Below are 144,179 nucleotides of genomic sequence, written 5' to 3'. Positions count from 1 at the left end.
GCATCATGTAAACAGCACATGTACACACATTCTCCTGTGCAGTCTTGCAGGTTCAGTCCTGGCATCATCCCTTGAAAATCAGACCCAAAATTAATCTCTACATTCAAAATATCTGAAAGACATTCAGTAACTTATATAAAATTTGCTTCTTACTCTGTTCAGGTAAATCCCCTTGTATTTTCAAAGACATGAATGTGTCTTCATCTTCAGGGAGTAAAACAAAAAAAAAAAAAAATGCCATGCTGGTCAGTATGAACATAAATGCTAGAGAATAGTTCACCAGGCTCAAATGCTGCAAGTGACTTCACACAAACTTTCATTGCCCCTTACTGACTTTGGTAAGCCTGAGTCTTTCTTCATCCTCATCAATGGCTCTTTCCTCCTTAATGCCCATCCTCAGTGACAAAAGATCACAATCTCTTTTTCAAAGGTTTTTCTTTTTCTTTTTTTTTTTTTTTTGTGTTCATTGCCATTCTTAAAATAGGACCAAGAAAAGGGTGCAGCTCTAATTATCTCCTTCCAAACAGTGTAATGATTTTCCTTTTGCAATTTTTCCTGCTATGGTTAGAATGCAAAGCAAATATCCACTGGCATTTAAGGGTAAATGACACCTACATAGGTAAATCAGTAAATATACAAACAGGTAGCAAAAACACATTGAAAAATCCTATTTCATATTTGAACTTCACAGAAAGCAAGTCTGAATATTAGATTTATTTTAACAAAAAAACCCTATTCAATATAATATAATTACTGTAGAAGCCAGAGGGATAAAAAGTCCTCTGAATTCCTACCATTCTCTGAGCAACTACTAAACTAACAGTTAAAAGGGTCTGAAGGTTTTCTAGGGTAATATAGGGAAGCATTATGACAATCCTGCTCCTGAGCTTCTCGGAGCTTAAATCAGCATGGGTATATTAAAATAATGTCACATAATTTTCCTCATGAAACTATCATTTCACTGTTACCTGGAGGGATTCTGTAAGATACACTATAGTACTATAAATGTAAATATTCTGTACACCAAGCGTTCCATGAGAATGGAAACTTAATGATGTTTATATTACAACATCACTGCTGGAGTTAGGGTTGTATTAGCATTTCTGTGATAACCCACCCCACCATTTCCCAGAGGTTTATAACTCAACTGTAAAAATTTGCTACAAGCTGAAATTTAACATATCAAGTCCACCCCAGGAGCAACTTTTTTTTTTTTCTTTTTTAAGGAGAAAAACGTCTGCATGTTTTGAGATTGAGAACGTATATATAAATATGTTAAACATACTTTTTGGTGTTCGATTTAATGAAAAAAAAAGCCACTAACAAAATGGTTTTAAGAAAAAAAAAATCCATAACCACAGCCTGATTTGAAGGCATTGAGTGGGAAAATATGATGAACAATTAAAATATAACTTCAGAAAACAGTTTATGAACAAAGTAACTGCTAGAAATAAAACCTGATGAATACTGCCAAGATCCTGAATTTCTTTAATGTGTGTTTATTTTCCTGCCTTTTAAAGACATAATTTTCATCCTGTTCTGTTTGACGACACAGCATTCATTTCGCTGGTACAGCTACAGATTCAGTCCCTGAGTTATTGATATGCTTTTAAAATACAGTATACAATGTAATGTAAGCTGAGCCATAAAAGTTTCTTCTCCTGAAACACACTTCTTTCTCCCCAGAGCTCAGCATTTCCATACTACAGATTTAGCTCGCCCTGGTAGCCATCATGTCCAGCTCAAATTCCAAGTAGCTGCGTAGGGATCAAAGCCTTCACGTCCTTATTCTAGTGCCTATAGTTTTTGAGGTTAGTTCTCAAGAGGCCTTTTGTTTGTTCAGATCATACATAATATGACTAAGATCGACATAATTCTTTCTATGTCTGCACCTGGATTGTGAAGCTTTGATACTCACTTTTATTTCCATTGATTTTTCTTTGTTATTGCTGCTGTATACATTTTACCCTCCTGAATATAAATGAGGTTTATTGCTAAGGTCTAGGTTATTGCCGTTAGCTGTTCTAAGGAAATGTAAACTATTCTTTCTTCTGTAAGACTCTGGGAATGACCCGAGCCCAAACTCAATATATATTTTTCCTCAGAAGAATAACCACAAAGTTCTGTAGCATGACTCAAAACTGGGAAATTGGGGGTGGGTGAATACATGCAAATTTGAAACTAAGATTTCAGAACTACCTTACACTTTATTTTCAGAAGATCAAATTACCTCTGTGAAGCTTCAATTTTTACCTAAGTTAAGAGGAATTTTATTATTTTCCCATCAGCTAAAAGTATGTATATTACAATTGGGTGTGAAATGGAATTTGGAGCAGAATTTGAAAGATAAACACTGGAAATGGATCAGTAATCAAAATCTTGTTGTTTGGGGAACATTACAGACTAAGTGTGAGGGGAGTATTTGTTAGCTGTTCATCATTGACAAGACCTCTGTATTGTACAGCTGCAGGTAGACCACTGAAGAGTGTATGTGTAAAATACCTAAGAGATACACAGAACACAAGATAATATTAAAGAACATAAAATTTTCCAAATGTAAGTATTTCATTCCTTAACATTCTCTGGTTTTGCTGGAGAAAGATGACTGAGAGGCCAAAGCAGTGCAATACTTCAAACAAGGGTCTTTAGGATGGATCCAAGAGAGAATAAGAAATTATTCAACTGCAAAAAACTGGTGATGGCAACAGTATGCATTGATGTGCATGAAAAAAATCACAAGTTCTTGAGCAGAAATATGAAAATCAGTGCAAGAAGTAGTCACTTACTTGAATTTGACTAAATGCTTTCAAATAAACCCAGATATTCACTTACTGAAGTAACAACGAAGCTGTTAGCAAGAAAAGCACAACAGCTTTGAGGATCATGACCAGACTATCAAATAGTGATGTCTACTGTCTGTAAGAATTTGCTTGCACTTTGTGATCAGTCACATGCTATTTCTCTTCTTAATAGTTTCTAGTCCTAGTACTCCAACAATATGACAGTATTTAGAATAGAATCATAGAATTGTTTAGGTTGGAAAAGACCTTTAAGATCATCAAGTCCAACCGTTAACCTAACACTGCCAAGCCAACTACTAAACCATGTCCCTAAGCACCACATCTACACTCGGGGATGATGACTCAACCACTTCCCTGGGTAACCTGTTCCAATGCTTGATAATCCTTTCCGTGAATAAATTTTTCCTAATATCCAATCTAAACCTCCCCTGGCACAACTTCAGGCCATTTCCTCTTGTCCTACTGCTTGTTACTTGGGAGAAGAGACCAACACCCACCTGGCTACAACCTCCTTTCAGGTGGTTGTAGAGAGCAATAAGGTCTCCCCTCAGCCTCCTTTTCTCCAGGCTAAACAACCCCAGTTCCCTCAGCCGCTCCTCATCAGACTTGTGCTCTAGACCCTTCACCAGCTTCATTGCCCTTCTTTGGGCACGCTCCAGCACTTCGATGTCTTTGTTGTAGTGAGGGGCCCAAAACTGAACACAGTACTCAAGGTGTGGCCTCATCAGTGCTGAGTACAGGGGACGATCACTTCCCTAGTCCTGCTGGCCACACTATTCCTGATACAAGCCAGGATGCTGTTGGCCTTCCTGGCCACCTGGGCACACTGCTGGCTCATATTCAGCAGCTGTTGACCAACACCCCCACGTCCTTTTGCAGCACCAGGCAGCCTTCCAGCCACTCTTCCCCAAGCCTGTAGTGTTGCCTGGGGTTGTTGTGACCCAAGTGCAGGACCCGGCACTGAGCCTTGTTGAACCTCATAGAATCAGCCTCGGCCCATCCATTCAGTCTGGCCAGATCCCTCTGTGGAGCCTTCCTACCCTCAAGCAGACCAACACTCCCGCCCAACTGTAGCAAGTCGCTAACCAGTTCCCCTTGGATCATGGGGGCTTCATTCTGCTCCCTGTCCCTGTCTTCCAGCTCAGGGGCTGGGTACCCAGAGAACAACTGGTCTTACTATTAAGGACTGAGGCAAACAAGGCATTAAATACCTCAGCCTTTTTCTCATCTTTTGTCACTATGTTCCCCCCCACATCCAATAAAAGATGGAGATTCTCCTTAGCTTTTCTTTTGTGGCTAATATATTTATAGAAACATTTTTATTGTATTTGACAGCAGTAGCCTGATTAAGCTCTAGTTGGGCTTTTGCCCTTCTAATTTACTCCCTGCATAATCTCACAATATCCTTGTGGTTCTCCTGAGTTGCCTGCCCCTTCTTCCAAAGGTCATAAACCCTCCTTTTTTTCCTGCGTTCCACCCAAAGCTCTCTGTTCAACCAAGCCAGTCTTCTTCCCCACCAGCTTGTCTTTCAAAGGGGACAGTCTTCTCCTGCACCTGTAAGATTTCATTCTTGAAGACTGTCCAGCTTTTCTGGACTCCTTTGCCCTTCAGGTCTGCCTCCCAAGGGACTCTGTCAACCAGGCTCCTAAGTGGGCCAATGTCTGCCCTCCAGAAGTGAAAGGTAGAAGTTCTGCTGACCCTCCCTCCTTACTTCTCTGTGAATTGATTTCATGATCTCTATGCCCAAGACAGCCTCCAACCATCACATCACCCACAAGTCCTTCTCAGTTCACAAACAACAGGTCCAACCCTAGTTGGCTCACTCGCCAACCATGTCAGGAAATTATCTTCCACATGCTCCAGGAACCTCCTAGACTGTTTCCTCTCTGCAGCAGACATCTGGTAAGTTGAAGGCCCCCATGAGAGCAACAGCTAGTGATTGTGAGACTTCTCCCAGCTTCTAGAATATTTCTTCTGCCTCTTCATCCTGGTTGGGTCATCTATAACAGACTCCCACCATGATATTTCCCGTGTTGGCCTTCCCCCTGATTCTTACCCATAAACAATCCTATCATTACCATCATCAAGCTCTAGACAATCAAAACACTCCCTAACATACAGGGCTACCCCACTGCCTCTCCTTCCTTGCCTATCCTTCCAGCAGAATTTATAGCCATGCATTACAGCACTCCCATTGTGCGAGTCATCCCACCATGCTTCCGTGATGGCAACTATATCATCAATCAACAATCATCACAGTTATTTTCCTCCAGATGAAACCATTGCATATAATTCATGTTACAGAAGCGTCAAGGAATGATTGCCATAGAGTCATTCAAAAGATAGCCAGAACAGACCTTGAGAAGCCAGGACCTGTACATAAGCATTATAGACAGATCTTTGCCAAAAGTGGTCTTAAGAAACCTTTGGTGATGTAGATACCATACCCTTCGCCAGCAGTTCTTTCCTGCCCACCAAGTGGCCCTGAGCCCAAAATTAGCCTCGTCCAGGTGACTAGCCCATCTGTGGGAGAGAAGGAATAACAGAACTCCAAGTGAAGTATAAATTCAAAATCTGGCCTTCCCACTAGACACTTACTTTCCAGACAAGCTGTATATTGGCTCTCCAGTCTCAAGTATCACCAGCTTTGATAAAGTTGCTACTTCCAGGTTTCAGAGGGTCTTTTTTCTAACATTTCTCATTTTCCCCTCTTACAGCTCCCTTTGCAGATGCACTGAATGATAGTGTTATACAACTCAGCCTGGAGAACTCTCATGGAAATCAATTTGACTAATGCACATACAGCATAAAAGGGGATATTTAACTGCAAAGAGGATGCTTTTTCCCCTGGACTGGAGAACAAGAGCAATCATTTGAGCTAGAGTTTCTATATGGAAGTTGGAGAGAAGTGATGGTTTCCCCATGGATTAACATTTCCTGACTTTGCTCTTCACACAAAGGTTACAACTACTTATGTTATATGCAAGCTATGCATAATAATTAGAAACAGGGCACACTGTATAAATCATCGTAGTAGTTAGCATTTCAATGCAGATATCATTTTAATCCTTGAATTTCTAATGTCAACAGTAGCTGCTTAGAGTTGTCATTGAAATATTTAATTTCTCTCCTCTTCATACTGCATCTATGTGCACACATTGTTCATTGATTATGATTTGGCATTTCTTCTAGGATTTTATAACCTTGCAGTAGATTTATGCACATGAGAACTTATACTGGCAACCTAGTACATGTTATACAAGAGAGGAGTTATATTTGAATGAAAAGTATTGAAGTTGCTTAAGATCCTATTCAGCAGGGTTATATAGCATAATAAAGATCAGTTGTGATACATACTATTATGTTAACATGCAAAAGGATATGTAGTAATACATGATGGGAAGAGTTTATTTATTCTAAAGCAGGTCATGCTTTAGGAATAAGTTTCAGATAGCAACAGACAGACAGTGACAGTGGATTATTGCAGGCTTATGGGAAAAAACATTTTCATATCAGATGAAATGATCATTTTAAAACTGGAGTCAGAATCCCAAATCCTCACAGAGCAAAGAAAAATACCTGAGGAGCTTTAGAAAAAAGCTTTCATAAGGGCTCTGAGCTGGTGTGCTTGTTTCCACCAGCAGGTTTCTTGGTAGTGGATCTATCCATTCATATTAAACTCATACTGAAAAGTCCTCACATGACTTTTGCACATCATGCATCAAGAATACAAGTATTTGCTGTGATGTGCTGTAGTTAGTAACAACTAACATTCCCTGATAATTAAAAATAAGCATTTTGGACATTTTTTTTAGCAATGATTGTCTCCATCACTATTCTTCCAGATTTTCTGTGGTTTGGAAAAAGGAGGAAGAATTTATTTTCTCTGCTGTTTCCTTGTGGAAGGTGATGAGTGTTACAAGGTACTTAAGGCCTGTACAAGTCAGTTCTGAAACACAGTTCATGCATTACTTATGAGATTTCACTGAAATGTAAATCTGAGTGATTTTCGTTTGTTCCCTTGGTCTGAAATGAAACAACATTTACTAAGTCCAAGGAATCATTTTCAGAGTTCAAATTCTAAAGAGAAATGTGTGGTATGGTAAAAATTATTAATAAAAAATAAATACATGTCCAAGCAAATAAAGCTTCTGCACTATAAAACTTCACATTTGTCTGCATTAATGTTTAATGCATTTGTAAAAAGCAGTCCTGCTTTGCAGAATATAGCCACAAAAGTGTCCTGCAACCTACTAGCACTTATGATCACAGCATGGGTCCAAAGAGGATTGTCAGAAATGCATCATCCATGTTTGATAGATCAGAGGAACTGTACAGACTATATTAAAGCCATATTATAGTTAGTAACAGGAAAGTGAATGCAAAAAATATTTCTGGGTTAGCTCTAAAATTAGATATTAACTTATCATTTGATTTTCTTAAGCACACTTAGGAAATTAGCAGTGGGTATTGGAGCTTGCTAAAAAAAAAACCTGTTATGACCTACACAAACCAATTGCACAACAGAGACCTAAAAAATAATTTAAATATTTATTGTGTTAATTATAATCTTTCATAAATGGCATGTCTTTCCATTATAATAAAATAAAATTATGCCTTGAAAGACTCTGATATGCTCTACCATAACCTGTTTACATCCATGCTATTGAGCGCAAAGTATAGACCATAGTTCCTTAGGCATCTTCAAAAAATGCCTAATAATTTATCTGGAATATTTTCTTACATCTCTGAGTTACTAAGATATGTAGCATTTAAAACCAATATGAATTTAGAACTCTGGCAGGATATATTTGCTTTAGTATTTATTCAGATGGTTTTGTATAGGGTTCAGTGATATTGCCGCTGTTCCTGCATTTGTGTCCAGGTAGGAGTAGCATGATCTGCCAGTGCAATGGAAAATATTTCCAACTACATTTACAAGATATTTCAATTTCAACTGAAAAAGACATTTAAGAGGGTTTTTATATGTAAAGACTATAGATATCAGTAAAAAATAAAACACTGAATTGAGTATTGCACAGAATTTTAAAGACTTATTAATATTTGCAGTAAATGTCATCCTAAATAAACATGTTAGATTCAGACACATCATAGAAATGCAAGCTCAAGTTATTCTCCCTTGAAAGATAAAAAAGGGCAGAGGATCTGAACATAGTCTCAAGCTTGTTATACATACACACAACTAGGTACAATCTGAACTTGAGACTTGAATTCTTTGTTATTGAACAAAACCTTAACCCTGCAAACTTCTCAGGAAAATAATTTTAAAGAGGTGAAAATAAAACACAATTAACAAAGAAGTGAAAGGATATGAAGAGCCATTTGAGGCAGCAGTACAAAAGAAAAAGTCAAACTAAAATAAGTTTTCCAACCTGTATAAATCTTTGTCAGAAATACTAAACCAAAAAAAGATGAAGAAATTAAATAGATGTGAAATTATGAGTGCTATTTTGTTAAAGAACTTTTTTTCTTTTGTTAAAGAACTATTTTGTTAAAAACTATATCTTGTTCAAAAATAAGGCAATCTAACTTATCTTTCCAGATACAATATTCTACAGTTTAATTTGGTAAGCTAAGTATTGTTTTTGATCTCTTAGCTGATTTCTGCCTGACTAGCTTTAATTGTAATGTTTACTTTTAATTGACACTCAGCAATTCCATGAGTTATTATGCCAACAACAGGTCTTCACTATGTAAAAAGGCTCAAAAATATCTTGAAGCTAGAACAACCAATACAAGTGCTGTTCAGAAATTCTCAAAATATTAAAGAAGAGGTTCCCAAATGGTTGCAAATTTTCTTTATCAAAGGAGGAGTCCAGAATGACTTACAATCCACTCCTGTAGTTAATGGCTCACACACAAGAGAAGCGGGGCATACCACCACCACGTCTCCAAAACTGTTTATGATTTAACTGTAATTTGTAAGATAAGAAGGTTTCCGAATATATGTCGTGTGATTATGCACTTTTGTGCATTGTGCAGAATTCACTTGTGTAAGGCAATTTGACCTGTTAGAGTCTTAGAGGAAGATGTTCCAAAGTGTGCAACATAGTGGGGCCAAGGGATCACATAGATGTTGAGCATTTCCAAAAAAAATATGGTAAAGTCAGTCAGATCAAGATTTCCTCCTGTCAGATTTTGAACTACTGGAAAATCACATCCTTTACAATTAATGTGGCAGCAAGAAGTTAAGCTAAGGTCTCCAGTTTTGTAGGATACTTTACATCAAAGAATGAAACATACATGGGTATCTTTGTGCTAGCTCTAATATGCACCACAATACAGCAATGAAGATGCAGTGACAGATTGGCAACCACATACTTTTAACCCCCAGAGAGTTTAATTTTTAGTTATTAGCCCTTGTGTTGTTGCATATGTAGCTGGAGAGATATAAGTATATTAATTTTATTCTTAGTATGCTACTATCACACCTACATTTTACTTTGTAGTTAGACCTTTAGGGAGTAGCTTTCAGGCTGATTATGCTGTGAAACTTCCCAGGAAAATGTCATTCTTCCTTTGTATCTTCTCTCGGATTCCTCTCTGCCTTATCCACCTCTCTTCCTCCTGAAATTTTCTCCTTCGCATCAAAAGTTTACTGTTATTTTGAAGCAATAGTAATCAAGAACAAGGGAGAAAGAGCTGGGTCTATCAGAGCCTGTGTTGAAAAGTTCCTGGGGATGTGGGAGAGAGGAAAGAAACATGGATTGTTGCAATCCAAGATGAAGAAGTTGGAGGTTAGGATGCAAAGATTTTTGGACAAGCCAGTGGAAAGGGGGGTGAGGTACACATATATTTACACACATATCTGAGGGACAAAAGGGAGTGAGATCACATAAAGTTTCTGACATCTACTGCAATAGGCTATTCATTAAATTCCTTGCTTTGCCTCCATTCAGTCAACTTCTTGGTACAATTTCAAAATGAATCCAGGCTTAAATAAGACTTATAGAAAATACCTGCAAAGCTCTTCAGAGTGACTACAATATGCGACAACTTTTTGGAATGACAGAGAGAGAATGTTGATATTTTGAGGCATTTCATCCGTGTAAAACCTTTCTTCCTTTTATCAAGTATGTTTTAATTTTTATAAGTTCCTAGAGCTAGAAAGAGGCCTCTTTAATTATAAATGTGAAAGAATAAATACAAATCTTTAGCTTGCAACACTTCACTTTAGATTTAAGAATAAATGTGATTTAGAATATTCCTTTATTGTATATCAGTTTTTAGTAACTGGAAGTCAAAGCCACTGAAGACTGAAAGAACAATGTAACCAGCTTGGCTTTGAGAAATTCAGGGCAGCTGAGAGGCTCCTCTCACACAAAGAGACAACATACAGATGTCTCAGAACTCATCTGGAAGGAAAGCTGTGTGCTCCAATATGCATTTCTGTGGGTAAAAATGCTTTCTTTCTCTGCTTGTAATGTGCAAAACCTGCTCATTGCAATCCAATAAATATTCCTTTAAATCAAAAGGAGGTATAGTTGCTAATATCCAGTCTGATGTCCCATCTTTGAAGACTCTCAGACGAGAGCAAACTTTCTTCCTTTTCTCTTCATCACTACAGGGATCATTAACAAAGGCATGAGAAGGCATCACAATAATAATAAAGCCCCAGTTGTGTCTCCAAATATATGTGGGCAATTCCAACACTGCCAAATCAATGGCCCAAGCTTCACCCAGAAATGAAAACAGCAAGGCAGAGATTCCATTTCAATGATATGAGCAGACAGGACTGCAGCTCTGACAGTCATCTCATCATCAGGGCTTGGATGGAGCAAGGAAATACAGTCTGGAGCACAAGCTATTTCCCCTACCCACAAAAGCAACAGCTTCACCCAGACCCTGCACAGGGGTAGATGTTAGGTACTATTTAAATAAAATAAATATACAGGTTATAGCAGAGGAGAAGGAGTGGAACTGGTACCTTTGTGCTAACTCTTCTCCTCTGAGAAACAGCAGCTCTGGCTTGTCTGAACTACTTATCCTAGAAATAGATCAAAAATCAAGAAGGTAAACTGAAGATCAGCTGCCCAATGATATCAATTCAAAGTGGTTCCACCAACTTTTCAGCAGACTGACTATCGACTGTGCGTATCTGCAAGTCAACATCAGCAACAGCAGTGTGAAACTTCAGTGTTTTGCTGAAGGGGAACAAGGGGAATAGGTGTTGAGTAGTGGGGGTAAGGAAAGCAGAGGGAGAGTTCAAATTATGCATAATCCTTAATTATGCATATGATGTGTGGATCCTGCACATTTTTGCAGCTTTCTTCTAATTTTATGGAATTTCATCTTCAAGGGGAGGGAAAAATGAAAAAAAAACCAAAACCCAGCCCTAGCTATCGTGTTAGCTAACACATAAAATAAAAAAGACAGAATACCCAGTTAGAAACTAAACTGAGAGACCACACCATCAAAAGATAAGAGGTCTAGTCTGCTTAGGGCCAAAAGTGGTAACAATCATCATCTCCCTTGAATTTATCAACTACAAGTCTTCCTTCCATTGTATTCTCTCCACAAACTTCAGATGATATCACTGCATAGATTATGATGAAACAAGAAATATGATACCCAAGGATTCAAGCCTAACTAAATTCATATTACTGCCAGGGTTAAAAACAAACAAACAAACAAACAAACCACCAGCTGGGCCCTATATGTATCCTTACCAAGGGAGGTGCTAAGCTTGGGGATTTCATAAGAGGAATTATGATCATCTTCTGATCACATGTAGAGCCTGTTACATGAGGATCACAAAATAATTCAGCTTGGAAGGGACCTCAGGGGATCTCTAGTCCCACCTCTTGCTCAAAGCAGAGCCAGCTCTGAGGCCAGATTCCTGGAGTTTTCCTGATGACCTCCTTGTCAGTACTGGGAGCTGCTGTTAGGTCTCCCCAAAGCTGTCTCTTCTCCAGGTTGAATAAGCCCAGGTCCCTCAGTTCCTCCTCACAGGGCAAGTGCTCCAGCCCCCTCACCATCTTTAAAGTAGTTGAACATCAGCTTCTGGGTAGAAATAGAGTACATCACAAATTCCTTCATTCATCCAGTAACAGTTAATGAAAGAAATACAAAAGAAGGGTTATAAATGAAGTAAGATACACTTTTTGATAGCAGTGCTAAGATCTATACTGGTGCAGTCAAATATCAAACTGCTATATTGAAAAATATTACTATAGCATTTCATATAGGAGATAATTCATAAAATCACAGGAAAATTCAGGTTGAAAGGAGGTAACCTAATCCAACCTCCTTCCCAAAGCAAGGTCAGCTGTGAAGTCAGGGGTTTAATTCTTCAGTCAGCCATTATCACTGCCAGCAGATGAAGAATTCAACTTTATTTTCAAAAAATCCATTTCTTGCTAACTCACATTTCATTATAGACTTCTAAGGAATGAAAATACTTCATTATGAACATGGGAATTATAAGGCAAGAGGGAGGGGTAGCCATCTGTAGTGGAACACGCTGCTCCTGTTTACATTCATCTCATCAGTTTGTTTACAGTGAACCCTCCTGAACCTCTCCTTGCTAGATAGGATGCCTTCCCTTTGTGTTAAGCAGGCTTATGCTGAAAGTCAGAATGAGCAGATGGAAAGAAAAGTTTTAACAAGAGTGCTCTTCCATTGTACTTATGATGACAAAACAGTACAAAGTGTCAGCAGTAGGCAGAGTCTGCTGCCATCTACATTATTAGGTATATTGCTGGTTTTCTTAAATCCTGAGTAGGCTGTTTCTGAGCAACTTGAAACATGCAGAAAAGATTAAACAAACCTAGTCAACTGAGGACAAAATTCAAAGGAAGTCTTTCATTCATTGTCCTATCTTTTTGTATATAATAAATATAAAAGAGGCAGTCAACCTACAGCCTTGGTTCAGAGGTAGTGCACAAGCACAATTCATCTACCTCTCCACTTGCTGTTTTTCAGTCGGGCACCTTAGGCACAGGCAGGAGGGGAAATGAATGCCTCAAACAGGCAATTGCAAAACCTGTTTCTAGCTGACCTCCTCGGGGTTAAATTCAGACACAGCAGTTTGCACAGCAGTTTCTCGGCTCTGCTTCTAGATCTTCCTGAACTCCTGGGACTGATGGAGGACTCGTGGGAACTCACTGAAGACCATCAAGGTTCCTGCTACTGCCAGGAAAGGATAGCTACAGGAGGCTGCACTTTCTAGCAAGCTCTAACTGCTTCTAACAAGATCTGGCAGCTGTTCTTGATCAAAGGGTGTTCTAGTCCTAATCAGGAGATTAGGAAGGGTCAAGCACCCTTTCAGCAGGTACTGGAGAGAGGCCTAGAGTGCAGCAGTTTGTGCAGAAGGGGGCCAAAAATTCTTTATATGTGCTTACACAGTAGCAGAGACATGACATAGGGCATGATCCCCCCCAGTGACTGGAGCAACTAGCCCTAGCAACCTCTTTGACCACTAGGAACTGCTTACAAGAGACAGGATCCACACAACCAAGTGGAGCAAAAGCATCTTTGCTAACAGGCTGGCCAGCCTGGTGAGAAGAGCTTTAAACTAGGAACAAGGGGGCAGGGAGAGATGGTAACACCCAATACAGCAAGGAAGTGATGGACAGAGTTGGCAAGTGTGCAGCATGATGTGGACAAGAGACACCTCAATCAATGGAAATGGGCTGAAGGGGCCACTCCAAGACTATGCACACAAATGAAGTGCCAAAAGGACAGCAGATTGCATATGCTTTCTCAGAAAACAGTAAATTGGTGCCTCTCTGAAGTGCCTGTACACCAGTGTTCACAGCATGGGGAACAGGCAGGAGTAATTAGATATTTGTGTGCAGCTAGAAGGCTACAACCTTATTTGGATCATGGAGACATGGTGGGGTAGCTGACTCAAGTGCTGCAATGGGTGTACATATAGTCTTATTAGGAAGGTGATAGTGGATCCAGATGGATCCACCATTTGGAAGGCCAGGATGGTGAGGAAGGGGAGTTGCCCTTGATGTGAGAGCAGCAGATGGGTGATGAGCCAACTGACGGCTTATGGGTCAGAATCATTGGGCAGACCAAAATCAGTACTGTTGTAGTGTCTGCTACCAACCACCTGATCAAGAGGAACTATTGGATTTTGTGGCCTTCTTCAGAGAGCTGGAATAAGCCTGCACAGGTCCTGGTCCTCATGCAGACTTTGACCACCACAATATCTGCTGGAGGGACAATACAGCAGAGCACAAGCAATTGTGGACGTTTCAGGTGTGCATTGAAGATGACTTCCTGATTCCAGTGATCAGGCAGTCAACAAGGGGAGATGCTCTGTTGGATCTTATAAACAAGGAAGAGCTGATCAGGGCTGTGAAGGCTGAGGGCAGCCTTGGCTGCAGTGACCATGAGATGTGGAGTTCAGGATCCATGGAGAAGGGAACAAGGCAAATAGCAGGTCACAGCCCTGGAATTCAGGAGAGCAGACTACAGTTTGTTCAGGGACATGCTTGGAACAATCACATGGACTATGACACTGGAATGAAGTGAGTTCCTAGATTACTGGAACAGGAGAGCTGTTTGATTTCCAGCATCACTTCCTCCAAACTCAAGAATGGTCCATCTCAATGTGCAGAAAGACAAGCAAAGGTGGGAGAGAGCTCCTGAAAATCTCAACTATCAAAAAGAATAATAAGAGGTAGCAGCACAGAAAGGTGACCCAGGAGGAATATAGAGACACTGTCCAAGTGTGCAGTGATGGACTTAGGTATACCAAAACCCATCTGGAGCTGAATCTGGCAGGGAATCTAAAGGGCAGTGATCCTCACCTTGATCTCTGGAAAGGTAATGGAGCAAATAACCTTGGAAGCTATTTCAAAAAATATGAAAGACAAGGAGAGAGTAGTCAGCATGCATTTATGAAACAAAAATCAGGTCTGACCAACCTTTATGATGAAATCTCTAGTTCAGTGGATGAGGGGAGCACAGTGGATATTTTTATCTTGACTTTAGCAAGGCTTTTGACACTTTCCCCCTTAACTTTCTTGTAGACATATTGATGAAATACTGCCAGGCTCAAAGGGTTGTGATTAGCAGCACAAGGGCCAGCTGAAACCAATCACTAATGGTGTACCCCCGGGGTTGATACTGGGGCCAGTGTTGGTTAACATGGTCTTTAATGACTTGGAACACGGGCCTGAGTGCATGTGAATGGGGAGAAGAGGCTGGTACACCAGATGGCTCTGCTGCCATTCAGAGGGACCTCAACAGCCTGGAGAAATGAGCCAACAGGAAGCTCATGAAGAGGGAAGGGCAGAAGTCCTGCATTTGGGAAGGAATAGCCCCATGCACCAGCACAGGATGGGGCTAACTAGCTCAAAAACAGCTCTGCAGAGATGGACTCTGCAAAGGAGGGAGTGGCAAGTTGAGCATGAGCCAGCAATGTGCCCTTGCAGCAAAGGCAGACATTAGTCTCCTGGTTTGTGTTAGGAAGAATGTTGCCAGCAGGCTGAGAGAGGTGATTCTTCTTCACTCAGCACTGGTGAAGCCACTGAGTGCTGGGGTCCAGTCCTGGAATCCCCAGTACATGAGAGACAGGTCCATTTAAGGGCCATGAAGACAGTTAAGGGACCAGAACATCTCTCCTACAAAGAAAGGCTGAGAGAACTGGGACTCTTCAAACCCCACATTTTTACTGAGAGGGAGATTAAACATTAGAACAGGTTGCCCAGAATGGTTGTAGATTCTTGGTCCTTGGAGACATTCAAAATTAGATTTGACGCAGCCCTGAGCAACCTGCTCTAACTGACCCTGCTTAGAGCAGGGGGGTTGGACTGGACAATCTCCAGATGTCCCCTCTCACCTCAATGAGTCTGTGGTTCTGTGATCAGTTTGGTTGCCTTTCCAAACACCTGACCAAAGTGCAGGAACCTTTCATCGTGTCATGTATACACTTGTGGTGACCCAACGGGAACACTCATCTGTTTTAGCTATACTACAAGAGTGCATTCACATCCATTACAGAAGAGGATCATGACCTATAAGCCCTGGAGTACTGTAGGAACACATGTACACCACACTGTGCCGGGAACATTGGGAACCGCTGATGGAGTAGATTCTTTTAGTTAAAAAGCCTAAGTGATAACAGAGATGTTATAATTAGCTACAGATTCAAAGCTGTATTTGCTGGTATTGGAAAGCACAGGAAGAATTACACTGATTTACAGTAACTTGCCACTGAGGGTTTCAAACTTCACCAAAAAAAAAAAAAAAACCAACTAATGAGTTCATAATATAACAGCAGAGATGAGGAAACTCCCCAAGCAGATTTTCTATGTTGGACTATTTTTGCAATATTTTTGCATCCTTTCTTCACTCTGATTACATACAAGACTGTACTTGCTAACAAAACAATTAGGAAGATTGAAAACATATTCACTAGAACCAGGACTAATGAAAATGGCTGTCTAGTTTGCAAAATATTTCTAGGTTTAAGATTTTTTTTTTATTTCACACTAGTTTTAACCAGAAATCTTTAAAAAAAAAAAGGCCCCAAAAAGAAAATCCCACTTCAGACTAACCCATTGACTGTGGCACCTGCAAAGGAAAGCAGAGATGGAGGTTCACTCTTCTGCTCTGAATTAAACAAAGCAGGTACTTGAAGTTTGGTATCCAGAATCCCAGTCAATGCCTTATGGGCTAATTCAGTGGAATATGTTAAGCAAAAAATGTCTGTGGGGCTAATATGACTTTACTATCCCTTTACAATATCGAGCACTAAAATAAGTCAGAGTTCTAAGGTTTGCACACTTTAGCTTCTTAGAAGACAATAACCATTTTCTTTTTTTATCATTTTATGGAAAACAGAAAAATAAGCATGAAAAGTTGAAATCTAAAGGGAAGTATTTCCAGTTGGGGCTGGTTTGTTATATGAGGGAATATTTTCTACCACCAAGCACATTGCACAGGATGATTACAAATTTAACAGAAGTCCTTTTTAGGAGAGCAAGGCACTCTGTGGGGTGAATTAGGTTAATTTTAAGAACAAAAAAGAGCAAGACAAGAAGCACCTACAAAATCAAAAAGTTAGAACACATAATACCTCTTTGTGAATCTTATACCACCACAAGTTACAGTTATCTGATGTATATATACACATACCCCCACACACACACGCAGTGACATGCCATATCACTGCTGTTTGCATAGGCACACCAAAGCTAGCTTTAGGATAACTATATAGTTGTTGCTGTTGGCGTAATCACAGCAGCTCAGTGCAAACTGGAAGACCTACTTGAAAAGATTACTCAAGACCCTTTGGTAACTCCTACCAAGATGTACGCTGCCAAAGCAATATTAATAACTATATTTGAAATAGAAAGTTTAAAACCAACCTCATATATTGGCACGAAACGTAGTTATGCAATACCACTGGAAAGACATTCTCTAACACGTAAATCATCCATGGACAGACAAAGAAAAGGAGCAGACTACAGAACTGCCAAAGAGGCAGCGACCTCATACACTTATACCACTTTTACCATCACCTAAGAAACCTCTATCTGCACCTTTGTTCAAAGGTTCACATCACAGTGTTTCAGAACAGGCAGTCTTATCTAGCTAAGAAGTGATCACAGAGGGGGTTAGAGAGCCTGTAAGAGTAAGACATTAATTTCAGACAACTGAGGCCCATTAACCAAAACATCCTCTAGGATCCCTTCTTATTCCAACTATGAAATTCAAGTTCTTCAATCTAGCTTCACTCCAGAAAGGAGAGAGGTAGCTGGACTGACACCTAATTGTTTCAACCACCAGTGTTGTTTAATCGCCAATTAGACCTCATTTCTCATCTGCTAAGCTCAACCTAAGAGTTTCCAGTCACACACTCTTCTTGTTTTCTGTAAAGATATGCCTCCTCTTTGCTTAGAGAAAGCAGCCATGTGTGGGCCCACTTGTGCCCCAAGGCAGCTGACTGTGAGCCCGCTCCAGCTCAGCACCCAGCAGCCCCATTAGCACACAGCTCTGCCCGTGCCTAGATGTCCACCCGAGGAGCAGGACATTTTATTGCAGGCATAGCTGCACACTACCAGGTCTGAAAGCTTCAGGCTGAAGTCAGCTCAGAGCAAGCATCTGACTATGCAGATGCTACAGTCAAAAGCAGCCCTTGGGTCGTGCCTGCAGAGCTCTCTGTTCACATTAATTTTCTAACTTTTTCAGATTTTCCTAGAATAATTTTACATAACAGGTTGGGATGGCACTTGAGGTAGGTATAGCTACATAACCCTTTATATAGGGGCTGTATAGAGGCCTCTGTACAGCGTAAGTGCCAAACTAAAAGCAACATCATCCTCAGTGACTGTTAGCTTTTCTGGGGAGCAACACGCATCTTCAGTGACTGGCTGTTAACTGTTCTGGGGTGAATATATTTTTAGCACTATCTCAGTATTCCTGATGCTGAGACACTTTTCTGACAAAGTTTTATTAAATTCATTGTTTCCACAAAATGTTTCAGCTTCAACAAAATAGTATTTCCTGACAAAAAAAAAGTGTATCCAGTAATGCTGAACACTTCTACCAGCTTCTTAAAATAAGCAAAAGCATCGGTATCGGGAACAGTGAACTGCAGTCATATGCAAGGCAGAGGCAGGAAAAAAGCAAAGAGTGGCAATGTAGCCCACAAACGAAACTCAGAAAAAGGTCTGCATTTATTTTCTATTTTATATGCTAACCAGTATAAACCTATTGCTGTTGCAAGACATCAAGTCATCTCAGCTACGTACTGTACACTCTCTTGTTGCAGAGAAATGAATGGGACATTCTTATCTACCTTTTCACAGTTTATATAGCTTGCTTATACTATAAAATCAATTTTTTAGCAAAAGGATGGTCTGTCATTTTGTGGAAAGAAATGTATAACAAAGCTGCGCTTCTGTTAGTTTATCTGCATCTATCAGATTAATCTGATTACTTCTAAGCTTTCGTAAGCTATTCAAAAGGAAAAACTCTGTTAGAATTAAGAGTTATGATTATTATTTCCTTCTAATGTGCTTAACAAGACAAATCATTACAGAATTTAAACACTTTGGCAAACATATATTCCTGGCAAGGGAATGGACATTAACATGGCAGCAAAAGCAATTTCTCATGCTCAGGAGACACTCTAGAGGGCTGTCCTGGAACAGAACTTTAGTTCTGGATGGGCTTAAGTCAGATAAAACCAGTTGAAAGAAATAAAATAAACAAGAACGTTGGAGAACAGAAATTTCAACAGTTCCTATGAAGAAACAAAAAAATTGCAAACCTACCATCACAGAAAGCTGTAGAGACAGAGGCTGATTAACGAAAAAATATAGCATCTGATCCTGTGTTTGGCTAGATGCTGAAAAGCGAAGTCCATTTATTTAGAAGAACAAGACGACAATGATACAATCTGTTTAGAACAAGAATGTAATTTTCAGTTGCATGTCCACTTTCAGCAAGTGCAGTTGCTGGGGGAAAAAAAACAGGAATCGAATCACACTTGCTGCTAAATACATATTTAATTGCTTATGTTTTTTTTATATTTTGTTTTGCACCAGACTGTTTACTTTGCTCATGATGATGTGGAATTAGTGTTGCAAAGTTTTCTGCTTCCCTTCATCAGTCTTAAAGTGCCCCCTGGTGTAAGTTGAAGGAACTAGCCCAGCCTAATGAAGCAGTGCCAGGGTTCAGCACAGACAATATTCTGGCAGATTTTATTTCATGTGAAAACATTTCATTATGCCCCTCCAGCCGATTTCATCAAAATTTAGTGGCTGAAGTGGATTCTGCATCTCCGGCAATGTGAATTAGTAAAAGTGAATCCAGTAAGCTCCTAGATTGATGTAACATAAGAAGTAGTACTAGTCCTTTCCAGCCTTCTAACCTACCCAGCTGTGACAGAGGAGATCTCGTTTCGGAGGCTGGAGCACTCCTGTATCGGCTGGGGCCCGCCATGACACTTGCAGTGCCGTCAGCCTGCCGTGACACTCGCAGTGCCGTCAGTCCGGCGGAGCAGGCCCAGACCCTGCCCGGGGGCTATCACCAGCCCCGCGGAGGACACCCGGGCTCCAGGCCTTCTTTCCCAGCAAGAAAGGATGAGACCCTACGAGTCTGTTTGTTTAGATTTAGGAAAAGAAAACTTAAGGAACAGATTTACCTCTTCTGAGGCTTTGGAACAGAGTGTCAGGCCCCGATAACCATCCACAGAGTTACAGCTGGCTACATCCAAGTGAGCAGCTACAGCAAGAGGTATTGCTGAAAACTGCAGTTATTTAACCACATGCAGACACAGCATTTTACATCACTGTTTACAGTTCGTGTTTTCCTCAGGAGTGAACAAATCACCAGTGCTCTGTGACACAGTAAAAGGAAGAGAGGGATTATCCCTTTTTTTAATCACAAAAATAAAGAGATATGACTTACCCAAAGGCCTGCCAAGAATTACGTGAAAAATCTGAAATTACCTGATCTTTTGGTTACCTGATTTTTGCTTGAACCACAGACTTCTCCCTCCCTTCCAAAACAGGGTACATCTGAAATGAGCTCTGCTTTTCACTCCCTGATAATCTTAACACTGCAGTGGCAGGAAAGAGCTTGTTTCTCAGATGCTGGAATATTACTCCTGATGTACAGGGATCTACCTGTCTTTTATGATATGTTGTGATAAGCTAATTTCTTCTGCAGAACTTTCCTGGAAAGAAACTGTACTGCAGTATGGAAGTCAAATGGAAGTAAATTGTTACAATGTTTTCAGCTGCACAATTAAAAAAAAAAAAAAAATTAAGAGAGTCCTTCAGTCATCACTATTCCATATAAACCCAAAACCAATTGAGGATCAATAAAAGTATCCAGCTGGCAAATCTTAGTGACAAAATGTCCTTGTAATTAGGGCAGCAGCATCTGTGGCATGGTTTCTAACTGCTTTCCCCATCCCTCTTCCACAGAAATCACTTCAATCTTGCCTGTTTAGACATCTAGCATTTACACTGATGAGAAGATAAATTCCTAGACAGAAGACACTGCACATACATGTCAAGAATATTTTAATTCCTCTCAGATTTCTCTTCTCTTTGGGATTAAATCAGAGTTCATACTATGACCCTACATTTTGGGGTTTTATTAATTTGTATCTAGTTACTTGAGAGCTATTTTGGCTTGACATTATTCCTACTTGGGTTCTGTTAAAAGATCTTCAACAGCTGTTCCAGATCAGTGTAAGAATTGATTTCACATCCATTTTTATCATCGGAATTAATGAAGAGAAAGAAGCATCTGACTTGCTGTGTGGTCCATGGCAAGTGGTTTTGTCTCTCTGCTTGAGTTTCTACATCAGTACCACCTCCACAGAGACTTATCAGGAATCACTTTTTTACATTAATACAGTACTAATCACACCCAAAAAAAACCAAACCAAACCAAACCAAAACAAAACAAAAACCCCAGCATTCTTATATGTGTATTTTAGTGATATATTTAAAATTTGTCTAGTGCAGATTCCAAATATTTTAAAATGTCATCAGCTCATAGATAATAGGACCCAAAAGATCATTACTCCATCTGGTCAAATCAAGACAATAAGACTTTGTACTACAAGATTTGAAAACACCCTATCATGCCACAGCAAGAAATGCTATGCAGTAATGAATTAATTTATTTATATTTGCCACAAGCAGCTTGTTCTCTCATTCTCTTCCCTGTAACCAAATTATATATGCAAAGTAAAATCTGGTAGGATTGTTTTTCCCTGCGTAAATATATACATGCTGCTGTGTGCTTATATTAGAGAAGTCAAGGTCAAAAAAGCACACTTTCCATTTGAAGCAGCAACTCCCACTGTGGTTCCTATAGGAGATTATTAAAAAACCTTTGCTGAATTAGACCTTATTTTCATACTGAAGAGCAACACTTACATGGAGAGCCAAAGTGTCTATGTCTGAAGGCTTTCTTCTGAAACTTGTACTTGGTGGAGTGCTGAATGGACCCAGCTTTTAAGCACCTTCAAGGAACCCCACCTTGGGGGGGTTCGAATTTGGTCAAGTAGACTGGGAACAGAATCACTAAAGTGTCATTTGTAAGAGACCTCTGAAGCTCTCCAGTCCAGTCTCGCCCTCCGAGTGGGATTATCAGCAGAACTGATTCAGGTTGTCCGTAGAAAACCCGCAAAGATGGTCTGGATGCTGCCTGGATGCTGCACTGCACTCCTGGGAAGAAAGGATGGCTGACCTGACCCTCCCTGTGCAGAAATTGCGGCCACTGCCCCTTGTTACATCATCTGCATCCTCTGAGGAATGTTTAGTACTCTCATTTTCATAACTCCCCCTCTTAAAGTAGTTGTAGACATCTATTAGGTCACTTAGCCTCTACAGGACTGTAAGCAAGCCCAGCTCCCTCAAGGGGCACGTGCCCTGTACTCCATCTTGGTGACCCACTGACAGACCCTCTCAATAAGCAAATTATGTATTCACTTAATTGAAACATGGCTGTGTTCTGAGTTTAAACTTCCTAAGTCACAGGGTTTCACGTTTAAACATGCTGTATTGCTGTAGACCCCAAAGCTGTGGCTAAGACATCGTCTGCTGGACAAGACAGTACAGGAAATGGTAGAGAGTCTTTCAGATGCTACTAGGCAAGAACTCACACAGCGAATTTATTCTCCCCACAGAGAATACTGTACTGTGGCTGAAAATACTTCAAAGCACAGTTTAGATCTACACTAAAACCCTTGCATGTGTCTTGTTTACATTCCATATAGTTGTGCTTTCAGCACCTACCTCTGGATCATTTTGATGGGAGTCATACCACCTTACACAACTGAACAATGCACTGTGTCATACATTAATTGCTCATTATCTTAGCTCAGTGGTTTCTAAATATTGCCAGGTTGCATAATGCCACAGCCAACTACATCATTCTAATAGATCTTCGTAATATCTCCATGTAAACTTTAAGCAGGTCTGGAAGAGGATTGACCCTCTTGAGACGATTGAGCCATGTGAGAGCTCAGTTACCAGAAGCATAGTGCTCTCAATACTTGGAGCAAATATATGCAAGTTCTGGATTTACAACTAAAATCTTAAGTGGACACATTAACAGAATAACCACAAACACAATTTCATTATCAAACTGAAATGCTAGAAATTAAAATGCGGAATGTATTTTTAATACATATTCTATTCTTTATACTCTAGCTCAAAGCAAGAGCAGCGGTGTCTGGCCTGCAAAGTGGCCCTCAAATACCACCTAAAGCTGGGGCTAACATAGGATATCCTTCTTGCAGCTCTTGTATCAGTCGCTTCCTTTCCAGCCACTGGTCTAAAAATTGCCTTTTTATCCCTGGACATTTTGACTTCAGTCGAGTAGCTTTAGTTTAGAACTGTGTCAGCTCCCCTCTAGCCTGAGCTATATTATATTTTCCTCAGTCAGACCTATGTGATCCAACGCATCCAGTTCACTGGTTGTTTTGACAACTGCATTCAGAGAGCCATGCCTTTCCAATATGGCAACAAACAAAAAAGTCACAGACTCTGACAAGTAGCAAACTTCTCAAAACAGAGAGAAGCTGGCACAAGATTTATGACAGACAGCACATCTCAATTTCATGTGAGAGTTGAAAGACGGACTTCTATTTGTAAGTTGTATGGTCCAATTTATAGTTGCTGTTCTGTAATTTTGCACATGCACACAAACAAATGAGAAAACAATATTTTACTTTTCCAAAAGAAAAACAGTTTAATCCTGGATTTGAAAGTTTTCTGGCTGCCCAGAGGCAGTGATAAAACCTACCATCTACCCTACCTGCCAATATTTGTCTGCAGATAACTCATCTAGAATCACAAAGATTTTGGCTTTGTTTTAATCTAGCAACTGTTCTGAGGATTTCCATCACTTTTACACAAATGCGAATGTTTTCCATGCATTGTTGCACACCAGCAACATTTTCCAATGTCTTTCTCCAATAAATTTGTACAGAAGACCACAGCAGGAAATTCTACATGCCCCATTGGGCTAGCAATCATTAAATATACAACATCCTAATGAAAGGCAGTTTACAGTACCAGCAAAGAACTTTTCACACATTGACAACCCGTTTCTCAGCTTTGGAAAGCTGCATAAAAAGGCTTCCAGCTGCCATACAATATTTGCAACCAAACAAAAACTAATCCTTGGCAAATGTCTTTGCAAAAAATAACTACCGAGAATAATAAAGTGGTTAAAAATGGAGTCACACCAACAGGAAAAACAAACATTAAAACAATGCTTTTTAGTCCCCTTTCCCATTTCAAATTGATATGACTCATTCTTCCACGTGATTCTCCCACCTGTGCAAACTTTGAGGCAATATACCAATTTCCAGTCCTTCAGCACAGACAAATATGATAACAACTGTCCTGGATGCAGCCAAATCTCACATATCTCAGCATTCCAATAGTACACAACCCCCATTTAGTTCAGCAGAAGCCTAGTGCAGGCTTACATAGTAGTATTTTGACATTCAGCTATGTGTTTCATAAAATTATGATCAATTCATGAGCGAATCTCATTTGAAAAACCTGACCAAGACAGGGGAGCACAGATTCTCAAGGCTCTTGCCTTCCCTTCCCCTTGGCTGCACGTGGACCTCCGACAGCTCTTGGGGCGCCAGACCACAGTTATGATCTGGATATTAGCGACAGGGAGTAGAAGCCTTTCAAAACTGTTTGCATTTCACTCTTTTTTGACTGCAGGAGGTAGTCAGCAAGGCAGATGATGGCGTTAAACCCCTCCAATACAGCTGCAGGAGCAGGTGAGACCTGCACCCAGAGGGGGAACACCAAGGGGTGAGCAAGGCCAGTGAAGTTGAACAGGGAGTATTTGGGGACATTACGGGCTGGGCATCAGCAGGACAGCAGGGGCCATGCTTGGCAGTGCACCAAGGTACAAATCCAGCCTGGCAAGAGGGCAGATGATTTGAATCAACATCAAAGGCTTTATCACAACCCACCCCAGCCCCCCATCCAAATCCTACCCAAAAAATATCTCTGCATTTGGGAAGGAAACGCAACAAGATACTTGTGGAACAAGTCCTTGTGGGAGCAAGACTGTCATGCTGCACTCTCAGTAAGCATTAATCCTCCCAGCCAAAGCTTGTATTCCCAGACAGCAAACTGCAACTTTCTCAGAGAAGACGGTGAGTTTGCAGCTATGTGATATGACTTAATACAGAGCCAAAGGGGATGGCATGCATCTGACCTATTTTAAAACACAAAGTGTGGAAACAACTCTCAGCAAGAAAATATGAGCTTTCCTTTCAAGTGCAGGCAGGCCAAAGTAGCCCAATTATTTACCACCCAAGATGCTAAGGAGGAAAATAAGTCTCTCAGCTTCCAGCATTGTTACAGAATCTCAGAAATATTCATGTCTCTAATTACTAAATGATGTTCCTAATAGCCTTCACTAATGCTCTCCTATCTCATTTTTTTTTCCTGGTCATCAGCAAGCTCAAACTACAAATCTCATGAACTGACCCCATTAACTACAGCAATGTTTTTGCCTAGATTGTGTTACATTGTTTTCTTATTTACTTTGGAACTAAATAATATATTACTTAAACATAAATTAGTTGGGATTAGAAAAATGCAGTGTTAGAAAGAAATAATAAAGGGACAAATATGTGTTTAACTTTCAACTCAGTTTTAATTTTGTAGTTCTACAAAAGAAAAATGGGCTTTTCCTGCTCTCTCCATCAAAGCAAGCAAAAATATCACTAATGCTAAACAGAACATTGCAAAGGTACAAAAATTATTTCTCTATTTCTTTAAGCCTGCCCCCAAGAACTCTGCATGGGAAAAAAAATTTAAGCATTTTGACTTAAACATCTTTTTTTTTTTTTCCTTGTTGTATTTTTAAACATAGGTAATAAAATTGTTATGTGGTGCATTTGTAATTTACACCTCAAAAAAAAAAATCAATGGCAACGTGTTTTTTCTTTTGTCTCTCACAAAGGAACTTTTGCAAGAATCACCTTTTAGCATATCTGCTATGCTTATTGGCCTGGTCATAAAAAAAGAAAAAAAAAGAAAAATAAAAGCACAGATGTCTAGCACTAGAACTGCCTAAGATAGCAAGAGCAAGCCAGGAGCCTGCCTCCTGTATGTCTATGAAGATGTCCTTTCACAAAAAGGAAATGTTTGCTCCCTCTCATTACTGATTTTAGTAAGATTCATTGGCAGAGACAGCTATTCATGCAGAGCAGTTATGATCCCCTCAGACTTTCACTGACCTTCAGGGAATTATAAAAGAATGAACTGATTTCAGTTCCTGGAAAGGAGGAGGGAGAAAGACAAGCCCCCTCTCACAGGGTAAAGGTAAATACTTCAACAGAAAGAGCTCTGATGTTATAAAAGAATTCCTAACAGCAGGGAAGAAGGCATCAAATCAACTGCTGTCATTTTAAATATTTCCTACAAAGGAGGAAATATGCTTTAGTGCAATGAGATATCCAGCAGTGGATTTTTGTGTAGCATGCTCAAGAATTAATCTCTATGTTCAACTCTGCACTACTACTGCTGAGTCAGCACCATTCTTTTAAATGACCTGATTCTGTAATCCCATTATTAATATCATGAAAATGACTTTCCTCTTTGCTGTTTTGTGCTATCAATGGAAAGCCACAGAACCAAAATGCATTAGCTTTCACAGGTCTCCTCTAGGATTATTTGCATCAATACAAACTGAATTAATCATGGAGACATTTGAATAATCACCACTCACATGCTAGTGCCAGAGCTATGTCAGGAGCTGTGGTTCATTTCTGTAAAATGTTCCATTTTATTTGTGTTATTGTCATCTGAACCATGCATATTTTATCATTCTCTATCAGGATGATATCTTGCAATCTACATTGTTATTCTTTTCTTATTTCTTGGTGTATTATATACACACTGTCTGCTTTATGTTCTCTAATCAGCAAGCCTAAATTTTTAAGTGGCACATGCTTAAATTTATGCATCTGAAGAGGGGAATTCATTACAAGAAATAAACATAAGAAATACCAACACAATGGAGACCCCCTTGATTTTTGCAAGACATTTACTCAACCTTTGATTTGTACTGTTTTATCTAGCTGCAGCTTTTAACTGCAAAGAGGAGAGAGTCTGCTAGGTTACCAGAGGATTGCTTTGATGGCCAGTAAAGTTTAACTCTTATTTCTGAGCAGTGCTATAATTCAAGTGGACTGCAAATGTGAAGAGTAAAGTGCTTTAGAAAAAAATACCAGTGATAAAATTGACCAGTTCTAATCCAACTGAGTTTGTAACCAGCAGGTTCAAGGCAATTTGTGGAGCCTGTTTAGCAACCTAAACTCTAAAGACTTCAGCATTTGTAGCAACATATCCTACATATGTATTTCAAATGCAAAAGAGACTCAGATAGCCAAGGTCAGAACCCTGATAGAAGTGCTGTACAGTTTGTCAGCATATTTATTCTGCAAAATAAAATGCTTCATGAAACAAAAGCAACCCAAATTCTCACAGGACAAAGGACATAACTAGGAGCTCGTCAAACGTTGTGATATACTCCTGAGCAAAATTACATGTCCCTCAAAAATAATGCATAAATATATATGAAAGATATGCAACAGGCACAACGATTGTGATAACAAGCAGTCTTAGACTCTTACACACAAAAGCAGGAGTCAAACAAATGACTTGTACTGAAAATGATCATGGAAAAATATGTTTATATCACTGCTAAACATGGTTGAAGCAAGCTATGAAAGAAAGATACCATTATCAAAGAGAATTCAAAATAACTAGAGTGCCACACAGTTGCCAGGGGCTCTGGAAGAAGGAGGGAGGTGGTAGCCACTGTCCCATCAGTCATGCCCACCACTTTTCTGAGTCCTTCCAACTTCCAGGCTGCCTGTTGCAGCAGTATTGCAACAATTTCCCAGAAACACAAAATTTCATGATGCAAACACCGTCTAAGCAAAACTATGGAAACAATAAAAGAATCACCATACCAGAAATAATAAAACTGGAATAGCAAAAAGCAACAATGTATTAAAAACATCCAACCAAAACAAACATTGACTTCCAGTGGCGTAAATATATTCATCTCTGCCTGAAAGGAGGCAAGACCTGTCGTTTATGAGGGGCAAGGCCTTTTATGAAAGTACAACAGCCAATTTACACATACATTCAACTGGGTTATTTCCTCATTAATTTTCTTCTGAAATGTTTTTTCTTCTTTGTACATGGAAAACAATGCTTCACAAAAGTCCACCCAGGGAAAAAAAATCAAGTATTTAATCCTATCCTGCTACTGTAGAGCTCCAGTTACCATAACAACTTGCTGTAGCTCTTCTCATAATACGCTTAGGGTAGCTTGTCCACAAAACCATTTTGTGACTGGAGCTACTGTTAGTATACTATTTCACATCCGTGCAGCCTCTGAGTTGCCAAGAGTCAAATCTATTTCACTTTAAGTGTAAATATAATTCGCAATATTTTGAGATTTCATGGCTAGGAAAGTCAGCCTACAGGAAATGTTAGTAATCACATCACTTATCACTCAATGTAGCATTGGATTCATCATTTAAAAAAAAATATATCAGCTTTTACCCTACTGGTGCTCATCAAACGCTTCAGTATTTCACCGTGCCTATAACAGGAAATAGTATTTTAAATACATATGTGAATTTGTAGCTGTATTTTCAGTCATCTCACCACTTCATTTACACCAAATCTGTGGTTATTCATTTATATATTTTACAATTAAGTGTTATTTTAGCCTGTGCTATATAACTCTTTTTCAGGTATCTTTTATCCCTGTTCTTTGAGAAAGTACTGAAGCAATGGAGAATGACTGAAATCTGCCAAAATCTTGTGGGTAAAGTTGGAAACCTGGTGCTCAATTTGGGGCTCGAATATTTTTTGAGCTCCATTTCACAATACAGACATCCTTTCATGTAATTTATTATTTAATGTCATTTCCCTTTGGCCTAATTTTGGTAGAAAGTGTTTGTACAAAAGCTAAGATGGAGCTTGATGTCAAAGTACTAGGTTTGAAAGGAGATCTTCAAAATATCTTTTAGATGTTTTGAGGTCTAATAATTCTTTATCATCTCAAGATAATTATTCACAGTGCCTCAGTGCAATCCTGCATCTGGTTTTGGTGCAACAAGACTAACAAACCCTTACTGATAACAGGCATCTGACCGTTAGATCCAAGACCTGATAGCATCTCAAGGTAGCAAAGAAGTCGTGCCCTCTCTAATTCTACAGGATAAATATCACAAGATCTGTGTGAAAGTCTCTGCCCTGGATGGCGCCTACTTCCCCATGCAAGGGAATTCATGCGTGTGGGAACGAGGATGAAGTTAGGCAGCGGTCCTGACACAGAGACACAAAATCTCCATGGTTCCATGTGCAATTTTCTATACTCTTTCTGATTTATTTTAACCACATTGTCAACCGATACAACAAAATTAGAGTCCATTTGCAGGTTTTTTTGTATATTTCTTTGTTTCTTTTTTAAAGACATTTCCTAATCTAAATCCTCCCCCGCTGAAGTTTATCTAAATCATTCGTATCTGCAAAGTTCTTTGAGGTCTTCAGATCTGAGGTGTATTATTTTATGAAGCACGATGTTTAAAGCATTCCTAAATCAAAGTAAACAACGTGACATATTTGGACTTAATTTGATGTGTAAAGACCATTATTATCTAGTTAGCAATCTCCTCTCAATTGTAAGTATTTTAAAAAGATCACTAAGGAAAAAATTCTGCAGTGTAACAGTCAATTTATATGAGTCAATTAGCTAACACAATATCTATCCTTACCTATGGATAGAATTTTCTTTCTTAAATTAACAAGTGATGAAGACCAGCAAGAATTTTTGCATGTAGGCATCTTAAATGGTTCTAGTCTAATGATTAGTGTTTCCTGAGCAGAAGTGGCAGGCTAGCAAACACCACTTTGCTGATGTCAGCTCAGCTCTGACATCAGTAAAGTCCCTACCGCAAACTTATAAAGGATGGGTAAGTACAATGAGCAGATTTTTATTTTAGACCCATTAAAATGCAGGAAATTTCATTGTGAAATAGAACCAGCAAAATGGATATGAAAAGAAATTACTTCCAGCTCTAAATATTACAATGAAGAAACATAAACTAAAATAAAAGTGTACTTGAAGCTTCCTTGGAAAAACAGCAATATCAAATTCTTGGAAATTCATTAATCTGTGCAATTTGGTACAGATTAATATTGCAAATTCCTCAACATGCATAACTAAACAGCCTTCTGTGGAGGGAAATGCAATGTAAAAGACAAAGAAGAGGTGATGAAATAACATCAGTACAAACCGAAGTTTAGCGGAGCCTTGCAATTCTAGTTACCTCCATGGTCAAGTTAATAGGGTTTTACTGTACACAAACTAATGCCTTGTTTCTATTAAAAGACAGATGTGTGATCCAAGGCAATAACTAGCCACTAAACAGTCTGTTTAGATGAGGGAACAAATAAACCCTCCTTTAGGAGGTTGGAAAAAACAACGCTGTTGTCCAACACGCTGCTGTATAAGAGACAGCCTGAGCACGAATTGCAGGCAGGGTGAGAAGGAACTCTGAGACTTTAGTGCAAGTGCAGCATTTGGAAAAATAAATGGGAGCTGTGAGGTTCTGGCACAAGGAATGGGCGAAGCTGAAGGAATTTTAATTAGCAATAGTCTTAGAACATTTGGAAATATTCAAACACAGAAACTGCTTCCTGTCCAGTAAAGCTAGACTCTCATACATCTTCTTCGTACCTCTGTCATACGTATGAACAGGACAGTGCCAGAGAAATGCTTGCCTCATCTCAACCCTCCTCTGAACAAGCCTCAGTGCGGTCAATCATTTCAAAGAGCAAGAATGTTAAAGGCATTCATATCCTGAGATGCTATAACAGTTATCCATCTACAAAAGACATGATGAACCAGGATACTGTGCAAAGTCTGCTCGATTATCATAACATGTTTGACCAAGTGAGCTTATCCTTTATGCTCTTCTAAACACAGGCTTCAGGCTGTATCTCTTAACAAGCAGCTGGATGTTGCACCGATTCATAATGCCCTGAGTAGCACCGCTTGCAAATTACTTCGAAGGAAATGAGTACTTGCAAATTTGTCGGAGACCTGACTAGATGGTGAAATGAGCCAGTGTTAGAACTGCAACAGACTTTGATCAGTTTAAAAATGGCTTGTTTGAACGTTTGAAATCATTAGCAAGGTGTAAATGGGAGTGATATAATATAATGTTGAGAGCAATTAGATTGGAGTTCATTTTGTAGTGTCTATTGAGTACATTATTTTTATCTGGTTTAGAAACATTATAATACTTGCATAATAGATGTGACACCCATTCTCCTTGAACATTATTATAGATGTCTTTTCAGTAATAGTCATACACGTGAAAGCAGCAGTAAAAATAGTATTTGCTCATAACTTGATCTTTCTCTGAGACAAAGCTGAAGATTTTGGTGGATCAAATACTTATTCTGCCTTCCAAGCTCTTTGGACATTTATCCAAAGACCTACTAAAGCAATCAATGCAGGTGGAAAATGAAAGTTTAAGACCTAGATCTACAAGGTATTTAGATTGAATTGGTTGAGAAAAATCCAACAACACATATTAAATAGAATGCAACTTCCTTACAAAATACCATTAATCTGGAAGTTATACCTCCAGTTTCTCACAAAATTTACAGCATTACTTTTTAAATAAAGCCAAGTAAAATGAACATGCTCCAGAAAGATTTCATTCAGAAAATATAGTGATCAGAGTCCCAGAGTTCTCTGGTATTTATCAAATTAATTTCGTATTTTCTATGTGAAATCCTGATGGTTGCCTCCCTGCCCTCTTCCCAGCCATCCTGTCTCCTTCTACAATAACAAAAACTTAAAGCTCTCTTCTATCCCTTTGCAGTAAAGAACAGTTGAGAAATAGAACTGTTTTCATGGTAGCCTGTAGAAAAACAGATTGACTGCTGTGGTCTGAAAATCAAGATACATATCTCAAGAAGTGACCCACTGACAGACAACAGGGTTTTCAAAACCTCATTGTTCCATATAGTTTAATATCTTCTTTCATTACAGTAGATCACATTAAGGGCCTGATTCAAACCATTTCATATTCAGCAGCCGTCTTTCCGTTGTTATTAGTAAGCTTTGGATCAGACACCTAAGCATGGAAGTGTATATATACGGAATAAAAAGAAGTGCCATTTAGAAACCAGTAGTAGGACTGCCTCCATGTGACTTACGTGCAAAAGCAAAAAGCCATGCAGAAACTGTATGTAATTGGGGGGGCAGGGGGGACGGTGGTTAGGTTTTTGTCTAATGGCTGTGTTCACCATGAGTTATTTCCAACACACAACACTTACTGTGAAATGGACCACTTCAGTCTTTCAAGTAGTTTTCCTCACAGTACCTGCATGTGAGGTATGGAATTAATTTTATCTTCATTTATATAAAAAAATTTGAGGCATTTAAATATGCTCAAACAGAAAATCTGTGACAGTAAAGGAAGGTACGAAGCCAAAACACAAAGTTCATAGAACCAACTTTTTCATCCCTACCTCTTAAGTCTCTTGCTTACTTGGGCACTGCTGCGGTATTTGTCTCTGTACCATTCCTAGTGAAAAAGCTACAGCTTCCTCCAAGGAAGCATCGGGAGTTCAGACCAGTGGTACCAGCGTGTTCCACAGTGGCTCTGCATGGGGCTTCATCCCAAATGAGGATAATTCCCTGTTCATCAAAGTCCTATTCCAGGTTCCACAAGCAGGTTTTGTTGTTTCTAGGGCAGGGCTGACATGGGAATCTGCTTTGGCACATTAACCAGAGCACCCGCAGCGGCTCTGATAACAGGTTGGAAGAAAGCAGCATATAGACAGTAACTTTTGCTGTTTAATGTTGCAAAAGCTCCTCATCTGCCAGATAATTTATGCCTTTTACTGAAGCTAAATCCTTAGAACATATTAACCATATACAGAATCGGTTTCAAATAAATGACGACTTCTGCCCCAATGCCAAGTTTTCACTCAGGAGCTTAAATTTTTGTTGTCAGGCAAATCAAAAACTGCTGTTCCCCTCGTTAACACTCCACAGCTATCAAACTATTAGTTCTCATTCAAATCCTTCCTAAAAACTCAGTTTGCTTAAACATGTGATTGTGGGGGACTAAGTCCATGAACTTTTACTAAGCTTCATTCATTCTGCTTTTTCAGCCAGATACTTTACAAGAGCGACACAGCGTGGTCTTTGTCATACGTTTTGTAGAGCACAGAGTAGACAAATAAACAGTAAAAGCAGTAATGAAAGGTTAAGAAACAGAGTCAAGCTACTCAGAAAAAGAGAATTTCCCACATCGTAGGTATTTCCAATATTTTTTGTTATTGGTTTTCCCTCCGGGAGGACATGGCAACATGGAGGGCAGAGCAAAGCAAGACAATATAGCTCATGAGTTTCCTCTAGTTCCCATGACGCAGCTAAGAACAAGATTAAGTGGAATCATCCAAAAATATTTCAACTATGAATTATTTTTCTGAAGCAAAATGCTCCATTTTGCCTGTGCAAAACACAGAATTGTATAAACTAAAAATTTTCTGTAGAAAATTGACCATGTTCAAAAAGTGACAAGAATCACATTTTTTCTTCTGCAGATGGCCAGATGGAAAATAAACCAACAAACTTTTAAATGCAATTTGTCCATCCTAAATAGTTTCATTGTTTTGGGGAGGGAGGTTTTTTTAATATTATTTCATTTTAAGCAATCAGTCCTTCAAGAACATCAACTCACTTAAAACAGAACCAGCAAAAGAAAAAAAAACTAATTTCTGCCCTTGTTGGAAGATGGGTAATCAAATAAAAGTCAACAACAGTGAAAGCAAGATGATTTCAGAGAGAGAGAGTTAAATAGAGAGAAGCTCCCAGAGGACCTTACTAACAGATGTGGATAGTATATTACACCATTGTTATCAGGCAAAACTATTCTCTTTGCTTGTAAATTAAGTTAATGTGTTAATATCAGTACTTAGGGATTTGAATAATAAAACAGATTTCAATTACCAGCACATTTCTATACCTGGTGAGGATCGAGTCCCTTGTATCAGGATGCATCCTACAGAGCATTAGCTACTTACAAGTGATTTCCCTGTTCATCTACCTCCACTGCTTGCAGGATAGCAGGACAGGAGCAGGGGAGGGAGGAGAAGCTGGCGGGGGTGACAGCAACGCTGCTTCTGATGGGCCCCAAACTGAGCCCCCATGTAGACTCCCAACACCACCCACCCAACAGGGCTAAAAGACAAGCAAAATTAGGTCAGGCCTTACAGCAGTCAATTCAACGTATCTCTAGGACTGATCTGCGTAGACAGTGCAGAGCTAAGGGCTATAACTTGTACACAAGTGGTGAGAAGCAGCACTCGAGGGCCTCAAGCCTGACCCAGTCAAGAGAGAGAACCAAAATGCTTCCTCACCTCACCGCCTGAGCCTCACAGCTCGTTTGTGTTCTCCAGCTTGACCCGCTGTGGGCCTTACCAGTGGTATCTCCTTACACTTGGGCAAGGATGCCTACCCTTTATATCCATCTCCCCCTGAGCGGCTCCACAGAGAACTTCCCCGTGCCAGATCCAAGTGATGCAGGGCAGGGGGCTCCTCAGTAGAACAAGGAACTTTCCCCCCACCTATACAGTGAGAAACAGGAAACTTGTATAGTCAGTTAATTTAGGCCCTGTAATGAACATTGTTTTATGTTCTGACATTAAAGGATGTAAGAATCATTTAAAACCTGGAAGGCAAATTCAGTGTTGGTGCAAACAGCTGACTTCAGTGACATTCAGCTTGTTTATACAAGCAGCAAATTTGGCCTGCGTGTACTTTTTGCTCAATGCTTCTCTCAGACAATACAGAGCAAACAAAATTTGGCTTCATCTCACTCTGGGCAGATCAACTATTTGCACCCAGGACTTCCTTCTTTGCCCGCCAGTTTGAATTTTCCCCCAGCCCAGGCTTTGATGTACCTTTATAACAGCTGCAAAACACATTTCATGCCAAGGAGCAATTTGCAGGCACAGCACTAGACATTTCAGAGCATTGCTAGTTATTCACAGAGTATTTTTTTGGCAGCTTTTCGAAATATAATACCATAGAACTGTCGTCTCTCACAGTAACAAGTATTTTCATGCATTTGTCTTTTCTGTGAAAATAATTTACAATTTTTTACCACAACAGAGAACTCATCCTAGCAACATACAAATTTTAAATCCCATAGTTTGCTTTGAATAGGCTTAATTCTAAAACAGTCTTAACGAAAGCTATCTTGACACGTGTACACAAAACGTATCTTGCAGGTAACAGAAAGGAGGCGATAATAAAAAAAAACCCCACCCCAACCACCTTACATCCCCCACTGCATGCTTCAGCTGACCTACCTTCCCCCAGGGACAGAATGCAATGCCTGATAAATCGTATGCGTGCTGTGAAAGCAAAGGCTCATCTCTCTGTTCCTGCTTTTTCTGTACAAAATGTACAAAGAAGTACTTTTAATTTGGATAATAATTCCACATAAGAAAAGGTTTCCATTAAGCAGGCATGGGTCGTATGTACTTTATTTACTTGAAACTCCTAAAACTAGGCTAGGAAGGCTTTGTACTTTGTAATTTATGAGTGATTTCACCATAAAGATATAATAAATATTTTTTTAAAAAAACAACCGTACCTCGCGCTCATACTTTACTATCAGCGGCATTACCAGCAAAAAACAAAGCAGTTCATAGTAGCTTTCCTCAATAAGAAGAGTTTCCCTCACAGGCTGGCTTCTGGAGTATGAGAAGATGACTTAGTTTAGTTGCCTTTTAAGACCCAAATGTATTTTCTACAAAGCTGTCCAAGGACAGTTTCATCACTGAATTTAAATTCCATTGATATTCAACTATTAGTAATCCATTCCTACAGGCCAACAGCCACAGGACACCATTTCTAGCCTTCTATCTTTCCTCAGTTCAGCAGGTACATCACTGTTTTCTTTCTTTTTGTTTCACATCACAGGCAGACTTAGCCATCGTTCTGAGCTACATTTTCAATGTAAAAATCAGACATCCAAATCTCATGTTCTGGAAGACGTCCATCTCTACTCACCAAACCCTCCCCACCTCATTCACCTTGTCAAAAAATCTCATCAGACTTAAAGGCATCCAGATATTCTGGCTTTTAGGAAAGTACTAATTCATCCCTGGGGGCTGGGCTGGAGGCACTGCCAGGAGAACCTCCTGAGAAGAGTTACCTGCAGCAAGTTTCAGCTCACCAGTGCAGGTCCCCTCTGTCCTGGAAGGCAGGTCAGCCCTGCTTGTCCAGGAAGGGATGTCCTTCTTCCATCTGCTCCATCCCCAGAACCTCTTTGGGAAACGGGGAAAAGGATAACCGCTGCCAAATCACCACTCCGCTCCTGCACCCTCATGCACCCTCCCCAGCTGCCAAGCAATTTGATATTCAGTTGGCAGCAAGCATCTTGTTCTCTCAGAGAAAGTAAACTAATTGCCTTCATTATTAGTGTTATTTCTCATATCCCATTTGTGCTTTGTGCCACTCGGCTCTTTTGATCATTCATCTTAAATATACACAGACTTCAATCCATTTAGAATTATCAGTGTTGTATTCTGCAGGTTATTACTCTTTCCAGAGAGTAAGATTTCTTATAGTTTGATAGTATTTGGATAAGTAAGGAGTCAGTGTCTCCCTTTGCACCTTATTTACTTTCTCCCTCCCTCTGCATATCAGTTAATAAAAAAAATGGATGCAAAGTATAAGAAAATCTTACAAGATAAGAGCAACTGCAGAAACATACAGAGAAGTTAAACACCATCACCTAGCAAATCAATAGCAAAGTCAGAAAAACTTCCAATCTCTTGATCTAAATCCTAGACAGTCTCAAAAAAAGTACTTTATTTCTAACATCACCTTGGTTTCATTTATGACATATTTCTCATTTCAGTTGCTTGAAATACTTTCAACAGTGAAAGAAAAAAATATGTGATGAGCTCTCCTTTATTTTCCTGGTTTAGTTTTAAATTAGAAAGAAGAACCTAGCATGATCTCTAAATCCTATATTTCAAAATTTAGATTTGATTAAAAAAGGAGAGATCAAATGGACAGCAGAAAGTGTGGAAGTTTTTTGTGTAAAATGAGGCAATTTTTATTGAAAATGGAAGGAAATTCTCTACAAGTACTTTCTCAACTGTAACTTGCTAAAGATAGATAGATAAAAAATACAAACATATGACTCCAATTTGGTGTACAGATTAATAAGTACATAAGAACAATAGCCAAAATTGAAAGATTCCATTTTCAGGATCTTCTAATATTGAAAACTTTACTTAGAAGCATTTTTGGCTAGCTATTTGATAGATGAAAGAGACACATATACCCAAAATGATCAGAGCAGATAGCACAGCAACTAGGTAGCCTTCAAGCTGTCGTTTAAGAGACTCAGATAGCAAAAAATACAGCCAGCAAAGCAGCTGGATGCACAATTTATTTCCAGTCTCTTTTCTCACATTAAAGACTATTTCTCTGTCATAGCAGCAACATTCATTATATTTGGAGCAGTGAAACAATGAAAACATCATCACACTGTAATTGGCCTGGGGGATGCTGGCATTAGGGCATGCCAGTTCTTTCAGTCAGAGGAAGATTGTGGTTCATTCCTCCAGTGATGCCCACCCAGAAACACCTCTGCAGCCAAGACCTACACCTTTGTTATAGCTATTAGTTTATCCCATCAGGCTTAGATATCCTAAAAGACAGTAAGCAAACTCAAAATGAGCAGGCAGTCATCCCTACTGGATTCCACTCTGGCTTGTAACAAATTGTGGCTTTTATGAGCAATTACAATTAAATCATTTTGCGATGAAACTTTTATTGAGAGGCATCATAGGAACAAAACCAGCAGCATAATTCAATTTGTTTTCTCACTAAAGATACATCGTTGATCAGTATTTTTCAAATCAAGGCCTTCTACCCTTGTGTCTTGTAAAAGACAGAGGACATTTCTCTAACCTCATTAAGTTTACAACAAAGACCAGAAGGAATACTGTCTTCAGTTTTCAAAAGATGACATATGGTGTGTTTCACAGGATTGTCAGAACTAATCTCTGAAATCTTCACCTTAAATTGGCTGACAACTGTGCTAAGCTAAATTTATTTTTTTATTAACCCTTAGGAATACAAGCACTTTCTAGATTGCCAGCAAACAGTAAAACTAGTAACCTTTGCAATTCCATTTTGCTGTTCATCAGAAAACCTCAAGGCAGTATAAATGTGCCAATCTTCAGAATATCTAGTAAGAGAGATACTAAAGCCACTTTAAAGATAGAAACATAGAATAACAAATAGAGCAAAATTAGATGACAGGATAAGATTGCAATTCAAGGACAAAGCTATGGACCTAATTTCTCAAGTCCTATCCCATAGCTGGAGACAGTGTTACCATTAAAGGAAGTATTTCCTAAATGTTTGCTAGACCCACTACAATCAGCATCAGCCAGTTTGAAAACTTCTGAAAACTACCATTTTCACATTCGCAGAAAGTCATCCACACGAGGCACTCCAGTCTTGTTGGCTTTATGAAAGCTGCTCTGGCTGGGACCCAAAAAGGTATTAATTCCAATACTTCCATTCATGCATGTCAAGAATTTGATGAAACCTGGGAGACCTCTGCCTCACTAGAGAATCAAATTATTACCATCCTGAGCAAGGACCTTAAAGTGAGATGCTCAAAAATATTAAGCAACTTGTTTACCCTACCCACCCCCAAATCTATAAACTGATAAAACATCATTCAGTACTTCACAGATTCTATGAGGAAAGCTGATTAAATACTAAGATACTTGGTTATTACAGCCAGCAATCATGTAGACAGGACTTTAGTAAAAGGAAAGTTTTTCCATTAAGTGCAGTCACCAGGTAAAACTTCTGCTTCCGTCATTTCAGATGGTCTCTTCTAGCTTTTGCTGCAGGTTGTTTCTAGCATTACTCTGTACAGCATGTGAGGCTATCTAAAAAGATCAATAAGATCAGTGAACACTAGCAAAATCAGTTTTAACAACACATCCAGACTTATATTTCTCAGAAACCAGACAACGTAGCCATTCTTTGGCTTAGTAGCAGAGAAAAGGAAAGCTTACATCTCTAGCAATCATTTCCATTTGATCATTTCTTGATCAGACACAACAGCTTCCCTCAACTCCATCTAGAGAAGTTGCCTTAACCCTTCCCAGATTTTCGTCACACTAAGGCATATTGCAGCATACTGCCGTTCCAAGGCGAGGTATTTTTCTCATAAAAAGTTTCACTACAAGAAAAGAAAAACCTTTTTGGAAGCAAGGAATATCTGTTGTTCCCAAGATATTTTTGTCCCCTCAGCTGTAAGTTAGAGATTCCTACACGTTATTATCTCTAAACCTAGCTCCTCACAGCCTCTTCCTAACTACATTTCCATAAACAGCTACAACCCATACTTATTTTTTATCTGCATATTCATTGTGCTTCACTGTAGTGTTAGAAATCACAGCCTATCTGCGTATGGCTTTGTTCTTTCTCTGACTACTGTTTATCACGACTAACAAGAATTTGCCTCTGCATTCTCTCCAAGCTATGAATGTGGTTATTCAATTGTGATACATAAAGATCATTTGAGACACAATCTCAGATTCAACAAAAAGTATAGGCAAAAAGTATAGGCATTCATTTCATGAACAAAAACATCTCCAGCTGGTGTTGTTCAGGCAACAACGTCAACCTACATGCAGTCTTTAGGAGACACCGCTTGGCTTATCTGTGAATAGGAGACTTCAGAGCTGGAGACACTGTCACGCACCAAAAATTAATCTTGCAAGCTCCTCTAGGCAGAAAGGAAGAAACAAAGAAAGCATTCAAGTCTCTTTAACATCACATACACATAATACACAAGTGAAGGAGCAAAAATAACACCACTATAAACCCTTCATCTAGCAGCTCATCACCTCCATTGGAACTGCTAAAGCAGACTTTGTGTCAGCTTCATATTGATCGCAGATGGAAATTGGTTAACCATTTTTCCCTCACAAAGATTCTCGCCATGAAACTGCAAGTATCTTTGTGATATAAAAGTTACTTGCTTAACAACAGAAAAGAAGCTTTAGCTTCAACAGTCCTGAAAATTAGGCCACTAACTCCATTGTATCACAGCCTATATTCAAAACATGCTGCATTCAAAGGAATAAGAAATGTCTATCTACTCTTCAAAATCATACCTGTTGATTTTTTTTTTCTGCTGTACAGTCATAATAGCATAGGTATGTCTAGATCTTTGTAAAATTTATTTCAATTATTCCCTATAAATTAATGGTGACCTTTTGCAGTAGACTAGTATAAGTTCAGTATCTATAGACTTTCCTACAGAGCTCTGCAGAGGCATTCTTAACAGAAATACAGACATTATTGATGAAATTCACATTATCAGACTACAAAAAGTATTACACCAGAGGATACTGTAAGTTTGTAAGATCAAATAGGCACAGTTGGCCTGTAATTAATATCATTGCACTGACAAGGGTATACATGTGTGTATATATAAAATTAGTTATATGCATAAAATGCTTCTCTCTTGCATAATATTAATTTACATATAAAGTAATACATAACATAAAGAATTCTCTCCTTTAATGATAACAGTTTCCAGTTAGACCTCATATACAGTAAAAGCTTATGCCTGTGCCACCACATGTGTAAGCACTTTTATGCTAAGTCAACACTACAACACCGCTTCAGCAAAGCATTCGGGAGTCGGCAGGCCCTAGGTTCTCAAACATCTTTGAATACAAGCTTGTTTCACACCAGCTATATTGACAAAAGCGTTTTGCTTTTAAACCAAAGTCGTGACCTTTCTAGGGCAACAAAACTTTCCACGCTGCGTTGCCATTTTCAAATACAGGCAGAAATAGTCCTTTCTGTAGCAAGTTCACAGAAAGGTATGCCAGTTCATTTTCAAGTGAAATGCAAACCTATTTTGCCAAGCAAAGCAGTGAATCACCAAGAGTAAGGGAAACGGTTACTGCTGGCTTTCAGTAAGATGATGTCTACTAGGTGAAGCCACATAGCTGGCCAGGGTCTCGGTATCCCAAGATGTGTTCGGGACAACCTCCAAAAAGTACAGAGTGTGATAAGATACTATTTCAACAGCATATGTAGGCCCTAGCTTACACAATCTTTCCTGCAGTGGTTCAATTGGTTTGACAGTGCAAGTCTTTTGGCTACCCTCTGCTAGGCTCAGACTCCCAAAATATGTTCAGCGCTGTCTCTTCAGAGAGGGGAAGCAGGTCTCTAAAACAACAGTATGCTCTTATACAAACACATAACTGCTGGAAACAGAGACAGTCCAGCACATGGGGACACTCTCACACCTCCTTCACCGCATTTCCACACTTTGGTGTTTTAGCAAAAGGTTGATCTTTGTGACCATAACATATTTAGAATTCTCCTCAATGGCTGGAGAAGAACAGGACCCCATACACACCTGCTGCCTTCTCTTGACTTCTGATTCAGTAAAATTTTAATTAAATCCTATCATTTAAATAATCATCACATTAACGTGAACACTTGCCACCATTATGTTGCTTACTCTTCTTGTATCCCCATCAGGTCCATTTAACTTATAGCATCTCTGGGAAGAGACCTAATTATTGCTTTGTGTTTGCACTACAACATGATTGAGCCCTACTTACGAGCATTTAAGATAATAATTGCATACTTGTATAAATTGCCACAGAGACAATTCAGGCACAACTACATTTCTTCAGCGCTTGTAAAATTTCACTTTACTTTGCTGTTATTTGGAAAACAAGATAGAGCATTGAGGACAATAGGAATCAGCAAATAGATATATAAGTCCCTGTCCAAAAACTTCAGGACCTAGGATCAGATTTTCATGCCTAAGTCTGTTCCTATCTGAACCAACTCTCTACTGAAGGCAGAAAACAATTAAATGAAGCTCATGAAGTAGCCATCCTTGAATTTTTGGTTGAAGATTAATTTCCATGCATTTTTTATTATTTATTCTCCACTATTTGGGGTTGAATTAGCTTAACATTTGCAAGATGCAGGCATCATTGAGTCTAAACTAGAAACTACATCTCATCTGGCCTCAAGTATCACAAACATGATCAAGTCCCTAATGTTTTTCTAGGGGAGCATATTTTTGCATGGAAAATAAGTAAAAATGTTAGTAGCTCGTTTCACCCCATACTTCATATAAATGATGGCATACATTAATGGGACACAAGCTTTCCAAAAAGTTCATGATATAAACATTTCAGAGTTCACACATCAGTGTTTCAAATTCATTTCTAGTAGCATCACAACTAATTATTTGTTGTGTTCTCCATCAGACTATGAAGAGTTGTGCTAGCTAAGTTTTGGGTTTTTTCTAAAGCAAAGAACTTGATAAAAAAATAGATATTTTGATCTATGTAAATATAAAACTACACAAAATGATAATGAGATAGTTAAGGTGATAAAGATTATTAAATTAACCTTCCTTAACAGCCCATGAGCAAGGAAAGCTGGGCTATTAAAATCAGCTGTAATTGTTTAATGTCAGATGAAAAACAAAAATTCAGAACTGATCACATAATTCACAGTTAGTGTGCAACTGTTAATGTGCAATACCTACATGAGATAGTGTCTATTGATATATTTTGAAGATCCAAAAATCTATTTTTTGGTAGCAATTGTGTAGAGAGATGGGGTTTAAACTATAGTTTAACATTTAGAAATTCCAATTCAAAATCTGAACAGTTTAATATATTATTGCAAACCCAAGCACAACTACAGGCTGGGCAGAGAATGGATTGAAAGCAGCCCTGAGGAGAAGGACTTGGGGGTGTTGGTGGACGAGAAGCTCAACATGACCCAAAAATGTGTGCTTGCAGCCCAGAAAGCCAACTGTGTCCTGGGCTGCATCAAAAGGTGTGACCAGCAGGTCGAGGGAGGTGATCCTGCCCCTCTACTCCACTCTTGTGAGACCCCACCTGGAGTACTGCGTCCAGCTCTGGGGGCCCCAGTACAGGAGAGACATGGAGCTGTTGGAGCGAGTCCAGAGGAGGGCCACAAAGCTGATCAGAGGGCTGGAGCACCTCTCCTGTGAGGACAGGCTGAGAGAGTTGGGGTTGTTCAGCCTGGAGAAAAGGCGGCTCCGGGGAGATCTAATTGTGGCTTACCAGTACCTGAAGGGGCCTACAAGAAAGCTGGAGAGGGACTGTTTATCAGGGAATGTAGTGACAGGACAAGGGGTAACGGCCTTAAGCTGAAGGAGGGTCGATTTAGATGAGATATTAGGAAGAAATTTTTCCCTGTGAGGGTGGTGAGGCACTGGAACAGGTTGCCTGGAGAAGCTGTGGATGCCCCCTCCCTGGAAGTGTTCAAGGCCAGGTTGGATGGGGCTTTGGGCAACCTGGTCTAATGGAGGGTGTTCCTGCTCATGGCAGGGGGGTTGGAACTAGATGGTCTTTGAGGTCCCTTCCAATACAAACCATTCCAGGATTCTATTGTGCTAAACACCTCAGTGTTTTCAGAGAACAGGAGAATGTTTTCTTAATTTCCTGAGATGTTATAGATTAAGACATTAAAACTGCATGGGAAAGCATAACTGTGCCCCCCTTGTGTGCATTACTAACATCATCATATGACAGGTCTTGAGCACACTACATTATTTTCTGCCAGCTTAGTTTTCAGTTTATGAAACTTTTCATAGAATTTAGTTAACTCTGGGAATAATTCCATAATGAGTACCACAAATGTGACAGATAAGAGGCTGCAAAGGGAGATGCACTGTAGGCCAGCCCTCCATCCCTACCGCTCATGAGCGCTGTTTGCCCTTGATACCCTCCAACACCGCTCACAGGCAGAGGAAATTAAAAAGTTGAATTCACGCTGAAGGGAAGAACAAAGTACAATGCGCCTGCAGCACATGACTCACTCAGTATCACTACCCCTAGGCCAGCAGTGTTGGGGAACAATGCCACAGGCAGTGTTTAATGCCTTCTTTAATATGCTTAGCATAAGCTTTTTTTTTTTTTGCCTTTTTTTTTTGCTCTTTTTAATTAACAATAATGGAGCACAATCTCCAGAACTCCAAAGAGTCTTTCCAAATAATGAAGAGTAGTTGCAGAGACAGCCTCAGAGCTTTTCTAACACAGTGAAACAAGGTAACTCAGGTGTCATCAGAAAATGACATTGGCTGCAGTATTCTGCTCTGTCCACAAGCTGATGTACTCCTCAGAAGGGAGCTATTGAAGATCCTCAGGCAAATTTGTTCCCCGTTCAGAGTCCCATGACTAACTACTGCTTAGATTAAGTCAAAACCACAAGTAATTGATTCTCTCTGCTTTCAAACAAGCTAATTTTGAGGTATCACATGGATGAACAGAGTACACAAAAGTCTGGCTGGGTGCAGCACTGGAGTTCTCATTGTAAACAAGCTAGATTACCTTCCTTCTCACAAATAATTTAAAAAAAAAAAAAAAAAAGAATTTCTAATTTAGACAATAAGGCTTAATTGCATAAAAAAATGTGCCAAATACTAAGCAAAAGGAAAAAAAAAAAACACTAGAACGACAAATTTGAGGAAGGTTTCAGTGTGTAAAGCAGGAAATAATTTGTTTTGTTCCCTCCCTCTCCCCACCAGAGTATTTATACTCTTGGCACAGTGTGACAGAGCAGTACCTTAAAACGCATTCTTCTCATTGCCAGAAATGGGGGGCCCTCAGACAAGTTCAGCCATCCTAAATATTAGGAAAGATAGGATTCTTTGCTGTCTAAAATCCTTCCACTCCTATTACTATGAATAAATATCATATTTTAAGAATCTGTTCAGACAAAGGGCATGGAAATTATTTTTGTATTCAGATCTTGAAATGTTTGGTGTTTTTTTCCATGTTGATTCAAGAACTAACATAGGCCTCTTCATGTAAAACATCAGGTATTCACATGGATTACTCAGCAGACATTAGAAATGCTAAAAAACTATTGAAATACAGGCAACATGGTATTGAGCTACATCAAGAGAAGCTTAAAAACCTATTTCAACATGTAACGGAGAGAGTTTTAGCATATTGAACAAACTTTAAAAATCCCATTCTTGTGCTGTTTGCAGAAAAAAAATCTACACATTACTCCCTGCAGCCAGAGTCTGCTCTGATAAGAGTTTTATGTGGCTAAGCATGACTTAAGATGGAATAGTCTTTTTTTCATATAGTTTGCTGTTTCTCCCCATTCTCCCTCCAGAAGTTCATTTTTAAGCGAATCAAGAGAACTAGTTTTTGCTTGAACTGGAATTTAAACACTCATCATAACAATTCTGTTAAGTAAAACTACAAGCACAAATTCCTCTCTTAGTCAGGAAAATGTGTTGTGAGAAGTAAAATTTTAAGACTGTTTAGTTTTCAGGTAGCATCCTCACTTGAATTGCATTTTTTTAAAAAAATGTAATTTCCATAACTCCTGAAAATCCAGTCTGTAAATGGACCCAGTCTGTTCAAGGTTCTCCAGTCCTCTGTTGACACAATAATCCTCTTTTTTTCATGATCCTTCAGCTTCCGATGTGTGCCACGTATCCAATCTCGACTTCGCCATTTTCAATCATTAATAATGTTCTAGTGTTAATTATTCTTCAAAAATAGATGAATGATGCATCTGCATGGATTTTGAAGTAGAAGGTTGAATCTTTCTTGCGTGATTCTCCTCTCCTAAAAACCTGATAAATACTGGGGCTAGGCTGAAGTTAAATGATCTCTTACATCAGTCAAGGAACCACAGTTAGCACTTTTAAAGCAAATCCCTTGACTCTCCCTAAGACTCTGTTCATTATTTACCCCTGGAAGTAGGTTTTCTCAGCTTTACCTTCCTTAAAAGAGTTGTAAATTGATAAACTCTGTCCCTGTAATATGAAACAAATCCTATTCTCACTTCCCTTTAATGCAAAACTGTCCCTTAAAATGCAAGCAGACACAGCCACCTGCTCTCTTTTCTCAGGGGTAGAGAAAAACATGTCAGGCCAAAAATAAACAGGCAAATCAGATGTTTAGGGTCTGGGCAATATCTCCATTGTATAGGAGAAGAACAGGCAATGCTAGCAGAACAACTGTCTGATTTTCAGGAGTGCCTTAAATGAAGAAAAGACTTGTCAGATTGCCAGTGGCTGCAGGAGGAAGACCAAACCCTCTCCTCCTCCTCCTTCGAAATGTAAGGAGAGTTAATGTCCCATAAACAGCATATTTTAAGGGCAAAGCTATAAGGTAACTTTAGCTAGGGACACATTTTTAGGTAATCCTACAATGATTAAATGTTACAATTAATAACTAAGCAATATTGTGGCACGCAAACTCCATTGAGAAACCTTTTAATTCCAAAATATTTATCTTTATTCTGAGTAATCCCCATTAATGCATTGGTGTTCAGCATTTACTTCATCTTCAGCATTTACTGTACTGTAATATTCCCTTTTAATAACTGGATTTGAGATGCAATATAGACAATATATCTTTCCTCAAATAGTATTTTGAAAACTACTCAATTCGAAATTATTTTTTCTGCCTGTCAGCTGGTAATAGAACTTCCTTCAAAGGCTCTTTGTCAGTCTAAAATCATCAGACCAACAAACCGTTACATTGCATATCCTAGAGTATTCTTAGGCAATCACAGATTGCATCACCTCTCTCTCCTCTGCAGGTCAGGCTACATGTAACGTTACAACCAACCCCTAAAATGGCCCATGCTTCTCTTAAAATTTGCTTTCCACGGAGAAAAGCCTCAAATTGAGAATTAAAAACTCTGACTTCTCTCTTTTCATTAAAAGGCAAAATATTTGAGCAAATACTTTTTACTGAGAAGTTGTCTTGAGGTTTTCTCAGCGAAACAACAGCAGCCCCACCGGGCTTTCCCCCGACGGGCTCCGCAGCGGCCAGGCGGCTCAGCAAGGCAGGCAGACGTAGGCACGGCACTTCGGTTTCAAGAGGCGAGGCAAATCGTTTCAATCACTGTGTTTGAGTGGTAAAACACTGACACGATATTGCTAAAGGAAAATGAGAGGAACATTGATACAGAAGGTCAAAGCACACAAACTGACATCACAGAGAGAAGCAAAGACAATTTTTCTTAATGCCATGTTAATAAGGGTGGAATAGATACCGATACTGTTTGCAGCTCATATAAACAAAATTGTGTGCGATACTTAGTAAAGTGGTGGGTGTAAAGGTTTCACTTATGCTTTCTCCAGGATAAAACGCAAAATCAAAAACCTTTTGTAAGATAGCTTCATAAAACACAGTCAAAAACCTTCTGTAAGATAGCTTCATTAACATTAAAAAGATGTAAAAGTATGACATTCTTCTCGTACAGAGAGCAGCAACAAAGGTAGTAACCCTCACCTCCTGAACATCACTTTGTGTTACTTGATAGCAAACCCCTGTAGAAAACACATTAAACAATATTAGCATAGAGCTTCCCACTTCACAGAGAACAGAATCTCCTCATGGTGACTAGAGCAAGCAAGAAGAAAAATGATGTCGCAAAAGGTGACCTCTGAATAGTTTTATAGAGAAGTGATAATATAAACGTATTCTCCCAAAATAGAACAGCACAAGAATCGCAGTTACGAGCTAAAGAGGATTAGTTCAATTGTCCTATAGCAAGGAGAAAGTATTTTGTTTAAAATTAAGAAACTACAAATTAAAAAATATGATTACATTAAGCAGAATTCAGTTTTCTATGACCTTTCCCATTGACAACAGAATATGAGTAATCTATATAAACACCAGTCTTGTCATATCAAGCAGTGCATAGCAGCATTAATGCTGTAGACCTTCAAGACTCCCTAATGATAAATGGTTATGTTACAGTAGCACCAGTTAGCATGCAGACTGCCAAAATCTCTTGAGAGTCAAAATATTCCCACAAAGATATATCATCAATTACAGTTTTTTAAAGTAAACACAACAGATTTCTTACAAACAAACAGAGCAATTGTACTGGTTTTGGCTGAGAGTGAGTTAATTTTCTTTCTAGTAGCTGGTATAGTGCTGTGTTTTGGGTTTAATATGAGAATAATGTTGGTCACACACTGATGGTTTTCATTGTTGCTAGGGTCTACACGAAGTCAAGGACTGTTCAGCTTCGCACGCCCTGCCAGGTGCACAAGGCGCTGGGAGAGCACAGCCAGGACAGCTGGTCCAGCCTGGCCAAAGGGACTTTCCCTGCCATGGAGTGTCATGGTCCACGTAGAACTGAGGAAGAGATCTGGGAGGCAGGATCGCTGCTTGGAAACAGACCGGGCATCAGGTTGTGTTTTTTCCCTCCTGCATGTGCTGAGCAATTGCATTTGTGCATCGCTTGTTTTATATATATTATTATTATTATTTTAATTCTCTTCCTTTGTTATCCTATTAAACTGTCTTCCTCTCAACCCATGAGGGTTTTTTTTCTATTCTCCTCCCCATCCCACTGCGGGGGAGGCAGTGAGTGAGTGGCTGCGTGGTGCTCAGTTACCGGCTGGGGTTAAACCATGACAGCAATTGAAGGCAGTCTTCAATTTTATTCAGTAATCAGGTTGATTTATTATTTTTTTTAAGAAACAGTAAGAGTACAAATTCATACCAGTTTTAATCAACAAAAAGCTGCTTTTATAGTCTATAGAAATGCTAAAGTTGTAGGCTTTGAGGATTTATACATAAATAAAGCTGAAGCTCAAAAATAGCGAAAGTATTCTTTCATTCCTGTTTAAAAAAATTTAAGAGTCTTTAAGCCAAGCTGACTGGCAGGTTTTTTTCATAAATTCAAATATTCATATTTTCCTGAAACTTTTACACTGAAAAATTTTGTTATTCAAACTTTCTTTTGCTTTTCACTGTTAAAAACCCCTCAGCAGCATAGTTTTCCTATCATTTAATGTTTTGTGGAACAAAAGGTCTTTGTTAAGGGATGTTGGGAGCAGCAGCCACCTCCAGCAGCTCCTGCCTAGAACCCTGTTGCCTGGCCACTGGAGCCGAGGATGGTGCTCGGGGTCTCTGTCCAGCCCGAGGGACACGGCTGCCGCTTTCCCACTTACACGTTTGACTGGCAGCAAAGCTGCACACGTGTCCCAGACACACACACACACACGCAGAGGACACTGACACGGCCGGCCACACAGGCTGACACAGACAAGGCGCTACCTTCAACAGCACCTGCGTACAGGACTCACATAAAAGACAAGCCCAGACAGCCAAGTGCCCTCCTCCTCACGGGCACCAGGCACACAGTCCCCCTCCAGCCGCTGGCACCGAGCCCCTTGCTCACCCCACTCGCGCTGCTCCCACCCCAGGGGCTGGACCGAGACCCCCACTCACTCCAGTGCATGTCGCAGAGACCCCACTGGTCCCAGTAGCTGACTCCACAGGCCGGGGTGCCCACACCCCCAGTCTGACTTCAGCTGCTGGCCCCAAACCCACCCCCTCTGGTCCCCCCAGCAGCTGGCACCTAGTCCTTGCAGCACTCACACTCAGTGAGATTACACGGAGAGATCGTTAAGAAAGGATTTAATCAGGAGATCGGACAGACCGCGCAGATCAGGCGCAGGGCTCAGTCAGACAAGCGTACAGACAAGCGTAGTGACCAGCTCTGTTTTACAAGTGACCGACCCCTCTCGTACCCCTTTCTGTCTATCGCCCCTTTGTTCCTCCCCGATCCCCTTCCCCTGCACATTCCCCCATCAGCCTGTGCAGTTCCACCGACCCCCTGCAACATCCTGAGCCCTCAGGTTTGCAACCTTATCAGCGGCAAAGTCCCAATTTGCCTGCAGTTTCCTGATAGCCCATCAATTTTTGTTTGCTTCTTGTCTTTGTCCCATTGTTTATCTGTCAGATCTGTGTCTCTGTATTTTGATTATTGGTTCCCCTTTCTCCTTTTCATCACATTTAACAAGGTCCTGGACCACATAATCTTACAGAAATAAACATTCCCACATTCCTCACACTCTTAACAGTTAGTGTGACATACACCTACAGAAGTCCCACATACCCTTACAAACTTCTGACTGAAGTTAAGTGAAATCAAGTAAAAATGCACTTCAGAAGTATCCATGGATAAATTGCCGTGGGAGACCTTCACCTCCTATTCTTGCTTCTGGTGTGCTCAGGCCAGGACTGTATTCATGCTCGTGTAGAGAATTTGTACTCCCTGCATTTACAAAGTGGCTCCGTTTTATTTCAAAGAATCCTTCAGGGAGGAAAGTTACACTCGGTATGAGTAAAGAGTGCTTTCCACTCAAAATACTGAAATAAGCCAATCTAGAGAAAAGATTAGAGGCAAGCATTTAGTCAACAATTCTACTTTCTGTGAGAAGGAGGGGAAAAAAATTACACTTTTTCCAACTTTGAGGAGAGGTTTGCAAGCCAATGCTGTAGCTGTTTCACTCCCTTTTTAAACCACTAAAAATATAGAAAGTTTTTGGTCAACTGTAGCATAATTTTGAAAGCAACCTATTGTTTCTTTCCCTTGTGTTCCAATAGTTATAGCCATGTGCCCAGCTAACTCTCCCCACCTTGCAAAGAAGGGCAACGTCAGTTTTGGAGTAGAACTACACAATAGTGCTTAAAAATTCCACAACACCAACCCTGCTACAGCAACAAATGATAAGCCGCAGCGAAAGGATTTTTCCTAAACAGTTTTCATTTAGGAGCAGCAATAACATACCGGCCAGGGATGCCCAGGGAGCGTAACAACGTAGGCAATGAAAACACTACACAGAAGAACTGGCATCGTTAAAGCTGGAGAAGAGGGCGGGGGGGAAGACATCTCTGGAATTCTCTACTCCCCTCCACAGGTCCAGAAAGAGTTTCTAGACTTCAAATGTCTGATCTCCTAAAGAGTCTAATTTAATTCTCTCTCCTCCTGAAAGCATTTATTGCCTTTTTTTTGTTTTTCTTTTCTTCTTCTGTTCAGAAACACTGTCAGGTGTACACAAGAGATTATGCTTAAAGTTTATTACATTAGGTAACAAAGAAATTATATCCAATGTTCCAAAACAAAATAATTTTAATTAGAAGATCTAGGGTGGAGCTTTTGTCAAAGTGTTAACCTAGGTAACCATCTAACCACCGACCCAGCCCAATCCTTCTAGGCTCTTACAACGCACCTGACAGATCAAACCCACGCTTGCTCAGCACACACATACGTATTTTAGCCCAAAAGAGCTGTTTCCTTACAAACGTGTCTAAAGTGTCCCAGCTCCCTGTTTAACATGCATTTTGTATTAGGAATTAATTCTTCCATATGTAAAGAATTTGACATAACGCTGTTGGAAAGATTAACTCTTCCTCTAACCTCAACTACTTATAGGAAACTATACATACATGGCAGTTCATAAGTATTCCCAAAAAGTTGCTCCAAGTATCAGCGTTTCATAGCAATTATACTTTACAAAATATTCTGCAGCTTCTAATTGAGTCAGGCAGTTTTTATGAAGAAAGTTGTTTGGGGGTTTTTTTCCCCCTTTAAAAAAAAAAACAGCCCAGCTAATGAATTCTACCTGCTTAGTAATAAATTTGACACTATTGGAAAAATAAGGCAGCTGATTTAGGAAACAAGAATTATTCACACTGGGGAGGTACACATCATTAACCATTTTTTGTTTCTTCATGTTCTTCGTGTGCTGTAGATAGAACAATTCTGCCACCTAGAGTAAAATCCAGGACCAAGATAAAAAGATTGGTGAATATGCACTATCTGCTTGACTGATTTGAAATGGAAGACATACCTTCCATGGCAGATAATTAAATGCAAATATTATGGGTTTATTCATTTTTTTAAATCGTGCTACAAAATATTTAGTAGGCTGCTTGCTATCAAAATCAGCTGCACTGCCAGAGATCTAGCTGAAATATATGATAAATACAGTTGAGATCATTTACATTTTTATTGGCCTTTTCATTACACACATCTCCAAATATTTCCAAAACTTCACAAAGTAGTGATCCACTTCTCCATATAAATGGGATAGAATTCCCTTAACAAGGTTTTAAATTAGGAATTGGTCTGTTTGTGCAAATCAGGAAATCATAACCCAATTTAACAGAAAAATGGTTCCAGTTCATATATATATACACACACACACACATCACCTTTCCACGCATTTCTATTTCTGAGGCCAAAACCTGCTGCCAGTTGATATGTAAAATACTGTCTGTTAACTGGGAGGGGAAAAGTGAGGTAATGGCAAGGCAGAGGAACTCCTTACAGAGAGCTGATGGTCTTTAATTTATATAAAAGCTAGGATTTTAACATCATATTAATATGAATTAATGCATCTAACTCCAGTTCTCCAGCTCACAAGGGGGAATAACTGATGTCTCCTTGGATATGAATCTGTGGGTTTAGATTCAGATAAATTTAAAGCAATAAGTCATCCTATTCTGAGGCCTGAAAGGACATACGCTGAGCTCTTCCGTGAGCAGTTATGTACCAAATAGCACATAATTTTTCCTCTAGCGACTCAAATACATTTGTCACCATGGTAGACGGAGATTTACTTCTAACTAAATAGACTAAAAATATGATTTTCTTCCTCTAGGTTCACTCTCTCAGACAGAGGAGAACACCCTATGGAGGGTATGCAAGGTTAATCCCCCGGCTCACCAAGCACTGGTTGAAAAGGCATGCACAAGAATTCCCTTCAGAGGCAGGTTCTGCTTGTAACCTCCAGATCACACAGTCTTTAAAATATTTGTTGCTTGAAGCCAGGAGGGTTTGCCAAATAGAGCATCTGTCTTTTTTGCAGTTCTCTTCCTTAAACACCTGCTGTTCCCAGAGACTAGATAGCTGGACCGCAGCATGACCCATCATGGCCATCCTTGTGTGGTTGTTTTCGTGATAGGAAAAGCACCATGAAGGAGTTGCTGCTGGAATTAAAAATAGCCTGTGTTTACTGGCAATAATATGTTGCACCGGATGCACATAGCACACTTCATCTGAGGATCTAAGTGTTTTGCAAACATTAATTAAGCTCTGCACTGCTGTTATGATTCACAGAATGCCATTATCACACCCAAGGGATGCAGGAAAGAAAGGCATTGAAGCAAAGTATAGGGAAGCAAGCCCTTGAAAGCACAATGACTCTGGTTCCATTTCAGATCACACCAACCTACATACATCCCAGGACAAAGAAAGTTAAGTCAAGGATTATTCAGAGCATTTCATTTTTACATGATTTATGAAGCATAGATACTTTAAAAAGAGTACTCATTTCTTCTGACCATTCTTCCTTTTCTGTCACTTGAGGGATTGTGTATTATTAACATTTCCCAGTCCTTTTATTATTTCTGTTTATTCTGGTCTCTTTTCTTCCTAACCCTGAGTACAGTCACCTTTCTTTTCAAATCTGCTAGTCTTGACCAATCATTTGTCTTAGAGTGTCGCATTTCCTCCAAACAGCTCATCCCTCACATTTTTTCACTTGACATTCCCCCCCAAAAGTCAGAGAATGTTTTCCTCTCTCAACCTTTACCACATTTCTCAATGCTGCACTGATCATACCCGGCTCCCTGGGGAACGAGCTGCTTTCTATTGCTAGGAACAGGGACTAAATAGGCATACTAGATCTTGGAAGCAAAGAGCAGCAACCGGCATTCCTTGTCCTCCACTACTTCTTTTCTTCTCATCTCTGTTACAGCAGAAACGCGTGTCCTCAGTTTCAATAACTGGTTCGTTTTGTGTTGTGATAGGTATTTATAGTATCAGTCATGTTATCAAGAGGAAGCCAGCATGACTGAGCTCCTCTCTGAAGTGCCTGTACACTGATACAGCATGCAGAACAGACATTAAGACTTAAGAGGTCTACATGCAGTTGCAGGGCTGTGATCTTGTTTGGACCATGGAAACGCCGGGGGATGGCTAGCTCACACAACTCAACTGCAGCAATGGGTGGATACAGGGCACGATGGTAAGGAAGGGGGAGCTGCCCTTGATGTGAGAGCACTGCAGGATGCATGGAGCTCTGCCTGGGGATGGACGATGAACCAGCTGACAGCTTATGGTCAGATCAAAATTGGTAGTGCTGTAGTGAGTGTCTGCTACCAACCACCTGATTAGGAGGAACTATTGGATTTTGTTGCCTTCTTCAGACAACCGAAGAAGCCTCACATCCACAGGCCCTGGTCCTTATGCAGACTTTGACCATCCCAATATCTGGTGGAGGGACAACACAGCAGAGCACAAGCAAGTGAGGATGTTTCAGGAGTGCATTAGCAATGACTTCCTGATACCAGTGATCAAGCAGCCAACAAGGGGAGACGGTCTGCTGGACTTTATACTTGCAAAGAACAAACCACCAGTCAGGGGTGTTGTGATTTAAGCCCCACAGATGGCTCAGCCCCACAGAGTCGCTCACTCACTTTCCCCCCCCAAAGGGATGAGGGGGTAGAGTAAGAAACAGAGAAGGCCTTGACCCTGTAGTAGCACTTTTCAGCAACAGCAAAACCAGTGGTGTGTTATCAGCATCGCTTTGGTCACAAATCCAACACACAGCACCATATGGGCTGCTATAGAGAAAATTAACTCCATCCCAGACAGACCCAGTACAGAGGGTGTGAAGGCTGGGGATAGCCTTCATTGCAGCAACCATGAGGTGTGGAGCTCAGGATCCAGAGAGGAGGGACAAGGCAAGTAGCAGGATCCTGAACTCCAGGAAAGATGACTTTGGCCTGTTCAGGGACCTGCTTGGAAGAGTCACATGGAGTATGGTCCTGAAGAGGGGTTCAGGACAGTGGGTTTTTTGGTTTTGTTTTTTTTTCAAGCATCGCCTCCTCCAAACTCAATAATTGTCCTGTCCACCTCAATGTGCAGAAAGTCAAGCAAAGGTGGCAGGACACCTGCGCAGGTGAACAGGGAGTGCCTGACAAAACTCAGCTATCAAAAGGAAACATAACAAGAGATGGTAGCAGGGACAGGTGACCGAGGAGGAATACAGAAACAATGTCCAAGTGTGCAGTGATGGGGTTCAGTATGCCAAAGCCCACGTGAAGCTGAATCCAGTTACATGAAGGGCAATAAGAAAGGCTTCTACAGGCATATCCACAACTTAAGGAAGACTAGGGGCAGTGTGGGCCTGCTGAATGATGCACATAGCACATGGTGACAGCTGGCACGGATAAGGCTGAAGTACTCAATGCCTTCTATGCTGCGGTCCTTACTGGCAAGATCTGCCTTGCAGGAATCTCAGGTCCCTGAAAAGAATGGAAGAGTCTGGAGCAAGGAAAACTTACTGTCAATAGAGAAGGGATGCACCCACAAGTCATGAGACAACTGGCCAACGTCATGTGAGACCACTATCAACTATCTTCAAAAGGTTATGGTGATTGAGGAAGGTTCCTGAGGACTGGAAGACAGCAAGTTTCACATCTTCCAGAAGGGCAAGGAGGAAGATCTGAGGAACTACAGGCCAATTGACCTCTCAAACCCTAGCAAGGTGACAGAGCAAATAATCCTGGAAGCCATTCCAAACACATAAAGACAGAGAGGTGGTGATGAGTCAGCATGAACCTAAAAAGCAGGAATCATGCCTGAACAGCCTAATAGCCTTCCACAATAAAGTGATGAGATCAGCAGGTAAGGAGAGAGCAGTGGATATAGCTTATCTTGACTTTAGCAAGGCTTTTGATAGTCTCCCACAACTTTCTTATAAACCTACTGACAAAAATACAGACTAGATAAGTGGACAATAAAGTGGATTGAAAACTGGCTGAGCTTCCAGGCTCAAATTGGTGGTTGTGATCAGCAGCACAAAGCCTAGCTGGAGGCCAGTCGCTAATGTTGTATCCCTGAGGTTGATACTGGGGCCAGTACTGTTTAACCTCTTCATTAATGAGCTGGAAGATGGGACAGAACACACTAACAGCAAGTTTGCAGATGATAAAGGAATGAGTGCCTGATAGACCAGATGGCTGTGCTGCCATACCAAGGGACCTCAACAGTCTGGAGGAGAAATGAGCCAACAGGAACCTCATGAAGTTCATGAAAGGGAAATTTCAAGTTCTGTATTTGAAGAGAAATAACCCCATGCACCAGCACAGGCTGGGGGGCAAATGAAAGGAAAGCAGCTCTGTAGAAAATGGCCAGGGGATCCTGGCGGACAAGAAATTGAACATGAATCAGCAATGTACCTTTCAAACAAAGGCCAACACTCTTCCAGGAAGCACTAGGAATAGCCTTGCCAGCAGTTAGAGGGAGATGATACTTCCACTATTGACACACACCATAAGTGCTGTGACCACTCCTGCGCTCCCCAGTACAGAAGAGAGATGGACAAACTGGACCAGTTCAGCACAGGACCATGAAGATGATTGCAGGCCAGGAACATCTGAACAGTGACCCACAGAGTTGAGATTGTTTAGGTTGGAGAAGAGAAGGCTCAGGGGGACCTTGTCAATGTGTATCAATACCTGATGAGAGCAAGACTAAGCAAGACTCTTCACAGTGGTACAGAGTGAAAGGACACAAAGTAATGGCCATGAATTCAAATAAGAATGTCCACTCAAAGAAAATACTGTTTTTACACTGAGGCTGATCACACACTGATACACATTGCCCAGAGACACATTGTGGAGTTTCCATCTGTGGAGATGCTCAAAATCAAACTGAACACACTCCTGAGCAACCTACTGTAGGTGACCTTGCCTTCAGTAGGGGTGTTAGATTAGATGGTCTCCAGTAGTTCCTTCTGATCCTAAAATTTTTGTGATTCTGTGATCCATGTTCTGGTGACTGAATAAGGTGAAAAAAGGGGGAAAAAAAAAAGGAAACTGACTGTTCCCCAATACATTTTAAAATCAACATATGGAAAGAGATCTGAGTTTATTAGACATTCTCAGGAACCTTATACTAACTGCAATCCACCAGCAGGTTAAGCCATCAGTCATCTCACCCAGAATAAGATCTCAGAATGCTTCTGAAACACTAGGTGGGCTTGCCGAGCATGTTGAGTTCCAATGAAGTCCAGCTGCAAGACACTTTTCCAGGAAAGGAAACAAATTCCAGAAACAGGAACTATGCTTTAGCAGAGTACGTACATTAATGCTTTCAGCTAATGAGCAGCAATAACAGGATAAGCTTGAATACTCCTCTTATTTGTGTGTACTCCATTAATTTATAGAGGTTTTTAGAATAACTAGCAACACAGATGTGAAATATATATAGAGCACTGTTGAAAGTCTTTGTGTTCTGTACCACTTATGCTTTACATTCTCAGTACATTTGTGTCTTTTCCTTCCCCCCATCATGTCACTTTATGAAACTCCCTGTTTAAGATGAAGAAAGGTCAAACCTGCTTTTTATATTACACTTTCCTGGATTTTCATTTTACTTGCCACTAACTTCCCCCCCCCCCCCAAAAAAAAAAAAAGAATAGGTTAGAGTATCCTGAAAGGCAGAGCAGAGTTTAATGTAGCTTTGAAAATCAACACTTCTCTTTGCAAGAAAAAATGCTTAGCTCTCGGAAGAGTTTTATGCCTTAATCTGGTGAATTACTAATAATATCTAGAATTCAGAATAGTACTTTCAATTAACAGAAGCTTAACACTCATTCAACCCCTTGCAGGAAGCCAGTCAGTAGTGCCTTTACTTTACAGAACAATTGAACTGTCTACATAAAAGTCACAAAGGAAGTGACAATAAGAACTAGATTTCAGCTTCCTGTCTGAAGCTTAACTAAATGTATTATGTTATCTATTTGTATTCCTTAAAGCAAAGATCCAAAGGTACTACCCTTTGTCAATACTCATTTTTGAAGGGCCAGAAAACAGAAATCTTTCGCTTCATAGTGACAATAGACAAAACAGAATTTCACTTGAAAGATTCATTGCTCTAAGGTGTTGGTGGGAATTTATATGGATCCTTAGCCATATATTTATTTTATATATATGTATGTACATATATATAAAAACACATACAGACAGACAGCTGAAGTTGAATTTGAAGCAGACAATGTCAATTTTGTTTTAAGGAAGTTTGTGGGAGTTTTTCCTCTTTTATCACTGTGAAGATTGCTGTGTTGGGTATTATCTATTTCATTTAGCCTGAACCTGGCTGAGCTGGTCTGGGTCCTATCAGGTAAGGCCCTCAAAACGTACAAAACACAATCAGTAGCAATTTGGGAAGAGTGATCAAATACTAACTTGGAATGCACTGGGAAAGCTCAGCTGGGGCTGCTTTACCTGGCTGCTGAAACAGAAAAGAACAAAGTCCTACAGGTTCATTAAAGGAGCTTTGAAAGACCTGCAGTTTTGTAGAGTATTTCCAGAGCAGCCATCACCACGTAAGATGAAGAGGGCTGTGTAAAGTAAGGTTCATGAAGCAAACTTCTTCACAGTTGAGAGCAACACATTACTGCTATGTTTTACCATTGAAAGACAGAAATAAAGAACACCACGCTACCTCATTTTCACTAAGGACAGGTAAATGATCTGCATTAGTGCAGAATATATGTAATAGTAAATTATAGTCTATTGCTATAAAGACACAAAGTGCAGTCACATACACAACAGCCATTTCCTATGTATTTCCACAATCCAATTCTACAGCGCTGTGAAGGGAAAGTGAAAATAAAAATTCAGTAATTAAGGTTTTGGTTGCGCTTCCGCATGACTTAGCAAGAATTTGCTAGTTTCAGCTGACCATATCGTACTGCCAGAGATGGGGGCAAAAGTGTAATAGAAACATTTGTAATAATCTTATTGGAAGACACTTCATTCGGAAGAAACACCCAAGGTAACTTGCATGAGCTGTAATTTCAAGTTGGCAAGTTGATAGAGCACTATTTAAGTGTTTCAAATTTATAGGATACTATTTTAAGCCAACTTAAACACCACGTGTTAGTAAATCTGTCTGGTGTCCATACCAGTAAATTATAAAAATTCAAGGAGGCTTCCGACTATGGATTCACAATCCAACAGTATTTTCCTGAAAAGTTACTGACATGATCTTTGAATTCCTGCCTGTTCTATTCTTCTCTCCCCTCCCCTCCCCCCCCCCCCCCCCCCAAATTCTTCATTGCTCCAACTACACCCTACAGTAGGGTACCGATCAAAGCAGGTGTCCTTTGCTGCTACAGTCTCCCCTTTCTTGCATGGTAAAACATCCACTGGTAGGACACAGAGATTTCCCTAAAGTCTTTGGTAGGCAATTTATGACCGTGATGTATCATGAACACAGCACTAAAAGAGTGATTCACCAGTGCAAGACCCTCAAGAAAGAGAGAGGAAACGGCTAGTGTTTCAGCAGAGTTCAGGCTACATTTAAAGTGAGGGAACTATTTGTTTAATTTCCAAGTCTTTCTGTTCAAATGAACATTTGACTTCTCCCAGACAGGGAATAAAGAAAGAAATAAAAGGCTTTTTCACAAACAGCTAAGAAATTGAGCTGCCTGCCTAGTTTATATAATTCTTTGTAGAGAAGTCATCCTCTAATGTGCATACTAATTTTCCCATGTGAAAAGGAGCAGCAATAATAACCAACAAGTTGAACGTTAGCATATTTGCGAACTAGCCGTCAAATCAAAATGTGTGAATTGCAGTGCTGCTGTCTCCATTGATGTTCAGAAATTAACATATGTCAGTGTACACAGAGATGAAGAGCATCTTTAAAAGGATAGAAAACATACGCCCCCTTCTCCCTCTGGAACAAAAGAAGAAAATTAATGTTTAGTTGTAACACAAAAAAAAAAGTAAAAATCAATCACAGCTCTTTGATAATAGGTTTGTCTGAGCTCCCCTGGAAAATAGGACACTTGAGAATTGTTAACTACAGTAGATACAAATCCAAAATAGCCTTTGCAGTTGCAGCAAATTAGTGCCAAGGAAGGATGAATTATTTCCATATAAATCTCAGAACAGTTTGGTTCCACAGGAATACTGAAAGACCTGTCTGAAACCAAAAAGACAAGATGATAATCTGAACCAAAATACATCACCTTTTACCTACAAGTGTCTATGGCAGGTAAGCAGCATAGGGCAAATATTCTTCCTGAGTTTGACAAAGGGTCTATCTAAGAGAGTCTACAGAAAGGAACGAATGAGTACATGTTATTGGGGATCTTACACTTAATTTTGATAGTGGTAGATAAAAACAGAGGGAGCATTAGCAGCAGAACTGTATTCTCTGCTATACACTCAGGAGCAAGGCATGGGAAAGTATATGGTCTTTAGCTGTGTTTAAAGAAAATGCCAGCAGGAGTTTCTGCTTTTGTGGTTTTTTTTTTTTTTTCACAAAACTCCTACAGACCTTTATTTTTTAATTACAGGATCTCCAGATATTCCTCAAATTATTACCATTCGACATTATTAACAAGGGCTCTGAACAGCAGGAGTCTCTTCAGACATGTGGAGGAGCCCAGTTTCGTTTCCTCTTTAGCTTGCTCTAATGCTGAAGAGTGCACCAACATCTCTCAATATGATTGACTGATTCGAAAAGAGCAAAGTCTGCTCTTACAAGAGAAGTTAGCGTCACAGCAGCTAATGATTACCTTGCACAACTGGCCATACTCTAGATGTCTTTATCACTGTATTTTCTGGACACTCAATTCCAAGCCTGACATCGTGCATGTTCAAGTTGATTAGCAGCTCAACACCAAATTCTATGTTGGGCTTCCAAGTCTCTTTCCCAAGTTCTAAATTACATCTAGAGCATTCTAGGGATCAAGCAGTTGACATTTCTAACATACATTTATCAACAATGATCATCTAATTGCTCTTCCATACTTGTTTATACACATTCCATCTTTCCCATCTTTAATGAAGTTAAATACTGACAAATCTAAAGTGGAGCCCTGAGGTGCCTTCACTGTTCCCATCAGCTATGCAAGCATATTACTCCTTTTAGTTTCTTAACTAACTCTTGGCTGCTGTATCATGAACACTTTCTTTTCTAGTCCTTTGCAAGAGGAACTACCATGTCTTCCTTTATTCCCACTACTTTGGGATGTTGAAGGACAAAGTAATACTAATTTTTTCTTTTCAAGACAATAAACCAATTCAAGATTGCAGTAAGTAAAGCTCCTTCAAGGCTTTTTCTTAATTTATATTGGCATGATTTAGAGAGAAAAAGCTTCCATATTTTGGTGAATGAGAATTTTCTCCACTCTGCAGAACCTCAATGAAACCAGTATACTTGTCTATGGCTAATATTAGCAATGGCACTGACTAGCTACAGTAGTTGCCTCAGGCAATGGCCAGTAGCTCTGGCCAGACTTGCCAGGAATCAATTATTCGAGGCTGGATAAAAGAAACAAAATTCCAATGCAAAAAACTTTGAACTTAGAGGCAAACCTAAGTTTTTTGGCAACATGAGGAGATACACTGATAACAACACAGCAGCAGAGGTATCCCAGGCCTGATTTAGACAATGGAGGTTGCAGAGGTACACTTAAGGGCATAAATTGCACTGCAGAAACTTTTCTTTGCATTACAGAAGACAAAAAGAATTCAGATTTACTACAACACACTTCACGTTGATGGTAGATGCTGGGAGTGATGGGTTGAGCAGCTTATCAAAAGAAATTAAGATCACTGATACACAACTAATTGCTATATTTAGCTATTTTACAGTAGAAAATTTGTCATAAAAGGATGTGTTCTTTCCTATTTCAAGTTTCTCAACTGAGGTTTTTGGGCTTGAGGTGTTGGGTATTTTTACTCCTACATATTAAATTTGGAGGTTTTGCTCTTTACAAATCTGAAGTCATACATCAAATCAGAAACTACACAGTTAAACACACCTTTGGCTGAACAATTCAGCAATGCCTAGACGTAGGAATGCAAGGACTTTTGAAAGTGTCATGAACCTCCTTTAAAAAATTCCACATTCAGAAGCCCTTTGCTTGTTAGGTACTGATGAAACATTAACTTTCAACAAAAGTCAGTGTTTTTTTCTTATGTCTCTGCCACTTCTTCCACCCCAGACAAATTAATCAAAATCTTTGGCAATGTAAACTACAGTTATCCATGCTGTTATATGCCCTAACTAGGCACCAGCATACTAAAAAAAAAAAAGGAAAACACTTTAACACCATAGGGTTTGGTGGTTGGTGTTTTTTTTCTTGTAGAGATTTAGGGTAGTCATCTATCTTAGAGCATTCCTGGCAGATAACAATCTCCAATTGTATATCTGATGGTATTTCTGATGTTTTATTTATCTTTCTCAAACTGTTTTCTCTAAAATTGCTACAAAAAATTAACACATTCTATAGGTTGAGCAGAAAGCAGAATGGAGGTTTTTTCCCCAAAGCAGTATTTTCATTCACAATCCTCTTTAGGATTTTATCTCTACACCTTATGTATTTCATGACAGCAGGAGTAAGGGGGGTGGGGGGAAGCACTTCAGCAATTACATAGTCTGTGTTTGAACTTCTCTCACATATACCTCATCTTTCCAATCATTCGTCCAGACTCCTGCATTTCAAAGTACACACAAATACTCTTTCTCCCGTGTCCCTGTCCCCAGCCTCTTTCTTCACTCACACATGTATTCGCATGCCTTCCTCCACATGCTGTAACTGTCACTTACAATTTCTGGAATATTTTCCTATTGCTAAGCCTCCCCTGTATAAAACCAAATGAGGAAAAACTGGAGAATGAGTAGCTTTAAGATGTAAGTAGTACAGAGAACAAATGGAAATCCAGCATGAGGTTCAAAAATTACTTCCAGAATACTTACAGCCACTAGCTGAAAGATAAGACCTCTTAAATACAGACAAACTCTGGCCTTCAGAACTTATTTATATTTTAGATTCATGAGCTCACCATTTAACTTCCACTTGGAAACACTGAGCAAAAAGTGAGAAGTAGGAGAGAAACAGGATTGATGCAGACAAGTACTGCAGCATCAAGCTGATAGGAAACTGAGCTAAACTTTACTTCATATACAGATAAATTCCTTGAATAAAAAAAATATTTTCTACTGTGTAGCTACATTAGAGGACACTTAGTACATCCTTATAAGGCACTCAAAAAGCACAGGGAACACAGGAGACCTTTATGAAACTGACCCAGAACCGGCTTAACCAGGCACGCTCTATCCCTAGGAACAGCTCAACCCCCAAAGGACCTTAGAAGAAATTAGCTGTCCCATTTCAAATCTGTTCCACATTCTCCATCTCACCGAGGGCAAGCAGGATGCTACAGAATTTCACAAGTAATGCCACCACCCAGTGGAACTGGTAAATCTGTCAGTTTAAAAAACTAAATTTGGCAGGGTAAGGAAATGGACTTTAATTCGATAGTAATAAAAAGCAGTTCATCTAGGAAAAAAAAATTGACTTCAGTAACTGAATACCAGCTTGCTGAAGTTGTTAATTAACCAAAGCTCAGTAATATGCCATGGAATTAGAATGCTCTATGTTCCACTTGCTTGGGTGCCAAATCTTGCAGCAAAATCAGACATTTCTTATAAGCTTTCAATGAAAATTTTTTCAATCAAATTTTGCAGGAGAAATTAATAGTAGGTCCCCAACGGAAAAGTCTTTAGCTCTCCAAAGATGCAGAGCTGATAGAGGCTTTGCCAGCCTATATGCTTTTTCCATTGATAAACAGTCAACACTTTAACCAAGAACCCTACGGACAAACTGAAGTGAAACCAGTGACCAACTCACACTATTGCTTCTGCAGAGGGCTGTATTAGGCAACCAGAACTGAAAATAATTCATATACAGATTCAATTACCAATATCCTTTTTTTTAATTGAGGAAAAATTAATTAATTTATTCTGCACTTTTAAGTTTTCTAAACACAACTCACACTGATCCCATGGGCCACACCTGTATAGTCACTCACGCATCTCACTGCATTCTTGTCACCTCCACTTACGTGAGATTTTTGGTTACAAGAGAAGCCACTTTTAGAAAGCTATTCTTGATGTACAGCTAGTGCTTCTTCCTTCTCAGAGTTGCTACAAGCTAAAAGGAATATTAAAATGATAGCAAGGACTTTTTTTTTTTTTTGGTAGAGCACCACAGGTTCTCAAACTAATGCTCATGCTCAAAATCACAAGGCTATGCATTATTCCAACAGTCATTTGGAAAGGCTTTTCACTGTGTTCAGGAGAAAAATCCCCAAATCCCAAATCTTCAAAATATGAAACAACTTAAGCTCAGTAAGGCTCTTTCAAGCAAAGACAGTAAGACTCAGGATTTTCAAGCCTAACTGTAGCACCCTAGCTGCCAAACAAAACTGTGTCCACCTTTCCCTTCCCAGTAATATTGCTGTCAAACTTTAATAACAGCATGAAGCAAAGAAATATTGGCCAGGATCCTAAGCAGAACAAAGAAATTTATCTCAAGTTTTAAAAAAAAAATTTTTTTTAAAGAGTTTCTATACTCTAGGAACAGTCTAAGGTGAATTAACATTACATAACATTTTCACTAACACAGTTTCACTTTTCAAAATGGAAGTCAGATTTATTCAACATTAAGTTTAACAACACATCAGAAATCAATATCCACTTATAAAATAAAGCAAAGTAACATGAATAAACACAGGAAAATACTGTCTGAGACTCTCCAAGCAGGACATTTCTCATAAGACTCACAGAAAAAAAAAATATTTTTATATGCAGACTCAATTCCCAAAACCTGTTTTTTCCAGTTGTAAAGCAATATATAGCTAATGGGAGGTAAATTAGAAAGGGGAATGAAATGTATCATGCTGTACAACACCAAAGAAATACTGCAACTGCATTTGTGTACAGCATAAACAACATGCAGTAGATGAGGTTCAAAGCAAGTACAGTGTGTATATATTAGAGAGACAGAAACTAGTCAGTCTGAGGGTTTTGTTTCTTATTTTAGTTCAACTAACGAAAACAAACAGAAGCTAAGAGCAAATAGAGGAAGAGCAGAATCTGCATGGAGAACATCTCTTCCCAGAACAGTAAAGTATCTTAAGAAAGAATTAAATTGTGCACATATTTACTTGTCTTGGTCCTCTTCTTGCTATGTCATCGAAACATACCTAGATTCAATGACGGGCTTTATGCAAATATCTACATTTTTATAAAGCTGTAATTAAACAAAACAATGCAAGTCATTCAGATTCTGCTAATCTTTTAAGTCAGGCATTAATATGCTGAACACTCACTACAACTCAATGTTATTTAAATTAAAAATGGGGCAAGACATCTCCCAAATAGCCTTGTTGACATGTACGGTATTTTAATTATTTTTGTTGCTTGGAGGAGAGCAATGTGAAAATACACATGCTACCCAATTCATTTCATTAAGAACTATTTAGACAATTCTTTTAGACAAAAAGCTGGGATCTTTGTTGGTTCTAGTCAGCTCACAGCCTGACAGATTTCTCTTGCCAGCTTTGTTTTAGTTTTTTGGTTTTTTTTTTTTTTTAAACAAACCAACCCCCAAGATCTCCTATAGCTTTTGTCAGCTATTGAAAAGCAAGCAAGCATAGCGCACATGCAAGTTATTAGAATTAGATAACCAAATATAATTAACTACAAAGTTCCAAGCAGTAAGTACATCTACATTCCCCTGGGGAGACTCGGTCTTATTGGGAGGTGGATTTGAAAGCTGATAAAGAACACAGGTTACCTGGTTCACTTCAGAAGTTCTCTGCCTTCCACCTGAAGACTTCCAGGAACCCATTGTACTACCTAACCAGCTAATAAGCTAGTACAAATATTCAAGATTTTAATTCATTTCAGTAAGAATGGACTGATGGCTGACAACTGAAGACTGACTTTTGTAGGGCTGGACATACTGACCTTAATCTTAAATGAATTCAAGTCTGAAAATAATTGTGCAACATCAAGTTAAGATACAAATCAAAAACAAAGGAGAAGTCAAGAAGGATAACTTTACCGCTCATACACAAATTGCACCAGTCAATGCTGCACCTAGTTCAACTGAAGTACAGCAGTGTTTCTACAACAATATCCAGCCATGATCTAGTCTTTAAAAAGCAACTGTCTACCTCTTATCTATTAGTAATTCTCATCTGAAAAAAATACTGTATTCTAAACATGAACACGAATCAACTATCAGTACCTGTTTTTAACAGTAGAGGGATCACAAAGAACTGAGTTGAATTAAAATAAGAGGAATGTAAAGGAGAAAGTCTTAATTCAGATGTCTTTAGCACATTAAGACACACTACTGAAATCATTATCTGAAACTGCTCTGAGGTCTGGCAATCACATAAGTTAGTGCTATAACTACCAAATTGAATGCTGGGTCAAAAATGGAATAGAAATAAGAAGGTAATGCCCTGTGGAGTACATCTAAAGAATAAAGTTGTGGGGGTTTTTTTCTCCTTGGATAAAGAATGACTGATCTGAAAGCTTTGAGATTCAATGTACCTTTCATCTCCAGCAATGTAAGTTGTGAGCGTTCCTTAGTTTTCTGACTTAGGAGCAGATGAAATACCTCTGAACTCTTTATCACCCTCTGCAATGAGCAAGGGGAATTCCTTTTTACCCTGCTCAAATGTGCTTTCCTTAACATCTAAGCAGAGATAAATCTTCCCACTTTCATTTCAGTGAAGCATTAAATACACAGAACCCACACAAAATTTGGTAAACTTAAGATTCAAAGTTGTAGAGAAAAAAAAAAGATAACACAAATCCATTTTATTTCTGAAAGACTGGACTGGTATGCACTGCCACCTTGCTAAAGTAACATCAGGGGCTAAAGCAACTGGGAACAGTTTAAAGGTTCATATTGTTACAATTTATATGAATAAGTGCATTCTGTTTATGCAAGAGAGGACTAAGTGGAATTTCAGATCAGCACCATCTCTACAGGGCTGGAAGGGAAAGCCATCTGTTAGCAATGTGTATGACACTGTTGAACTGCTACCTAAAAAATGGCTACCTAAATAAACATTTACACACTGTCAGGCACTCAAACTCTACTGGCAAATGCCTTTTTTTGTTATACCAACATCTGTGTTTAAGTCACTAGTAGAAAATTTTACCAGCACTTAGAACCAAACAGCCTTGGTAGGTTTAACTGTTATTCAATGAAGATGCAACATCCAGGATTAAAATGCCTACAGCACTTCAGAGCAAACAGTGTTTCAAACATGACATAGTAATGCATCACTTTAGTCAGTGCAACTGGAATAGATTAGAAAACCATGTTCACCCCACTTAACATATTGTACAAGGAGATAAGTGAATAGTAAAGAGGTCCAAGAACCAGTAATTCCTCTATTTGCCTTCAAAAAAAAATTTTTTAGTTAAGCATTCAGTTCATTTACATTCTTCTCCCCTGCTTGTAAGTAAACGAAAACTAAATGCTTCTTTGCATACATTGTAAAATTAAGGTAGTAATCCCTCTCCAGCAATGTATCTTGGAAATGGAATGAAACTATCCTGAATCTCTTAAAGCCGGTGGTATGAGAAATGCTAATTAGAGCTCATCTCTCTCTTGTTCATGCTGTTTTCCCATATATTGGGAAGCAAAAGGGCAAAATCTTGAAAGCTTCAATTTCTAATGAATTTTATCTATTTAGGTCATAAGTTAATGCCTAACTCAATCTGGCATCCATAATTATCATAAGAAAACTGAGGTCAAGTATCCTTGGCTTCACCATCTTCAATGCTTCCAAATGAGGAACTGTATTCTTACTATAGCACTTCAACTATAACCTTGACTATGATGGAGAATCTTCCCTCTTTCAGCAAACTGCCCATCAGAAAGTGGAGGGTAATCTGCTGCCTAGGTACCAGTGAAGTGGGGAAAGAAAAGCTGACATATGCCTGGAACTGCCAATGAACAATTTTAAATTCCATCACCAAGCGGGGAAAAAGAACCAACTGTTTTAATCTCAAGGTCCACCATAAGCTGGTCAAAAGTATTCCCCATGGCAACCAGAAATGTCTTTCCTAAAATTTTTACACTATTAGGAAAGAAGCATCCCATAGCTTTAGTAAAGTAAGCATTGCGGTTAAGTTTCGGTTTGTTCAGTTCTGGAAAATTGGAATTTCTTTTCTTCTTTATATAGAACCACACATTTGACAGTTCTTGCTTTTACAGGTGAAAGACACAAATGGTAACCTCTTCAAGGAGAATCCTTTTATGAGGTTTCCACAAAGGGGCTGCTGTCCTGACAAAGGACTCTAACAAAATACTTAAGAAAGTAAAGATCCTCATCTTCTGAGGAAAAACTGGAGAATTTAGAATAGAACATGGATTTTAGCTATAAAAGCTCAAATTAAAAAAAAAGCCAACCCAACTCTGATCACAACCATTCTGAGCTTAGAGCTTTGGAATTCTCAGTCATTTAAGGATGACAACACTAGATGATTGTCTCAAATGACCGACAAGTCCTACAGAAATCCTAGTGGTTGGAACGCTGGCTGGACTCACTGTCAGCCAGTTCAAGTTACACCGTTAAGCAGAGAAAAAAAACTGGATGGCCTTTTAAAGTACATTGTCTCTCTTCTGAGATGTTGACATATGCCAGGTACTTCAACATTAAGACTGGATTTGATGTTCGCCAATGAGTATCTTAGAGTCAGTGCTCTCAGAACACCTTAGCAAAAGGATGCTAACAGTTTGAAGAGGAGCATTTCTACAGTAGCCGTGGTAGGAGTGATGCAAGTCACTTAGATGGTGGACAAATTTAGGTGGCAAGATGTGTAAGGGGGCTATTAAAATAATAATAAAACCCCCTCAACTATGAACCTAAAATTAGTTTGTGTTCCAACATACAATACTCACCACTGCTCATCACATTAACTTAAGCTTTTAGTTCTCCAATATTTATTAAGTAGCAGCCATAGTTACAGGACAGCTGGTGGTAAACTGAGTGTTGAGAGCAGTCTGTACTCCAAAGGTTTGCCATTTTGAAGCCAAAAGTCTATCACTTTGATAATCTCATCCGATTTGCTTGTACAACACCATAACATTTTTTTTTTCCAGAAGACAGTTAAATTGTGGATTTTAAAAAGATACTTAACACAAACTCACAGTCAATGAAGAGTCCAACACCTCCTCTGTTTCAATTTTTCGTTATACTTACTACAGAAAACTGAATTTGTCTGGTTTGGCTTCTCAGTATTTGAGCTTGCCTGACTTTGATGTCAGGATTAAGAAGTACTGCCCTCCCACTCTGCGCTACCAGATATTTTTTTCCATGTGTAAATATTTACTGTCCAGTATCAAAATGCTGCTTCATCTTCTTTGGTAATGACAGAGTTCCTCAAACCTCACACTGTACTCTATCCAGCCCCAGATCTTACTTTAAACTCAATTATTGCTATAGCCTTCTCAAGTGCAGACATCAACATTGAACAGTTTTCTGGTAGTCTTCTCCATGCTGTTTTGGAAGCAAAATAAGTTCTCTACTTTTATGTATTTTTTCCCTTCATGTATGTTCAAGTACTTCATCAGGCTTTTAACTACAACTCTGAAGGCTAGGCATTGAGGTGGTTCTCTGGCACAAGTCTTTTTACATCACTGCTTTTTTTTTGTCTACTATATACAGAGTGTACAACCTTTGTTCAAAGAGACCATTGTCACTTTGTGATGACTTATTGCAGCTATAGCTGTTTAATCTGATGATTCAGAGAATAATGGAACAACACCATGTTCTTATTTTCTCTTCTACCATTTTTTCTCTTCTCCAAACTTTACTAAAGAGTTGATGCCTTCTATGCTTTTCTGTATAAATTACTTACTGTCTAACAAAGAATGACTGTATAACTCTAGATTGCTTCTGTTCTCTTAAAGGAATTAATCTACGTACCAGGACTCCTAAGGTACTTGCACATGTAAGGTCTCCATCCCATTTTCTAACTCTCCTAACCATTTCACTAGCCACAGTAAATGCTTCTGTTAACATCACCACCACTTCTCGAGGACAGAACTAACACATCAGTTATGTACAGTGGAACCTAAACAGAAAAATGACAGAAAAGACACGTATCACTTGATTTCAATTAGGTACAGGTTTTGAAGGCTCCTTACTAGAAAACAATTTAGGCAGTGAGTGAATTCATTCTTTCATACAGTACAGCATGTACATATTGGCAGAAGTGAGCCCCTAATCACAGGTCCTGGCACTGGCACCCGCTACTGAGGCAACTAGAATACCCCTATGGAAGAGCTGAAACTATTTAGTCATCACTGGGTAAATTGCTTGTGTTCACTAGAGCAAGAAGTATTTCTTTGGAATGTACCTCAAAAGAAATTCCTGCTCAGTATTAATATTTTCAGACAAACTGAATGAAAGGCACTGTTGCTCAAGCAGTACATTTGTTGTCTCCAACTGTTAAAAAAAAGATGCTTTTGAACAACTAGCTACTGTTGCCCCAAGAAGGCTTCCTTGTTACCTCATAGTAATTTCACCTCTCCCTATAAAAGCTTAGCATAAAAACTGCTTTCATCTGAAGCATGTCGAGTCTCACCTTTATACCTACCTTTATATCTAAAATTATGAGTTAGTATAACAGTATGCATTATAAAATTAGACCATTTACTTCAGACATGTCTGAACAGCTAAATCTTCAAACTATACAAAAATAAAGTGTATGAAATCTTACAAAAGGAGGACATTAAGACATTAATAGCTAATCCAAAAAATATAATAACTTATACACAGCAGTAAGCATAAGCAAGGTAGCCTAGAACAGCTTTCATTTAACAGGACCTCTGAAACATGTCTGAAATAAGCATCAGCTAAAACTGGAACATTCCCAAGCACAATAATGTTTCCAATTTATTATCTTTACCACAGTACAAACTTTTACAAACCAAATGTCCATTGTCTGTCAGTCTGTAAACAAAAGGTACTATCCCCCCTCCTCATTTTAAGAGGGTGAATATGTTCAGTCCTCAGTCAAGTTTCATATCCATCACTTGCATAAGGAATCAAGAGCCTCTTCTCTTGTTAAATTACTTTGTTCTTTTTTTTTTCTTTTTTTTTTTTTTTTTTTTGTCATACAGCCTGCAGTGAAGTAAAATCACAGTGAAAGTCCTGGGAAAAACATGATCTTTACAGCAGGACTTGAACCATTCTAATAATAAATGCATCTAACAAAGCTTCCCATAATAAAAGCATGGCATTTCCATTTCCAGAAATCAAGTCAATTAGAAATCCTAAGTTCTACTTAAAAACCCCAAAAGATCTAAAAGTGAAAAGATTCATCTTCTCAGTCAAATACAAGTCTTTCAGTTTCACTTGCAGAGCGACTTTTCCAGTCTGTAAAACAGTAGTGCAATTCAATTAGTTCTACTTCTTTTATTTTTCTTAAAGTCCAGTAGATAAATGTCCTAGCTCTACGGAAAGATAGGAAGATGCTCCGGTAAACAAGAAACTTTGGCAAGCCCAGGAAGGCTTACTAGTCCATTAAAGCTTAGAAGTCCAAAGTGGCTTAAAAATGGTTTATGAATAAAGAAAACAAAAAACCCCAGCAAAACAAAATAGAAAAACTAAAAAAGAAAAACTAAAAAAAAGAAGAAATAAATAGGCAGAAATGAATGTAAACTGTCTGAACTTTTTAATGATTTCTCATTGACAGCTGGCATGACTTTTGATAGTACAGTCAGTTAAATATAGTTGACCTACCGAGCATTCCATTAGGGCATCCAGTCTGGAATGCTCAAATGGAATTACATTCCTAAATATTTAAAAAATAGAGTTCTATAACATTACTATAGGTTTCTTCTGTCCACCTCACTTACACTTCTTCTTAAAGAGGCTTTTTATTTTTGATGGCTTTTTGTTTTTTTCACCATTTTGGTACAGGTCCTGTGGGATGCTACTTATCCTAGGGACAGAAGCAGCTTCATGGCAGGGTTTACTATCACTGCTGGCTGAAGAACATGAAGTGTGCCGAGGCTTTGGGACTGGGATCCCAGTTGAAAGCTGGTTCATGCTGCAGGACTTCTCCAGGATTCCATTATAAACTTTGCTTGCAGGACTAAAGATCATGCTCTTAGTTTCTGCCATGCCTACACAGTCAGGAGAGCCCCTAGAAATATCTGCAGTTAGAGAAGAGGAGTCTCCTGTAGATGATTCCTCCAGTGAGAATTCTTCTGGGGATACTTTCTGAGGAGAAAGCGTCTGGTACATCTCAAGACTTGCTGGAGGAGACTGCTTCCTTCCAGTGGATGAATTTAAGGAGTCACATTCCGAACCTGTTTCCAGTACTTCCCTGAGTCAGAGCAGAGAGGAGAAAACATAATGAAACTACTATTTCCTTCCTGCAGTTAAAAAGGAAATTAATTTAGAGTCAATAACATTAGTCTAAAAGCACCACCCACATTTTTCCTTAGTAGTTAATTAACAAAAAAAAAACTAAGTTAAACATTTTAACTTAAAACTTGCATTACATCATTTTATTATCTAAGCTTAAGATAATTAATTTGTGCGATCTTGTTTTTGTGGGCAGCAGCATCTGCCCAGAATCAGTCATTTGTATCTCACTGCAAAGAAGAAAAACTATCTTTCTGGCACATGAAGTCAGAAAAGTTATGAAATGAAAGAAGATTTAAGCCTATCATATACAAAAAGTTTCTTCAGGACAAGTGTCCCTACCTTTCAACAAGCTCATTTGCTCCTTCCAAAAGGAATTTAACCTTTTCCTATGAGGCCATGTAACAAGAGTAGGTACACGCTCAACATGCTGTAAGAATTGTGTTACCATCCATCTTCTCTTCGCCCAGTAGCTGACATTGCTTTTGATCCTAGTTTCAGATGTAAAAGCCAGTAACATATTGTAATGGAGAATCAGGGTTAGTTCAGTGCACCCTGGATTGTAACATTACTTAACTGTATACGACATGCTAGCTATTTACATACACATACCAGACTAGAACTCTCTCTGTTCCATGTGGACTACATTAATTTATATTATCCTACAGATTACTTTAACTTTTGGCTTGGTTCAACCTCTTAATTCTAAACTGTTAGTCTCAAATAATCCTATCAGCGTTCCAAGTTCTGTTTGCTAATCTCCGTACCATTGTTTATCAGCAGAGAAGTAAATGGCTTCCTCCTCCTCTTCAGTTCGATAAAGAGCTGGGCAGCTCGACACAGAAAGGATGTCAGGGTCAGGGGAGTGCAAAGCATGCTGAGACTGTGGAGATGATGGCACAACATTGCGTCTTGATCGACACAAGCTACTGCTTCTTGCCAGTGTGCTGGGAGGTTTTACAATGGACCCTGAGGCAAAGAAAAAGCAAACCAAAACCCTCCAAGTGACATTGATGTTAACAATATCTACTCTGAAGACTACATAAGCAGCTATCTGCTTCAGCCACAGTGATTCTTAAACAACTTTGACATTGCTTGACTGTTGAGGGGGAAGAAAGAGACTGGCATTTCCTTATAGATTTTACAGTTAGATGAAGCAGCTGCAAATGTAACTGCAGCCGTTTTGTACCTGCCAAATACTACTCTGACCATGTGCAAAGCTCTGGCTCACTATGCTCTCTTGAGAACAAAGAAAGATTCTACTGAAACTCCCAACTCTTTATAAACTAAAAATAGCAGTGCTGAAATGAAATTAGTGTGTTACACAATATCCTGTATTTCACTTGTGTGGCAATTTGGAGCTTAAAAGAATATGTAAGAGTTTTGAAATGTAGGTATATCTAACCAAACACCTAACTGAAATACACTGCATTAGTTCAAAGTTACATTAGACATGGAAGACCAATCTCATTGATAACGTGATGGGAAATACACAATTCAACCTCATTTTAAGCTCAAGACTTTCCTATTTGATAACACTTTCTTTTGCCAGGCTAACTATGAATTTCCAGAAACAAAAATACTAAGAATGGGTGGAGACAGTAACACAAGACTTGACCAGGAAAGTATCTAACAGGAAGTTACAAACTAAAATGTTCCTAATCCAATTCCTCCTTCAGAAGGTGATTAGGCAGCAATACTTCTATGGAAATAAATCTACAGACCTGTTTTGAGGCTAGCTCTTATGAGCTTCAGGATTTCTCATACTTCTCCTCAAATTGTCCCACAGAATGCATCATTGCTTATGTAAGACCCTTACTGGTGTTCAAAATGTTTACCAAACAACACACTTTTTAGTGTGTCTATTTTTGTAGACAAGGATGTCTAGCCTGACAAAATGCATTTTACATTTTAGGATGCCAGTTTAGCATCAGAAAAATTACAGTTTCCCTTCTTGGAATCTCAGGAAAGGGTGAGTTGTCATTCTGCTTTAAGTGCAGGAAATCACAACTTTCACAAAACTGCAAGTAGCTACACCTTCGTCAACACTTACGCTTTGTTTCCTGACAGGCTGAGCAGAAAAGAAAGGTTTATATGTCCCAATGTGACAGTTGTCATGTAACTCAAACTTTTGATTTTACTTTTGATGAACTCCCTACTGACCTGAAAGGCAGGTATTGGCAGCTCAAAAATAAGCTTATGTCAATACAAAGATATTCCTAAAAAAGCAAATGTGAACCAAGAGAGTAATAATCCCTTTAGGAAATTTGTACAACATGTCCATGTAAATCAGATGTCATACTACTAGTTGGTGTAAAACAGAACAAGATTGCACCATTAGTGATTTTTTTCAGGGAAGTTAGAAGCATTTTGGTTTCTTGTAGGTGTATATATGAGGGATTATGAAGGATTCAAGCTAGGACAATTTAACATCTAGAATTTTCCAGTACAAATGAAAGTCACTAAGTCAAGGAATCAGCTGAATCCTAACCATTCAAAGGAAAAGTAGAAGTTTCACTATCACCTTCCTGTAACAACTTGTACATCCCCTTTTGTTCTTCAGCTCAGGATTGATTAAACAGATCTAATACTTCACACCATTTTAGTCTATCACCCCAACTGCTGCGCCCTGTCTGGCAGACTTCAAATTTTGTCAATCTTAAGAGATCAAAGGATGCTGACCAAGTGAGGTAACAGCCCAGACAGTTCAATTTAGGTCCAGACACTGAAGCAGTCTCTCATAACTGACCTGTCTGCACACTGCATTTTGCTTGAAGCCATTTTGCTTCTATCCCTCCTCATGTGCATTGTCATTTTTGTCTAAAGGATAGGAATAATTTAGCAGTTACTAAACTAACCTACAATAATTTGACTCCTGAACTCGTTTCAGCAGATCATTTAGCATATTTTCCCTCTCTGTCTGGGCTCCCAAGTGTTTCCAGTTGTTTGGGTTTTTTTGTTTTGTTTTTTTACTGAGTAGAAATTATAAAAGCTAGTAAATTAAGAGAAGCTACTTCCCTCATGTGATGACTTGAGCAAAATCAGGCTCTCATGCCTTACCAAAATTCAGAAAAACACATTTAAAGTTTTTGTAATGTTACTGAGATTCAGATAACTTTAATCACTGACTGAGACAGCATCCATTAGCTAAATACTTCCAAATGAACTGAATTCTAACGAAGTCTGAAGTCTTACATACATCTTTAAGTGTTTTGTCATTTTAGACCATCTGAAAAGTCATGATAACAAATGAAGCTCTTCATTTTGAAATCAGACCACAGGTTTCTCCATACAAACTTGGAAGTTTAGCTCTACGCAATCATATTTTACTGAAATCCAAGAAAGTTGTTGCTAAGATTTAAATCAAAGCCTTCACAGTGAAGACATCTAGAGAGACAGTATTCTTTAAAAGTGATCAGAACTTGCAGCAGTGCTGCAAGGGGATTAATGACCTTTTCAATGTGGCCTGTAGAAAAAAGGTTGGTACATTCAGAAGAAAAACGTGTGCCCAATATGCACTAAATGAAGCCAGCAAAATGGCGGCTATTCTCATGCTATTTTAAAATACAGTTCTAATTTCTTCTGAGAATGCCAGCCCTGAAAGAAAAATGTATACATATGACAAAACTTTTTTCCTTGCTCATTCCTCAGCTTGATATTGCTTGTTTGAATAGCTACATGGAGCTCATCCTTCTGATTTGCCTCTAGAGTCCAGTTAATCACAACTTCCATGAAACAAGCTCTTGTATTGACGCAATGACTCAGGACACGAGGGTGGTCTGAATCCCCAGTGTATATCTTTTGATCATAGTTTAACCGAAGCTGGATTTCTCTCCCTCCAGCACTTGGCCCCTCTGCCTCACACTCAAACAACCCGCTGTATCCAAACACAAACATTCTGCCTGAAAGCTTCCCTTGGACAACAACAGGCTTTTGTTCCAGCCACTAAAGAATGTTTGAAAAGCTGTGTAGCGTGTTGCCTCTCAAAGGATGTGATCTTCCTAGTAGTAGCTCAAGGGACCCTAGACTAACTCCATTCCTTCCACCTGAAAGAGTAAATGTGCTAACAGAAATCCAGCATTACTCATTATAAATTTTTGTCTGGCAATCCAAGCATGACAAGCAGACTTGCAAAACGTTAGCTGGATTTGCCCCCCACTCCCCCACTGAAAGGGAATACAGGCTTTTTCATCATGTTATCTTTATTGCAAAACCCAGTTTTCAGTTTATGCAAGTCCCAAAAGATGCATCTGAAATGCTAGACAGAATTTTGGTCCTTTTGGCTTTGATTCAATCCTGTCTGACATCAGCACTCTTCTCCCACTTGACTTTAAAATCCCATGCCTCCACAACTCTACCGCTTTCTTTTTACTAAGGTCACCACTTACCATGAAACTGTGAAACTATTGGAGGAGTATCTTCATCTAAGTCGTCAACTCCCCCTGCAATTGGGTAAGGAGGAATGGAAACTCGAGGCATAACTACCCAGCTGTGATCAGAGTAGAGAGAGGAGGTCAAGCTTGGTAGCCCAGAATTGTGTGCTATTTGAAAACCACAAATCTTCTCAATCTGTTGCCATCGATAAAGACGCTCTCGCAAACATGTCGTCAGCTCAGAGAGTGCTTTCCTGCAGAAAAGCACATATTAAAGTTATATACACTGTTCTTAATGATAAAGCAAAACAACACAAGTGCAGTCATTCTAGTATACCAGAAGATCCATCAGGACTGTCCAAATATTCACACTTCATCTTTTAAAGTATCTTTTAAGTATCTTTTAAGCTGCTTTACTTAAAAGCGTAAAAACACTAAGACACTAAATTCCGTAACCCTCAAAAAATTCCATTGTTCCAGGAATAAACAAACACAAAAGAATATGCATCCTGGTAATACTCTTACTTTGCTTCAAGGATTTTATGGTCCACTTCATCCAGGGAGGAGCTGTGTGCAACATGTAGTGTTCCAAATACAGTGCTTCTCTTCTTTTTTATCTTTTCTGCCTAAACAGCAACATAAATTAAATGCATAAAACTAGATACTTAACACAGATGAGAAAACATTAGAAATATTGACAAGGAGCAAACAACAACTCAAGGGAGAAAAAAAATAAAATATCCAAACACTTATCTGAATAATTTTTATTTATTATTTCATATCTCTAACAACAGACCAGAAAAGTCTTTAAGCAGCTGAAAAGTAAGAGTTGGTACCTCATCTTTGGCAATTGCTAATTGCATTTCTGCATGCTGTCTTTTGATATTGTAATATTGTACTTCAACTTCATGTGTTAACTGAAGCCACTTCTGCAAAGCTTCAGGAACAGACCAATTACTTCTCAGCTCAAACTCCTTCTCAGCCTTTTTTAAAGCCATGCGAACCTAGCAATCAAGAAGAAATACAAGTGTCACCAAGAGTGTCATTAGAACTGACAGCAGAAGAAACTGAAATATAAGCACCTTTATACCCCACAGCAACAAACTAAGGCTTTACAGAGCTTTCATGTGTGCCAACTGCTGTCAGGAAGGCAGATTAGGCATTTCTGAAATATTGCATACAAATTTCCACATACTGTATTATACTCAGATTTTTTTTTTCCCCTATGATATATAGTCCCTAACTTGAAGCTTAAATATTTTTGTAAGATAGTATTTTTTTATTTAGTACAATAAATCCAATCTATCACAACTCAGAGTGAGACAAAGCTACTTCTCTCATCTGATAACAAGAAAGAAAAAAAGCTTTTGTATATATTTTGTTCCATGAATCCAACAACATTATGATAAGCTAATATACAAAGTGTATGTCTTTTCATAGTTTCAGGATTATTTTTCTAGATAATGGTATGACTGACAGACGATCATTAAGTGCTCTTAGAATTTTCCATTCAATTCTAGCATTAGAGAAATGCTGCTTTAAACACTTTTAAGGATCTAATAAAACCAGGACCAATTTAAAGTCAACACTAAAATTGTTAACAGTTTGCAGATACCTGTACTAGCTCTTCCTCTGCATATTTGAGCCTGCTGAGCTCACATTCAGCTCCCTCCCTCAACTCCCTTAGGCGATGTGCTTCCCGTTTTGCATCATTGATCTCATCCATCATTTTGCGCTCCAGATTTTGCTTTTCCACAGCAACATTTCTATTCTCTTCTTGTGCCTTCTCAAGCCTTCACAATTGAATAAAAAATATGAGGGAAAAAAACAAAAACACAGCACATTTGTTAAAAGTTGCAGTCCTCAGGAGAAGAAAACGTGTCCAGCAACAGGGCAAAAGGCAATGGGCACAAACCAAAACACAAGAGGTTCCATCTGAACATCAGGAAATACTTTTTCACCATGAGGGTGATCGAGCACTGGCACAGGTTGCCCAGAGATGTGGTAGAGTCTCCATCCTTGGACATATTCAGAAGCTGCCTGGACATGGTCCTGGGCAACCTGTTCCTAGATGATCCTGCTTGAGCAGGTGGGGCTGGACAAGATGACCTCCAGAAGTCCTTTCCAATCTCAACCATTCTGTGATAATAAAGACTGCGCAAGCTTCATGAACCAGCAACAATTACATCACACAACGTGATGTCCACGTCAGACAAAAATATGAGAACTTGTAGGTGAACCTTCATTACAGGTGTAATAAGATCAAAATACAAGTCTTTATAGAAATGTTCTCATTTCCATGTATGTATGTATGCCAGAATAAACTGTAATTATATGAAAATAACAGTACATACTACTTAATCTGTAGGTAAAACACATTGAACCTCTTTCTCTACCTTCCTCCCCAAATTCATACTGTCTGCTAAAATATCCAGGAGCAATTTCTACCCAAAACCCCATCGTCACTGAAATCGCAACTTCCATGCAAAATAACGATGAACAAAATCCAAAGGCAGCTTAATGCAAATAACTTATGACTGTAAAGGATCTGTATTTGTATCTAACCTCAAAACAAAAGGAAAACTAAACATTAACTTTTTTAGTTTTTATACCTTTCCTGAAGGTCAAGAAGACTTTGCTCTGCTGTTTGGAGGCTTTCTAAGTCTTTCATCATTTTTGTGATATGTTCTCTTGAGGTTCTGTTCTGTGTATATGCAAACCAGCAGCCTCCAAAACCAATAACTATAGAAACTGTTAATATAAAATCCTTCATCCAGTTGTGAGGGGGACCTGTGCAGAGAATAACATGATCATTAACTAGTTCATTGATACAGACATTGGATTATGGACTTCCCCCTCCCACCTCGGCCCAAAAGGTGACAGAATCTGATGCTAAACAGAATTCCATCTCATTTATCTCAAACCACCTCCAACAACTACCTTTCAAATGGATTCCAGAGCATTTTCCATACAACATAAGCAACTCTGCTCTAATACAATCTACTTAATCTATACTAAAACATACATTAGATTGAGGAAAGCTTACTAAATTTTTCCAGTACATAGTTTGTATCTTTATTTGAATGACTTGAGAGAGATGCCCCAATTACACTTTATCAGGCCAGTAGGAACTTTATTTTTGAGTAAGTTCTCCCCAGTCTGCACCCTCTGGAATACTCTATGCTGCGTTAAAAATGCACTTGTACAGAATAAAGTAGTTTTTAAAAGGGTAAGTAGCTAATAGCAGCACTTTTTAAAAGCAAAACCTGGATTGTCAATGTATCACATCCAAGATTCACTTCCTTGTTAGTACAACTTTTAGTCACTTGCATCTTTGTAAAACAAACTTTTAAAAGACAGTTTCTGCTAGAAGAAAAAGTATAATGCAAACACAAAGTGCTTTTTTCACCTAAAAAATCTCCAGCTCAGATCTGTCAGGCTAATACAGATCAGTCAGGCCAGCTCAAATCTGGCCTGACTTTTGCAAAGTCATTCACTACTCTCCAAACTGACCACCAAGTTCCAGAATGGCCTCCTACTTCAGGAATACCTGGCATGTACAGTACCACAACAGAGCTGTAACTAGGTACAAGCAGCCATACAGACCACTGGTGATGTGGTAAGGAAATGTGGTCTGGATATGCTAAAATGGGTCAGATGTGGAACTGCTGCATTAAATTTCACTGTGCTTAAACTCGAGTCTGCACAAAAGACACTGGTATTGGATTTGCACCACCACGTCCTTTTTTTATTCCTTGAGGAAGGTCATCCCCTCTCACTTCAAGCATCACAGCTTCCATTGTCCACGCTAATTGGGAAGTGACTGTAACATTAGCTATAAGTGTAATTTAAGCAGTCAAAAACTTTTAGAGTACACTTCTTGTGACACAAAAGCTAACATCCATCTGTCAAGTGGGGTTATACTAAAATTTCTACGTAATCTTACACACAGAATTGAACCTTTGTCCTGATCCCAGCATCTTGATAACCTTTTTTAATTCGTTGCCCAGTTCCACAACGCATGCCAAGCAATCCATCAGTACATCCACAAAACAGATAAGCTGTCCTACCTACAGTATCAAGTGTCACTGAAAATATTTTCTGTTGAATTCTTACAAATAAGAGATAAGAAAAAACTCCAAAAAGTTACTAACGTGTGAGAGGTCCAAATAAAACAACATCCAAGGCTTTAAGCTGAAGCTTCTGTCTATGGCTCCGATCAATTATTTTCAAGTGAGAGATCATGAAAGCATGTTCATTTACTGCTATCCTGTTAATGACAAGACAAAACATTACCTACTCCACAAGCTATATTCAAAACCAGTCTATGGAAAGAAATACATCAATAGCATTTCCCACAGATTATAGTTATGTAATTAGACTGACAAATATAATACAGTGACAGTGATGCCATAAAAAAAAGCATATCACAATGTGGCAAAGGAAGAATATCAAATCATTTCCCTATTCTTTTCTTGCTGGAATAATCATGAAATAAATCCATTTGGCATAGTTAAAGGTAATAGTATATCTGCAGATTTGTGATACTAACTCTCTGAAAGACAAGCAATACTCAAATTTAGTACCTACGCTCAAGAAAAGGGGTTCTGCAGATAGTTTCTGATGTATACCCATACAATAGATTGGAAGCTGTTCAAAAGAAAGTTTGCTACCATAGAGAATTTTGTAATAAAAGCTTCAACAGCAAGAAATAAAACTAAGACAAATGGAGTAGCCAGAATTGTATTTTGAAATATTTTGGCAGAAAAACCACACAGCAAGCTCTTCAAAACTGCAAAGATGCTTCTCTCTTCTTGCATTTGACCATATCTTGTTGGACTTCAGGTTCACATAGTTGTTCCCACATACAGACTAAAGTAGCAACCTACAGAGAATTATTTGAAACTAATTCAGAAGAAACGTTCACCTGGGAAGTGTTGTTCCATTGACATTGCTGTCTCTAAAATTCTTTTCATATTGGGGCAGTTCAACAAATTCTGACAGCCACTGAAGAGTGTCCTCTTGAGTCCAGTTATGAACTGGAAGGAAAAAGTCAGTTTAGTTACCTTTAATTTTTGTAAAAATCAATAGCAAGACATAGAAGACAAGCAGTAGAAAAGCAGGCTAGAGTGAGCAAGATGGTTTAGCCAAATATAATTGCAGAAAAATTAGCATTAACATTCACCAAGGTGTTTCTGGCATTTTGCCTTTTTCATTATATGCTTCTCAGAGGAAGCTTAGGCAAACTATAAACAAACAAGCATGGAACCAATAGAAACATTTCTTTATTAAAAATTCCACAGACTAATTTAGTGTTTTGCTTCAGTTTAAATCAGGACAGCATCTTGTGACTTTTATCTACTTCAACTGATCTCAGTCTCAATCCTTTTGTCCTTGCTACCCTTGTCAGCAGGTGCTGTAGCCATTTAAGGCAATGTACCAAGATTCTTCCCAGGATGAGGGCTTAAGAGCTTGTTTTCACAAGAATCTTCATAGAGACTCATGCCTACTAACCACAAAATGGGAGGAGAAAAGAGAGGGAGAGAGGAGATTGAAAGAAAATACTGAAAGACGGAAGAAATTTAACAGGAAAACAATTAAATCTCTCTCAAATATACCCAGAACACAGCTATGTTACATGCAATAATTTTCCCACTAAGAAAATTTAAATATGTAGAGAATAATTAACAATTTTCCTATACAACAGCAACAGTCTATATGAGCTTTCATAGCTACAGATGCTCTAAGAAAATAAGGAAGTACTACCCACAAAAAATCACACCCCACATATGTTTCTGGCCCTTACAGGCCAGCTGCTACAGCTTACAGCTTGGCATGGACAAACTTGAAGGGAAATTGTTCTCTCCATTTGTGAAGTCTGCAAAAGTTTGCACATCAAAAAAAAATGTCAGCCTCCTTCTGGACAGACATCTTTGCATGAACAAATCTTTTTTTTTTTAAAAGACATTTCTCTATCTAAAACTACTTGCATGTGACAACACTGGGCAGAGATTTCTTTAGAAATCTTATCACAAGGACACATTCTCAGTGGTGAATTTTGACAATGATCCTTTAGAAAGAGCTGCTGAAAACTTGACAGGCACGCTGCAGGCAATGGGAATTTTTATGAGTTCAAATTCATATTTCAGTTTGCATTCAAACTGAAATAAGGATTTCTAGGTTTCTCATCTATGCTAGCATAGCTGAATAATAAGCTTAAACATTTCAGATTTTCATCATTCCAGATAATCGGAGACAGAACACATTTCACAGACCCACTTATAGCTTTAAAAAATAAACTCACAGTACAAACCACTTGTATTCTATCCATATGAATGGCTACGTCTCCTTCCCAGCATGCTGTCCCATTTCTTCCTCTGGTTTTGAGCCACAAACTGTTTTCCAGGTATTGATCTTGCAACAGACTCCATTTTGTCATATTACTCTAAGCTTTTATGCAAAATGTCTGGGCTGTATTTGTAAACAGACCATTTTCACATTGCAAATATTCTTACCTGTTTTGTGAATAAGTGATTAGATTTACAAGTCATTCTAAGCATCTCAAAAGGCTGGTGAGATCATCCAGAAAAATATCACCTTAACTTCATTCTGGAAATATGTTTATAAACTGATCCAAAGCAAAAGTATTGTTTTGATGTGACATAAGAAAAAAAAAATCACCTAAAATAGCTGCTACACATTACAGGTTTTATCACTGAGAGTACAGAACACGCAATTTTGGCAGCCACATAATTCACTGAGTTTATAAATTGAGAGAAAAAAAGAAAAAATATAGAGAAGTTTCACTTCTACTGCTGCAAGTATTTTGTAATCACTGTCAAATTTTACATAAATTTGTACTTTTTTTTTTATAATTCAGTAGTAATTTTAAACACGTTATGTAAGAAATGAGGTACATATTGAAGTTGTTTACAGTAGAGCCAATCACATCTGTTCTACTGCTTAGACTAATGTGATATTTCCTTCATAAAATATCAAGGAAATTTCCCCAAACAAACCAGTTATATTTAGGAAAAAAACACTGTTATTCATTATCACTGTATCAGATACCTCCGTTAGTACAGAAACCGTGAAAAGAAGAAACCAAAGTCTATCCCAAACTAGAATTGGAACTCATACTTTCTGTATTATTCTTACACTGTTATCTGTTTACATAAATGTTAATATCAATTACGTTTTGTCCTTCTAAATGGCCACTCACCATTTAAGCTCAGCATAATCAATACAGTCAAGTCTCATTCTGGGATTTCACAGTCTGAATCTCTGCCCATGCACATATGTCACAAGAAATTCACATTTATTATGTAAACTAATTCTGCATTAGCAGAGTTCCAGTGTCAGTGCCCGCAAATCCAACTCTTCCAGGTGGAACTGGGCTCTAAACTACCCTGTTCCATTTCCTACAGCACCACAGTGGAGCCCTGGGAGATTGAATTCCATCAATGAAAACATTTAGACTGTTTCTTTTTGTTGATATCTTCTATATGCTAGATATCGGTAAGAAGTATTGCTGGACTGGTCTCCAATAAAACCTTATGACCAACACATCTGTTTATCCTACAACAGCATACAGTACTAAGAAGCAAACTGGCCATTCAGCAGCAGCAGCAGCAATAGCCTACTGAAACATGACACAATACAAGTGATATACACCAGGTGTACTCAAAGTTAAACAAGTCAGCTGAAATTCATCTCAATCAGCAACACCAATCAGAATGTGACAGCTGAGGTTGTAACTTCCTTGTTTTAAACACCCAAAAAGTATATAGTGCTTCAGACAGTGGAGTAGCAACTGACAATTACTTTAAGTTAAATGCATATAGCATTAAAGAGTAATCACAACATCCTTCCCTCTCATGCTTATTTTCACAAATAGATATCTTGAGAGAGGGGATGTCAGCAACATGCCTTGGGCAGGCAGGTGTAGAAGCCACAGTATTTACACCCCAGTGCAGCACTCAGTCACTAGACTTGCATCAGCTGTTCTAATTCAGATCACAAGTCTGGGGTTTTTGCTGCCTTTTTTTTTTCTTTTTTTAACCACTAGAACAACACACCTGAAGGTGAAAACAGCAAAAGTAGCTTCAAACTGTATGAAAGTTGATCCTTGCTAACCCACATTAATGGCTGATTAGAAGGTCTGGCTATATATCACTTTTTCATGTTAAATTTATCATGTAGCACAGTGCTTCAGGGCAGGGAGGCATGAAGTAAAACAACATTACACTGTCAGCCCCAGTACTCCTATGGGCCTCCTACTCCTTTCAGAAATCAAATTACATTCAATATTTCATGGCAAGGAGTGAATGACAGCCATATATTAGGCTTAAAGTTGAGAACAGGCTGACCAGGCAATATAGAAAAACACAAGATTGTTCTGTATCAAGCACACACAAGAATTCAAAAGTTACTTTTGTTTTAGTAGGACCTTCAGGAGCAACATCAGCATGAAATATGCTGCCACCAGTAGGCTTTTAAACAGCATGAAAAAGCAGCAGAGAGGAGTGACCCTGACTATCTTTTCAAAATTACATTACAATGCTTAACATTACAACTCCTGTTTCCCCTCACGCAGAAGGGCCAGCCTGCAGTACTGTACTGGTCCTGCCTGGAACAGCACGCAGCATGATGTAACTCATCCGTAGCCAAGCCTTGCTCGCATACATTTCCAATCTCCGGATATTTAAAACCTGAGACAGCAAACGATTAAGAAAGTGCAAGGCAACAGTAACATCTTTGTGGTATGCAGTTTAGTCCTAGCTGCCGCAGGAACACTGGTGCAATGTTACCTCAGAATACAACAGGTGATCACACATAAAGCCTTCCCTCCCTAATAAATAAGGTACCAGACTTTCCATCACCTTCTACTTTCCACAGAGAAAGAACAAGTGTTAAAGACAAAAAAAAATACACACAGAAGGCAGAGGAGAAGCTTTTTTGTATTATAGGGCAGTCTACAGGACACACTATACGTTAAAGGTCAAATATGCCATAATGGTAAATAAAAACTACTTTTTTTTAAGGCAGTTCGTAAAAACTAGGTTTTTGGAAGGACTCATTAGTCTGACAATAGTAAAACACACACGAAATCAAGGTTTGACCACTACAGTTTTACTTTGCTACAAAATTAATTCCCCAGGGACAATGCTACATCACCATGAACACAGCACCCCACCTATTCACCAAGGCAGGTCAGAGAATTACCCAGCTAGAGGCCCCTGCACTGATTTTACACATTTTCTCACTATTGAGACTAAATACCTACACATCTCCCTTCAGACAGCAATTTCATATGATCTCAGACCATTAGAGGAGCAAAGAAAAAAAAAAAAAAAAGAGAAGGCAGACACCCTTGAGACACAGCACTTTCAAAGATAATTGTACAAAGACTGGTATTGAGACATCAAAACACGTTTTATCTGTCACCTTCGCTGCACTCATAACTACCACCTCTTCAAGGCCCTTGTAGAAAAAATACTGAGGATTCACCTTTGATTTTAACCCAACAATAAGTACTAAGCTTGATACTTTAGTATAGCTGAAAGGCTCTGTATATGTATAAATACTGCTTAGTTAGAAAGGAGATAGTCAAAGCAAACACCCTACAACAAGCATATACTGGCATTTACATTTAAAGAACAGACACACACAATAATAGAAGTCAGAGAACTTTCAGAAAGCAGTGTTTTCTATAGTTTAAACAGTTATGTTAGCTCCTAGCCATTCCTCTAAATGGAGTTCTCTCTATAGAATTAGATTATGAAATTAAAAAATTTAAACGGTCATAAAAAGCATAAATAACATCAACTAAATTAAGTTAGGTGACAGTCTTGTTTTGTACCAAAGGACCCACTGAAACCGTGTGGCAACACAGCAACAATAGGCTAGATGCTGATTTAAGCTATATGATTCCTTCCACGCAGGTAAAACTTATAGCAGCCTTGAAATTCCTTTAATTTGCACCAGTACAGACCATGCCTTAAAGATGGGGATAAAAGCCTGCTGTGTTGGGTTTGCATGGCAAGGTTTTGGTAGTGGGGGGGCTACAGGGGTGGCTTCTGCGAGAAGCTGCTAGAAGTTTCCCCTGTGTCTGACAGAGCCAGCTGGCTCCAAGACGGACCCACCGCTGGCCAAGGCCAAGCCCATCAGCGCCTCTGTGATAACATATTTAAGAACGGGAAACAAAACAGTTAGGGAGAGATTTTGCAGCCAGAGAGAGGAGTGAGAAGATGTAAGAAACTCTGCAGACACCAAGGTCAGTGCAGATGGAGGGGGAGGAGGTGCTCCAGGCGCCGGAGCAGAGATCCCCCTGCAGCCCGTGGTGAAGGCCATGGTGAAGCAGGCTGTCCCCCTGCAGCCCATGGAGGAAGGATGAGGGGGTGTAGCGATTCCACCTGCAGCCCGTGGAGGACCCCACGCCAGAGCAGGTGGAGGCACCTGAAGGAGGCTGCGGCCCGTGGGAAGCCCATGCTGGAGCAAGCTCCTGGCCGGACCGGTGGACCCATGAAGAGAGGAGCCCAAGCCAGAGCAGGTTTGCTGGCAGGACTTGTGACCCCGTGGGGGACCCCACGCTGGAGCAGTCTGTTCCTGAAGGTCTGCACCCCATGGGAGAGACCACGCTGGAGCAGTTCGTGAAGGACTGTCTCCCGTGAGAGGGACTCCATGCTGGAGCAGGGGAACAATGAGAGGAGTCCTCCCCCTGAGGACAAAGAAGCGGCAGAAACACCGTGTGATGAACTGACCGTAACCCCCATTCCCCGTCCCCCTGTGCCGCTGAGGAGGGGGCAGAGGTTGAAGCTGGGAGTGAAGTTGAGCCCAGGAAGATGGGAGGGGTGGGGGGAAGTGTTTTAAGATTTGATTTTATTTCTCATTCCTCTACTCTGTTTTGCTTAGTAATAAATTAGATGAATTCCCTCTCTAAGTTCAGTCTGTTTTGCTCGTGATGATAATTAGTGAGTGATCTCTCCCTGTCCTTATCTTGACCCACAAGCATTTCGTTATACCTTTTCTCCCCTGTCTAGTGAACGAGGGGAGCGACAGAGCAGCTCTGGTGGGCACCTGGCCCCTAGCCAGGGTCAACCCACCACACCTGCCCAGTGCCAGAAATATTAAAAAAGCAGTTCAGAATATTACTTTTTATTTTATTAGGCCATTTTTAAAGCTTTGAATGGAGCCAGTCCTCAGGGTTTCATCACCATATAAGATCCTTCACAAACAATTCCTTAAAAACAACCTTTTTTTTTTCTTAATCCTAAAAGGAGGCACCAAACACCAATGGCACACTTACTATACCATAAACAATGTTTCCACTTTCTTCCTTTAAATCGTACCTGTCTCACACCACCAATATCTTAAACAGAAAGCAACTCTATGCTATTTATAAGTATTTGACAAATACTGAAGACAACCATCCACATAAAGCAAGTTTATGGGAAGGAATGGGCAATTCTGCTCAGCATAAACTAAGCAGCAATAGATCCAGAAGATGTTTCTGCATAAGCACTAATGGGTGCTGTCAAGGGCACTATTTAGAGCTTGTAATTCTCACACAGATACCTCAACAGACTACTTAACGAAGTTTCAAATTACTGATACCATCATTTACACTACCTTCCACCCCTCTCAGTTTAATGCTGCCAAATTGCATTAAACTGGCACTATAAACTAGCACTATAAGAAGCAAATAAATCAAAAACCCTAAAACATCTAGAAAGAAAAAGCAGCATTTTCCACATTTCCCAATGCTAAATGAAAATAGTTTATTATTTGAGAGGCTTCATGCCTTCTAAGTCACCAGGCCACTGTTAACACTGCTTGGGAGTCTCATTCTCTGGGTGTCCCTGTGGTACAACTTCAGCTTCCTCAGCAGGATGCACAGTAAAGCCATTATAAACAGACACAATAAGACCAGACATTCCCCTCAAAATCTTTTTAGTCTTACAATGACCACTACATTCAAGAAACCTGGAACAAAGATATACACAATGGACAAATTAGATACTTCTCACTATAGCCTAAGTTTTTGAAGAGTTACTCATAAGTTAGATGAACAATTGTAGGAAGATAATTTTCTCTGATAATTTAGTTGCAATGATTTCATTGAGCAAGATCTTTACTGAATAAGCATTTACAGAATATTTGAAGAGATGAGGCTAAGAATCACTGCGTGAGACATAGTTATTTACTAAATAGCAAACACTTAACCAACATATTACCTCAGATTGCACTTAAATGAGTTCCTACATCAGCAGAATGAACCAATGGCATGTTCCTAGTTTCATTCCTCTTTTGTTCCTATTTTAGTTGTTTGACTAATAGCAACTTTTAGATCTCTATGTGGTCACCATTATCACAACACCTTCTGAATGGTGGGGGGAAAAAATAGTTAAGTAACTTTCTCCTAACAACTGTAACAGTCCAAACCTCTGGAACCGTCTTTTTTAATCACTACATCCTGAAACATATTTAGCAATGAACACTGTACTGCTCATTAAGTATTGTCTTTTGATAATTGGAGTATTTGGCTCAACTTACTTATTTCATTCATATCAAAGCAGAAGAGGAATGGTGGTGTTGGCTTGTCAGTCCATTTTCCTGTATCTCAAGTTTAAAAAGATTATTCAAGATGCTTTGGACTAAGAACTCTAGCTCTTCGTAGCCCAAAGAAAGTTTACATCAAAGTAGAAGTACATTGGACCTTCCACTTAAAACAATGTATAATAAATGTTTAAAAACAGCTTGACAGCAGCCCTTAGGGTTTACTAAATTAAAAACATGCTTATCTGAAATTCAGCACTTGCAACAGTCACCTTCATAAATTACAAGCTCATACTGAGGAGTGTGTACACTAGCTTAGTTTACTTACAATACACCCAGCATGTCAAGAGGAAATTACCACTAGCTGGACTGAATTGAGTTTTTAGTCAGGTTTATGTGCACCTATAAATAACACTACCAAAACAGATTCATGAAGATGCTTTAAAAGAGGTCATCCATTTACTACTGTAAACAACTTGGTGGAAAAATTGTTGAATTATGTTTATTTCAATAACCACCACCATTTTTAGCTACTCTTCTTTACCTACCTTCAGATGTTTTCCAGCGTTTCCACAGATCCTCAATGGTGATATGTTTGTCTTCTCTGTGCAGGTGACTATGTTTATTAGAGGCATCCTTGTATTGCATATCTTCCCTTAGAAACTGAAGAGAAGGGAAAACATCTTCTTAAGTGCCAAGATAGCAATTTCTAAACAGAAACTACAAGGAAATCAGGTAGAGGAGAATCTTTACTATCTCTTCCCCATGCAAGCAGCACACAATTCATGTAAGTTGACTACATCAAACAGTCAGCAAGTTAAACACTTACAGGATTTGATTTTCACAGTGATTAAATCCTAGAAAAACTGAAGGTGCAGTTGGTAGTATAGTAAGTTTAACAACGTTATTGGCATGCTTTAAATTTACAATGATTACAAGAAGGGCACCACACAAGTCATGCTGTGTATTTCTCTATTCTGAACACATTTAACCAACTTCACCTACTTGAAGATAAGATCATGTAAGATTTGCAAATGTGCCAGTCCTTTATGGATGAGTAATACCTGAATCCTGCTATATTAGTTAAACACAGCTGCTTGAGGGATGAGAGAAAGGTGTTGACTAAGTATTACTAAAGTCTTTTCATTAGACAACAAAAATTACTTCTATTTCATCAAATTAAAAAGCAGAAGTCATCTTAGGGCCAATTTTATTCCTGCTAATCATTCTTCAGTGGTCACACTCCAAGCACAGAAGCATTACACCAAGCTGTTTCATTCACACTAACTAATAGGAAGCCTATGCCAAAATACCACGCTTTTCCTTTTAGTAAACATGGTAAAAAGGAAGATCCTGCAATCATGTCCTATGTTGCAGTGTGGTATCAGTATTCCACAAGTCACTACTAACGGGTTCTCCAAATACATACAAGAAAAGAAAGCATGGAACTGTAAAACTCATTTTTATTTCACACAGGCCTAGAAAAGTTGGAATACTGGTTAGCAAACCACCTCCCATTAATAGTGGATACCTTTCATAGACGTCAGTCCTTAAAAAACACAGCACAAGCAGTCTCTGTGGATGGAGCCCCTAGTATTAGTACCACAAAACTAACACGAGAGCTAAGTAATCTTCCACAGTAGATTGCTTGCTCTCTTCAGTTCCTGAAGGATAAGCTGCTCCAACAAAAACAGCTATAAGATAATCATGACAGCTAACTCAAAAACCAGCTTTTTATGTGGCTGGTCAAATAACATCACCACTTCAAGCAGAGGTGAGGAAGAAGGCCAAGCTAGCGATGCACTGCAGAAGATCCCACTTCCTAAAATTTAGTCCTGGTAATTAATAACTTATCTGCAGAGCTGCCTGCATAGGCCCCATTTCTAAGACATCTAAAGATGATGTGATGAAAGGAACTGCAGGAGAGACTGAACAGCAGTCAATGTTAAACCATAATATTAACTCTTAATAAAAAAAAGACAGTGTATAATAGCAGAAATATGCAAGAAAAAGCTAACAATTATCAATCTCCCCTTATTAAAAATTTAATTCTTACTAGGAAGTAAGGGAGTCTAAAAATATGGGAAGAGATTCAAGTTTCTCCTCTAACTGCTAGACTTGGGATAAAGTACTAGTTGCCTTCCCTAATCTAATCATAAACCCATACACGCCTTTTGGTTCCACATACAGATTGGATACAAACCCCCTCTCATTCATCTACCACTTCAAAACTTTTTTGATTGTCAGACATAAGCTTTCTACAGCCATTTGATTCCTAAAATAGTTTCATTTAGGCCATACAAATTGCACAAGCAGTTTTAACTACTCTTCCCTATGTTTATGAGAAAGGCATAAATACAGACATATATACACACATATATATCAATGACAAATATAGGAGAAACTTATGAAGTATATGAGAACAATTGAAAATAGCAACCTGTTGGGCAGAAGCAATTACAAAACTTCTGAAACATCACGGACCAGTAACTGTAAAAAGGTACAATAAGCACAGAAAAGGACTGATTGCTGTAACTATATGCAAATGTAAAAATATCTGCTGTACAACCTCTGTTGCATATTCCATAGTCCAAGTGTGAACTCTGAGTACTTCCCAAATTGGCACAACTACCATGAAGCCGGCAATTTCCACAGCTAACATACAACATGCAAAGGCAGATTATCTTATTTGTTCCAACTCCATGTTTATTAAAGGGTAAACTGAAGAAAAGGAACTAAACAATAAGAAAACAAAAAAATCTTCTTATGCACTAATGTCTCTAAGCCTTTCCAGATTAAAGTACAGTCTCACAGTTGGAGCAGCAGGAAAGAACTGATGTTTGCTCACCTCACCTTTTCCCTTCAGACTGCAAGTACTATCAACTTGTCTTTTGGGAACTTGTGAAAAATGTACTAAAAAGAGAAAAAAATATATTATAGGTCCCTCCACGTAAAGACTATCTCCCTTCATATGGAGGTTAAGGTACATGTTAACAGTCACTCTTCAGCTTTCTAGTGACTGGTGATGCACTGCCCTTGGAGACTCCAACTGTCAGGCATGGACATTTGTTTTAAAACCAACATTGTAGGTTGATGGAGTTTCTGAAGAGGAACAAAATGGAATATACGCTGTACGTAAAGGTTTCAGCTCATTTTGCATCTCCTCAGCTAAAACTCATACCTCAGATCAGTTTTGTTTCTAAGAAATAAACTTGCTTCTATCTTTACTGCTAGTTGTCAGCAAAGGTTGTAAAATACTTTAGGATGAGACTGTCTGAATGGTTACAGGTGCTGTTAAGGACAATCTGAATTGCTGTTAACAATACAGGGTTAGGAATAAACAAGAGAGGGAAGATGCCAACTGATAAACACAGAAGCTTCAAGGTACATCTCACCCCGAAGCACTATAAGGTACTAGAAGAAAGCGTTCTGATTTTTAAAATGGGACAGGCATAGGTTACCTTGGCACTCAGATAAGCAACGCAAACAACAGTTTATGGAAAACGTGCAGCATTTCATGTCGTTCTGCTACGGAGCCCGCAGAGGGAGCAAGAGTTAACACATGAATTCACATTCTCAACACACTGCTGGAATACAACCAGCTACACTAACAAGTTGAGGGGAAAAAAATGAAAAGCCTGATTTCAAATTTCATCACAAATACAGAAAACAAATCCAAATTCAAAGCACAAGATTTCCCAGAAGAGGAAGATGACAGTGGAAAAGATCTGGTTGATACTGAGAGACTGTTTAGAGTATTGACTTTTTTAAAAGGGACTGTCAACACACAAACTTGTAAGCAGTTTGCATTTGTAAGCACGCACTTACTCCACAGAGAGAGAGATTACACATTTACGAGAATTTCTTCAAGAAAAGAGCTCCTCTTCTGTTCAATCCTACCCATGTTGCTCCCAGATCCTGTGAGAATAACCACAGCAACTTCCGCAGCGAGGTTCTCCAACACCAGATGCTCACAACAGTAAAGTTACAGTGTGCACAGCTAGAAAGAGGCCATCACATTTCAAACAATGAATGCATCTACTAGTGAAGATATATACGACATCAAACATCTTTCTTTTGTTTAAAAGATCTTTGCTTCAAAATTGCCCTAATATGGAAGTTCTCCTTTAAGAAAAGGAATTGTGTCCTAAATTGAAGAAAGCCATAAAAACAGAACAACTCTGGTAAAAAGAGAAGATTTTTCTGTTCCTTGTCATGGCAGCTAATCTCTCTTCTGTTGCCCTATTCATTAAGTATACAAAGAAAAGGTTAGAAAAATAACTCTAAATAGGGAGGTTGAAAGAATAAGCTCTAACAAAAAACATCTAAGGATTATCTTAGCCAACATAATTACTCAAGAGAGAGAAGGCCTTTTAAGACTACAAAGTTGAAACCAAGAAAGCAGCAGATAACTTATCTAAAAACTGTGTGAAACAAAAAAAATCATTTGTGAAAATAGTTACTTCAAAAACAAGTAGGGAGTAAAAAAACACCACACCTAGACTCAAAACTGGAGTTCTGGCCTCAAAAGTACTATAACAACTGTGCCCCTACAAAGATTCACACCCCAGAGCCCGAGGGTCAGCAGTCTAATAGGCAGAGAGGAAACTTTCTCCTCCCTGGAGAGGACAGGGCTTGTGGAGCCCTGGAAAAGAGTCAGGTCCACCACAACCTTCCTTCCTCTTCACAAAGCCTTTAGTACAGTCAACTCATAACCAAAAACTAACCTGAAGCAAGAACCACTGGAAAAAAAAATCCAGGCCTTCCAAAAGGGGAAAAAAGACACACCAAAATCCAGTACCAGTTTGACACAGAGAGAGCACGTACAAACTAAAGCCACATGCAACAATACAAAAAGTTAAAATACGTTAAAATATGGAAGTTGCAAGAGATACTTGCTCCATGAGGAGCAAATAAGCAATTGCATACTTTTGCAAACACCAGTGGAAAAGTAAAAGTAACCACACTCACAAACTGCAGAATGAAGTCCTCATATGCTATGTTTATATTTTGTTCTGCGTGAAGGCTCAAGTTTATGATTTTCAGTTTCACCAACTTAAAATAGACCCTCTGACAAGTTTACTTTAAGAGCAATTAGCAACATCTCCTGGCTAAGTATTACTGTCTTCCTTGAGCATCTGTTCCTTAAACAGCATTATTTCCTTCAGTTATATTCCTTCAGAAGGAAACCTGCAAAAGTTACAAGTTCAGTTTTCCTATAGTCCTACCTTCAGATACAGCCGGTCGCTGTCAGACAGTCTTTTAGTACGTTCCCTCCTGTCTACTGCTACCAGACTCGTTGCAGCTATTGCAGTGTCACATTTACTAAGTTATGATGGCAAGTGTGCTTTTAAAAGGCAACATACTACCATTCAGGAATGACAGCATTCACAACTGCCTAACCTATAGAAATGGCTTCTATAGGGCACAGTAAAATAAGTAAATGTATTTAAGCATAATAGAAACGTTACTAGAAAAATGTAGGAAAGTGCTACCACGTATATCTTAAGTAGCCTACAAATTCTATTGAAAAATTATTATTGCAGCTCAGAACAACACTGTAGCTATTCTACTGCAAAGTAAACTTTGCAATCTGTTCAAAGCCAAGTTAGAATTTCCAAGGGGGCATTTCATTGTAGCAGGACTAAATGCCTGCAGTGCTACATAAACAGGTGCAGACAGCTATGTATTAGCTTAAGTACCTCCAAGGAGGCAAGGCATGAGGTAGGTCTGATCCAAATCACGTTGGAACAGGTTCCTATGCAACCATACCCAGGATAACACACACTGCCGCTCTACAGGACTTCTTTGCACAGGCACAGCTGTAGACTAACACAGTCATAATGTTTTCAGACAAGACCTGGCTCCTATCTGTCCTGCTCTGAAAAAAAACAGACTGTGTAGACATGCTCAGAGGTGCCTATAAAACTTCAGGAGGCTAAAGGACTCCCTGCCTACGGACAAATACTTTAGCAGTTGAACAATAATATTCAATGCAAAAAAAAAAAAAAAAACCCTGCTATTAACAGATCAAGTCAAACTAAGGGAATCAAAGAAACCAAACAGCTTTGGAGGAAAAGTTTTGCTATGCTGGTTAGGAATCTCAAAATACTCATTTGAAAGACCCGTGTTGGTAACAGAACGTTCTTGCGCAGTGAGACGTAAAACACACTCAGGAGGCATCCCAGTATTATGCAAAACAGTTCTGTTCTCTATTTCTGAACTACTGCAGTAGGTATTTCTCTACCATGCAGAATTTTGTCTAACCAGCTGACACTGAAGTATAAATTAGTTTACACAAATATGAACACCAGTTTAAGGACCTTTATTATATAAATGATAAGGATGAAACCAGAATACTAAGGGAACTTTAAAGGACATTTAACATCTTGCTGAGTGTGTATTTGCAGACAACAAAATGAAGCAAGAGCTCAGTCCATAGCAGAACCTCTCCCAACTGAAATTCTAACAGCTGGGGTAGGCTCCTGAAGTTTAACAAGGTCCCAAGATACACTAAACAAAGTGAGATCAAGTTTTTGAACTATGTCATGCATTATTTTTTATCATCTGTTCCATACACAGTTGTACTTCCCCCCCCGCCCCACCCCCCAATCTTCTGCTGCATCTTTACTCCATCCAAGATGTAACAGTCAAAAGGAAGAGAAATTCTGTGCATAAATTTGCTTTGGTTCAAGAATACAGAAGGGCTATTCACTTAGAGTCATCCTGAATTTAATGTTAAATTCTGAAAGTGTTTTTTCACCTCACACTTTATGCTCCTAGCATCCAAAACATGCATACTTAAAATGGGAGCACCACACTATCTTGGCATCTAGTTCTTCAGGATTTCCTGTCATGGAATTTCTTGCAATTTTGCCCAAAGTATTTAGTACTCACTACTGTCCAGAACAGATTATTGAAATTAATAGGTCTCTCGTCCAAACTAGTAAATCATGTTTCACTAATTTTTTATCTCTCAAGGAATTAAAGAACAAAGATATCCACAGATTTCTTTCACAAACTCATCTTCACACAAATTGAATAGACAGCTCTATTTCAGCAGTAATTCAGAAAATAATTTCATGTTCAAAAGTTACGTTAGTTTTTTCTCCAGATTCTCCTAAAATAATAATACTAATGCATGATATTTTAATTTAGCAAGCTTGTAAAATAGATTGTGATGTACAGATGCATGTACCATTTTAATTGCTAAAAGAAAGGAAGCATAAACAACCAAGAATATGACTAGCAAATTAATTACATAAGAAAAATAAGTAATAAGAGCGTGAACTGGTTCTCCTTTATTATAAAACCTTTAATCACAAATTAGCACTAAGGGCAGTATACTGAAGCATACATTTCTGAACTCCCCCCAGTTCTATAAATTATTTATTTTTAATAGAGTTGTTTACTTTTGACCTCTATCTTTTCCATTTTTACCTCCTTCTGGATTCTTTGACTTCTCTTTTTTAGACTCCACCTCTTCATCTTCTCTCAAAAAACACAGCATGGTCTCTCAAGACATTATATTTGTTTCACATCTCCTGGATTATTTGCATCCAAGATGCAAATATGACCTCAAGCCCTCAAACAACAGCTTCACAGAGCCTGTCTATTCAGAAATGGTCACTTCAAAGGAAGATCTTAGGCTGTCAAATATTCTGCCCATCAGACTTACTACAGCCAAAGTGCTATCTTCTTATTGCTATTCCTGACCAGATCATACTAGCTACTTTTTCTGCATTAATCACTGCATAGACGGCAATCATCCCCCTCTTGTTTAGGCTACTAAAGCTAGATTCTTTTTGAGTCTTGCCTCCAGACAACATTTTAAGTCGGGCACTTCTACATATAACCCCCTGGGGTTCCAACTTTTTTGACCCTACTGTTAAAAGCCATTCTCTAATGGTTTCATGTCTTCAATACTGCAGTGTTTTTTGTCTTAGGGTTTTTTTGGTGGTCTTCTGTGGGGTTTGTTGGGTGAGGGTTTTTTGTTAACCAATTATGCAAGTGCACTTATGAAAAAATTAAAACAAAATATCAAGATACTAAGTGATCTATCCAAAGATCCCACACAAGGCTGCAAATGCATGCCATTAGCTTTATGTGACATTATACGCACAGTAAGATATTAATATTTAAAAACATCAACTTATTCATTCTATTTCTACAGAGAAAATCCTTGAGGAAATGACTTGACGTAGGATCTACATATGGAGATTCTTTGGAAACAGGAAAAACCTATGTAAATAGTGAACATACGATAAGTCTGTCTTACTGCTTGTGCCTCTTCATCATTAAAACAAATCATGTACACGTGATGCAACAGATGCTTCCTGAGGCAGATAGCCTCCCACAACGCATGACTAAAGCCTCACTTAGTAATACGTTCTCGCTTTCACTTACCTTTTTACAGCCTACCTCTTTAAACAATTGCAATCTTTTGTATCTTAATAATAAAGCAATAATAGTAGGAGCTAGATTTAATAGAGAAATTCATATTAGCCTGCCCTAACGGTAAGTATAGTGTTTTTCCACATCCTTCCTTTTTTCTCTTCTCTGCTGTACCATACTCTCTGGCTTTCACACTGTGATGGCCTACTGTACAGAAATTAGTAACTGCACAGTAAAGCATATTCCACTTTAAAGTATGACACAAAATTTATTATCCAAATAATTTTTTTCTCCTTCAAGTTACACTTCTTGTTTTGAAGTACATAATTCTACATTGAAAATTTAGGGCAAGTATTAGACAGTTACCTGAATCCTGAATGCAAAAAAAAAAAAATCAAACATATGAGTAGCTATGACGAGTTCTTTTTTCCAAGTATTTTGTAATAACTAGAATTAGAAAAGTATATTCTAGTGAATTTAAGTTTTTTTCATTTTTACAAACCTCTTAAGTTATACCTTGTAGTCTAAACTAGGTAACAAACCAAAGAATAAGGAAAAAATATCTAACCAGTCCACGCTCAAACTAGGGCCCCTCTATCTTCCTTAGAAGACATCAACAAATCCCTCAAGTGTTTCAATGACTAATAAATCCCATGCTAAAAATCAGATCAAGTTTCCCCCCATCAATTTCATCAAGGTCAAATACAAGCTTCTTTCCAGTCCACACAAGGCAGACACAAAAGGCTTCCAGCATCAGACAATTTTTAAGGAAATAAAAAGTTTCTTATATATGAAGTTCAAATTTTCTTATATCCTAGACAAATTCTCTCTACAGAATGATTTTATGTGATACTTCATTTTACAGAGGAAAAACAAACTACAGCATGAAACAGGGCATGAGGAACATTAGGAAAAATAACAGTGTGCAGATAAAGTGTCTGGAATCACTGTTGGGAGTTCTCAACTGGATTAGCAAATTAAAATAGTTAAAATAAATAGTTCAACATCTCTAGCTCTTGTTACCTTCCCCTCTCAAAATAACTTATTTACAAGAACTTCCTTCCTTAGTGTAAACATACATTCGTAATTTGTAACACTGTTTAGTCCTGGTAAAAGAGCAGAAAGTTATTGTACATTGTCACATTTTTCCTGCCAAATAAAAAGTCCATGAATATCTAATCAACATACTCAATACACTGCTCTTCCAGGAGTCTTGCAAGCAAAAACTGTGCAGCATGAAACAGGAAATCCATTACCCTGCTGTTAAGTAAAATCCCTGTATTTCATGCAAGCTTTACTTGTAATAAAGTTTTTTTTTTTAATTACCAGTCCTCACTCTTAATCAAAAGAAGCGGCATTACCCACTATGACAGAAAGAAAAAAAAATCTCATTTTGAAATAGTGTATTAGAACATATTTAGTTTATATTCAGACCTACTGTAATCAGCTAACTACATAACTACGTTGTTAAAATGTCAGATCTTTTAAGATTATGGTAAAGATCCAGCAAGAGCACTACAAGAACATACAGGTTACTAGTTGAACTTGCAATTAAACTGTGTTTCTCATTCATTTCAGGCGTGCTTTTAAAGTCTTAGAAGAAAGCATTCTATGCAAACATATATTCATCACTGATTTGCATGGAAACTATATGTACAAAAAAGTTAATTTACGGGGTTTTTTTAATTACAAATTTCTTCAATAATTAAAAGTGAGCTAGCAGAAAAAGGGCTACATTTCAGTCATTTTATGCACAGTAAGTAGTTTGAACATATAGTTTCACTCATCTCTCATTACCCCAGCTATAACAGCACTCCTCATGAACTGCTCTAATTTCAGTCATTTTAACAGGTTTTAAGAGTAGCTTCTGTTGCTTGGATTTATCTCAACATTCCTCTGGAAGAGGAACAAATTTAAGGGCAGATGTAAAGATGGTCCAGACAGATCTTTTGAATACTAATAAAAAGTTTCAATGTATAAATATTTCAGTATTTTCTTTTAAATTTCTTAACTTCCATGTATAACAAATGGAGTACAAGTCAAGAGAATCACACAATGCTGAGAAGTTCCTCAGAAAGCTCACACTCTATCACTGTTTCAGTTTGCAGACAGGATTGTGCCTGTCCCAAACATTAACGACAATAACCAAACATTCTGCAGTAACAGAGCTAGACTATTTCCAGTGCCTGAACTACCTCACTATGACACTTGCTAAGTTGCAGAGCAGGTTTTTTCCCTCCAAAGGTAAAAAGTAAGTTATTTTATTCTGGATCATTCTCTCCACTGTACTGTATTCCTTCAGAAAACTTGTATCAAGCAAGCATCAATCACTGTTGATGCTGTTTGTACATGGAAAAGTAGCATCACATTAAACTTGAAAATGATAATTCACAACTTAACTCACTCAGGGAGAACAATCTTCCCTGAGATGTTACCAAAAAGGGGAGAGAAATCAGGGCTAGATTCTTCTCCCACTCACCTCCAGAACCACATGGCACTACCCTCATTTTTAGGGGACAGGACATGAGGGCACATCTTCACTCCCCTTCCTTTCTCAAGCCTGTACCTGACAACTGCCAGAAAGCAGAAGTAAGAACAATGAAACTATATGGATATTTCTATTCCTACCCAGTAATTCTGAGAATCCCGATGGTAAAGTGCAAGGGCAAGTCCTCTGCCAGGCCCACCACGAGCCTGCCTACCAAACTCATTCATTCAAGCACAATCACAAAAAATTTCAGGCAGGTCTGAATAACCTTCCTTAGTTCATAGGACTTAATCTACCATTAACCTACAGCAGGAAGTGCCTACTACTTGCTGTAAAATGTAAGCTAAAACACAGAAGAAAGCTTTCTAGACTGCTGCCTGTAACAGATACTGTTGGGCACCATGAAGCACCTGGAACAGACCTAAGGTAAACAGGAAAGCCCAGTGATGCCTTAAGCGAGAAAACCTTAGAGCAAAGAAAGGAAAATACCAGGTGACAGATCACATCAACTCTTAGTTCCCTCATTGCACACTAAACCAACACCATTTGCCTACCTGTTACATTAATCACACAAATAACAGCTTTTATACATAGTTGCATAAAACTTTCCTTTAGGCTACAACAATGGACAATACTCCATTTCAGACAATTCTAGAAATTACACTTTCCTTCTACATTTGGCTGTGGAAAGGGCTGAATTAAGAATAGCAGCAACGACTACTCAAGCGCTGCAACATAAAGAGCAGATATATAAAACGGGGGGGGGGGGGGGGGGGGGGGAAGGCAGACCTCATGTATGCACAAGTGAAGGCTTTTTACTCCTACCTCATCACTTTCATCTACTTCAATACCACCGTCTTTGTCATCATCCATTTGCTTATGGATCATCCGGAGAGCTTCTAGGCTGAATCGGTCCTCCTCTGTAAAGCACGGTGGGCTGAGTGAACTGCAGGGATCTAAAGCAGGAAGGTAAAAAAAACAAAAACATTAGCTACTGTCATGCTAGAATATAAAGCTCGCAAGCAAGAGAAAAGGCTTAAATTTCTGTATGTGTACATGTACTTCACTGCATATAGCCACCAGGTCACAGATGTCAAATTCAGCTGTAAAATAATAACTCTTACCAAAAACAGTGAAGGGGAGGGGAGTTAGACATCAACTCTTTTATCCAGGAAGGAAGCCCAAAGAATAAACTGGAATAGTTTGACTCTTGGATTATTTTTTTCCACCCCTGTACCTGCTGTCTCCACCTCTTCCTTATATCTATCATTAGTAATATATCACTGCAATTGCAAAAATGTCACTGTGTTTTCCAACCTCCTTTCTGAAAGCCTGGGCTAAACAGAGAGTGATGGAGGAAGAGAAAAAGAACTGTCATGTCCTACAGTCATAGCTTCATAAACAGCTAAGAAAGGGATGGCAACCACACTGCAGATCAAATTCAGAGTAGATAGTACTACCAAATGCAAAATATTCAAGGAGGACTACAAGAGAAGAAAGCACACCACAAAGAAAATTCAACTTATAATAATACATGGTATCTCAGTCTTGTATGTTCTGATCAAAAACAGCAGAGCCACTGTTGAGCAGGATTCCAGGTCAAAAATGGTACGTTCTCATTTGCATTCATTACTAAAGGCTCATGATTTGTGTGCATCTGATGGCTCTGCTGCCACCATGTCAGACAGTTATATCTCTGTTCTTTGCCTTCTACAAGGCACATGCCAAATGCTCCAAAGTTCTACAATGCACCATGATTAACCATCACTAAAGACAGGTCTTTCACAGACCTTGGCATTAACTAACAGCTAGCTATTTCATTAATTCTGATGTACTGAATATCAAAGAACAGAAGGTGGAGAAGGATTTTTTGAAAGTTCAGCTTTAATAAGACAGTGAATTTCCATTGTATTAGCCATTATAAAAATGTACTGACTAGTCCCATAAACTGCTCCACTCCACTTTAATCATATCAATGCAAATTGAGTCAGCATATGCTTAATTTTTCCTTCTTGTCTACCAAAGGATTAAGCTTTCATGTTACTACAGAATTTATTGGAGGCTCATTTATATAAGTAATGAAAAAGGAAGCACATATAGAAACAGATAGGATCAAGAATTTGAACAGAAAAATAAATTTATTGCATTAGTATTTCCATACAAATTGAGTTGGCATGATTCTGCTCTTCTGTCTTTATTATAAATTAAAAATTAAATTTAATTAATTAAATTAAGACTCAGCTTGCATAAGGCTACAACGCAGAAGTATGAAGGTAGCAACCATGGCATAGCTGGAACGTCAGACGCATATTAACAGGAATCATCCCTGCAGCTAGACATAAGTCAATGAGTTCTTACATGTACACCAGTTTTATTATACAGAAGTTAACAGTTACCTGTTACCTGTGCCCATGTATCAATTAAACATACAAACACATAAAAAAAATCACAGAAACACACAAAAAACCCACACGCTCCTCACTGACACTGCCCCAGAACAGAGAGATGTTGTTTTTAGAACTATTTCGTATGAAACAGAGACAAATTACTAAACATTAAACCATGCCAACCACAAACAGTTTTCAGGTTTGGAATGCAACTAATATTTCTTGAAAAAAAGTGAAACTGAGTAATTTTTAACATTTAAAAAAATCCATTTTATTTGTTCATCTTTGTTTCATTGGAAAGGTTTAATTTGCACAATACATAGGCTTTAGATTTTTGCCTTGCGATGAAAAAATTACTATCATTGCGGGGGGTTAAGGACTTATCCCTGTACTACAGAGTGCTTGGTGTCAAAAGGCTTCCCTTGCAATAGTAATGGATCACCTCAAAGTTCTGCTAGTAATTAAACTCCAATAGCCACGAACAAAGAATATAACACTACTTAAACGCAATCATGTATCAGAAGAACCTTTGTACTGCAAGATTAGATCTCGACTATGTTTTAAGTTAGAAGAACACATAATTGTCAGAACAGATAAACAGGTCCCTCAAACACACCCAATTTGTTTAATTTGTACTTAGTGCTATTCTTACATAGAAGAAACGTCAGATAAATAGTGTTCACAGTTTGCAAAAGCACCCACTCAGATGTTCTTCCATTTTGTTCAGCTGAAAGCCCAGCTTTTCAAATTAAAAAGGTTTTCTCAGAGTACATTTTCTCAAAACTGAGGTTGATCAGTTTTTTAATCACAGTACTTATTTATCTTAAGTATGCCTTTTTTCGGTTATTTAAGCATGAAGGCACTTTAAAGAGCTATGGCTCTTCTGGAGAGAAGTAAACAGGCTGCTTGTGCTTCAAATGTCCCATGCACTGGCTCCAGGAATACTTGATCTCTCTCTTATGAGACGATAGAGTTCCAATTGCTCCTTTTGGGACCAAGAAATATGGAGTAGGACCACATCTCAACTGTAATAAAAAATAACCCACTCTGAACAGCATCCAGATTTACCTTCAAGCTTATTTACACAGGGCAAAAATCAAACGTTCCCAGACTGACAACACTTGTCACCCCCCTCTTCAGAGAACAATCTCAAAACAAAAACAAATTACAAAGCCACAACCTAAAGAATAAGCGAAAAGCATTTTGCAAGCATATCTACAAAACCCTGCCAAATCCAAAAAACAGCTGATGGAAATCTAATCATCTGCATCTCTGCAGAAGATTATAAAACACAGTATTTTGCCTCACCTGCATGGCAGAAACAATACAAATTAATACTAGATGAAGTATGGGTAGAAACTTTTCAAACACCCAGTTAATTAAGATAAAAGCCAAGAGGAAAAGTCTCAAGATACAACAAGCACCATAAATATAGGCCTGAGGCCCTGCAACAAATTATAAGACTAGTTGATCCACCCTATTGAAGGTGTTCTGGGATTCCAAACCTTCTCTTGTACTTTAAGGACAAGCTTAATTCCACGTCTGGACCAACTTCTTTGTTCTAGTCTGGTGTGTTGTCATAAATACACTTCATCTAAAATCATCATCAGAGGAAATAGCACAGAGATGATACCAAGAAGTTCATTCAGGGAGTGAACCTGATAACTTAGAATTTGACCTCTCCTTTAGCAAACAGTGCAGAAGAATTAACAAAGCAAACAAAAGAGATACAGGTTAAATGAGGTGGACAAGAGGCATACAGGCACACCATATGTCACCCTAGGCAGGAGTTATTTTACAGCCCAATTTTTAAATGTTCATCAGAAGTGAGGAAGTTTCAGAACTTATGGTCATGTTAAAGAGGGAATTTATTACTATAAAATTAAATGTTGAATTTATGGCTCAACAAACTTGGCAGAGGCTTTTGAACCAAACTTTCCTCCTGCCTCAAGTAGCTCAGTTACTGCCTACTAGCTCTGAGATGCAAGGAGAAAGTAGCCTTCACCAATCCAGGGAGCTGCACAAAGCCATGGGTACAGACCAGTCCTATAGGAGAGAGTTTAATAATGAACCCAGTACAGAGTAGCTATCTAACAGGGTATCCAGGAAACTTTGTATTTACAGATAAGGGAAAAGTAGCACTACTGCCTTTTTTTTTCCCCCTCCTTCCTTTTCCCTTTGTCCATGAAGCTAAAATAAGGCGAGACTATGAGAAAAACTTCAGTTAGAAATTCCCCTAAACTTTAGAATCATGGCTTTTTCATCCCATTTCCTGAAGGCAACAGGAGTTAAACTTACAAAGTGACACTGTCAACACAAGCCAGTACGGAAAATTAATTACACCTATATCTTCAAGCATTCGTGTCAGCAAAGCCCTTGAAATTTATTTTAGGAATACACCATTAGAAATGGTTCCAAAGCAAAAGGGTATATACACTTTGCACTCTTTCAGCTATTCTGCATTTACTTTTTCCTAACATGTTGCGAACATAACAGACTTCAGAATGAAAAGGACTGACAGACCAACAAAAAGCTAATAACCCTGCAGTGATCTCACACACACGCCCTTTTGCATGTGGATGCTTGAGCATAAAAGCTACAGCTGTGCCAAAGCCCGTGACAGAGGGACCTTAGCCAGGCATTTGTAGCTGCAATCTGGCATTCAAAGCGCCTGAGTCCTTAAGTCTCTTCCATGCCTCAAAGAGCCTTTTTAAGAATACAGGGACACACAAAACCTTTATGTTTTTCAGAGGTACCTGGAACCAGATACATACTTCCAAATTTAAAATTTAAATGCCTTTAAATTTTCCCATTAGTTCTGTGTTGGGTTTGCGTGGCAAGGTTTTGGCAGCGGGGGGGCGCTACAGGGGTGGCTTCTGTGAGAAGCTGCTAGAAGCTTCCCCTGTGTCTGACAGAGCCAATGCCAGCCGGCTCTAAGACGGGCCCGTCGCTGGCCAAGGCCAAGCCAATCAGCGCCTCTGTGATAACATATTTAAGAAGTAGAAAAACACTTAGAGGGAGAGAGCTTTTGCAGCCAGAGAGAGGAGTGAGAAGATGTAAGAAACTCTGCAGACACCAAGGTCAGTGCAGATGGAGGGGGAGGAGGTGCTCCAGGTGCCAGAGCAGAGATCCCCCTGCAGCCCATGGTGAAGGCCATGGTGAAGCAGGCTGTCCCCCTGCAGCCCATGGAGGAAGGATGAGGGGGTGTAGCGATTCCACCTGCAGCCCCTGGAGGACCCCACAACGGAGCAGGCGGAGGCACCTGAAGGAGGCTGCGGCCCGTGGGAAGCCCACGCTGCAGCAAGTTCCTGGCCGGACCGGTGGACCCGTGAAGAGGGGAGCCCACGCCAGGGTAGGTTTGCTGGGAGGACTTGTGACCCCGTGGGGGATCCCACGCTGGAGCAGTTTGCTCCTGAAGGTCTGCACCCTGTGAGAGGGACTCCATGCTGGAGCAGGGGAACGATGAGAGGAGTCCTCCCCCTGAGGATGAAGCAGCGGCAGAAACACCGTGAGATGAACTGACCGTAACCCCCATTCCCCGTCCCCCTGTGCCGCTGAGGGGGGGAAGGTTGAAGCCGGGAGTGAAGTTGAGCCCGGGGAAGATGGGAGGGGTGGGGCGAAGTGTTTTAAAAGTTGATTGTATTTTCTCATTGCTCTACTCTGTTTTGCCTAGTAATAAATATAGATGAATTCCCTCTCTAAGTTTGGTCTGTTTTGCTCGTGACAACAATTAGTGAGTGATCTCTCCCTGTCCTTATCTCGACCTACAAGCATTTCGTTATGCCTTTTCTCCCCTGTTTAGTGAATGAGGGGAGTGAGAGCACGGCTCTGGTGGGCACCTGGCTTCCAGCCAGGGTCAACCCACTGAGAGCAACTTCACAGTTGGGAGTTATTTGCAGAGATTGGCTACTACACATAATTTTTGTTCTGTGAGGATGTTCAGCATTCATGGAAAAGGAAGAGCACTTTTTTACACTAACATATGGCAGTCCTACGGAAGCCCGCAGTGTTTCCATGACTGCCTTTTTGTGATGAATTCAGAAGCATACCATGTTCTGCTAGTTTTATGATTCCTCGCTCCTAAGAGGACATCTGGGATAAAGGGAAGCCTCACAGAAAAGGCAAGCACTATACACAAGTGTCAGCTTCCTAAGTACGTACTCTCAGCCTAAAATAACTATGTTTCAGCAAGCCATGATGACAGAAGTAGGATTTCTTTGCATTTTCCAGAGCCAAAACAGGTGGCCACAATATCCCCAAACTCCCATCAAACACATCTTCATCTAACTCAGATTTCTATTTCCTTACATTTCTTCTGTGCTTTAGCTCTATGCTGTACTTTAATACATTACAGTTTCTTTATCAATTCAATATGATTCTTTTCAAGGCAACAAGAACTTAAAGACAACAAGACCTGAGTACAAAGCTGAGTGTCAGGTACAGGACAGATTATTGAAAGTATTGGAAAGTAAGTGTTTTCAAGAATCACTTGATCATCACACATCACCAGTTTTTCAAAATAGCTATTCACAGTAAAGGCAACAAACATGTTGCTTTTATCTTAAATCCTTACATAAGGTGTCATTAAAATCTTCAAATGCTTGAAGAGACAGCCTCAGAGTAAGCTTCGTTTAATCTTTCAATTAAAAGCTCCCAAAGCAAATCACTCCTACTCTTAATTATTAACTCCTCCATATGGCAAGTAGGCTGAGCAGGATATAACAGTTAACTTGACAGTATCATTTGTGACATTTATTTCAACTATCAGAGTGAAAAATAAAGTTCATCATTACAGCATATCTTTCCACTAAAAACATTTAAAAAAACAGACAAAATTTTGACAAAAAGGGCAGAATACACTTATTTTCTAATCACAACACTGATGTTACTTAAATAAGCTTCCTGAAGAGGAAAAAGCAATAATACTAGTGACAGCAGGGGAAGGGGCGCAACAGGAAAAAGATTCAGGAAATTGTTGTTTCCAGAAAATTTTAAAATGTAAAGTTTCACGTTAGGTTTTCCAATACTCCATATTAGAAATTCAGGTAATTTCTGAAATTGTGTTTATAAATTTGGGCAATAACAGCAGATGAGACTCAAAGATGAAACTCCTGACTGCAAAGTCTGGTATCTGAAGCACTTGGTTCTGAATACATGTGTAATGCTTAGTGACTGATAACACTTCAGTTAAAACAAAACAAAACAAAAACAAACCCACAACTATTTGCAGTTCCACTCCGTGAAAGCTGCCATCATTCTTTTAAAATCCACTGAACACCCTTTAGTGAAAAAAGATGACATTTCAAAGAACCTTCAAGTAAATCATTACCACTACAATATGTATACAAGTGATCTTAGCAGGAGAGATCCAAATGTGGTTTTGTCACTATTGAGAAGTGTCCACTTAATCTACTATTTCAGTATCTTTTAATATATGCAAATCATATATTCCCCCCCCCCCCCCGGAAACTTGAAATATGATGAGGCAAGAAAAGCTTTGATTTTTCCTTAAATCACTATTAGCTCATCTCTGCTTTCTCCACACCCACAAAAAAGCTGTCTAATCCTGAACTAAAATTTCATTTTTAATACATAGGGGAAAAAAATTAAAAATCAGTGAAATCAGTTTGTTATTTAAAGCAGAAATTCAACCAAATAATACATTTACCAAAATCAAATGTTAAGACAGGTTTTGATTAAAGCTTTTCTAATCTTTCCTAGATAAAAAGCTTCCAAACAAACTGCAAACAGCAGACACTTAACTTTCTGATCACCTGTTAAGACAGGTGAAAACATCATACACTATCTTAGAAAACTATTTAAGAACTTTGTAGCAATAAAAATGTTTACTCAAAGGAAAAGAAATGAAAGTATTTCTCTAGAGAATTAAATCTGATGTCAAATCTAATTTTGCTTTAATTTAACCACATTAAAAGCTAATATCCCAAATCAGCAATGCTTGTTTAAAAAGGAAGTTACAAAAAGGGGTTTGAATACGTTAATCATGTCAGGAATTATTCTGACAAGACAAAATATCAGTATAATCACTTCATTTAGATTGTTAGGCAATTAATTATTAAATTACAACACTGTTCTGCCTGACTAAACAAAAATCAAGAAGATGGATTCACGGCTTTTCCATCTCCTTTCCACACCCTCCCTGAGCAATGACACACTTTGAAGGGAAGAGGAAGTTGGACAATTATTGTATACAATGGTCATAGCAGACCGATTTAGAAGAGGAACTCCTGCCAACCTTAACAAAGAAGGATGAGAAGAACCTGGGAGATGCATCTTATGTAAGCCATCAAAAATTATCCAGTTTTTCCTCCTTCCAACCTTATTTATACTTTTACGATGCTTAATATACAAACCCTACACGTATGAACATTCAGTTTTTAAAAAAATTAAGAACTGCCAGATGTCCAGTATCTACTTTCAGCAATAGAAAAGTCTGTCTCACTTAACTTGTATTTATTACTACAGCAAGACCTAGAAGGGAAATACTTAATGCAGTTTAGACCTAAGTTTTCATTCATGTGTGTTGATTTGGCAGTAAAGATTATTTAACACACCTTTAAAAATGCACGATGTACTCTTTGCACATTATAGTAATTATTAACATCTAAAATTAGAACAGCTCCAAGAAAAAACAGATTTACATAGGTTCAAAGATGACCTAAATTCATAACTTCACCTGGAATAAAACCACACCCTTAAACTCCGACAAAATGAAGACAACAATCAGTGTTTTTCTCCTTACATCCCCTATGCGTTTAGAAGTTACAGCTATCAAAGAAACAGGACTGTGAATTTACTATTTGAGTTTATTTGTCAACATTAATTAAGCTGATGAAATAAACTACAGACGTATATTCATATATATTCAGTGACAATTAATGCATAAGACATCTAAGTACGTATAACAACACACATCTAAGGTTTTTATATATTTTAGGTCTGAGTAGTTCTTTACTGCTGTTCTAACAACTTTCTCTATTTTCTAATGGCAGGAAGCTGGAAAAGATGCAGTATATCTCTGATCATATACTTTAATCTGCCCAAGAATTTGACAGCTCTTAAGGAAGAGCAGCAGCATAGTATTTAAGCCTCTTTCTTAATTCAGTCAGGAAATCAGAAAAGTAATTTACAAGTGACCTTCAAATGCCTGACAATATGCCCATGTGACTTCTGAAGCAAATTTCCTAGTAACTGTTTTCTAGACAAAACCTCATCTTCCTTAGAATTCCATCCTTGTTAACACCTCTGCTGTGCATTAATCTGGAAGCCTGATCTTTAGCCTCCTGGTGAAAGTGTATAGTCAATATTCAGCGTACCAATTTCTATTCAGATATGGCCCAAGAGCTAAGCAGTGCATGAGCCACTAAAATCCTTTCTGGAAGACAATGATCTGCAGAATACAATAACCACGATAATATGGCTGATAATTTAAAAGTTTACAAACTTTTTTCATACTGAAAAGGTAGTTCACAACTTCTTAAAGAGAAAAAGGGGAGAGGGGAAAGCACTTGAAAAGGATTTTAACACTTTACCTAGTTTTAATCAGTTTAGTAAAAGTCATAAGAAGTTTTACAGATGCAGTTTTAAGATTAAAAAAGCATCTTTTAAGACCAACATCCTTAAACTTTTAGACAAATAAACTGAAATGTGCTAGAATTATAAATTAGTGTATTAAAGTCATTTTCATATAAAATTATATATCTTTCAACTTAGACTTTTAATCACACCAGTTTTTCCTCTGATATATTTGTTTTCACATGTGATTCATAATCATATCCTATATCCATGAATCAGGCATGTAAGCATGACATTGCTGACATTACCGAATTACTTCAGTCTTCTACACCATCTGATCTTGTATGTATATTATTAACTGTTCTAACCAAGGAATCAAATTTAATCCTCTGTGCGCACCATCTGTAGCATCATCAGTTCCCTCAGAGTTCCTGTAACAACATGTTGTCAGGATGTATTTATACTTTAAGAGAGCATATCAGAATTATGTAACTGAAACCTAAATTTAAAAGATGTAACATTGTACTTAACAATAAAGGAAGCTTAGCATCAGGGCACTTTTTTTTTTAAATACACAATCTGTTAAGATTCTAGCATCTGCGTGTTAAATTTGTCAGCCTATGCAATGTTTATACTCTCAGAAATACAAAGGCATTGAGTGCATAGATTAATTTTATTTAATCAATAACACCATAATGAAACACTTCCTTTTAGCACCATTCAACATATCAGTAATTTTAAGGATGTATAAATATCAGTTTCTTTAAATAGTCCTATTAGATTATGTGAAGATTTAGTAGTGCAGATTGCTGGCTAGTTAAGGGCTATCCTACTTACAGAAGCTTACATGAACTGCTCTGCAGTTAGCACTCACATCCAGCTCCAGATTGCTCCTACTAATATGCTGCTAAATATTTTCCTCATGATGAATTTCACCAAGCGATAAAGTGGGCTAACAAATCTACTGATGGTGTCTCAGTTCACCTTGGCTTATTTGATGCAGATAAGATAAAAAGAGCCAAAAAGTTTTCAGAATGTAAAAAAAAAAAAAAAATGAGATAGTCACACGTCTTTGGAAATACCCTATCACACTTATGCTATTGCTCAGAATTAACACAGATAATGATATTTACAATTATCAGAATTTTAGAATAAACTATAGTCACACATCTTAGATACATCTTGGTTGATACCATTTTGATATATGTATTTTAATCATGCACTGGAATCACAGAAAGCAAAAAACCAGGAAACTCAGTTTAATTAAACATGAACTCCAAAACTTCAAATAAGTCATATAATTTTAGAGATAATTACCTCAGATTGATTCTGGTTTTTAAAAAAAAAAAATTCATACTACAAACACATGAATCTTCCCAAAAAAGTTAGATATAATTTGCACACAAATTTAAAGTAGTAAGTCTTCCACCACTAGACAGATCTCAAGAAGTCACGCACAAAAGAAAACCATAAGGTTCCTGAATCCTCTACATTTGCCTGAACAACACACATTGCCAAACACCACTTGTGCAGCTTCAAACAACATCAGTTGCTCCCCAACAGCATGAGCATATTCAGGATGCAAGGAAGAGCCAAGGCAATAATTTCACATATGCTCTAAAGCAGAATAAGCTAAAGATTAATGCTAAAAGGATTCCTAACTGTTCATGCCCCTGCCATTCGTTCCTGTCCCTGTACTATCCCCTTCCTTGTACCATAAGCACATTTGTGCGGCCATGCTGCAGGAAGGATCAGGAAACTGATTCTGCCTGAATTCGTTCTCTATACGCCTGCACAAACACTTGCACCAGTAGAGGCGGGGGGGGGGGGGAGGAGGAGGAAAGCGATGCAGGAGCAGGCAGAACCGCACTTCACAGCCAGTGCGGCTGCTAATCTCTGGTCCTGATGTGCCCTATGTAACAACTGAATCTAGCCAGCGACGCAGTAGATAAGCAATAAATGGACAAGTGGAATTAATGCAGTGAAACATCTACACTACTTGCGTAGAAAACTCCAGCTCTGTTTTTTAGATCCTTGCTTTCTCTACTAGGAGGTACAGGGCAAGGCTGTGTCGTAGACTACTTGTTGCAATTAACAACTATCAAGTGGAAAAATTACATACATATTTACCTGCAACAAGATGACATCATGGTTGGACATTAAATACAATACTGAAGTCTCTACTTAGAGGAATCTGCTTTTTTTCAAGTAGATTGTGTGGCCTATAAAACCTAAACCAGACTTTTGTAACACTATGCCAGGAGTTGGAGTAAGGGCAAACGCCAAAAAAAACCACTCCACGAGGCTTGACAAGAGAGTTCTTAAGACCACTGCCAGCAAGCTCAGAACTTGTCCTTCCTCCAAGGCTCTCCCCACAAGCCTAGAGAAGCCACAAGCTCCAGACGTAGCCCACTTTGGCTGCAGTCAGTCCACGTTGTAAATGATAGGTCTTCAGAGACACCTCATCCCTACAGACTTACACCAGCAAGCTCAGAGTGTCTGCTAAATGCATGTCTGTCCCAAATATTGCTATAATTTATGTAGTCCCTTCATTCGAGCTCAAATTTTTTGACCACTTTCCAAAACCTATGAGCCAGAACATGCATTAAGAACTCAATAAACAGGACTATTAAAAAAAAGCAACATAATAGGATCTGTCCCAAAGCTGACAAACTATGACACTTGGCTACATAAAGCCGAGTGAGTTTGTGTTTTTTGTTTTGTTTAGGATCTTTTTTTAATTTTTATTATTGGCAGCACAAGACGACAGTTTTCTGAAGAGAAGCAGCAGTCAGGAAGATACATATGGAAAGCTCAAAGGAAAGAACAAAAAAGTATAGAGATCATTTAAACTTTAACATTGTGACAACTGAGGTTACAACCACCTGCAAAAGAATGTTGGTCTAAGATATCTTTAAAGGTAGCCAATGACATTAAGAGATATATAATCTACTTCTAAGTCCTCACTTAAGTCCCAATGTATGTTCCTGACATACATTGGGAAAAATCAAGATGAAATGAAGGGCAGTAAGCTTTTTCCAGATGATGGCTACATTTACTTATCAGAATCATTGCAGGTACTTTATGACATATATACATATAGTTTATTTAAACATAAAATTTCAGTGTATGTTTTAGTCTTACATAAGACTTTAAGCACTAATATTGATTTGTATCGATCAGATTTGAAAAGATTAAAGCATGAAAAATAATATCCTAGATTTTTTTAACTGTGCTGGACACATACTGCAAATGGAACTGGGTACCTCATGCACAGAATTACCAATGTTTCTGTTGCTATTTGCTCCCTGTGACAGAAGTAGGAAAACAGGCACAGAGCCAAATTCCAACAGACATAAGTGTTTCCGCTACACTACCTTTTTTTAATATATCAAATATCAACATGTACAGGCAGTCCATAATTTTCAATTATCAAAAAGGAAGTAACTTCCAGAAGTTAAAGAAGCCACCAATCCATCATTAAGCATAAGCAAAACAGAACCATGCAAGATTAATTCTACTTCAATACATTCAATTAGATACCATTTTCAAAATCCCCAGGAAGTTAATTTCACACAAGACCTTCTGTTTCCCACAGAAACAGAAATATGTTACAAATAGAACATATAGGAAAAAAAAACACAAGACACTTCTAGTAAATTAGGATTGTTTTCAACTATGTTGGGGTTTCTGTCTAGTTTTCTCAGGTGTCCTGTTGCTGGTTTATGGCCTCCATAGACAAACACATCTGAAGTTCATTCACATCTCCAAGAGAAGCATGTTTTGCAATATTATTCTACTTTGCAATTTCACTTTGGTTTAATCAAATACAAGGAACATACATTCTACAGGCTTTATCTCCACAGTCTATTCGCATGCCCTACATGCAATACCTGACATCCAAACCCCAACTATTCCATGTCAGTCACATCTATCAACCAGCATAAATGTTTTAATGTTTTCTACGCCTTCTAAATCGTTGCTTTAAACTTGTTTTTGTCTGTAACCATTTTAAAGGAATTTTAATACTAAGTCATCTGCTGGGGCCAAGGGGCCAGTATTTTTCTATTCTGCATTTCTGAGGAACACTAAGCACCACCAACATACAGCTGATACCAGAAAATGGGTAACAACATAGTCATGCCTTACTCTCCATAACAGAGCTACATTCTCTATTTATTCTATTAAAACACAAAAGAAACAGTTCCCTCCTTTCATTAATTTTCATTTCTTCAGTAATATTTAAATTAATACATATAAGTTAACACATGGAAGAATTTCTGGATAACATTAAAACAGATCAACATAAAAATACTCTTCTGATATTTAAAATGTTTGCTGAAGTTCTCTTCATGCAAGCGAAGTTTTACTACCAATGCCAAACAACAGCCAGGTAACATTGCCTCTAAAATCGTAAAACAAACAAGTATTTTTAAACTTACTCAGTTAACATTATCAAAAAATTAATCAAAAGTTTTCAAACTAGGAGGATACGCTCAGAAAAATTCCACTCCTATTCAGAAATTCTCACCGGAAACAACATGAACCAAGATGCTTGAGACAGCCCAAAGAATGGCAATGTTTGTATATGTGACAAAGATGGGACTATTACAAAAACAGAAATGAATCCAAGTTTGAAAACCATGGTTTTAATATGATACTTTAAACTGTAGCATCAAAATTGAAAGCTCAGTATGCTCACCATATTGCAAGCAGACAGCAATCTTGCAGAATGATTTTCTCACCTCCTTTACCTATGGTAACATTACAAACAGCCTACAGGAGACAGACTACACTACTGACCTAGTACCCTACTAGCTTAGCAATCATCAAGTTCTCAATTTTTCCTTCCTTTTCATTAAAATTTAATTTTGTTATCTGAAATCTTAATATTTATTTAAAGGAAGAATTGTCAAGGCATTAAAAAAAGTACTCTTCCATCTAGGCATATCAGAAATTCAGTTTGAAAACTTTATTTTAAACAAGCCTATAAATTTACTTCTCTGAGCTGCTAATTCCCTGCCTCATGCAAGATAATACTCGAGAAACAGTCTGAAGCTGTTTTAGACATTTCGAGTGCTAAACTCTTCTCCTCTCCTTTTTCTCACTGGAGTAATAAATTATTCTATTTTCTCCTCACATACCTTCTTAAGCTCAATTGAATGAAAGAATCTTTCTACATGAGATTTCATCTGGTTTGTCTCCAAAGCCTACTGGTTATTATTCATATGCAATGGTCTAACACATGGATAACCTCCAGGCAGAAAAATTCTTTCAAAAGGAAGTACTAAGACAGAATCAAAGCATTGAATACCTTCTATACAGAAACAGATTACAGTTATGCAACAAGCCAACTGACAATCTATGATATCCAAGTAACCCTCCCCCACCCCCTTTTTTTTTTTAGTAAAATATTGCATTGTTTGACTGTATGTATACTCATGAAGACACATATACTTGCAGCACACAACTTTTTGTTTTGGAGGCTCATTTTGAATCTATTATTACTACATGTCTTAAGACTTGTGCTTTCCAACTCTTACATTCAAATAACTTGTTCAATTTTATTAGAATTAAAAGAAAACAAAGTTTCAATCAAATTTCAAGGAGAACATTGATTTTCAGAAACCTGGGCTCATTTAGTCTTGTGAAGAGAAGGCTAAGGTGATCTAATAGTAGCCTGCAACCAACTACTTGACAGCAGATGGTAAACCCTCCTCAGGAGGGGCAGATCCTATACCATGGGGCAACAGTCAAACTATGCACTGGAAGGGTAAGGTTAGACATCAGAAAACTCTTTTATGCTAGGAGGGCATTGCAGCACTATAGCAAGCTACTCAGACGATTTAGAGTCTCCACCCTTAGAGGTTTTCAGAAGTTGGTCAGAAAGCCCTACAGATGACCTGTTCTTGCAAAGGTGAGATTCTTGCTTGCGGCACAAGTTTGTCCTCCAGTGGTCCCTTTCAACCAACATCTCCATCATGTCTTTTGAAAAGCAGATTCTAGAATAACAACTACCCCCAAAACCAAGGGCTCCAATTCACAATACAAATAAATACGTAATAGCAGATGCCATTCTTACTTATGAAACGTTAATTCTATGTTCACCATACGTTCCTAGGATGCTCCTAGGAAGCATGCTATTGTGAAGAAGTTGCTGATGGACCACATTTACAACTCAAAGTATTAAGTAAATATCTAATGATAACAAACAGAAGAAAGAACATGGCAAATCTGAAGAAACCCTCGGAAAATCCTGATCAAATGCCAAATGGGATCATAGACTCATAGAATGGTTTGGGTTGGAAGGGACCTTAAAGATCATCTAGTTCCAACCCTCTGCCATGGGCAGGGACACCCTCCACTAGACCAGGTCATCCAACGTGGCCTTGAACACTTCCAGGGAGGGGGCATCCACAACTTCTCTGGGCAACCTGTTCCAGTGTCTCAGCATTGACATTTTACCACCTTTCAATGTGCGTATGTATTCCTCATGTCTATAGTAAAGAATGCTTGTATTCATGTATACAAATGAACTTCTGCTTAGGAATGCCTTTGCAAAATCTGTGTTTTTACCATCACATCAGTTCAAAGCAATATACTGTACACAATAAAGAGATATGAGTTTCGGCAGAAATTAAGGCATGCTGAAAGACAATAAAGAATAGAGTGTAAAGAATTGATATATCTGTAGAAGCCCAGGGCTTGAAAATAGGGTGATAACCATTCAGAAGAAAGAATTCACCAGAACCAGAATAGCCATGTTCATTCAAGAATGAGGTCTTTTTAAAAGCTACACTATGTTGTATAACATCGCTCTGCAACTTGTAGTTCCATAAGAAATACTTTCTATATTAGGAGACATTTTGTATGCACAGACTATATTAGCAAATAAGCTAAAATTCTACTTTACATGGCCATGTCTAGCCCCAAATAAAAGTACAGGATGTCATTTAAGTGAGATATCTTTTGCAATAGTCTATAGCTTTGTGCCATGGCTAAAACAAAGAAATTTTCTGACATTGTTACATTTTCTACAGCTCCAGTAAGATTCAGTGTTGTTTTGGTAAGAAGCCTCACCTTTCCTTTCAGTGATATAAAAATTGAGACATTTCATATTCTCTACGGACAAATACCTAAAAATGTTTAATGGCTTTACTGACATTTACACAAGTTTAAAGCTAAAGATTTTGAGAAGGGTTAACAATTTTCATATGCAGAAGGAGAAGGGGAGAAATGACAGGGATGTTCGAAAATCCTTTCACTGTTCTGTTTTTTTTATTTATAAGCAGAAAAAGTGATTTATAAAAAAGTATTACATAAGTTACTGCACTAGAACTGCTATCTTGATCAAAAATAAGATTCAAGATACTGTTAGCTAAGTTGCAGTCAATAGCAGGGGGAAGGGAAGGACAAGGGTGTGGAAACAGCACCAAAAGGAGACAAAGTAGTAAACCGTCAATTGTATTGATCTACTTAGAGCAGTGTAACAAAAAACATTCAATATAATCATAAAAAATACGAATTTGTAACCTGAGACTTTACCCATATTTTGATTGGAAAACTGTAGAAATGATTGCATATGTGAAATGCACTAAAACTAAATGGCAAACGAAATTAGATAAACTGAAGTAAAATTAAGATCTGCAGAATTAATGCAACCAACACCCTGAAAAGGTGCCCAAATCTATTCCAAGAGAGTTCAGTTCTTAAACTGAAAGAAATTCTACCTCAACAGGAAAAATTCTGAGCTCAGAGCTCATTTGCATGTTAACTACCCACAGCAGTACCTTACAGAAGCTACAAACCCTGAAGCGAATTCAGGATTTAAACAGAATACTCTTACAAGAATTCATTCCAGCCTTTTCCAAACAGCATCAGCTGTTCCATGTAACTGAACTTGAGCATTATTTATTGAAAGGTGGGCTTTAATGCAATTAACTGAAAACTTTACCACTTGCCAGAAATAGCTTACCTTGTAAGCAGATTAAAGCTATTAACATTTTTACGTAACAGTACTTAATCAGTTTCAAGCCACAAACTGACATGTAAAAATCAATGTATCAAACATTTATGTTTACTAAATTTACTGGTGTAAACAATTGGAAGTTTCATTGGTCTTTTTTTTTTTAATCTACAAATTTTGAGAATATGGAACTCAGTAGGTAAGGTAAATTACTGGCAGTAAAATTTAATCTCTGCACTGTATAAAAGACTCTTTGGGTTTTGTTTGGGTTCGTTTTTTGGGGTTTTTTTTTTAAGGTAATTATTTCAACCCAAGTTTTAATAAAAAAACTTGAACACTGGAGTTCTTTAAATCCCCTTGTTTCATACAAGATCACAAGGACTACTGATTAACTGATCCCTTACAAAGGATTATCTGTTGTAGTAAAACCTGATTAATAGAATTCTTTTAGCTTGGCAATTAAAATAAATACTACACCACTATTTTAAAGCCATAGACAAGATTGTAAGACTGCTAGACTGAGGCAAATTCAATTATCTACTATTCCAAGTACAGAATGCCAAAAACTTACAGAAATTGTCAAAAAAAAAGTGCCCAACTTTGATAACAGGAAAGTTAAGAGCCAAGTACAATCTTTCAAATGACGACAGAATTCTGCAAATACCTGCAGAGATTTAAAAAAAAAAAAACCCACTCTACATGACTAAAAATACAATCCTATGTTGCTACCAAAGCACTGCCTTGAAAAGAATCATTCCTTTCACCATCACCTAAGTGAGCCTTTCCATGGGGTTCAAACAAACAGAAGAAATTCCATAAACAGACCAGTGAGGTGACAAATGAAATACCCAGCAAGTAACAAGCAATTCCCGCCCACTCTCTAATATGCAATATCATGCAATGTCATACAGACACCTTTTTTTTTTTTTTTTTTAAACTCCTTAAATGAACACAAGCACACCCTTTTCTTACCTGAAAGGGCTTTCTACCTGCAGGCCAATTTGAAATTACTCCAAAAAAAGAGACAGCAAGAGGCTGAGAGCTGTCATAAAAGGAGATAATCTTTTATATGCTTAAACACCCACTTGCACTTTTCAAATTAGATCAGCATTTGTCAGAATTGTATACTTCTATATATACACAAAAGCCAGTACATTCTTGAAGGCAAATAAGTGTGTACTAATTGCTAAATAAAAGATATCCAAAGTAACAAAAAGCAAGCAAGTAAATAAAATTAAAATGAAGACGAGCAGGATTTTAGCTGCAGTTTTTCACAGGGATCTCTTGATACAAATGGCCTCTGAAGACTTACCTTTTCTCACAATACTTTTATTTTTAATCTCATAGGTATAGGTACATAATAAAGGACATTAATACATGCCAAGTTCATATATCAATAACTGAGCACAGGGCCATTGACCTACTTAAGAAAAACACCTGCAGTAGCCCAGTCAAACCCACAACGGAGGAAGAATTTAAGAATGGTTTTCAACCTTGTCCAAATTAAGCCTGATGGCAATTTAAAACCAACAAACCTGGGCAACAGCTTCATGTTGCATTTTTCTTCCAAAAAAGCCAGAGTCCAGAATTTGTTCAGTGACCCCTAGCATATTGATGCAAACCTTACAGTGCCACCCCAGCTCTGCCCGCACACTGTACACTAGTTTGCTTAATCAGTTTCTATAGTCTAGAGAATTATCCACCCACATGAAGATGTGGCTGATAGAAGTCACACCTCAGAAAGGTTTAAACAGAAACAAGGAAATCAGGCCAAACATTCAGCCATGTCTGTTGCATTGTGTCATCCTGTCACCTCTGAGATCGCAAACTGATGCAAAAGCCCATCTCTTCTCATCAGCATCTTCCCTTCTCTGATCAAAGCTCCACTGCCCAGCCACCCCAAGGTCCCTTGCATAAGCACGAGGGAGAACTGCAGCACAAGCCCAGCACAAGCTGAAGCTGCAGCCTCTGTGGTATGTCATTAACTAATCAGGAACACAATAAGTCAGTCCTGAGATTTTCTGTATGGGTGCAAATATTTAATTCAGCTTGTGCACGCCTCGGGCAGGACTTGCAAAGCGAACATAATCACTTTTAGCACATCACTGAGCAGTCTATGGCTAGAACCACCAGCCTGTGGTTTTGCATGCTCAATTCACAGCCAGAAAAACAGCATGATTTGAACAAGCAACAGAAATATTTAGTACTCCAAACACTCAACTTGTTATTTAGCACAAAAACAAGTTTACAAGATGCTACACATACTGCCAGATAGCTACGGCTACTGACAAGTATTATAATGTAGATCAAGGTGACAGGAGAAGTACACAATGCTTATTCCTACTATACACAAGCTTAATATTAAAAAATTAGTAGAAAACCAACTTGTTACTTTCTGCTTCCAATGCTGTCAGTTCCTATAATAAATTAGGTTGCTGCTTTTCACATTTGTGTCACCTCTCCCTCCACCTCATCACACACACATAGCTATTCCCTACTTTGCTCATATTGTTGTTCTTACCTTTCCAGGTTTTCTCTCAATGTCTTCCATGCTTTATTTTGGTTGGTCTCTTCTCCCAAGTAAGAAGTGACAGGATGAGAGAAAATGGCCTCAGGTTGTGCCAGGGTAGGATTAGGTTGGATATTAGGAAAAATTTCTTCACCAAAAGAGTTGTCAAGCATTGGAACAGGCTGCCCAGGGAAGTGGTTGAGTCACCATCCCTGGAGGTATTTAAAAGCTGTGCAGATGTGGCACTTAGGGACGTGGTTTAGTGGTGGACTTGGCAGTGCTACGTTAACAGTTGGATTTGATGATCTTAAAGGCCTTTCCCAACCTAAATGATTCTATGATTTTGAGTCACAAGGTTTTCATTCCAGTTTCTCAGTCTCCTTATCTGTAAAAGGACTGTTATCGGACTGTTATCACAGTTTTGACATTCTGACATCAAATCCATCTTCTTACTGCATCTTCCTAATCTCTTTTTAAAGCACAAATATAATTTGTCATATATAACAACTTATCAGGTCTCTTATTTGATTAAAGACTGCTACTTCCCTCTTCCCTCTCAAAATTTAGTTTTTCACTTTCTAAAACTGCTTTTTTTTTTTTTTTGTAAAAACAAAGTCAACAATTTATTTCTCTTTATCCTTCCCAGCCCCAGCAATGTTACAGTGGTTCACTGTGGTTAGTTTCTCATTTTATCAGCAACAGAATGGCAGATATGCATAACTAGACATTGTTGATCAGTTAGGGCTTTTTCCACTGAACTAGCCAAAGTAATTTTTGCACACAAACTCACTCCTCCAAGTAACGTTAAGAACCAATTTTTTTTGTTTTATTTTAATTTCTGAATACTATTTCTTCAAATAGGACATTGCAGAGAGGAGAACAAAGGAAATATCATCACAGGGAGAAAGACAAGTTTCTGGATATACAAAGATGATTGCCACTCCTTGTAAAGGAAGATCATCCTAAATCAGTATAATCATGCCAACACTGTTTATACAGGAACATCCTTATGCCATCAGAGACACTGATGAACACAACAGCAGAAAAGCCAGAGTGATACTTAAAGCAGTCCTGCTGTGGTAGTTCATCTGTGTAAATGTTGCACATGAACTAAAAAGCCCTGCCTTTCAAGCTCCTCTGAGTGTGGGCAGTTAGGACTGCCTGGTGCTGTGCAGATTCCCAGATAAAGTTAACACTAGCTCAGAGATCTCAGCAAAACGTTCCCTCAAACCACAAAACGTGGTCTGTCACACACTTATTTTTCACCCCAAAATGGTGCTTGTGTTCTTTCATTCCAAATTAATATTTCTGGTGAAGGATGCTAGGGGCATTCTTGTTAAAAAGACAAACACATCAAAATCTCACCACTTCTTTATCCTACCTAGAACCTTCCTCCATTAAACCAGATCACAGTATAAACCCACACACACAAAAAAAAAACCCACAAAAAACAAACCAACAAAAAACCCACAAAAAAAACCACCTGTAAGCATTTCACTTTCACTATTTGTTCTTGTTTTCCCAAAAAGCAACAACAGAATTTCAATTTTGCATGACGAAAACGTGTTTATATGTGGAGGTTTAAGATATTTTCCCTTCTGTTCAGGAACAAAAGAGAGACAAGACATGCGATCAAATTAAATGAAATAATATTCCCATAATTACATATTGAATTGGAGATACTGTAACTCACTAGAAGCTAAGCAACATTATCAAAAGATTTGTGCATAAACATGCACAATATGTAAATTTACAGAATCTGTAAATAAAAATGTTGCTTCTTAATAGGAGTTACTCCAAAAAAGGTGGTAGTATTCATCATTTGGCAAGTGAAACATTTTATTAGCAGAAATGAAGAAAATTTTGCCTTGCTTATTTCAGCTTGGATCCACAGGAATGCTTGGTCACACAGAGCCTATAGGTTCCTGACAGCATGTGCTCTCCATTTGTTTGCTGTTTAACAGAAAATGTTCACCAAATAAGGAAAAGCTACACTTCCCCTTAATGCCTTCCTCTTCTCAGCCTGCCAGTGCCTTGAGTTTTCTCTTCCCTTATCAATACAATAAATATTGCATAAATATGTTCCAGGAGAAAACCAGCCACATTCAGTTCTGTCTGGAAAATGGTGACTTTGTTTCTTGAAGGTTATCTAGTATTTTACCTGAAGTCAAAGCAAACAAAAGACAACTTCTCAGAGACAGGATACAAATGCAGCAGAGAAACACTGAACACAAAGTATGGAGCAAATCTTTTATACTCAGAGGCTTTCTCAGTTCATACCCAAAACAGAGACCTCAGTTTCCTGGTCAACGCTGAACAGCTACAAGTTCAATTGCAGAAGTGATACTGAGCATAACAATCTTCTTCCTTCCTACCGAATTTTGCTGTTGACAAAGTAAAGTGTGTTAACAGCAAATGTCATCTATGACAGTTTGAAGAGAAATTCAAGCCTGAGCTGTGGAGGGGAAGGCACAGAAAAACCGACCATTGCTGATCTGCGCAGTAAGTCACCTGAGGTAATTATACACATTGGAATGTTTTAGCACAGTATTTCTTACGAGAAAGATTGCTAATTGGTGTTAACTCCATTCCATTAAGTTATTTACTTAATAAGCAGCTATTAAAAGTTACTAAACAGAGAAACGCAGAGGTAATTACATCTTCCTTGCTTAAGTACTGTGTGCCGTTCTGCTCATCTCCAAACAGAATGAGCATAATTCCAATGGAAGAAAGGGGAGATCTTCATATGCAAAAGATATAGAATAGAAAATGAAGTAGACAAAAATAACCCAAATAATGATTTCTTTCTCCAATTTATAGTATTTTGAAAAACTAATAGCTAAAAAAACAAAACCACAGCTGCATTTACATGGTATAATACAGTTATGACAATGAGTTCTGCTGATCATCATGTCCAAGGCACCAAACCATGGTGTCAAAGCAAGATCTACATGATGGAACATAAAACCATGTTTATATTGGGTAAGATAAAAATCAAGCTGTCTGGAACAAGTCCTCACACTTCAGGACATAAGGCAACTAGTAAATGTTTTTTGTTAGGAAAAGTTATACTGAGTCGCTGTGCAACTATGTGCTACACTTCTTGTGATAGCCTTTTCTCAAGTCCCAGGTAGACGGTTATTTCAAGATATTAGATAAGCTAATTTTGTAAAACAATTATGTTCTTAAATAAAGTTTTAACCAGTCACTTCTGGACCAACAAGGGAGGAGAAGCATACAAAAATATGCCTAAAATCATATTTGTGAATAATAGCATCAATTATTGTCTGGAAGAGCAGTCTCTGGAAAAAAACTACAATTCCAATATTCCTAAAAAGCCTCCATGGATTTCCACATTACACCACCATGGATAATACAGATGGCTTTTCTCTTAAAGAAACAGGCACCAGTGTTTTAGTAAAAGCTGATGCCACAGGAATTGAATCCTCTCCCTGATAGTAAGTGAAATTTTAGCAAAATGGTTCTGAATAACAGACAAGAGTGATAGGTGCTCTGTAGAAATAGAAGTCTGCTCTTTTATAAAAGCAGCAAAAATATTGCCCAGGATGACCTTGTTCCGAATACAACATTTCAGTGGTCTGTAATGATCTTACAGACATGTCCAAAATTTGATTCCATTCATTCTTTTTAAAAAATTAGCTAACAGAAGAATACGATACATGCATGCAATCTTCCCTGTCTGTTATTAAAGTCTTTGGAAGTAACCAAGTACTCATAAGTAAGGCTAAATTACCTTACAGAAAAGTAAAAAAAGCCTTTAGGGTTTCTTGAAGCATCATTTCAGTAGTACTAATTTTTGGACAATCAGTTCTCATGCATACACTAACACAAATTCTGCTAAACCAAGCTTTTTCAAAGCAGTAAACCAATTACTAAACTCCACGCTAAAAAACAAAAGGTGCTTTATCAGTGAATTAGCTAAGAACTTCCAGTGACATAACAAAAGTATGCAAGAGAGTATGCCACGAGTGGAATAAAGAATACAAACTGTAACCTGCCAGGCACCCTCAGAGTGGAAAATTTCAGAATCACCACATTTTTCACATAAAAATCAACAACATAATTAAAGATGTGCCTTAATTTAGCATTTCTGTTTTGCTTTATACTTGTTTCTTAAATAGCTATGACAAAATATTATTTGCTTACATGAACAAACACACCAAAAGAATGAGACACAAGGAATAATCCGAAGCAACATTTCCCAGTTTCCCCAACTTGTTTACTGCTGGGAACTGTTGTATGCAAGCCTTTAAACACTACACAAAACAAACCTGTCACCACTGCTATCCTAATGACTTGTGTGTCTAAATGCCATTAATGCCAAGGTATTTTTTTCCAGACAGATGCAGTATTTTTACAATGCATTGTGCAGCACACACAATCTTTGCTACCCTCCCTTGACAGAACTTTCCCCTGGCCCATCCCTCATTTCTCTAGAAACTTTTATTTAGTTTCTCCACCCATGTTCAGCCAGCATCCATCTTCTGTTGAACATTCATGAGGCCATACTGGCAACCTCTTATTAGTTACTCTAATTTGACTCTGATTTTCCTATTTCTTCTCTTCTTTCTACAATCTGGTTGGGCAACAGTGACTGCTGGTTGGCACATTAAACATTATGCCAAGCAGGTGCTTGGACAAAATGGGGAAGTTAATTTTGCCACACCTCTTGCTGAAAGATGACCACACTACTTTTAATTATGGAATATTTCATATTCATGGAACATGCAGTTATTTGCTAGCATCACTATACACAATATACACAAGTCCTAGTTCAGAGGAGATACTAATGCTATAATACCACATATAAAGTCTTTTTTCAGCGTTGAGTCAATCATCAACTCTGAATGCAATGATACAGACATTCATTAATTTGGCAGTAAACACAAAAAGTCGAAATAAATTCAGACACTAATAAGTCCTTAACTAATCTAAATGGCTTTGCATCATATTTATTAATCAAGAACAAAGTCCAAATTTCTCAAGTACTCACTCTCGTATCATTCACCCCCTATCTGAACTGAACCACCTTATAAACAGCATAACAGCAAAAAAGTCACAGAAAACTACTTCTGGACCTATTTTTTTTCTTTTGAACACATTGCTTAACAAGTTCCATCAGACATTCAACTGAGGAGGTAAATAACAGGTGTGACCAAAAGCAAAGGTAATGTCAGACAGGCATCCAAAGCCAGAGTTTTGCCCAAGCAAATTACATGACAGAATAAGTCATTCTACACTAGACAAATCACTGCTTCTAAATATATTTAGTTATGAAAAGATTTGCATTTGCATAAACCCTACAGATTTCTAGAAGCCTTAATTACATGAAACACATTCAGCTGTGCTTAGAAATACAGTACAGAACTTAAGCATAAATGCTGATTTATTGCAACTTGCATTAGTCAGGTGTAACAGGTAAGAGTTCTCTGCAGATTCCAATCTTAACCCAAAAAGACAGCAGAAATTCAGTAGAATCCTGTCAGATATTCTGAACAACTACTGAGAGATCCTCAAACACAGAACAACTGTAGCCTTCTAACAAGCTGCAGATTATGTATCACCAAACATTCTTGAAGGTTTTGGGTTTTCTCTGTCTCTGGTATCTTTCAAAGACAAGTCTATGCCATCAGAAAAAGAGACACTGCCCACAACTCTCATCCTTCCTACTGCAAAACATGTATGAATAGTAATGAACCACTAAGAGCAACTCCAATGCTATGGTAGCTTGCAAAGACAGTGTAGGCAGACCAGTATTCTGCTTGTGACTAAACCAATCACAGTTGCATGATACTGAACAATTGTGGGCGAGAATATCACAATTTCTAATTTAGCACAACATTCTGCTATGAAGTACAAAGTGTTACTTGAAGTTCCCAGATGCAATTAATGCAGAGGTGGAATTATTCTTTCTTTTTTCCATAGCTGTGCTTCAGTCTTATCTACAGACCTAAAATATTTCTGTTAAGAGTTTCAGAACCACATTAATTGATGGCAGTCTACTCTTCTGGTACTCTTTATGAACATAGGCAGATAGATCTAAAACTAGCTAAGCACCTTATATCCACACACACAAAAAAAAAATCTAGCAAAGCATGGAAATGCCTTCTGGAACCTACACGGCATTTTCAGTTATGTGCTGTTGTACCCAGCATTTTACAAGACCCACACAATTCCTGCATCAAAAGTTTAGCATAGGGAATAGAAGTATTTAGCTTTTTCAGTATTCCTTTCCCATTCTTAAACTGGAGCAAAAAATAGGTGGTGAATCAAATGAGGTGAGAAGGCCTGTTAAGGAGATTGGGGTACACAATCAGAACATACCAAACGTGCACAAGATTCATTGGGGTGAAGGAGGCAAGGCAAGACAAATGCAACAGCATGACTCAACAGATAAGACATCTAAAAGAATCTTAACACTACATCCTAAAATAAAAATTTTCCTTACACTGCAACCCAACCATTCATATGAAGTCTGTAAAATGGTTCAAAAGCTGAAGTAATTTCAAGTATAGATCATCTTTTCTAGTAAATAAGTCATCTATGAAGAAGTCTCAAACCTTCTGAAAGTAATAAATTATGGCTAACAAGGCTATGAAAGATGGGGAGAAGGAGTTAACACCACCTCCCTTTCCCTGAGTAACATATTAATTATAGCTTCCTAGGTAGTGTTACTGATTGGCTGAAACCTAATCCTGCAACATTTTAAAGCTAAATGACATTGAAAACAAAACTTAAGTGCACTTAAGAAGCACTGTGAACATAAATACCAAATTAATATCCAACTTGAGCTGCAATTATTCATTCTGTAGCATTCAAAAAACTTAAACACATTAAAGAAACATGACAAAAATACCTGACTCTAATTGTTTTTAAGTTTAAATATAAACATAAATAGGTTAGAGGCTCTTTAAACAGGATGAGGCACTGCTCCTAGAACAGTTCTCATAAAGCCAGGAGAGCAATATTTTTTCTCTGTATCTTAAGTAAGTGCCCTCTTCACACTCAAGAGAAATCTAACTGACACAGCGAGTAGAGTTAGTGGTGTGATCATGTGCCTGAACTGGGCTTTCTACCTCAAGGCAAAACAAGTTTACTCTATTATGGAAGGAGCCCAGATTCCTCGCTCAGATGCCGACACCTCAAGAGATGTGAAATGAATCCCATCCTTAAAGCTTCTGATCAAGTAACACCATGGGTAAGCACTTTAACACCTCTGGGCCCTACGAACTCAACAGTGTTAAACAACAAATGAAAATAATGAATAGGTGAAGCAGGGAACTGCATAGCAATTGCTACCCAAGTATGCTTTTCCCACCACATTCTGAAGTCTGCATGGTCTAAAACACCAGCTCCCAAATGATGTCGCATTCTCAAAGTCCAGTATAACAACAAGACCTTTGGCATGAACAACAATCAGGCAGAAAGGCCAAGGAGAAGGAAGCAGGCTCACTGCTGGAAATATCCAATGTGGGCACCAACAGCCATTGCTGGGGCTGACTGGCTGCTCGCCTCCGCTCTGGGCCCTGTATCCCACCAGTAACTATCCCACATATCTCAAACCTTTCTGGAAGCAGTATTGAGGCCAACAGCAAAGCTTTCTGCCTGCCCTGCCAAATGCAAATCATTATTTCCCTATTTCCTCTGAAAGGAATGCCAACCGGACAAGAGCTAGAAGATGCCTGAAAGTCATCCTTTGGATGATGACACCTTAACAAAAATAAAATATGAATTCTGATAGCAGAAGCATTTAACCCATATTTAGATATCTATGTATACCCAATTTAAAATCTTTTAGGTTAGGAAAGAAATAATTGAGGTTGCTTTCATTAAACTAAACTTCATATCCATTTCAATTAGTAAACATAACATGACTAACATGCAATCAGTAAAATCAAGGGAATTTGCCTGTTTAACAAACCAACTAACTAGAACTTGCACTTTGAACTAATCTGTGTTTAACAGAAGCTTGAGGTAGGCCAAAGAGGAAGCAATTTTCAAAATATTTCTAAGTGACAAATCCAAGACTATCAGGTAAGGCTATTTCATAAACAAGTGAACGCGTCAGAGCCAAATGCTCATTATTCATGCAATTAAAACAGGCTACTTACAACTTTTGGACAATATGCTCAGGAAAAGTACAGTATTTACCTCACTCTAGCACTTATATCTGCGATACTTTGAGAACTTCATTATTAGTGTTTGCTCCTGTACTTGCCACCAGTATGAACGTCATAATTCACCCTCTGCCACACTAACATTCAGAAAACATCCAGGAAGTACGCTCTCCACTAGGTATCCAACAACCCTGGGATTAAGTAAAATATTTAAGAGAAATGTCTTATATGCTTTAGTTCCACACAATACAGAATGCTCTATATTCAAGTTCTGATCTTAATTTCACTACCTAGCCAAACAAAGAGGAACTTTTTGAAATATCCAAGCCATTGTACAAATAGCAGCCTCTGTGGTGATCCCAGGACACATGCCATTGTTTTCCACAGCAGTTTACAGTTGATGTTTCCAATTCTCATCTGTGTGCTGAAAGTGATAGAGAACTTCATATTTAAGTCTACCTTTTCCAAAATTCTGAATGCAAAACTTGCCAAGGAAAACAATTACAGCTCTGTCTTGATAATGAAATACATGCCACTTCCTTCTCCTAACAAGTTTCTTACTACACTCTCAAAAAACAGACCAGAATTAAGCTTGTACTTTATGATCACTGAAAATACAGCACAGACCTGGAAAAGCAAGCTGAATTTTCAACTCCTTCAAACACCATACTTCTCTTAATTTTCATGTGCAAAACATCCTTGTTACTAGTAAAGTGTTTCACTTCCACTTTAATTTTTATTGTGTACACCAAAAGCAAACTGAACTAGACACAGTCACGAAACATTTCTGCAGTCAGTTTTCAGAGCAGAACCCATGGCAAGACCAGATAGTCTCACTTAAAGTATTCACAATCATACAAGAAGCAGTGAAACAATAATTTTTATTCCAATAAGCCTCAGAAATCTTTTGGAAAAAAAAAAAAAAAAAGAGAGACAAGAGGCCACAAAGTCTGAGAAGTTAAAGTTACTTTCCCTCAACATCCTGTAAAGAATAGCAGCCTAGTAGGAGCCACAGAGTGAAAGCCCATTTTCCAAAGCAAATTGGGTTCACTGATCTTCAGCGACAGATTGATTGATCTTCAAAATTGTCACACTACTATCTAAAACACTACAGCTGCCCAAAGTCTCCACTTCAATCACAATCAGATCTGAAGGTAAAAGACTAGAGACCGATTCCTTCGTTACAGATAGTAAGGCACTACATCTTGACTTTAAGCAGGTTTATAATATTATAGTATTCTGAAAACTCAGTATCTTCAGTTGGTATGCTTAGTCCTCTGCCTACAGTCTTCTCTAACACTTCACAGACCTCAAAAATTACAGTAACAGAACAATGAATGACCACAATTAAAGAAGTACTTATTAAAACATTTCTGCTAAAACTTAAAAAAATTCTATTCAAATGAATAATCAACTACTACTTTCATATTTAAAGAATAAAAGCAATAATTTGGGTAACAAGACAATGGCTGTCTTGTTCTTTGACTTCTGTAAGAATGTTAATCTGCTGCTGACAGCATTTCAGGCACAGAAAACTGAAAGTGGTAAAAAAATCAAAAACAAAAAAGTCACTGTAATTTTACTAACTTCTGGCAGGAAAGAAATTTAATCCTTAGGATACCCTTTAGGAGACTGCAAACCAATACAAATCAACAGAACACACACAGTTCAGTAAAATCATTTTAGAAAGTGAGTCAGTGCAAGCAAAAATTTTGCCAGTCCTCAAGTTGAAAACCCCCACTTAGTAACACCTCCCAAAAATCTATTATATAAATTATAATGCAACTTACTATAACATTATGACACTCTCCTCTAAGTATTTTACCCTTACACTTTCTATGTTAGCAGTCACTTTAAACATCTGCACAAAACCAAAAATGAAATGCTAATGGAAAGCATCAAACCATTTTGTCTTGAACAACACAACTGTACCTCATAGTTTCACAGAAGACTAGCAAAAACATATGAACTGGCCACACTTATTCAAGTGTGTTAATCTAGTTCAACCTGGTGCAGTCCCAGTTAGCAGCAGATGAAAGGGTGATGGCAAGAACATTTTTTCCCTAAAACACCGCATTTTTGGTTTGCAAAACAGTCCACTGCAATGAGTTTCCTAGTTTAATTCCACCTGTTCATGCAGGTGTGCTCTACCCCTTCCCCCAGGAAAATGGGAAGCAGGGGGATATACCTATTTCTAAACCTTGTTCTGACTTTCAGTGAATGCCCCCAGGCTTCATAGCATGAAGATAACTACCAGTCTTCCTACAGCTGCCTCCTTTATAATACTTATGATTTCAAAGAGGTCTACCACATCTTCACTATCACCTTCTAAGACCTGAAACCCATCTAGTTGCCACAGTGCTCTTCTGTCCATCCCTCCCTCCCTCTCCTTGGCCTTCCTTGCTTCTAGCCCAGAGTTCGTTCAACCTCCACTTAGCCAATTTCAGCAATTATTCCAGTAGAAAATGAAACCAACAACTAAACTGAAATAGCCTGAGGAAGAGGGCAGGCTGAAGGCCTAAACCACAGCTGACAACATATATTGGCTTTACCTTACAAAGAATAATGCCAGGTCTTTTAAACCCAAGAAGTCCTAGCTTCTTTTCATACACAAAAATGTATATACAAAAGCATGGACAAGCTTTAGTCAAACCTCTTCCAGTTTTACACATCCTTTCAAGTGATAATGATCAGTATACTATTTCCCTTTCTTCATAATTTGTAGTATTTATTCTTGACCAACAACCAGCTTTTTTCCAAAGAACAATCCATTATTACTCCCCAAAACCTCAAGTATAACAACTAATCAGGGCTCCAATTTTTCAGTTAAATCCAATGCAAGTATACATTTAACAGTATAAAAGTACTGAATAAAATAAGCTCCTTCCTCTTTTCTCTCCCTGACCCACTTTTTTTGCACATCAACGCTACCATCTCATCACCCTGTGATACCCTGACAGTGTCATGAAATACCATCAGAGATCTCTGCAGACAAGAAGTTTACTTTGAGTCCCCCTTCATCATCCTGCTACACATCAAACTCACTTCTAAGCTAAACAGTGTAATGCTCCATTTGTAACCATCTAGTTCCATGAAGATGCATCCTTTTTTTCCCCCCCCACATTTCACCTGTGATTGCTTATCACTCTTCGGTAAGGAAATAGCAATTTCTGTGGACCTGATCGCAGCCAAGGTTGTGTACAGAGCTTCCATTTTGTTGAAATAAGGAAGTCTTACCACTCGACAACATCAAGAGAAATTAGACCCTTGACTGCTGTTCATAGGATACTATAAACAGACATGAGGCAGCGTAAAACAAGTGTCTGAGTGCTTTTGTGACAAAAAGAAACATCACAGATGCATAGTTTGTTGGGAAGGATGTTTAGTGAATAAAGGAGACAAACCAGTTTTACTTGGATTCCTTTGTAACAAAGTTTAAAAGTAGTCAACTGGATGCATTTAGAGTTCAGACAGGTGGGGTTTCTTCTTTCAAACATCTACAGTTGAATCAGAATGGGATGCGTCTTCATTACCCTGTATTAATAAAATCACATTTCATTAGTTCTGATTTATAGATGTAAATAGTTATGCCAGGCAAGTGATTTCAGTTTTGAGATACCAACTCTCTTACAATAATTTTAGGTTTGCCAGTTGATTTAACTCCCAAAACAAAGGTTTCATTCCAAAACATGGATTTTTCTATATGTTACCATCATCTACGATAACTAATCTCTTTAAAAAGCCCTACTAAAATCTTGGCTCTACTGCTAAACTAAAGGTCTCCCTCTACAAATTTTATGGATTGCTTAAGTATTTCCTTACGAATTTTGAATGTCATTTTTCAACTTAACAGTTGGTAACATCTGGGAAAAACGTTGCTTTTTATGAGTAGCTAAATCTCCCTTACCCACCTTTCTCAATCACTATTTACTTGAATGCATGGGCTTCTACTCAAATGGTTAATAGTACCTTCCTCCAACACTTATTTTCTCACAGATGCCCTTTGTGCAGTTGTGCACTGAACTGAAGCAAAGACCTTATCCTGCTGGAAAAAAAAATTAATACCAACTTCCAGCTCAATCAGTTCCCCCAAAACTAGCTCACCTCCAGCCATGCTAATGTTAAGAGAGCCACTGGAACACAAGGAATAGGCAGGGAGGGAGAAAAAGCAACAAGCAGGAAGGAGGAGTGCCCCTTTCTGCAGCAACAGCCTCCGCCAAGGTCAGTTGAAATCAATAACAAAGCAACATCCTTCAAAGACGGCAGAGCTACAGTCTCATATCACTGCCTGCAACACAACCACAATAAGACCAATTATCAGGAGTGCAGTTTCATAAGAACAAAACCAAAACATTAATTTACTTAAAACACAGTCTTAGAAAGAAATCCCAGAGAATATGTAATACAGGTTCATACATCGAAGCCAACAGAATCAATTTCATTGTCTCTTATCTGTACTTTAGACTGACATATTGCTGCACTGTTTCCAAAGTAACTACAATAACCTCTACGGCTCCAACAGCAGTGTTTCAGTAGATATGTTCAGGGAACATGATTCAGGTAGGAGAGAAGACATTGAGGCAGCCACGTTCCATGAAAATTACAGGCAAAGTTAAGTCCTTCAAGGAAAAATTAAAATATACACTGGGGAAGATAGAGCTGTCTTGATGCATTTCATTTGCAACTAGAATTTCCAAGTTGGAAAGCGTATAAATACATTTCTGCCTCCTGCCACATCATTATATAAGTATTGGAGCTACATGGTATTATGTAGTCTAATTTTCATATTTAGCAAACAATACTTAGCAGTAAAAAAGTAATTTCATTTTCATTTCAAAATAATTTTTAAGTCTTTAGACAATGAAAATAACTTAAGCCAACAGTATTTTTCATGTAGGCATACAACATTACAGCAAGAACTTATCTTGCAACCTTCTATACATAGCAATCTTCAATTAAAACTACAGTAGAAGGAAGTCTCCTACTCAGAATAAACAACTTTCATATTTGTTTCAAAATCATCACAGACCACATGGTTTGAGTGGCTCTGTTTATTTGTTAAGACTATAATACTTCTTGCTTGTTGTTCTTGAAATAAAAATACTGGGTAGCATTTTAAATTGAGGAAAAATTAATCAACCTTATCATTTTCAGATTTTAACTAGAGATAAACAACAAAAGACTTTATTTGCTTTAGATCTAGGCATACAAACAGAAAATTCACCTTAGTGCATCTATTGAGGGTAGGAGGGAAGAATGTATTTTAAGTAAAATTGTGTGGTTGAAAAAAAAAAATCAGCAGATTGGCAAAAGTTATGTTGATAATTTCCTAGCAAAGCTCACTGAACATATTTCTACATTTAAACAGAGACTGTAGTGTAAATCTCAAAAAAAAAAAAAAAACCAAAAAGAAAAGAACTTATTGAGCCATTCCCTCATTCATCAAATGCTACACATATGGGGCGGGGGAACGGGGACAACACGACACCAAACAAAACCAAAATACATTCAGGACTTATTGATGACCAATCTCAATGGGAGCCTAGAGGAGTCATTTACTATTACTAATAACATTTGTGTGAAAAATTCCTTTCTAAATAACATATTTAACTTGCAGAGAACTCTGAATTACACAGTGGCATACAACTAACCCCCTCCTTTATTCAAAACCACAAATTGAGAAAGAGCATTCATACCGCACCTTCATGTATAGAAAGCTTCCCATTTTAAGGGGAAACTACACAGAGCTTAGAAATCAAAAATGTCTTCACCAAATTTTTATTCAACAAAAACTTGTTTAAATTAATACTCTACTACAAGGCTTGTTTGCTTTTAAACAGAGCTTTAAATAGGTTCAGATAAATTACTGGTTATTGTTCACTTCAGTTTTAGAAGATGAGCACATGACAATTTCTTACAAAGCAACAATAACCACAGAAACAAAGTACACACACACACAAAAAAAAAATCAGGTCTTAAAATTTAACTGGAGACAGTACCAGAGGGCTGGGCTGCTGACAGTTTTTAAATGCCTCATGATGCAGAAGAAAAGGTAGGAAACAGAAAGCATTGCCTAGAGGAAAAAGATCAAAGCTATCCTTGCATTCCTATAAATTCTGAGCTACTGCAAAAGTTAAAGCTTCACACAATCCAAGTAGCCTCAATAACCATTCCAATTCACACAAGTTTCCGTGGTGCTGCTTGTGGTTTGCGATACAAGCTGCAATAGTCAGTGATGGAATGGCTCCCTCCCACCTCTGCATCCAGGAATCACTGGAGAAGCAAGATTCACCTGCAGCAGTATAACACTATCTGCATAGAGAGGAAATTTTCTCCTGATATACTTAAAAATCTTTGCTAGAGACCTCAGAAATGAGATTTAAAGAGTCAGTGGTTCTTACCTGTTAATTCAAATTCTGTTGACTCAAATGAATCAACAGTTCTGTTAAGATGAGTGCTGTTAACTCAAATTCTTAACTGTTCTGACAAGCACATTATCTTCAATTTCCAAGACAGATTTTAGTTAAACTCTGGAGTACTTTTCATTATACAGGTCACTGAAAAATTGCATGTGCTTTTGGGATTGGAAGGAAAAGGAGCAAGGTCCAGAAGAAGAAAAAAAAAAAAAAGAAGAAAAAACACCATGAAAGATACAATAATAAGCTATCTTCAGTTAAGTTTGAAGTGCTCACAGAAACCAAGCAAACAAATGCAAATTATATCGTACCCAGGCAATCATTACATTCTGTTTATGCCAATTCCAAATTTTAACAATGCAGTATCATTTTGTTCACCCCCTCCCCCTTTCAGATATGCAAAGATAGTTTCCATGGTAACAGGAAAGAGTAGTATCCAAAGGCAGAATAACAGTAACTTATGTAATAACTTCAAACTCACCTTCGCACGTAAAACATATATGTGCTTATTTTAGGAGAAGACACATAGTGGTTATTTACTCTTAACACATACCGTATGTGGTCAAGATAAACATCTCAGGTTCCTGTATTTTAAAGCCTGTTTCACAGATAGGATGTAACAGCCTAATCCCAATGAAGTCTTCTCATACCTCAGGATTGCTGCAGTACATTAGAGTCAACTCTTACATAAAATAATATACTTTTGACTTTAAAATTACAAGAGAAAACTGTAGTAATTTTCCTAGCTTTCCTGCAATATCACAACTCTTTGCAGTACTCTCTCCTGATGCTGACTGATTTTTTTTTAGCTTGCATGCTGTAACTTGTATGCCATTTTGTATTTAATATCTATTCTCAATTAAAAGGATATCAAATCGCTTACTTCATACAAACTTTTATAAAAGGAAGCTATTTTCAGGTGTTTTTTATAGTGATAGTATCATCATGGGAAAACTTATCAAGATCAACTGCTCTATCACTGGGTCCAGTGCTCCGACAAATACAAATGGCGGCTCAACCTAGTTATGATAGATCATTATCACTGAGGTTAGTTAGAAGAAAATGAGTCATACCCAAGTTGCGTAGGAGCAGCTAGCCAGAATCTGGTAGGAGGTCCCCAGAAAAGCAGAGCTGTCTTCAGAAAGTTTATAGCTGAAAGGGCAACACAAAAACCTGCTGACGGAGGGATGATACTGGTCAAAGAATTTCAGGGAGGGACATTGAAGGGTTTTAAGAAAGGGTTTACTACAGACTACTGTAAGACAAGAAAAAGAAAACAACTAAGTAACCTGGCTAATTCCCAATAGTAAGACCAAGGAAATCTTCAGAAAAGGTGATGCTGATGGTCAAGGGAAAAAAACCTCAGAGGATACAAGAAGGTGCAGAACGCACTAGCAGAAGTGCTCAAGAGTTACAACGAAGACACTGGAAGGCTGGAAGGCAAAAATACTCAGCTATGGGCAAAGGAAGTTACAAGTGCTTGAGATCTTATCTCCAAGTGGGATTCCAATGCTGCTCAGCTGCATAAAGGCCAAGATTTTTTCTGGCTGACTGGTTTTTAATCTTTGCTTCAGAAACCTCTACAAATCCAGTCAACTACAGCTGTTTTAGCTATATGTTGTAGTTATGACAATTCACTAACTGCTGATTGAGCTATTAAAACCTGGAAACCTCATTGCACAAGGTTTCTTTGCTGGATTTCTCCTACTGCTGGGTTTCTCCTATTCATTATCCCCAAAAATAAGAAATACGCTAAGAAATTAAAAACCTAATGAAACTGAGAACAGAGCAGAAACTAATTCTGTTTCAGAGACAGATGACTGCATTGAGATGCTGACAAAGTAAATGACAGCTCAAAGTTGACATCCTTTAGTGAAGAAAGAACACAAAATTTCTGTCCTCCCAACAGAAATAGTAGGACCTGATCATGAAGAGCTTAGAGACAAATAGGAGTAATGGAATTAAAAAAGCCTGAAATACTCAGTTTTCATCACTTGAGAAATCTACTAGCCTTAAAAAGCAGTTTGCTAGGAAAGCGACAGAAGTCTCATAGCTCACAACCTTTTAAGACCAGCGCACGTCAAAATAATCACGCAATGATCATTTTGCTATGTGACCAAAATCACTGCACTCTTTGTATTACTCCATCACACATGAAGTCTAACACAAACCCAGTAACTTCCAAATTGATTATTCCAGCCCAAAAAGGTTGCTACTGTAGTTTCACAGTCACCTTAGTGATGCAATTCCGTGGACAGCTAGGCCAATGCCATCACAGGAGGCAGGCCACCCTTCTTCTGTACTGCTGACCCCACCTGCACAGTCCCATCCTCTCTCCTCTGCACTGGTGCTTGTGCTTAAAGCACATCAGAAAAGAGCCTGATAAGAAATCTCTCAGCTTTTCTGTTGCCTGCATTTCTTTTCACACTCATGCAAGCTAAAGCAACAGACAGCGCTCATCACAACACTGGGGGCAAAGAGGGTACACAAAGTAGAAAGGGAGCAGGAATTCCCTCCCTCCTTGTGGGCTGCAAGTACTGGGATGAGCACGCCTACTCCTACCAGCTCTCTTTGCTAACAATATTGCTTGCATGGCCAGCTAGGGCCAACTCCAAAGAAGAAAGCCACCCTTCAACAGCCACCCACAGTAGAATGGCTTAAACCAACTGTGATGTTGCAGCTAAAAATACATGTTTTCTAGAAACCCTTGCTTCTCAAATGCCAAAGTCAAATTAATTTGAAGAGCTCAGACTGAGATGATAGATAAGTTCCAGAATGGAAACTCAATTAAGAGGAAAAAAAAATTTTTTTAATAACATTCAGGAAAAGGTTACATTAACTTGTCCATTGTTTCTTCAGTAAACATAACATAGTGCTGTAGTTAAATATGGTCCAGCTCAATATTATAAACCATTATTTGAGAGAAATTTATTAGCCAAATACAGGTCCAGGTTCTCAGTCTCATGTGAAAGGCAGACAAATTAATCCATGATCGTGGATTAAATTTAGACTTTTAAACAAGAATCCACAATTATCCAAAATTACAAAGCAACTTAATGAAAAGTCAATGAACAAACAATGTGAAAACCCAGTGTTATCTTTAGGCTCAGAACAGAAGGTTCCTTACAACTTTCTACCAAATTAAGCAGTGAACGAGCAGAGACAGAATGAATAGAAAATAGCCTCATGGTGTTCCATCCAGTGAAGCACAGTTTTGTTGATTTTATTTTCATAACTGTGACTAAATACCTTCAGCTCAGTGTCAGGTGCTACATATACAGCTGTTATTTATAAATTACCATTAAAAAGGCACAGATACACAGGAAGACAACAGTAATGTAATCTATGTAAACAATTAAGTAAATCCCTGAATAACTGATGAAACGTGGCAGAAGTAGAATCTTCGGCTCTCTCCTAGTCTTAAAATTCCTTGGACATCCTTTTTATGTCAAGCGTCTAGATTATGTTTGCCAGCTTCTTCTCTAACCCAATAAAAACCTCCAATAATGGGTTTTACTGAACAATCCACATAATTTGACTGTTATAGGTAAAAACTTTCTAGTCTATGTTTAACCTAAATCACGCCCACTACAATTTACTTCCTCTTAACCTACACCTTAACCACAGAGAAAATGGAAAAAGTTAAAAAAAACCAATATGCTTCTGTGTACTATTTCTTACATACACACCCCTCCCACAGCCTTTTCCACCCCCAAAATAAAGAAATATTTTAAATTCTTTTTGCATCAGTCATAGGTTCTGACCCTCTCAATCCACATTGCTACTTCCCTCTGTACTTTTTGGATTGTTTAATACCCAATACTAGACACAAAAGTGCAATCAAAAAGAAAAAAATAAAAGCCTTCTGTAATTTAAACTGGATCAACATATCCCAGGATAGCACCCACTTTTGCCAGCTGCATAATGGTGCTTATTCAGATCAATTTGTGACAAGAACTCCTGGATTATTTTCTATGGCTGTGCTGCCCATACACCTCTATTTGAGCATCTGAGAGCCTCTTCCTAGCGCAGCATTTTATATTCAGCAGCTTTTCATCTTCTGGATTGTACTTCTCAAATCTATCAAAATGACTGAATTCAAAGTTTATTCTATGCTTCTCCAGATGAGTGTTAGCAATCCCTCCTAACTCAATGGCACATCTGTAAGTTTTGTCTTTTAAGGAAACAGTGATGGATAATATAACCAAAATCACCCCCCTCCTGAACATGTCATGTGGTTTTCTCCCAACCTTCAAGAGATCTTCCAGCTTTGCAAAGAGTAACTTAAAACTATTTGGGAGTTAGTTATCAGACAGGCAAACAACTTTGGTGATCAACTAAAACACTGTATTTATTAAGTGGATGAACACAGAACTACATTAAAAACCTCCTAAAGATTAAAACTGATTCAAAGACAGATCTTAACCATCCATATTTTCCAGTCAACTGTGATGTAACACACTAAATCAACTTATAACGTGTTAGATTTCTCAAATATTTCTTAACCAGATTCACTGCTGGGGGGGGGGGGGGGCACGCCGCGGTGACACCACCACAACAGCTGACAAGCAACTCAGTACTTTTACAGTCAATAAAATATTAAAAAAATTACTTTTTTTCCCATAGACTGACACATCAAAATTGATTAAACATGAAATGTAGACAGCATCAGCACTATACATAGCAAGAACCATTTAATACCACCTACAACTAGATTAATTAGTCTGAAAAAAAAAAAAAACAGGAAAAAAAAAACCTGTTCCAATACAGCATTTTCATAACACCCTTGGGAAGTATGACTGCTGCTTCACAGACTGCGGATGTTCTAACTTCCTTAGTTTATACAGCAAACCAACAGATTGGACAATTCAGATTTCAGAAATGCCGTGTCCTCAAACAAGATCACTAAATCACGTAGCCTTGCATCTCCATCCCAGAACTATTCCAGGGATACCATTTTAGTTTAATCAATTGTAATTAAAATTCATGTTTTTAAAGTGTTACACTGAGAAGAAACTCGTGTGTTTCATCCACTGAAGTTGAATAATTTTAGCTCAGGACGTCAACACTTTTCTAAACAAAATCAGAAGTTTTTCTCTGATAAGAACTGCATGCTACTTTAATTCAGAAGAGGTATGTTTTTGTCTTCTTTCTTCCACACCCTCCCTCCAATTAGAGCTTTTTGAAAAGCGCATTATGAGACATGACACACTTCTAAATGTTTTTGAGTATTTCTTAACATTCAAATCCCATTTTCCTAAGTGAACAGTCTAAAGACCGTAAAGTTTCTTACTGCTGATGACAAGATAGACTCAGGATGTGTATAAGCAATTCAGAGCCATCAAAGCCTGCTGAAAGGAAATTATTTTAAATGCTTCAGTGCAACCGCTGTTTTTAACTGCAGGCATTACTATTTGCCATAAGTATAGCAGCATGAATATACTCACTTTTTTAAAAAAAGAATTAAATGAAGGCAGAAAGGTTTTCCACACTGTTCTGGAGAACTAAAACCCTTCTAAGGGCACAGGATGGACACCTTTGTCTGTACAGCATCAGGCTCCTGGGCAGCGCTGCAGCCAGCTGCGCTGCGATACAGCAGGAGCCGCAAGAAGTTCGCTGGGGCGGGTTACCTCGCCTCCTCCCCCGGGGCCGCTGCAGCCCCCCGTCCCCGCCACGAGGACGTCCAGCATCTCTCCTGGAAGCCGCCCTGCGGGTGCGGGAGCCGAGGCGGGCGCGCAGGGCGGCTCACGGCCGGGGCCGCGCCGCGGCAGGCGGCTGGCGGCGCCCGAGACACCCACCCGCACGGGCGGCACCGCGGGAGCCGACGCGGAAGCGGCGGCTCCGGATCTCAACAATATCGCTATTCAACAGGATCCTGCAAATATCCTGCGGCGGGCTCCTTCCCGGGGAGGGGCAGCGGGGCCGACGGCCGGCCAGCCCCCGTCGGGGCAGTACCGCAGTGCCGCCGCCGCAGCCGGACCCCCTGCAGACCGGCCCGGCGCCCTCTGGAGAGCCGCATCGTAGCTGGCCCCACGGCGGAGGGAGGCGGCTCAGAGACGCCCCGGAGCACCGCGGACCCCGCCGGGCGGGGCAGGGCAGGGCCCCGGCAGAAAGGCGCCCGCTCCCCCCCCGCAACCCCATACCGCACACACACAGGCGGGACGCTCCCCCCGCCCCGCCGGCGGCACGCGCGGGAGCCGTTACCTGTCACAACCGCCGCCGTCTCCGCCGCAGAGGCGGCGGCGCCTCCCCGTCCTCCCCGCCGGCCACCGCCAACGTCCGCAGCCTCCAGCTCGCATCCCCCGCCGGCGGCGGCAGCGGGCAGGAGCAGCCCCAGCAGAAGCAGGCAGGTCGGCACCGGGGTCGCCGTCGCCGCCGCCCGCCCGCCCGGCGCTCGAAGCCCGCTCATCGGTACCGCCGCTGCAGCGAAGCGAAGGGAGGGAAAGAAGGAAGGAAGGAAGAGGCCGGAGCTCCGCTGCTGCGATGCTGCCCACTCCGGCAGCCCGAACCCGCCTCAGCGCCGGTCCCACGCTGCCTCCCGCCGCTTCCGGCGGCAACCACCGCTGCCGAGACGCCCCAGCGACACGTCACCGCGCGGTGACGTCACCGGGGAGGGGGCGGGAGGCGGGCCGGCGAGCGGTGCGCGAGGGGGGGGCGCCCTCCGGGGCGGCCCGGCGGTAGCGGCAGGGTGCGGTGCCTCGCGCCAAGCCGCGGGAGGAGCGCGGAAAGAAAGAAAGGGGGTGTCACGTCTTCGCCGTCGGATGGCGGAGAACTTCAAGACCGCTCGGGGTGGCGAAGCGCTCCCGCGGCGGTACCTCCTTCTCGGTGTGCCGGGCAGGGCTCGGCCGGCTCCCTGCCAGCCCCCTGGCAGCCCTGCCCAGAAATCGTGCGGCGGTTTAGTTCCCCCGTGGCAGCCCCGGCCGGGCGACGGGGCCCCGACTCGTGTCGCTGGCCCCCGCGTCTAGGCCGGTTACTTAGCCGGGTTCAGGAAAGGCAAACCGTCTTAAAACATGACAGGGAAAAAAAAATAAAGACCTCGGAGTTTGTTAAATTTGTCCTTATCGCACCAACGCTGCAAAAAATGCAGTCACCTGAGGAGAGCTTTCCAAAGGGAAAGCATGTATGAAAGACGTTTCAGTTCGGCATGCATGGCCTTTTCAAAATAATAAAAAAAAATGGTGCTTTAAATCTGATCCCGTACAACTGAAATCGGGAAAACTATGCCCTCACAAAGATTAAACCCTGATTTAATTGTGTTTAGGACCTTGGCAAAACAATCCAAAAAAAACAAAAAAAAAACCTCCATGTGCTTAAGATGTTTCCATCAAGCCACTGAATGGGAATAAAATCTGTATCATGCTTTGTCCTGTCCAAGTCTGTGGGATTTTCAACCACTCTGTTTTGAGTCATTTAACCAAGAATAACACAACTTTAAAGACCAAATGCAATTTAGTATCTCAGATACACAACACAAGAGAAAACAATGCAGTGTAGATGGTAAAAGCTATATAAACATTGCATTCACTATTAACTGTTGAAATCACCTAAGAAATAACAGAAGTGTCTTGAAAGGGTCTTTGCTTTGTAAAACCTGCAGGAGATAGCATAAAATGGAGTGGTACAAGCTGCTTTCACAGCTCTGCAGAATCCAGAAAGCTAACAGTGAAATTATTATAGCACTATTAAATGCAGCAGGAATTAATTTTTTTAGCAACACAGTGTCCCTACTCCATCCCTGCTGAAACATTTTAGGGGAAAAAAACCCCCACAAAACTTTAGTCCCATAGCATACAAAGATTTGGAAAATGTGTCCAAACCTAATAAATTCTGTTTGAATTGTGAAGTCTGTGCATAGCCTTATCATTTCTGTTGGCTGAATACAACAGCTTTTAGAGACCAACAGTATCTGACCAGATCTTATGCAAAGAGAACAATGAAATGCCTGCGTCTTACGAAAGCTTAAGTGCTGTTTAACTTTAGGGAGGGGAGCTGGAGCAGAGTAAATTCCCCAGATGGAAACAAAAAAACCTAGCTGTTTAATTAATTAGTTAAAGTAGAACGAGAGGGGTATTCATGAAGGAGGCAAGTTTCTTGGATGAGTGTGAACTGTTTTGACTGAGAACCACTGGAGTCAAAGGATACAGACTGCATGAGTCCTATAGAGAAATGCCATACGTCAGAATAGCTGTGAGATGGGGACAGTAACAGAGAGCACTTTAGTGAAAATGCTGAAGTGGAAAAGGATCCTTGTTAAAAATCCTCCTGCAAAGTCGGTTCGTTTTCACCTCTTGCTTTCAACCACAAGTCCCCAAGTCAGGAAGCGTGGAATGGACTGTTTCCAAGCAATGCTTGTGTTGTGGAGGTGGGGGCAGGTCACTGCTGGTCAGGGCACCTTAGCAGAAGATCTCACGGTGAGAAGTGTATCAAATGGCAACACCTCCTGATGCACTGCCACTTCACGTCACGCAGACTCAGCTGTATAAGCTCAGAATCAAGGAAGGCACCGACCCTGGGCTGCAGCTTAACCTGCTAATCCACAGACACCTAAACGACTGTGGTTTCAATGTGAGGACCCAAATACAGCTGAGTGCCCTGCAAGGCTTGATCACAGAGTAATTTATGACCTCTAGAGGTCACCTAGTGTAACCCCCCTACTCAGCCCTGAGGAACACTACTCATAACCACATGCCAGTTTCATTTTGGACTGTTGACCACTATTTTGCATAGAGTGATTCAGACCCTTTTCCACCCACCTATCCAGTGCACACCCCCCCTACTGGACTACAAAGATGCTATGGATACTGTGGCAAAAACCTTGCTAAAAATCAGTGTGTGCTGCTCTTATCACCTCATCCGTAGAGCCAGTCATCTCATCATGGAAGGCAATCACATTGCTAGAACTGTGCTGGTTTTTCCAAATTAACTTCTTGTCCTTCATCACCCCAGAAATGGCTTTACAGAAAGATTGGTTTCATGATCTTCTCTGAGAGAGAGGCTGGGTAAGGATGACTGTCCTGTAGTTTCCTGCGCCTTGCTTTGATGGTGGATGTTACATTTACTTTTTTCCAGTAACTGGAAATCCCACCCGATTGCCACAGCCTTTCAAAGGTGATAGGAATCAGCACAATGACATTAGGCAGCTTCCTCAGCACCTTCACAAGCACCTCCTGTCCAGCCCTAAGGACTTGTAAACATCTAGTTTGCTAAAATGGCCCTTGACGTGGTTCAGCCCCTGCCCCAGCTGAGCACCACGCGCTGCTCGCTCACCCTTCCCCCGGCGGGATGGGGAGGAGAATGGGAAACACAAAGGCAAAACCCCGTGGGTTGGGGGAAGGACAGGTTACTGGGATGGCAAGGGA

The 144,179-nt window shown here is 38.9% G+C and overlaps 1 protein-coding gene across 2 annotated transcripts; it reads right to left on the bottom strand.

The window, feature by feature from the left end:
- Positions 1 to 70,756: 70,756 nt before the first annotated feature.
- Positions 70,757 to 141,390, bottom strand: STIM2 (stromal interaction molecule 2). 2 transcript variants are annotated; one of them, XM_054823699.1, is made up of 13 exons: positions 141,025 to 141,384; positions 100,694 to 100,824; positions 89,535 to 89,649; positions 81,356 to 81,467; positions 80,583 to 80,698; positions 79,041 to 79,218; positions 78,044 to 78,221; positions 77,265 to 77,432; positions 76,954 to 77,054; positions 76,444 to 76,682; positions 72,823 to 73,024; positions 72,398 to 72,546; positions 71,841 to 72,014 (listed from the first exon to the last, which is right to left on the bottom strand). In XM_054823699.1, the coding sequence occupies exons 1-13, from the start codon at positions 141,227 to 141,229 to the stop codon at positions 71,977 to 71,979; spliced, it is 1,932 nt and encodes a 643-aa protein (XP_054679674.1). In that variant the 5' UTR covers positions 141,230 to 141,384; the 3' UTR covers positions 71,841 to 71,976. The 2 variants fall into 2 exon arrangements, with proteins under 2 accessions (XP_054679673.1, XP_054679674.1); XM_054823698.1 differs by lacking the exon at positions 72,398 to 72,546 and having other exon boundaries at positions 70,757 to 72,014; positions 141,025 to 141,390.
- Between the last annotated feature and the right edge of the window lie 2,789 nt (positions 141,391 to 144,179).

The sequence above is a fragment of the Grus americana genome, chromosome 4 (assembly GCF_028858705.1).
Source record: "Grus americana isolate bGruAme1 chromosome 4, bGruAme1.mat, whole genome shotgun sequence".
NCBI classification, from domain to species: Eukaryota; Metazoa; Chordata; class Aves; order Gruiformes; family Gruidae; genus Grus; species Grus americana.
The sequence above is the reverse complement of the archived record's forward strand: the minus strand, read 5'-3'. Positions and strand labels throughout refer to the sequence as shown.

Bases quoted from the DNA above. Each gene is read 5' to 3' on its own strand.
- STIM2 (XM_054823698.1), bottom strand. From the start codon at position 141,229: ATGAGCGGGCTTCGAGCGCCGGGCGGGCGGGCGGCGGCGACGGCGACC. The intron at 79,219-80,582 runs GTTAGTAACTTT...TTCTCTGCACAG, and splicing joins TTTATTTGGACCTCTCACAC to GTCCCCCTCACAACTGGATG. The intron at 72,015-72,822 runs GTACGGAGATTA...GCTCTGACTCAG, and splicing joins TTCTCTGCTGATAAACAATG to GGAAGTACTGGAAACAGGTT.